General features: G+C 46.3%; 1 protein-coding gene across 1 annotated transcript; it reads left to right on the top strand.

Annotated features, from left to right (window-relative positions):
- Nucleotides 1-28,569: 28,569 nt before the first annotated feature.
- Nucleotides 28,570-30,969, top strand: LOC311228369 (eukaryotic peptide chain release factor subunit 1-like; the record flags this gene model as incomplete). Its single annotated transcript, XM_084314277.1, has 2 exons — nucleotides 28,570-28,940; nucleotides 29,965-30,969. Exons 1-2 carry the CDS (start codon nucleotides 28,614-28,616, stop codon nucleotides 30,967-30,969), a joined length of 1,332 nt encoding a protein of 443 aa, XP_084170403.1. The 5' UTR covers nucleotides 28,570-28,613.
- Between the last annotated feature and the right edge of the window lie 113,210 nt (nucleotides 30,970-144,179).

Raw genomic sequence — 144,179 nt, 5'->3', positions numbered from 1 at the left:
ATTTCCTGGAACGCGAGTTACAGAAGGTTTTCTGCGGGTATGTGTAAATCATGTTTTTTGCTCGCCTGAGACACATTATTTCCAGGTCAAAGGTAAACACATGGCCTTGTTTCTTCACAAAGCCGGGGGGGGGGGGGGTTATCCGAAGCAGCGATCATATAAACGCATGTTTTATGATGGAGTTTCGGTAAAGTACACGTAGACATTACCTTTGTTTTAGATGTACTCCATTTCTCACATCGAGTCCAACGTGTCTTGAATCAGAACAGGATCAATATGTATATGCCTTAATCTGTCTACTTCATCTAGGCGATCGCGATTCTCGAACGTGTTCTGCTCACTGCTGCTCACAACGACTACCTAGTTGCTTTGGGGCTGTGGTGGGGCCGGTACTAACACACTAATAGCTGGCCCATGATGTTCATAAGGTAGGCGATACTGCCACCTGGCGGATTTCGATCGTCATTGCAATTCCAATATTATGCCAGGAGGCTCCGGGGGACTGTGTAGAATGGGAATCAAAGGAAAAAGATCAAACGACCAAAACTTTTCTCTGGTTTGGCGCTCAACCGCTGGCGAGATAACCCGACTTTATTCATGATTGGCGCTGAATGAGTTAACAGGCGCCCCCAATATTGGCCATTTTAGTTTTTGAGGACTGCATACTTTTTTTGCAAACCAAAACACTATACTTTATACTTATAGCACATGAATGAGCCCAATCTCTTTTGAAAGATGACATTCTGAAGTTTCTGATACAATAAAGATAATTCATTTTTAGTGCTAATGAAATAGTGTAACATAGGTCTGAACTTGAGTTGTAGAAAAACGTGTTACTCACGTTTTTATGTAGTAGTTAGTAGTCCAAAAGTAGTATTTCCCCAGATATTCGTATGGCTGAAACGACATCCATAGTCTGAAGTCTTGTGTAGTACCAAATTTAATAAAAATCCGTTCAGAAATGAGTGATTAGGAGCGATTTTGGTAAACTGTGTAGCGTTCCTGGTTTTTATTTCCTCATAGATTTCAATTCATTCTGCGTTTATTCTCTTCCTGTTTTCGTTCGTGACTTTTCACCTAGATACTTGATTCGTACATCCCCATGTGGGAGATCATTGGAAAGCCACACTCATTGGCTACAACCCTGTCCAATCATTTTCGAGATCGCCAAATGATTGGCAGAGCTAGAGCCCCAGGAGTCTGTGTTGTATTTGTACACTGTGTACTTCGACTTGACTTTGAGTCTCACACTGGAGTTGGCTACTATATGGTGTTAGCATGCTTTGAGTCCGACAGGACACATCCCACGTCCCTCAAATGCCTAGATTGGCATTGGCTTACTATGTCCCTCTACACCTGTCCCACATTATGCCTGTGTGTCACACAGGCTGCAAAACACCAAATTATACGTTTGAAAGAAATTGTGGTAAATTACTTTGAATTGCATGTAAATATAGCACATTATAATATATATATAATAACTAAATATTAAGCGTGTCTGAACATTTATGAATTAGGCAGTGATATAGTTCAGAAAAGTAAACAGCCTATCTTATACTTTTGACTAAACATAGCTGCACAGATGCCATGAAGTGAAATTATTGAACACATTTCTAGTGGAAGATAGTGGAAATAATTTAAATATGATTATTTATTCAACATGTTAATGGACTATAATACAATTGTTAAGTAGCAGCGGTTAGTTGACTTCCTCTTAGTGATGTTTGACATTGGAACCTTGTGCACCAACCACATGGTGTGAACTCACCAGACCTCTATGTCCTCTATGGACAACAGCCTCACCAGACATGTCCTCTATGGACAATAGTCTCACCAGACATGTCCTCTATGGACAACAGCCTCACCAGACATGTCCTCTATGGACAACAGTCTCACCAGACATGTCCTCTATGGACAACAGCCTCACCAGACATGTCCTCTATGGACAACAGCCTCACCAGACATGTCCTCTATGGACAACAGTCTCACCAGACATGTCCTCTATGGACAACAGCCTCACCAGACATGTCCTCTATGGACAACAGTCTCACCAGACATGTCCTCTATGGACAACAGCCTCACCAGACATGTCGTCTATGGACAACAGCCTCACCAGACATGTCCTCTAGTCTATGGACAACAGCCTCACCAGACATGTCGTCTATGGACAACAGCCTCACCAGACATGTCCTCTATGGACAACAGCCTCACCAGACATGTCCTCTATGGACAACAGTCTCACCAGACATGTCCTCTATGGACAACAGCCTCACCAGACATGTCCTCTATGGACAACAGCACACAGGCCTCACCAGACATGTCCTCTATGGACAACAGCACACAGGCCTGAGAAAAATGTAGAGGCAACACCAGATAGCACAACTCTACTTTAGACAGCTGAGCTAGCACTTCTCGTATGTGTGTGAGGGAGAGAGAGAGAAAGAGAGAGAAGAGAGAGAGAGAGAGAGAGAGAGAGAGAGAGAGAGAGAGAGAGAGAGAGAGAGAGAGAGAGAGAGAGAGAGAGAGAGAGAGAGAGAGAGAGAGAGAGAGAAATGTCTGCACCTTGTTAATCAAGTGATATGCCACAGGGAAAAGATACATCCTCCTTGTATCAAACTCAATGGCTGCTTACTGTACTGTACCTGCTCGCTGCTATTCTAAGAACAACACAGCTGATTCAATGCTTATTTCAATGACACATCATTTTATGGTTTCTCTCAAATTCAAGTGCCATTGAACATTATTTTCCCTGTAGCCTATATATAATGAATTAATTAATTAACATTAATTAATTCAACAGCTTAATATTTACTGATCAACATAAAACATCACGTTAATCATAACACACACACACACACACACACTCACACACTTTAGAGCACTTATCTATTCAAATTCCCAGTCGCCTTTAAAAAGGAAACAATGTTACATGGAGTGTTTTCCTTTAGTTCTGTTAATGGGGTTATTTATCATTCTGACATCTGCGACATTTCTATAAACCAAATAAGGGGCCTGCGCTCAAAGTGTGCCGCGTCACGGCGGAAATGCATTTAGATTACTTCATTCCAACGGGGGCCTTTTTTCCAGAGAGATAGCCATCTACCACATCTACGCTGCCCTTTTAAAAGGATATCTTTTGACTGTCCAAGATGAAATGTTCTCAAGAAGAGGCATTTTTCAAACGCTTGAAACGCTCGTGTTTTCCCTTCAAGGTTGGCTTGGTACCCTTGAAACTTGCAGTGCCAGTAGAAATAAAATAATAATAAAATAATAACTATAAACTACAGTATTATGCACTATTGAAATGCTTTGGGGTGGGAATGTATTGTGTGGGGGACAGACAGTGGAATTAATGTTGAACGCATAGATGAAAGAAGGTAACTTAAATGAAGCCATTCGAGCGGGTCATCTTCCACCTGGGATACCTTGCTGATTATCATGCCACTATTCATTTCGACAGTGGTCATTAGAACTGAAACATCTTTCATTGTTGTTGCTTTACGCCTCTCTTGTGAGCACATTACCATGGTAATAAAGGATGTTATTTCCTCATGAAGGCCGGTGTAATTCGGGGTGCTCCGTATGTGTTATTTCAGTTTATCCGTCTTATTAAAACACCATCCGGGTCACCTGCTGAAGCATGTGCCCAAAGGCAAAGGGAGGGGGGGGGGTGTGATTTAATATTACCCTACATCAGGGTGTAATGGTGGACCTCATAACAGGCCACAACAGTGGGCCCTCCCACGCAGAGATTTTATTGGCGTGATGTTGAAGAAACTGGAGCAGATGGAATTGACAGGCACAAGCTCCTGTCTAGTCGTTTATCTGATGCTTTTATCCAAAGCTACTTACAAGTTCTGTACGTCAGCAATTCAACAGGAAGGGTACAACTCTGGCAGCTAAGGGTCAGTGAACTTGAGTGCTACAGTCTTGAGTGCATAGTAGTATAGACATATTAGCATAGTAGGTAGTAATATAGACACGGTAGATTATAGTACAAGTTTTTATATTTTATATTTTTATTTTATACTTTTTCAAGTGAAGCTCTTCCTGTTAGTGGGTGACAACTGAAGTTAGAATAGCAGTGTGGTGTGACTAATTCAACAGTTTCTAAGCATATATTGTGCAGCCACGCAAAACATCATCTTCTCACATTAGATAAACTACATATTTGACATATCTGCTCCATTCGTATTTCTGAGCTGGACATTCCTGAAGTCCCAACCGGGAGCTTCCAACCTCTCCGTCTTTGAATGGAACGCGGGGTTAGTCATCAGTAAAATTAGATTAGATTCAAATTTATTGTCATTACAATACAAGTAGGTACCGTACAACGGAAATAAGTGTGGCATCTACCCAGAGTGCAAATGTGTAAGTAAAGTGCAATACGTCGCTGTCGGATGAAAACCACTTATCTCCAAAAAGATAACTTTTGAATTCAGGACAAACTGACACATTTTCAGATTGACATCCGTATATTTTTAAAGCCATACATTGGGTTTTCAATGTGTTTCATATGTCCTAGGGCAGGGGTGTCAAACTCATTTTCACAGAGGGCCACATCAGCATTATGGTTGCCCTCAAAGGGCCAAATACCGTATAAATGTTAATGTAATGTAAAATAAATGTAGCTACTCATTTACATATTGTTAAACATGTTGTTTCTGTATTTATTACTTATTCAAGTTATACATATTGCATATGCATTTGCATAGATGTAAAAATATATGTTAGCTTATGTTATTTTAACAAATAATTTTAGTTTATCAGAACCCCATATTACTCCATCAATCAATGATCAAACCATTCAAGTAAATAACAAAGAAGAATATCATCAAATACAAGCTATGACATTAAGTTTGTTCAAAACCTTTTTGTCACAGTCAAGAGGGGCAGAACTAACAACTGTGAGCTGCAAAGAACACGTGGGACAGATGTAGCAGATGTAGCAGATGTTACAAAAACAAATGGCTGCACACAACCTTGCAGAGGCCATACATCCAACTAATGGAAGATAGTTTAATTAACTTTAATTAACAGATTGCAGAATGGGTACAGTACAGTACAGCTCAATACACACAATTGTTAAGGGGATGCAGACCAGAGAAAGACTTTCGACTTGTTTACATCAGGGTCCCCCATTTTCAATTCGTAATGAAATTGCTATTATGTGTCTGCATGAACACACAACTGTAACTGTACTCAAAAATAACAAAATAAGGGTTGTCTCAGTTCACAACTATATTGGTCATGTTTTGGGTGGGACTTGTTTGCGTCCCTACATCTTCTTATTCAATTGAGCGAGATGCTCGGTTATGTCACACAGCCAGTTTGCATCTGACAATTCAGACAATATTTCTTCAACCCTTTGTTACCTATTCCGCCTGGATCTTTTTTGTATTTTGGGCTGTACAATTGTCAAAGAATGTCTGAGGAGTAAGTGCTTTTGGCTTTTTTCCTTTGTTACTTGATCAATACCTCAGATGTTCAACATACATGTATGTGTAATAATGTGTAATAACTAAGGCTGTCAAAGTTAAAGCTTTATTAACGCATTAACCCACAATTATTTGAACGCCGCTATTTTTTAACCCAAGATTAATGTTTAAAAAAAAATAAAAAAAAATAAATAAAATTACCAGGGCTCTTGGGGGGCCACATCAAATGACGTGGCGGGCCACATTTGGCCCGCGGGCCATGAGTTTGACACCTATGTCTAGGGTCATGAAACTGGCTCACATGATAGAGAACCATCCATTACCAGTAAAGAGAATTTAAATAATGAAAATGACCAAGAGATAAGTGGTTTTCATCCAACAGCGACAAATAGTAATATACAATGTACAGGTCATTAGAACTAGAAGTCTTTATCCGTCATCCGCTGCTCATACTTACTGCCATAAACCTCAAACGAATAGGCCGGGAACAGCCTCCTGTGTCTGAATAAACATACAAACATCAAAAGCACATGTTTGTATGTTTACTGCACAACAAGCGTGATCCCTTTACCTTTGGATATTCTAACCTAAACTAACCTAAACACCGCTCCCCCATTCCTGTACGCAAAAGGCTATATTCACCGTGGGTCCCAACTAGTGGCGTACACAACCAGCCTTCATCCTGTCCCTCTGCCCTCCATCCAAGCAGCAAAACCCTGCACTGCACCCCTTATTGAAACGCAACAACCCCCGGCTCTTCTCCTGCATGTCCCCAACATACAAGCAAGGTCATGGCTCTGAGCAGCCTGCCACATAGACCTCACCGCACATCTTCAGGGGGGGGCACAACAGGGCGGGTGGAACGGCACCACTTCTGTAGTATATTCCTATAGAATCCTACAATAATCTAAGGTTATTGTACAGTACAATGAGATTGCTATCTGGAAGGAGGAGAAAGGATTTGAACATACATTGACAATACTGTAAGCCCTTTTTGCATATAAGTAAGCCTGGTTTCTAAGCTAAGTTACATTCTATTCTAACCAAACATAATGGTTCCATCCGGCTTACTTACATCAAAAACAGCACAGTCTCTCTGGTCGGGAGGGGTGGAGCCGCAGACCCTGGGGTTGGGGCGGTAGCACATTTTACTAATACAGTTGGTCCAATCAGGCGGTCTTCTGAGGGCGGTCTCCTGTGTGGGCTGGCAGCCCCCACCTCTGGGTTTCTCTGGGGGGATCTCCTGCGTGGATCTTGACTCAATCCCCAGAGGGCCGTCATTGTCTTCCTGTTGGGTCTGTCCCCAACAGGTTCTTGTCCGTGGGTGGGGGTTGGTGTCGTCTTCCCTCAGTGAACAGAAGGGGGGGTCTTGATGGCCCCCATCCTTGGTGTGGTCTTTTGCTGAGTACAGCGGGGTTTTGCTAGTGGCCCCCGTAGGTGTGGTTGTAATCTGGTCACAGTAGGTGTGACCTTTGTCTGTTCAACTGTCTCTAGTCTCGTTCCTCATTTAGCCCTGCAGCCCATTCTGCTAAACAGTATACAAGGCATAATGTTATGGTTCACTAATTATTCACACATTTTAGTTATGGAATTCAAAGGCAATATTACCACAAAACTTTTACACAACTCCTTCCATAAAATCAACCGGTTCGAACCCATCAAGAAGCAATGATCAACAACATCAAACAGTGAGTACCAAGACAGCCCAAGTCAAAGTGGTGTGAGCGCGTTGAAGGCGTATCCTGACGTAGATAGGCAAATTGGCCCTACATTCAAGTTGAAAATCTCTCTGATACGGACAGGCGTGCGTTCCTGAAATCAACTGGGGTTGCACGCATCTAATGGCGCCACGTGCACGCGCGCTCCCGCGAATGCGCATAAATGTCCCCTCGCTTGAGCACAGACTACAGATAGTGCCTAATTGCCTCTACGAATGGAATGTAACACTTATCATTCACAACAAGTTAGGTGTGAATGCAGGGCCGCCTCAGGGGGTGTGCGAGCAGTGCGGTCGCACAGGGCCTCGCGGGAAGGGGGGCCTCGCACAAAAAAAAAATAATGTTTTTATTTTTTATTATTATTATTATTATTATTATTATTATTATTATTATTATTATTATTATTATTATTATTATTATTATTATTATTATTATTATTATTATTATTATTATTATTATTATTATTATTATTATTATTATTATTATTATTATTATTATTATTATTATTATTGTTTTTTTTTTTTTTTTTTTTTTTTTGCGGGGCTCCCCTTCTAAAATCTAGTTTTGCTTATATCTTATATGCTTATATATTTCACATTAGACACGTTTGTAGAATGTGTCTGACTTGTTCCTGGCTCTGCGGCTCTATTACACTATTGGAGCTCTGGGGCTCTGCAGCAGACATACTATTGGTTTCAACGAAGGGAGGGGTTACATGTGTACAGTCGGCCGGCGTGCGTCAGCTGCGTGTGACTATTTCGCGCGTGCAGCATTGGAGGTTATGCCAGCCAAGACGAAGAGGATGGTCGTTCGGCAGATGGACTGAAGATGAAAGTTGTTGCATGTTAGAAAGTTCAGTCAAGCTAGCCATGTCGGCTTAGCTAAAGGCAGGGACAGCTAGTTAGCTTTAGCTACGGCTTAGCTAAAAGCAGGGACAGCTAGTTAGCTTTAGCTACGTTATAATATCGAGTGCTAACGTGTGGTTCAGTCGGGATAGCCATGTCGGCTAGTAGCTTAGAGGCTAACTAGCATTAGCTAACCTAGAGAGAGCACGTGCAGCATTGTTATGCCAAGATGAAGAGGACGGTCGTTTGGCAGATGAACTTCGTCAACTCCACGCGGTTGTCTCCATCCTCTTGGACGTTTGGTGAGTTTTTAATGCACTCTATTCTATTCCCGCCATGGAGATATCTCTCTCTCTCTCTCTCGGGCCGGCTAGCTATCGTGGCTACGTTATGTTGGCTAACGTTATGAGGAGCCAGCGGGCCGGCTAGCTATCGTAGCTGACGTTCTGTTGGACCAGCGGGCCGGCTAGGTATCGTAGCTAACCTTATGTTGAGCTAGCGGACCGGCTAGCTATCGTAGCTAATGTTATGTTGAGCTAGCGGGCCGGCTAACTATCGTAGCCAACGTTATGTTGAGCTAGCGGGCCGGCTAGCTGTCGTAGACGTTATGTTGAGCCAAGCGGGCCGGCTAGCTAACATAGCTAACGTTATAATGAGCCAAGCGGGCCGGCTAGCTAACGTAGCTAACGTTATATTGAGCCAAGCGGGCCGGCTAGCTGTCGTAGCTAATGTTATATTGAGCCAAAGCGGGCAGACTAGCTAACGTAGCTAACGTTATATTGAGCCAAAGCGGGCCGGTTAGCTAACGTAGCTAACGTTATATTGAGCCAAAGCAGGCCGGCTAGCTAACGTAGCTAACGTTATATTGGGCCAAACGGGCCGGCTAGGTGTTGTAGCTAACGGTGTGTACCTGGTGTCAGTACCTGGCTACTCTATTTGCAGTTAGCCTCCTTAGCTGATGTCGGCCGTTGGCTCCTTGCTACTTTGTTTTCTCTGGTATAGATCCTCTTCTCTTTGGATTCAAGTGTTGATCTTTGTCCTTTTGGATCTATGTATATTCATGTTGCCTTTGAAGTTATCTTTTCCTTCTGTTTTGTTCTTCCATTAAAAGTTGAATATCCTTTAGGGCAGGGGTGGCCAACCCACGGCTCCCGAGCCGCATGCGGCTCTTTGACCGTTATCTTCCATCCATACATTTTTATTTTTATTTTTTTTTATTATAATTTTATTTTTTAACTTTTTTTTTATGTCACTCATTCCATAAGGACGTAGAATAAACATTTACAATTTTTTTTAAATGGTCCATTTGCATGTTCTTGGTATCTGAATCTAGGGACATATATGGATCAGTGTCAGAAATAGTGTGTCTGTTACTAGGCTTGAGTAAATTGTAATGAACCAAAGGAGAATATCAATTCTATTTAAAAAAAATGTATCTTTGACTGTGAATAACACCATGCTAAAATTGACCAGACCTGAAAAATCTAAGCAAATGAATAAAGGGAAGATGATTAAACTGAATTCTGCCATCTTTTTTATAATGTAAATTTCTCCACCATTTTTCATCATATTGCAACACCGTTTTTTGCAAGACGTTCACAGAAAGGTAGAGAAACTAACTGCGTTCTGTTTTATGGCAATAACGTTCAGGTTTGTGGGAGATAATCCCAAAAAATAAGAGAAATAAAAAAGGAAATCCAGAAGTCAGATGATTGACAGGGGCTGGTGTGAGCTGGGTAGGGTAGTTTTTCGAAATTTGAAAGCCCTGAGTCTCTTCCTTCAAAAGACTACACTCACTTTTGGATGTGCCACTTCCTCCTGTCAATATGCGCCGGTTTCCGACTCAATGCCCTGAGATTTCTATAATCTTATATTTCACTAATAAGTTAAAATAATTGGTAAACAAACGTAATGCTGAAAATATACACTTTTACTGTATATCTCGGGCTTAAGAGGTTAACCCTGTGAGGCCCAAATTAAAAAGACATTAGCAACTACAGAGGCCAGAGGGTGGGACATATAAACACATTTACTATCAAATAGCATTGTGAGGCTGAACAACAGGACCAATTGACTATACATGTGCTTAAAGGGAAACTATCTTATAAATGGCCTTTTTCAGTGTTTACCATTGTTTCTTAGCTATGTGGACTTATATTAATAGGATCTATATCTCTAATTCTCATATTGGCGCATTCTTCCAATTCTCCTCTCACAATATTCACCCTCACTGAACTGAGTCATCTGAAAATGTGCATATCTGTGATGTCAGAGATTTCTCAGCTGCATAATAATGTGGCAGTTGAGTGGCAGTTGGCACCAGGCCACACAGTGGTTGGAGCCCAGCCTCAAAACGGCTTAAGATCTTGAGGTAGAAAAATGCATTTTTTGAGTACTTGATTAGAAATACAAAACAATGAATTTTTTTTGAAAAAAACCTAGGTGTTCCATAGACTCACAGGAATTGTCTAAAAGTGCCCAAATAGTGAAAGAAATAGTAAAATAGTTCCCCTTTAACATTTTTTAATTAAACATTCTTTTTTTAAATGGCTAAACGTGATGAAGTATTATTTATTAATATCTATTGTCTCTGTGATCGTATAATGGAAATTACCCTTCTACTCTGCGTTGTTTGCATTTCAATTGTTCGGTTTCAGGAAGGAAGCGCGGACGAGATGTTTTTTGAATAAAGCCAAACTGTGTTTATTCCATTTCAATAAACACAAACTATGAATCAAACAAGTACTGGATCTTCTTCCTATATCTAATCATCGTCTTCGGTGTGGCTATCGGCCCATGTCTGATCGGCTTCTTCGGTTTGGTTGTCTCGGCAACACAGGCCCCGTCCTTTGTTTGCTGCGGGTTGGCAAGGCAACCCTGGTCTCATGGATCCTCAGAGCTGGGAGCGCTTGGTTCGTCTCTCTGAATCCCTGCTGCGATGATCCTGTTTCTCCCAGCGTCTGTATATGAAGACAATTCTCCTCCCCCTTTTGCCCGCGTTGTCCTGGTGACGATAGCTAGGGGCGTCAGTTTTGCTATTGGCTCAACGTGATCTCGGCCATTTTGACTCTTTAAAGGGACATGATACTATTTACATACTAACTATTAAGTATTTAATTTCCTTATGTGGAGGTTTTACAGCTCTCTCTCCTTGAACAGAGAATAGCGCTCTGTCCTTCAACAGAAATAGCATGTACGTGGCTTCTTGATTTACTTTGTGGGTTAGGTTTACCATGCTTTGTGGTGGTTTCCTTATCTTTATCATTTAAGAGAGTTATTCTTTATTTTGACTAGTTCCTAACAGTCTTTTCTTGAGTTTTGTCCCAATGTAACTTTAATTAACCCTTATTATTTGTTAATCATACTGGTTGTATTCCTATTCTAAAGTAATCTTTCTTTGTTTTAGCTTAATTGGACACTAAGTATCTTGTTTAGTTTTATATCAAGTTGATTAGTCTTTAGATTGCTTATGTATTATTCTCTGGTTAACTTGTGAGTTAGTCTGGTTAACTGTTCTCTATCCTCTGGAGTTCCCAGTCTCTAGCAGGCGCCCAGCTGCTTGGCCCCTTCCAGCTAGGTTGGAGATCAAATCACCTATTTTAACAATGGGTTTCCTGCCTGCCTGTCCTAAGTAAATAAAGCAGTTGAAATACTTAACTTAGCTAGCCTTCAAGCCCTAAATGATTCAGTGAGGGGAAGGGTTCTTGGTTTCAACAGCCATCTGTCTTTAAAGATAATACCTGACTGGTGACCGTTTCCCTTCAGAATGTGCCTGGGGGAAGGTATTTTTACAACGGTGGGTTTTGCTCAATCACTATCTCCATTTATGTGGGGGAGGATGCCTGGTGACAAGCTATGTGAAGACAGAGGATGGTGCAACTATTTTTAGGCGTTGTCCCAGCGTTACAGACCCCCACTTTACCTTCTGAGCCACTGTCGCCCGCTGTAGAATTGCACATTCCCTTGGGAGAAGACATATGTTTTATTTTGACAATTCACGACAGTGATTTTGTAATTTTGCAACCGTGGGACTCACAGGGTACTTTTAACCATGTGAGGCCTAAATAAAAAAGACATTAGCAACTTCAGAGGCCAGAGGGTAAGACCTATAAACACACGAAGGGTGCCGTGACTGAAAAAAAAAGTTGAGAAACGCTGGTATATGGTGTGGCTCTTTGTGGTACCACAGTAATTTTTGTGGCTCTTAGTCTCTGACTGGTTGGCCACCCCTCATCTTAGCTGTCTTCTCTCTCTCTCTCTCTCTCTCTCTCTCTCTCTCTCTCTCTCTCTCTCTCTCTCTCTCTCTCTCTCTCAGCATTGCATTGCTTATAGTTGGCAATTGTGTCGGTCAGTTTATTGCAATTTTTCCTTCAGTCACATTTAGTTTTATCCTGCACCTGGCCTAAAACAGGTTGGATGTGCACACAGCTGCTCTATTGTGTTTGTAGCAGAGCAACCATACCTGAAGCCTTGTAAACAAAGACATCAACACTAGAGTGTGTACTTCTATCTACACAGTACAGCCAAAGCATTTGATATGCAAAGTAGCCCAGGTGGGTAGCCTATTATTTAATCCCAGCCGAAGAGTGCTGCCGAGTGCTTCCGCGTTTTCCCTGATTGGCCGCGACACGCCCCGCGGCAGCGCGGCAGCAGCAGAGCGGAGCGGCAGAGCGGATCTCTGCCGTGGAGCGGAGTGGCAGAGCTTGCGGCATTATGTAGCCGTAATCCCCACTGTTTTTCCATCGACGCTTAGCTCAACTGGTACGCCGCTGTGCTCTGGAGCCTGCGGTGCGGTTGGTCACAACTTCGAATCACTTCAATTTTTTTTTCTTTTTCTTTTTTACGTTTATCATCTCTCGCTATAAACGTGCATTCCTTCGCTGGTTAAGTTTAGGCATTCTTTCGGAGTTGGTTAAGGTTAGGGTTAAGTTAAGGTTAGGGTTAAGGTTAGGCATTATTTCGGAGTTGGTTAAGGTTAGGGTTAAGTTAAGGTTAGGGTTAAGGTTAGGCATTATTTCAGAGTTGGTTAAGGTTAGGGTTAAGTTAAGGTTAGGGTTAAGGTTAGGCATTCTTTCGGAGTTGGTTAAGGTTAGGGTTAAGGTTAGGCATTATTTCGGAGTTGGTTAAGGTTAGGGTTTGTTGCAGAGAATGCCTGTCTGTCTTTCTTGATGTGGAGGATGCAGCCTATTTCCGCACTGCCGCTCTCTCGCGCTGCCGCGGTCACATGGGCGTCATGGCCAATCAGAGAAACGCGACGCACTCTTCGGCTGGGATTAATATAGACGCAGGTGGGTAGGCTACTTATAGCGAGTACTTATCTTACCTTGGGCCTGCACGGAGTGCAACCCTGTCCCATGACGAACGCATGCCTGGATACGGACACAATTAATGGAATTGGATGGATCAAAAGGATCTAATGGATGTGTCACGTTATTGAAAACAATGGAATGTACGATATAATTGGATAAATGAACGCGAAAAGCGCACATTTAAAATGGAATTGGATGGATCAAAAGTATCTAATGGATGTGTGATGCTATTGAAGATAATGCAATGTGCAATATCATATGTGTTGTGAAGGATCAGATTAAACTGAATATATATATTTATTTATGGATATATATTTGGTAGTATTTGTATATCGTTGATGTCCCCTGTATATTCCTTGTACAATATACACTGAATATCCCTTTAGTCTACTAACAGCCCATAATAGTTTCATTCTACCATTGGACGAGAACCTGGCGCCAGCAGCCAAGCCCCTTGGTTCAAGTTCAATCGTGCCGACGAACATGTCGTTACAAGCCCGGTTCCGCGTAGGAATACGTCTGGCGAAATACGAATGGTACTATTTGTTCACAGCGCATATATATATGGCGCAAGTAAAGTAGAACTTTCTTTTAGTCCATTAGTCCTTTACCCTCCAACCTAGTAACAGACGCGAAGCCTCACCCACGACGCACGTGTGGTGCAGTAAGGCCTACTTGGCCTCAGAATAGGCATTGAGACATCGTGTGGATTAATAGTTGAATTGTCATAGTTTGGCACTATACCGTCGAGTGGGACGTATTTCTATTAAGTTAATAATAGTCTTATGTATGGTGCATCGTTCGGTTGGAGTTATAAAGTGAGCAGTACCCCCATCGTTCCTGACGTTATCTGGAGTATTAACCAGGCTGGGCAGACCACGTGTGGTGCTTGCATCCGAGGAGCTCCGGGCCAGGACGAGTGGACCTGTACATTGGATTACTTTACCCGGACGACGGCGAGCCTTCCACGGCTTGGATTATCTACATGCTTTGGGTGCTTTGATTATGCCATGGATAACGGCCAACACTGCTGAGTGTTGGAACTACCCCCCCGAGAGGAGTCCAGGTGAGACGGCGCTCTACCCCGAGTGAGGTCGCCTCACGTCTCTTCGTTGTGGACCGGCAGCTACCGTCCACCAGAGGGCCCAGCTGTATTCATCTGCGGACCGAGGTTCTGTGGGCACCGTGTTCAGCACTCTGAATTCTCCCAAGAAATCGTCGGCCAGATGGGATACCGCCAGCGGCTCTCCTAACCCCCCCCCCTACTGTCTTACAACCAGCGGGACCCCCCTTTAGTGTATCCAGCTATAATCATTTAAGTACCATCGCTATAGTTCCCTAAAGAACCAGGTTGTATACTTACTCCCTGCGTAACCAGAGATTGGACATTCAATGTTGATTTACCTACGAATACTCATTTGCCTTACAAGTGCATTTCAAATCATAAATGTCATTAAGTGAACGTTGTATATACCCTTTGCTATATAAAATATTCGATTTATACATTTGTGTGGACTTCGTTTCATCAGGTGGGAAAGTGTTCATCATATCTATATCATGTACTGGATGGCCAGAAGTTAAAGTACAAGCGGTAGTGGTTTAATAATACCATACTTATCAATACAGTCAGGGAATTGTACCCCTCAGTTACAATTGGTCCTTCGAGCCGGAGGGTAACTAGTGTAATATTAATATAGTGTTATTAATATTGAAATGGCCTATGATGAACACTCCACGAAACGGTCCTCCTAACGTAGAACGCCCGCAGCGCAGACGACAGCCACCTCAGTACTTAGAGGATTACGCTGTCAGTCAACTACCTAGCCTTCTACAAACGGTAAACGCGGTAAAAGTAGAAAGTAAAATTATGTCTGACCTTAACGACCAGGTTTCCCCGACCACAGAGGCCCTAGTGGGTTCTAATGTAACTGACCAAGCTCACGGTGGGGACCAGGAGGGAGCTGACATGCCTTTACCCCCCGCCAATACCGAAGAAGTAGTCCCCGACCAGCCCCGGGAGGAAGACAATCCTACAGAGAGAGAACTCTGCACGGAAGAAGAGGAGGAGAGCGCCGAGGAAATAGAGCGCCAGGACTCCCCAACGAGTACAGCCAGGAGCGGCTCACCCAGGAGCGGCTCACCTCTACAACCGTCTTCCCCCAGCGAAGCGGAGAGGATGCTATCACAGGCGTTCCTCGTCAGCCTGACAGCCGCTACCGAACGCGATCGACTTCAGGGTGAACGCGATCGACTCCAAGCACAGATGCTTATCGAGCGCGAACAACTCCAAGCGCAGCAACGGAGCGAAGAAGAGCGCATACGCCTGGAGATGAGACGCCTTCAGACGGAAGAGAATATGGCAAGAGACCGGGCCGACGCCCAGCGCGCCGCTGCCGGTGCCCAAAGAGAAGCAGATCTCACCAAGCGCGAAGCCGAGCGCGACACGTTACAAGCGCAGCTAATGGAGCAGCTGATCCTCAAGGCAACACCCTCTCCCTCCGCCAGGGGTTCAAGGAACTCGTCGAGACAACAGTCAAGGGCAGCGTCTCCTAACCGAGCAAGCGACCCTGAACTTGACCAACAGACCAAGCCGATACCCCCCGCAGACCCCCTTCCCAGACCGGTCCAAGCGAGACCCAGCTACAAGGAAGGAGCGGCATATACTGCGGAGAAGCTAAATAAACGACTACAGGATCTAGAGGACCTGATAGAAGAAGAAGAGGGAGAGGAGGAGAACCAAGCCCGACGACAGCACAGTACTCCACCGGACCAGGAGGTCCAGTACAGCCCAGGCTATACCCCCGCGGCGCTGCGCTACAGACCCCCGACTCTATTCACGGGTGAGCACGACGCACGACCAGCCCCGAGGAATAGCACCTGGACCAGCGGGCCATGGTACCCTGCCGGTACCAGCCCACAGAGAGGCGCAAGAGGAGACTCGCCTAGGAGGTCTCTCCCCCAACGCTCGCCGATGTATCAGCCATCCACGGCGTCATACATTGCCACGCCGACGTTCCCAGACTTCACCTATGAGAATCGAGCACAGTACACGGAGCTCCGGATGTGCTTAGAGACAATGATGGTGGATGTCGCTGATGAACGCCACAAGTATGCAATATTACTGAAGCACCTGAAAGTACCGCGAGCGCACAATATAGCGCTAGCCTATGCCACCTCTACGACCCCATACACCGCGGCTCTAGCAGCGCTGGACTAGAGATATGGACGTATATGGGACTACGTAATCCAAGAGATAAGGCATATTGATCGCCTACCCCCAGCAACAGACAATCGCTCATTAGACGACCTGTCGATAAAAGTGCAGTCCCTGGTAGGGATGCTGGGAGCGCAACGAGAAAAGGGCATGCACGAGCTATACGCCAACTCTAACGTCGAGAGGATTTTAGAGAAGCTGCCACCCGCAAGACAAGAGCGTTTTAGGCGGCAGAGAGACCACCGTGATCCTAACGGTCCCGAACCATCCCTCCTCGATCTAGCCGACTTCCTGGCGAGAGAAGTCAGCAGCTTACGACTGGATACGTTCGTGCGGAGCATGCCAAGCTCCAGAGAGGGACCCAGGAGAATAAACGATGGAAGAAGATCGGTGACTGTCATGCACCAATCAGAGTCAGTACCGAGCAGTAAGAGCCACAGTACCCCCTCGAGAAAAGAGAAGTGGAAGATGGTGTGCCCCTACTGTGAGAAGGAACACTGGCTGTCACAATGTGACCTGTTCACAAAGATGAATGCAGAAGAAGTGAGTCAATGGATAAAGTCCAACAGGCGCTGTTACCGATGTGCGCGCAGTCACATGGCAGCCGAATGCCGCCTAAAGAAAAGGTGCGGTCGGTGTGACGGAGCCCATCTAGATGTACTACACGACAGTAACAGAAGAAGGCCTGCACCTGCACCATCGAGCGGCACCAAGGCAAGTGTCATGTACATTGACCCCGCCAGCAGCAGCGGCGCCCAAGTGCTCTTAAAGGTAGTCCGTGTGACATTGAGCTACCAAGATAAAGTCATGGACACTTACGCCGTCCTTGATGACGGGTCAGAGAAGACCCTTCTGCTCGCGTCCGCTGCGGCCCAGCTGGGACTGCGGGGGAGCGAGAACCAAATGACGATTCGGACAATAAGAAGAGATTTAAAGACGATAAAGGGCGAGAATGTCTCCTTCACTATTGCAGCAAGCGGGCAGCCAGAGCGACGGTATAGGATTACAAATGCTTTCACCAGCCAAGAAATAGGACTATCGCAGTACACCTACCCCATCGCCAAGCTGATGGATAAATATGTGCACCTGCGTCAACTACCTATCCCGCTCATAGACGGCGCCACCCCGACCCTGCTGATAGGCTCCGACCATGCAGACCTCATCGTCCCGATAGACCGGGTCTATACAGGACCCCGAGGCTGTCCTGCAGCAGTCGAGACCCGCCTAGGGTGGACACTACAAGGCCCCCTCGCTAAATCTCTCAACCGAACAGCAGCCACTAGCTGCCTCCACTCCAGAACGACAGAAGAAGACACCACTCTCCTGCAGCATGTCGAGAGGCTATGGACACTAGAGACAATGCCCTTTAAGAACGAAAAGAAAGACATTCGTTCTAAAGAAGACATTTACGCCATCAACCTACTCGAGCAAGGGACAAAGAGAGTCACAGTCGGCGGAGTGATGAGATACGCAACTCCACTCCTGAGGCGAGAGGGAATGCCCACCTTTCACGCAAAGAAAGACGCCACGGAGCGGTATCTATTGAACACAGAGCGGCGCCTAGCCAAAGACCCCGCTCAAGAGAGTGTGTACCGCGCTGAGATTGAGAAGCTAATCACAGCGGGACACGTGACAAAGATTGACATTAAAGAGGCCGATCAGACGACCGAATCATGGTACGTGCCGCACCACAAGGTCCACCACAACGGCAAGGATCGCATTGTGTTTAACTGCAGCTACCAGATCGGATCCCAAAATCTGAATAAAGAGCTCTTGCCCGGCCCCACACTCGGCCCCTCTCTACTAGGCGTGCTACTACGCTTCCGCCAGGACAAGGTGGCTATCAGCGGGGATATCAAAGGGATGTTCCTGCAGGTGAGACTAGTGGAGGAGGACAAGCCCCTGCTGCGGTTCCTATGGAGAGAGAGGATCGGAGATTAGAACCCAGCCATCTACCAGTGGGAAGTCCTCCCCTTCGGAACCACATGCAGCCCGTGCTGTGCTACATTTGCACTACAGAAACACGTCGCAGAGGACCCAGCAGCAGATGAAGAGGTCCGACACAGTGTGAAGAACAGTTTCTACGTGGACAACTGTTTACAAAGCGTTTCGACTCAAGAAGAAGCCGAGGCTCTCCTAATCAAGCTACGCGCCTCCCTGATCAAAGGCGGCTTTGATCTCAGGCAGTGGGCCAGCAGTGACCCGCACGTATTGCGCAGCCTCTCCCCCGCGGACAAGGCTGCCAGCAGCGAGACCTGGATGGCGACCATCCCAGGAGAAGCCCAAGAAATGACACTAGGACTAGTCTGGCGCTTCAAAACAGACTCGCTCCACTATAGACACAAACCCCTGACCACAGAGCAGGGAAGGTCGACGGCGATACCGACCACCAGACGGAGTGTGTACAGAACACTCGCCAGACAATATGACCCGTTGGGATGTATTCTACCTTACACCACCAGGGCAAAGATGATTGTACGAGCACTATGGGACAAGGACCAGGGCTGGGACGACCCAATACCCGCACACCTTGCCTCCACATGGAGAGAGTGGGAGACGGAACTCCGCTCACTCCCAGGCGTCAATATACGCCGCAGCTACTTCCCACCCACAGTGAGGCCAGAGACATGCAAGATGGATCTACACGTCTTCAGCGACGCCTCCGAAGTAGCCTATGGATCGGTGGCCTACTTGCGTGCCCAAGAGAAGGGAGGAGAGATACACACTGCTTTCATCCTGGCTCGCTCAAGAATAGCCCCACGAAAGCAACAATCTATCCCGCGTCTAGAGCTCTGCGCAGCCCTAGCAGGAGCGCATCTAGCCACGTTAATCCAACGTGAACTCACCATTCCGGTGCACAGAACAATCTTGTGGTCAGATTCCACGACAGTACTGACATGGATCAAGTCTGATTCATGCAGATACAAGGTCTTCGTGGGAGTCAGAGTCACCGAGATTCAAGAGTTAACAGAAACAGCGAGCTGGCGGTATGTGGACACCAAACACAACCCAGCTGACGTCATCACCCGGGGAATGTCCCTGGATGACCTCACCCGTCGCAACATCTACAGTGACAGACCAGAATTCCTCAAGCTCCCGGAAGAAGAGTGGCCTACGCCCACCCCACGGGAAGCAAGTAAAGAGGAGGCTGAGAATAAGAAACCTATGTTCTGTGGACTGAGCACAGTCGCCTCCACAGACCCCAACATAGATGACTGCATTACCCTACAGAGTGCGCAGCTAAAGACATTCCTGTGGCGCCACCCAGAGATTCAGTCCACCACTGACATTTCAGCAGCTGACTACGAAGAAGCAGAGCTTCTTCTACTACAACGAGCCCAGAGAGACTCGTTCCCCGATGAGCTAGACTGTCTACAGGGAGGAAAGCCCGTCCCATCAGACAGCAGACTGCTCCACCTGGCACCCGAGAGCGACGCCCATAATCTCATCAGAGTGGGTGGTCGTCTGCGGAGAGCCCCCGATCTACCGGATGACGTTAAGCACCCGATAGTCTTGAACAGCCGACACAAGGTCACAGAGCTGATCATAAAGAAATACGACGAGGATGTACACCACACAGGAGCAGAGAGAGTATTCGCGGAGATCAGACGTCGCTATTGGATACTTCAAGGAAGAGAAGCGGTGCGACGCTTCCAGCGAACCTGTCTAGACTGCCGAAAGTGGCGTGCGCAGCCCAGCATACCCCGGATGGCTGACCTACCTCCCTGTCGCCTCCGACTTGGCGACAAGCCATTCCACTCCACAGGCATGGACTGTTTTGGCCCGTTGTATATAAAGAAACGAAGAGGAACCGAGAAGCGGTGGGGTATTGTATTCAAATGCATGACCACCAGAGCGATACATATCGAACTCCTTTCAACCATGAGCACAGACTCATTCCTTATGGCCTTCCGAAGATTCACATCACGGAAAGGAAAACCGTCTACATTGTTGTCTGATCACGGGACAAACTTCAAAGGCGGAGAAAGAGAGCTGAGAGAGAGCTTCCAAGCTATGGGCCCAGAACTTAAGACCCACCTCGCTCCATCCCAGATTGACTTCCAGTTTAATCCCCCGAACGCACCCCACTTCGGTGGAACCTGGGAACGAGAAGTACGTTCTATAAAGACAGCCCTGTACGCCGTGCTTGGGGCCCAGACTGTGGCGGAGGAAGTCCTAATGACAGTCCTCACGGAGATCGAGGGAGTATTGAACTCCAAGCCCCTCGGCTACGTCTCCAGTGATGTAGCAGATGTCGACCCAGTCACCCCCAACACACTCTTGATGGGGCGGCTAGACCCCGCGCTACCCCAGACAATGTACAGGCCTGAAGAAGCGAACGGCCGAAGAATGTGGAGGTACAGTCAAGTACTAGCTGACAAGTTTTGGAACAGCTTCCTACTCCACTACCTACCGTCTCTACAGACCCGCCAGAAGTGGGTAAAAGAGAGAGACAATTTGACAGAAGGAACAGTCGTCATGATTATCGACCAGTCACTACCCAGAGCTATGTGGCCGGCTGGCCGCGTAAGCAAAGTGATCACCGGTGCCGATGGCAAGGTCCGAGCAGCTGAAGTGCTCGTCCAAGGGCGAACTTACACACGACCCGTGGCGAGGCTAATAGAACTGCCCAGACTCCCAGACACTATCGATGACGACCATGACCCCATGACTTTGTGAGTTGACTGACCCTTACAGCGGACCTTGAGTCAAGTCAAGTCAAGAGTTTTAATTGTCACGGCATACAGGTATACAATGAAATGCGGGTGGTCTTGCCCGCAACGATGTGCAATACAGTGGTACATATAATAGAATCAAAAGAAGAAACAACATTGTGCAGTAACAGATAGCAGGTAACATGGAGTGACATCTCGATATCTGTACATAGTTATTTACAGCGCATGTGTGACATGCTATTAGCTTTGGTAGTGCAATACACTGTTCCTGTTATTCTAATTTAAAGTGACCTTTCCTTTGGCCATAAGTGTGCGTGTGTGCGACATGAGTGTGTGCCCGCTCATGTTAAAGTGTTAAGTGGCTGCTCGTGTGTGAGCGTGCACAGTGTGCGTGTCGTGTGTGTGTTCATGTGTGCTTGTGTGTGGACAGTTCAATGTTCTGAGCACTCAATGTACATTGTTCATGGCTCTGATGGCCTGGGGGAAGAAGCTGAGCCTAAACCGCTCTGTCCTAGTAGCTGAGATTTGCAGGCGTCTGCCTGACCTCAGCAGCTGAAACAGGCTGTTATTGGGGTGGTGAGGGTCTTTCATTATCCTGCAGGCTCTGGATTTGCACCTCTTGTTGTATAGAACCTGCAGGGGGGGTAGTGCAATACCCGTGGTACGCTCGGCTGAGCGCACCACTTTCTGTAGGGCCTTCTTGTCCTGTGCCGTGCTGTTTCCATACCAGGCAGTGATGTTTCCGGTCAGGATGCTCTCTACAGCTCCTGAGTAGAAGGACTGGAGTATCTTCCCCGATACTCTGAACTTCCTTAACTGTCTCAGGTGGTAGAGACGCTGTTTCGCCTTATTTACTACTGTGCCTATGTGTGTTGACCATGTCAGGTCCTCTGAGATGTGGACCCCCAGGTACTTGAAGCTGCTCACCCTGTCCACGGTAGCCCCGTTTATCATCAGTGGTGTGTGTGTCTCCCGCTGTCCTCTCCTATAATCCACGATCAGTTCCTTGGTTTTGCCAATGTTCAGGAGCAGGCTGTTGTCCTGGCACCAGCGTTCCAGTACCTCCACCTCCTCCCGGTAGGCCTTCTCGTCGTTGTCCGAGATCAGCCCCACCACCACCGTGTCATCTGCGAACTTCACTATGGAGTTGGAGCTGAACTTGGCCACACAGTCGTGTGTGTAGAGTGAGTACAGCAGGGGGCTCAGAACACAGCCCTGGGGGGACCCGATGCTCAGGGTGATGGTGTTGGAGGTCTGACCCCCCACCCTGACCGCCTGGGGTCTTTCGCTCAGAAAGTCCAGTACCCAGGCGCTCAGGGCGGAGCTCAGACCTAGCTCGATCAGCTTGTCCACCAGTCTGGTGGGGACTATGGTGTTGAACGCTGAGCTGTAGTCAATGAACAACAGTCTCACATAGCCCCCCTTCTGACGGTCAAGGTGCGAGAGGGTGCTGTGCAGTACCTGGGAGACCGCGTCGTCGGTGGACCTGTTTGTCCTGTATGCAAATTGCATAGGGTCCATATCACTGGGGAGGGAGGCACAAATGTGGTCCTTGACCAGCCTCTCGAAACATTTCATGACCACAGAGGTGAGTGCCACCGGTCTGTAGTCATTTGGACATGCTGGGGAGGGTTTCTTCGGCACAGGGATGATGGTAGACCTCTTGAAGCAGGCAGGGACCACTGACTCCGCCAGTGATTGATTAAATATGACGGTGAACACAGGGGCCAGCTGGTTGGCACAGGTCTTGAGTATACGTCCTGTTATGCCATCTGGGCCAGCAGCCTTCCTGGTGTTCACCTGCATAAATGCTCTTCTCACACTGTGTTCCGACAACGAGAGAGCGTCCCCCCCCCCTCGCGGTTGCCCCCCCCCCTCCACAACAGCCGGCGCGCCAGTGACGTCACTAGCCGGAGAGCCAGCAGCGCCACTGTCTACACCAAACCGAGCGTAGAAGGTGTTGAGCTTGTCCGCGAGGGAGGCGTCGTCGCTCCCCATTGACGGGGCGCTGACTTTATAGTCAGTTATTGACTTCAGTCCCTGCCATAATCCTCTTGTGTCGTTTTGTGCCATTTGTGTCTCCAGTTTGTCAGCATATGTCCTCTTAGCAAGTTTGACTGCTTTGCGTAGAGTATAGACTGAAGCCTTATACTCCTCCATGTTTCCTGACTCTCTACCCAGGTTGTAGGCGGTGGTACGAGAGTTCAGAGCTGCTCTAATAGTGCTATCCACCCACGGTTTCTGGTTTGGGAAAATCCGCACCGTTTTCCTGAGGACAATACCATCAGCTATTGTTGTTATATAGCACACCACTATGTCTGCTAATTCACTGACGTCACTGGCACTTCCTATGAACATATCCCAGTCCGTGTCTGCAAGCACGTCCTTGAGCGTGGCCTCTGATTCGTCGGTCCACTTCTTAGTCTCACGTGACACGACGGCGTCACGTGATCTCTGTTGATATGCCGGAAATAGCAAGATGGAGTCATGATCGCTCGAGCTTGTGGACCCCGTTAATGGCGGAGCGGCTACTGCCTTGTAACCCGCTTTGAACGGGGAATAGCAGTGGTCGAGTGTGTTCTTCCCTCTGGTGGAGCAAGCGATGTGTTGGAAAAAGGACGGCATCACTTTCTTCAGGTTGGCCTGGTTGAAATCGCCGGCCACTACCATCGCTGCGTCTGGGTGTTTGATCTGGTGTCTGTTGAGATGATCGTGTAATTCGCCCAGCGCTTTGCCCGTGTTCGCGTGTGGGGGAATATACACGGCAGTCATGACGACTGCTGTGAACTCCCTCGGGAGGTGAAACGGACGACATAGGATAGAAAGATGTTCCAAGTCCGGCGAACACGAGTTTGAGAGGACCTGCACCCCCTCGGGATTAACCCAGGAATTGTTCGTGATGAGGCAGACTCCGCCGCCGATGGTCTTTCCTGAGCCAGCGTTGCGATCTGCACGTAAGACTGTGAAGGCATCCGAGGGAGAGACGCTTTTGTCTGGGGTCGTCGACGTGAGCCATGTCTCTGTGAGACATATAATGTTGATGTCTCTCATCTCCCGTTGGAACCGGACCCTCGCTCTCAAATCATCCATCCTACCCTCCAACGAACGGGCATTCGCCAGAAAGATGGATGGAATTGCTGGGCGGTAAGCAGCTCTTTTTAGTCTCAATCTGATACCTCCTCGTCTTCCTCTGTGTCTTCTCCTGCCGTCGCCTTTGTTCTTTTCTTTGCCGCCATTCTCCCGTCTGATTTCTGCTGGCCATTCTAGGTCAAAAGTGTCTCCAAACTCCTCTTTGAGCCCGGGGTTCAGGTCCATAAGTGTCTGACGGTCGTATGACGTACCCATACGCATACCCATACTCATACCCATACCCGTACGAGTGGTAGACAGTGCAGGTAGACAGTAGACAGTGCGGTTAATCTGTCTCTGCTTAGCTAATTAGGTGGGACTAATTAGGGGGCGGCTGTTGTGAAGGATCAGATTAAACTGAATATATATATATTTATTTATGGATATATATTTGGTAGTATTTGTATATCGTTGATGTCCCCTGTATATTCCTTGTACAATATACACTGAATATCCCTTTAGTCTACTAACAGCCCATAATAGTTTCATTCTACCATTGGACGAGAACCTGGCGCCAGCAGCCAAGCCCCTTGGTTCAAGTTCAATCGTGCCGACAAACATGTCGTTACAAGCCCGGTTCCGCGTAGGAATACGTCTGGCGAAATACGAATGGTACTATTTGTTCACAGCGCATATATATATGGCGCAAGTAAAGTAGAACTTTCTTTTAGTCCATTAGTCCTTTACCCTCCAACCTAGTAACAGACGCGAAGCCTCACCCACGACGCACGTGTGGTGCAGTAAGGCCTACTTGGCCTCAGAATAGGCATTGAGACATCGTGTGGATTAATAGTTGAATTGTCATAGTTTGGCACTATACCGTCGAGTGGGACGTATTTCTATTAAGTTAATAATAGTCTATTATGTATGGTGCATCGTTCGGTTGGAGTTATAAAGTGAGCAGTACCCCCATCGTTCCTGACGTTATCTGGAGTCTTAACCAGGCTGGGCAGACCACGTGTGGTGCTTGCATCCGAGGAGCTCCGGGCCAGGACGAGTGGACCTGTACATTGGATTACTTTACCCGGACGACGGCGAGCCTTCCACGGCTTGGATTATCTACATGCTTTGGGTGCTTTGATTATGCCATGGATAACGGCCAACACTGCTGAGTGTTGGAACTACCCCCCCGAGAGGAGTCCAGGTGAGACGGCGCTCTACCCCGAGTGAGGTCGCCTCACGTCTCTTCGTTCTGGACCGGCAGCTACCGTCCACCAGAGGGCCCGGCTGTATTCATCTGCGGACCGAGGTTCTGTGGGCACCGTGTTCAGCACTCTGAATTCTCCCAAGAAATCGTCGGCCAGATGGGATACCGCCAGCGGCTCTCCTAACCCCCCCCCCCTACTGTCTTACAACCAGCGGGACCCCCCTTTAGTGTATCCAGCTATAATCATTTAAGTACCATCGCTATAGTTCCCTAAAGAACCAGGTTGTATACTTACTCCCTGCGTAACCAGAGATTGAACATTCAATGTTGATTTACCTACGAATACTCATTTGCCTTACAAGTGCATTTCAAATCATAAATGTCATTAAGTGAACGTTGTATATACCCTTTGCTATATAAAATATTCGATTTATACATTTGTGTGGACTTCGTTTCATCAGGTGGGAAAGTGTTCATCATATCTATATCATGTACTGGATGGCCAGAAGTTAAAGTACAAGCGGTAGTGGTTTAATAATACCATACTTATCAATACAGTCAGGGAATTGTACCCCTCAGTTACAATATGGATAAATTAACGCGAAAATTAACGCATTTAAAGTGGATTTGAATTAATATATGTCGTCATCAAATAAACCCTGTGCATCATTATAAGTTTGGATTTGGACAATAAATGCTGCATAACGATGTCTGGACATGATAAAGAGGAATTAAGCCATCCTGAAGCTGTGATTGTGACTGAAGTTACGGTTCACAACACCAGCCTGTGGTTGAGGGAAAGAGACAAGTGAAACCCACACAACGGGCACTTGAGGCGAATTATGCAAAGCAATGTAATGCAAGAAAAGCTAAACTTGGACAACTCACAAGCAAAAGAAATGTGTTACAAGCACTTATGGTTGATCACAGTAATGTTGAATTGGTTAAGCAAGAATACAATGAATTTTATTCTAAAACAAATGACTTCAAATCACTTCACAAATCAGTACAGCAGCTATTATCAGAAGAGGAAGCTTCAGAAGAACAAGATCAGTGGTACATGCCAAAGTTCAAAATTATATGTGAATTTCATGATAATGTTTTAGAATGGATAAATAATGCCCCTGCAGCTATGGCACAAAAGCCATCAGAAGTGACACCAGAAGTGACACCAGAAGTGACACATAGTGGCACATAGTGTGAAATCATTTGGCAATATTTCAGTTGGCATGAAATCCACTTCAGCACCACAGCATTAAGACAGTTAGAGGCCAAAAGGGCCGCTCTAGCCACACGTTCTGCTTATCTCAAGCCAAGACAAGCATTTGAATTGCAGGAGGCACAGCTCAAAGCAAAAAAGGAAGCATTTGAATTGGAAGTGGAAATTGCAGCTGCTGATGCCAGGTTAAAAGTACTGGATGTTACTAAACATGTAGACACCAAGTTTGATGTTAACCCCTTAATCCACATCAATGAATATTTTGCCTCAATGCAATCCTTACCAGTGGACAGCCAGAAGGTTAATTATGGATTGGATGATGAAGAGGAAGATGATGACTATGAAGAGGATGATGAGGCTGAAGGGAATGATGATGATGATGATGATGATGATGATAATGATGATGATGATGATGATGATGATGATGATGATGATGATGATGATGATGATGATGATGATGATGATGATGATGATGATGAAAATTATGAATTTGAAGGAGCAGCTTCCCATCCACCACTGAGACAAAGGTCTCAACATGCCCCTAGTGGCCAATTACGGCAGCCACAGAAACAAATGGCTCAGCAGCCTACAAGGTCACGAATGCCTGTTGCTCACCAACAACCTCAACAGCCTAACCCAAACCTTGGCTTACAAGATGTTCGTAAGAGCCAAAGCTATATGTGTTTAGGTTATTGTATTATTATGAATGTTTAATATTGATGGGATTTAGAGAGAGTCATTGAACCGTCGTATTTGTCATAATAGAGCAGTCTAGACCATAGAATCTTCTAGAACGTTTGTGGTGATGTCATAATATAACTTTCTAGAACATAAAACAGTCCGGAACGTTTGGGGTGATGTCATAGTAGTACTTTCTAGAACGTAAAACATTCTAGAACCACAGTATGACGTCATGATAGAAAGTTATGGAATCTTCATGATGTCACCGTATGATGTCATAACCGAACATTCTAGAACCTTTGGGTCTCTATATAAGCAGGTGTTTCCTCAGGAAGAAGGATTCTGGTGGCGATGAGATGGAGGGTTCCCCCTCTTGGGGGGGCCCTCCAAGAGAGGAGATGATGTTTGTATTGTGATTGTATGACAAGAGGAGCAGAGAAGAAGGAGACAGAGACGATAGAAATGTGTTTTGAAGATGAGAAGAAGAAGAGGAGTGTAAACTTTCTCAAGTGTGGGCGAAGCAAGAATTGTGGAGGGCAGTAATACGCCACGATGCGTCTACACTGCCGGAAATTCAAATAAGAAGAAGAAGAAGAACGGGTCTTTTTGCATCTTCGACCAGCCTCAATAGGACCGAACGGATGGACTCAACCATGGACTGAAGCCAGAAGCCAACAAGTGGATTTACGGCTTTCACATTACGAAGGAATTTCCATGTGTCGAGTTGGCGGTGATTTTGGAGACTGGGAAAATACAGTTTTCTTACCTTGTAGTAGTACTTGTAGCTTGTATTAGTACTTGTAGCTAGTATGAACCACTTGTAGTAGTATTTGTAGTAGTGACAGGAATATTTAGGAAAGTAGATTTAGGACCACTTCTGTAAAGAGAGACTTTGCAAATAAACCATTTGGATAACTTTACTTGGACTGGAGCGGCTGTGGACATTGCTTTTCTTTATCAACGGACGTACTACTCACAAGTAAGTAATTTGACCAGTGGAGTGGATCGTCGGCCCTCACACCCGAAGAGGCAGTTTGTGTGGAAGAGAGAAACCGGCTGTGGGAAAGGCAACGTCATTTCTAACGGCCACCGGTTCACGAGCTCGGCGGCCGTTAGCTAGCAGCGCAAGAGACGGAGAGACTGAGAGAGAGAGAGAGAGAGCGACCGAAGCGGTGTTGTGTTGCCCCCCCCTCCCCCCGAGGTGCTGTGAAGCAGCGATTACAGCAGTGGCAGAAAGATGGCGGGCGACCCTAGCGCAGCAGACAGGAACGTGGAGATATGGAAAATCAAGAAGCTGATCAAAAGTTTGGAAGCCGCCCGCGGTAATGGAACCAGTATGATCTCGCTGATCATCCCCCGCAAGGACCAGATCTCCAGAGTGGCCAAGATGTTGGCTGATGAGTTTGGCACCGCCTCTAACATTAAGAGTCGAGTCAACAGGCTCTCTGTGCTCGGTGCCATCACCTCTGTACAGCAGAGGCTAAAACTCTACAACAAGGTGCCACCTAACGGTCTGGTGGTGTACTGCGGCACCATCGTCACAGAGGAGGGCAAAGAGAAGAAAGTGTTATGGTTTGACACCGACCCCAAACGCTAACGACACAGAGAGAGTAGTTTCAGAGTTAGCCAAAAACTAGGGCTTGTTTTATTTCACAGAATAGCAGCATGAACTTGGTTGAAAACAGACAAAGACTGGGATAAAAGCATTTGAGGAATGTTGCTGCTCTGCAGCTTCTCCCGGGGAGGTTCGTCTGAGGTATCTGACAGTGACGTCAGAGCCGCTCTGCAGAATCCTCCCGGCAGTACTCCGAGGTGGTAGCGGGACAGGGAGAGAGAGAGAGCGGGTTAGCTCAGAGTACAGTTGGGAACAGACAGGTGACAGGTGAAGTGACTTGTCCCAAACAGATAATCCAAGTGATTGAATCTTCGGTGTAAATACACACTGTGAGCAATGTCCCAACAACAATCCAAGTGATAGAATCTTCGGTGTGAATACACACAGTGAGCGATGTCCCAATAATAATCCAAGTGATAATATCTTCGGTGTGAATACACACAGTGAGCAAAGTTCAAACAATAATAAATCCCAATGAACAATCCAAAAACAGGCAAAGGGTGAGAGACAGACTGAACAAAAAGCAGGATCTCTTCAGTGTTTACACACACGAAAAATGATAGGGTCAAAAGACTGTCTTGCAAAACTCACCCAGGCGCTGTGCGTAAAGAGAGCAGATCAAACAGGGCGAGCGCGTCGTTACGGGGAACGGGTTGTCCAAGCGGAATACTCCTTGAGAGTCCTGGGAGGCAAAGCACAGGGAACAGCAGGCAACGGAAGGAACGGCAAATGCAGAGAATATATCAAAACGATCCAACAACACTTGATGGGGAATCAGGGTATATATAATCAAAAGGAATGCTTAATGACAAGCTGTGACAGCTGCGGGATGAGATTGACAAGCGTGTGGTTGGGGAAGCACCAATCAAACGGCGTCTACAGGAAGAAGCGTGTGAAGAGGAGAATGCAATTAATTAACTGAAAACTTAAAGGAACAGAGCGAGTAGGTGAGCAGCGGACAAAAACCTCACAGAAAGTCAACATCGACTTTGAACCCTTCAAGCCCATCAACACCTCCTTGTATCTATGTGACAACAAGTTCCACACCGAGGCACTAACGGCCCTGCTCTCTGACGACAGTAAGTTTGGCTTCATCGTCATCGACGGCAGCGGCGCCCTCTTTGGCACACTTCAGGGCAACACCAGAGAGGTGCTGCAAAAATTCACTGTGGACCTGCCCAAGAAGCACGGCAGAGGAGGACAGTCAGCCTTACGTTTTGCCCGTCTGAGGATGGAGAAGAGACACAACTACGTGAGGAAGGTGGCAGAGACGGCCGTCCAGCTCTTTGTATCCAATGACAAGGTCAATGTGGCTGGAATGGTCCTGGCCGGGTCTGCCGATTTCAAGACCGAGCTCAGCCAATCTGACATGTTCGACCCGAGGTTACAGGCAAAGGTGTTGAAGCTGGTAGATATTTCCTACGGGGGTGAGAATGGATTCAACGAGGCCATCGAGCTGTCGGCCGAGGTCCTCTCCAACGTCAAGTTCATCCAGGAAAAGAAGCTCATAGGGCGGTACTTTGACGAGATCAACCAGGACACAGGGAAGTACTGTTACGGAGTTGAGGACACGCTGAAGGCCTTGGAGAGGGGAGAGGTGGAGATCCTCATCGTCTACGAGAACTTAGACACCATGCGTTACAAACTCCTCGTGCACAGGGCAGAGACCATCGGATTAGAGAATGATGAGAAGACCTTGTATTTAACGCCGGAACAGGAGAAAGACAAGTCTCATTTCACAGACAAGAAGACGGGGCAGGAACACGAGCTGCTGGAGAGTATGCCCCTGCTGGAATGGTTAGCTAAAAACTACAAGAAATTTGGCGCCACGCTGGAGATAGTCACAGACAAGAGCCAGGAGGGCTCCCAGTTCGTCAAGGGCTTCGGAGGCGTCGGGGGTATCTTGCGGTACAGGGTGGACTTCCAGGGCATGGAGTACCAGGGAGAGGATGACGACTTCGACTTGGATGACTACTAGGTAGTCAGGGACAGATTAAAAAAAAAAGAAAAAAAAAAAAGAAAAAGCAAAAGCAAAAGCAAACGAATGAATGAAGAAATGAGTAAAGAAAAATGCCACCTCTCTTTTGCAGCAAGTGAGAGGAGGAGCCGAATTCACCATATATATATATATATATATTCCTTATATATATATGACAAGACACACTCTCCAAAACATACCGGTCGCATAAAACACACCAACATGCACTCACATCTCATATGCGCGCGCGCACACTAAAACTCGGCACAGGCTGAAGAGGAGTGAGATTTTGTTTTTCGATCCAGAGAGGGAGAAAGCCCTTCCTGAATAAATCCCTGCCTTAGAGTGCTGGTTCTTTCCCCTAGTTGGATTGGACTCGACTCGTTTTTGTTCTTTTTCTTTTCTTTCTCTCTCCTCCCGTCCATTTTGAATTAACACAACAGCAAGCTCCCAGAACCCTCGCTGCCCCAAACACCCACCACCCCTCTGTCTGAAGAACAACTTTGGACTCACTCCTCTCATATAGAAAAAAAATATATATTTTCCTTTCTTTACTCATCTGTCCTCGCCCCTCTTCCCCTCCTATGCTTTCTCTCTTTCTATTATCTTTTTTTTCTTTTATTTTTGCATTTAATTTTTTTACTGGTAACTGCTGCTGTTGTATTTTATGAGTGTTTTTTTTTTACCTGGGTTTCTGTAGAGAAAGGGGGACAACGTATTAAATTTGAACTGCCGATAACCAAAAAAAATTATAAAAACGTGTAGTAGTACTTGTAGCTTGTATTAGTACTTGTAGCTAGTAGGAGCCACTTGTAGTAGTATTTGTAGTAGTGACAGGAATATGTAGGAAAGTAGATTTAGGACCACTTCTGTAAAGAGAGACTTTGCAAATAAACCATTTGGATATCTTTACTTTGCACTGTGGACATTGCTTTTCTTTATCAACGGACGTACTACTCACGAGTAAGTAATTTGACCAGTGGAGTGGATCGTCAGCCCTCACATTACCTTGAGGTGGCCGCGTCGTTGGATACAGACTCCTTCATTGACGCTCTCCGGCGCTTCCTCGCGAGAAGAGGACAGGTGAAAATCCTCCGTTCATGTCATGGTTTTTGCCTTATTTCACCTTTCTGTGAGGGACAGCTGTCTATTTTTGCTTTATTTCACCTCTGTGAGGGATAGCTGTCAATCCCTGTTCCCTGTGGTTAATTGCCTCATGGGTCGGCAGGTGTGTGGGCTTGATTGCACCTGATGCAGTGCAGCTGTGCCTATGGCCATGTGGAATCTATTTAAGTTTGGAGATCGCAGTGTCAACTGCTTTTTCATTTCCTAGTGTTGGCTGTCCTTTTGGTCACGCTCATTATATTGAAGTGTAGTCTGATCTCTGATTCAGAATTGAGCTTTATGGTAGTCATTCTTATTTTAGGCTACTCACGTGATTCTACACATACACTCCCTTAGTGGAGGTTTATTGTTTTACTTTTTCCAATATAAACTCCTTTATTAGGAGGTGTCCTTGTGGCTTATTTACTTTTATACTATACCTCTTTATTGAGAGTAGTCCTGTTTTTTGGGACTCGATTTATTTTCTTAATTACTCACTTTGAGATTTCTACCTGTAAAGGTTGTTTTCTGTTTAATTTTTCCCCTCCTAAAATATCTGCGTAAGCAGTCTAGTGGTTGTCCGTTTCATGGATAACTTTGAGAGTCCCTGTTATCTGTTCATGACCCATACACACACACACAGCCCTCACAGTTCAGACAACAGGACTTGTCTGGGAGCGGATGATCAGGCCGGTCAGGAAGATTCTCAGCTTAGGGCGCGGATCCACCTGCCTCATATTTCTGCGCGCAAGAGTCTTTTTTCAATGTATTCCAATGGGGAGGGAGCGTATGCGGCCGCACGGCCGCCTATAAGGAAATGCGCTGCAGTCAGCTTATTTTTTCAGCGCATTTCAGCTTTTTTGTGCGGCCGTACACAGCGTTTTAAAGTTGAAACTTTCTGAACTTTCTTCTTCTGTGAGAACTGGAGTCTGGAGCACAGCCCAATTGCTGAATACACGAGAAGAGAAAGGAGCGGTTTCAAGGGTGTTTAATGGAAATTGAGCAACACAGGAATTGGGGGGAAATAGAACAGGGTTAATGTTCTGTCCTGTGGCTGCCACGGCGGCAGTGAGCGAGCAAGCGGTCCTGGTGCTTGTCGGGGGAGCTGCTGGGTGGCAGCGGGTGAATAGGTGTTCCTCTTCGGGAACAGGTGACGTCCAGACAGGGACGCTGGAGCTGCTGGGTGGCAGCGGGAGAATAGATGTTCCTCTTCGGGAACAGGTGACGTCCAGACAGGGACGGCGGTCCTGGGCAGTGGTAATTAATACCACGACAGCTTCTGGTCAGCGTCGAGGTGTAGATATAGTCCCCTCATCAGGGGAGGATAGGGTGCAGCTGGGGAGAGTGGGGTGCTTGCCCGTGTGTGAATTAGGGGGATGGAATACAGCTGGGTGAATGAGGGTGAAGGAAGGGGTGACTGAAGAAAGAGAGGATGATGAGGAGTGCGCAGTGGATAGAGAGGGGGATGAAGAGGAGCGTGTGGAGGACGTGAGGGGAAAAGGAGGGGGAGTGAAGTAGGCCCGTGCTGTGATTATGACATCTTCTTCTTCTTTAGAATTTCCGGCAGTGTAGACGCATCGTGGCGTATTACTGCCCTCCGCAATTCTTTTGATGAGCTCTTCTTCTTCTTCTTTCTTCTTTTGAATTTCCCGCCGGCGTATTACTGCCCTCCTCAGTTCTTATACTACGCTAGTGGTGTGCCATAGTTAGGCCTCTGGTAAACCAACTTTTGATTGTTTACCCTCTTCTTCTTCTCACCTTCAAAACACACTATCTCCTTCTTCTCTGCTCCTCTTGCCTGTCCAATACTAATAAATACAATAACGCTATATCCTCTGGTACAACTCTGAAGCATGCAGAAATGTCAGCACTGCCTCTGTGATCAGCTGGTGGTTCTCATTATCCATGCCAAAGAAAGATTTAAGAGAGAAGGAAGAGACTCCCAACTCTACCAGACTTTTATAAAAGATTTCCCTCACTTTCCTATACCTTTCACACTTTAGGAAGACATGCCCGACAGTTTCAGTCTCTCCACATTCACACCCCCCATCTGGATGTTTTCCCACAATGCACAAGGTACTGTTCAACCCACAGTGTCCCAGCCTCAATCTACACATCTTCACCCTATCACTCCTCGACCCATATCCATCCACCTTGATTTTGACCCGAGGCTGCAGAGAGAAATAGTTCCTTCCCTTGGTCCCCCTTTCCCACTCAGCCTGCCACTCAGCCTCAACTCCTTTCTTTATCTTCTCTCTGAGTTCCACTCTTCCCATTGAAATGCATATCTCTTCCTCCCTTCCCAGGCTCTGTTTGGCAAGGGAGTCAGCCATCTCATTTCCCGCAATCCCAGCGTGCCCCGGGACCCAACAAAACTCCACTGCCTTCGCAATCCTATATAAAACCAACATTATTTCCTGAATGAGATCAGGGCGAGCTTTAGACCCACCTGCACTCAGAGCCATCAGTGCAGCAGCCGAGTCAGAACATATAATCACCTGGCTTGGTCCCACTTCCTCCACCCACCACAATGCCCAGAGGATGGCAAGCAACTCTGTCACAAATACAGAGCTGTCATCAGATATTCTTTGTCCCTTACCGATCCCTAACCGAGGCACACACCACCCAAAGCCTGCCCTCCCACTTTCAGGATCCACAGAGCCATCAGTGAAAACATCCAGATACCCTGAGTCCAGAAGGAACCTCTCTATTTCTCCCACAATCTCGCCCTTATCATCCTCCATCAAGAACCTAAATTCAATGACTTGATCCGGCACTAGCCAAAATGGCACTGACAGCCAACGAGTGTGCTCCGCAACCCCCCCCCCCCTGATGCAATCTCAACTTCCTGGCCCACTGATCAATACTGGCCAAAAAAGGCTTATACTTATCCCCATCTCCTGAAAGTAAACACCTAGCTGGGAAGGACAGACTTGTCCCACCCAATTTTGCCCAGTACTGTAGCCCTAACTTTACTCTCCTCAGGTTTAAGGGCAACTCCCCCATTTCAACCAATAGTGCTGAACCTGGGCCCTCATTCATCAACGTGTTCTACGCACAGATCTGTGCTTACCCTGTGCGTACGATCATTTCTAAGCAAAGAGTGGGATTCATCAATTTCGATTTGAACTTGACTCCGTGCTTACATCTACGCACAGGTCAGACCAGGCGTACCTGGCGCCCAGTGGTAGAATATCGTTACTACGCATAAGCACTCCTCAGTCCTGCATTAGTTTCAAGGCGGAAATAAGCTTCCGTGCATTAGTGTTCAACTTCTGTATGACCCGTAATTCATTATAGTTCATTGTAAAATAGCGACAGTAGTGTAATTATAACGGGCTCACACGCGAACAAGAGGTTGGCCTGCTTGTTTGGCACGGGGGGGCAGACGCAAAACACCAACCTCCAAACGCGATTAGATATTGTTTCAAATAAAAAGCTAATTATTTTGTGTGTCATGTTTCCAAATAAGATTGGTCACGAAATGCTTTCTACTTCAATTTGTTGGTTAGAATAGATGACCTCTGTTGAAACTTCACTGAGACTAACAGTCTATTTGTGAGCTCCCGCACAGATGATAATAATAATAATAACAATAATAATAATAGCTTCATTTTATATAGCGCCTTTCAAGAGACCCAAGGTCGCTTTACATAGATAGGGGGGGGGGAATAACAAAGTAACAAACATAGTGGACAGACACACAACATATATATATGATGATGGAATTCATTCAAGATCCTCTCCACCCTCGGGTCTTTGCCACCGCGGCACGGTCCATCGTGATATTGGAGATGGATCGACCAATAGACTGTTACTGTAGCTGTCAAAGCTCCATCACAAATGCAGTTATGTGAATAGAAAGGGATTCCACTAAGTCAATGTTGCGATGCGCATTTGCCTGATACATGTTATTGCTGGATGCCGGGAGGAAGGCGATGCTGAATGTTTTCAATTCATTAAATAAAACGGATACTTTTTGCAAGGGTTTACTGACTGTCATACAAATGATCAACCAACTACATACTGTAACTTTTCAGTGCACATTCTTATTTACATTATGACAACAGCCTTGTGAGTTCCCGCAGTGACCCGCACACAGACATGATGGAATTCAAGTTCATGTTTGTATTGATCACATATAGGCAGGCTACACATGGCGTATCGGCTACATCATACATGGCAGTAAGATTCATTGTTCTTGTATAGCTCTCGTATTATTGTTTATGTAGGCTACCCAATACTGACATCAAAATGGATTGTAGTATGCCTCTAGAAATCATATGCAGCAGGTAGAAAATTTACGGGAGATCCATCGCGATTTGGAATCAAATTGAGGAGAACTTTAATCCCTGGGTATTAATCAAACAACACGGGAAAAGGCAGTCATATTCCAGTGCGGTCTTTATTAGCCGACAACAAAATAGATGCCTCTAAAAATCATATAGCCAATCGAACACAACTAATAAAGGCATTCATATTACAGCACGGTTATAATGACACACAACCAACGCCAAACAGTGGTCAACGAACGGTCTTTATTAGTATTTTGAGCTGTCCAGGCAGAATTGCAGCAATGGTCTTAGGGAGCCGTTGATATCTGACATCACCGTTTACAAATCCGCCTTTTATTTATCCCATAATACGCGATAGTGTCTTCTTGGTTCGACAGCAGTGAATTCTCCGTGGAGTTTCTCAGAGTCCCGCTCGGGTCAGTCCATTATTTCACATCCCATGGGGGGTGTTTCCTCACTTTCATGACCATATATGGATAATCATGCACGAGCATTGACGGTAGAACAAAGTTCTACGGAGGAGCGTAGAGCCTGCGTACGCACCGTGTGATGAATCCCGACTTCCCTGTGCGTACACTAGTTCTACATTCCGTGCTTACGTGTGGAAATAGAACATATTCTACATCCACGTTGATGAATGAGGGCCCTGGTGTGGTCTTAAAAGCTCCACAGCAGATTCTCAGAGCCTTGCACTGAAGCACATCCAGCTTTCGTAAATTAGACTTGGCCGCAGAGCCGTACACATAACATCCATAATCAATTACTGACCTGATCATCGCCTGATATATCATGCACGTGGTCTCTCTATCCGCTCCCCACCCACTCCCAGCCAAACTTCTCAGCACATTCACTATTCTTTCACACTTTGCCAGGGTTTTCTCTATATGAGCAGCCCAATTCAGTCTTTCATCGAACCAAACTCCCAAAAATTTAAACACCTTCACTCTCTCTAAGGGAGATCCATACATAACCAGCCTTCCCCTAGGCACATTCTTTCTAAAACCAAAAATCATATAATTAGACTTAAGAGGCGGAGATTTTAAAACCCCACTTGTCTCCCCATTCCTCTACATCCCCCAGAGCTCTTTGTACCTGCTTTAAACAATACTCAACAATCTTCCCTCTTTTCCATATGGCCCCATCGTTACAGAGTGATGTCATAGTAGTACTTTCTAGAACGTAAAACATTCTAGAACCACAGTATGACGTCATGAAGTTATGGAACCTTCGTGATGTCACCGTATGATGTCATAACCGAACATTCTAGAACCTTTGGGTCTCTATATAAGCGAGTGTTTCCTCAGAACGCAAGAGTTTTGTGGGATGGGAATCTGGCCGTAGGGTGTGGTAGTGAGGGGCAGGTGGAGAGGGCTAGGAAGATGGGGAGCATTGGTGGGGTGGGTATAAGTAGGGTGGCGAGAGTAGGGGAGGGGGGATGTAAGGGGGTGATAGCTGGGGTACCGGTCGAGGTTACAGTAGAGCAGCTGGTGGAAAAGCTAAAGGAGAATGGGCGTAATGGCATAGTTAAGAGTGCAGAAAGGATGAAGAGGGGAGCAGAGAGGGCAGTGACGGAGACGGTAGTGATTACGTTTGAGGGTGGGGTTGTTCCTAGGGAGGTGTTTGTAGGGCGTAGGATGTATAGGGTTAGGGCATTTGTCCAGAATCCTCTTAGGTGCTATAGGTGCCAGGAGTTTGGCCATATAGCTACCACGTGTAGGAAGGGGCTGAGGTGCGCTAGGTGTGGCGGGGAACATGAATATGGGAAGTGTGGAGAGGGAGTGAAGCCGAAGTGCTGTAGTTGTGGTGGGGAGCATAGTGTAGCGTTTAGGGGGTGTGAGGTGATGAAGAAGGAGGTCGCGGTTCGGAGAGTGAGAAAGGAGGGTAAGTTGTCGTATGCTGAGGCGGTTAGCAGGGTAGGACAGGGCAGTCAAGAAAGGGTGCAGGGGGTGGAAGGAGGGCATGTGGCAGAGAGGGTAGAGCAGGTGGAAAGAGAGAGGGGAAGGGAGGAGAAATTAGGTATTGTGGCCTTCGTGGCAGGGGTAGTTACTGGTATGGCAGAGGCTAAGGGTAAAACAGCGATGGTGAAGATGATTGTTAGGATAGCGGTTCAACATCTGGGATTGGAAGGTCTGGGCTGGGAGGAGGTGTATAGCGAATTGGCTGAGGGGGCTGAGAGGGACAAAGCAGCCCAGAATAAGATCGCAGGGGGCAAGGAGGGTCCCGCGGAGGGGGGCTCAGACAGGAAGTAGCAGCATTAGCTGCACTCCAATGGACAATGTAGTTGATGACGGGGTCCAGTAGAAGGAGAAAAAGACGGTGAAGAAGGAGAAGAAGGAGAAGAAGAAGAGCCCATAAAAAGAATTGCGGAGGGCAGTAATACGCCACGATGCGTCTACACTGCCGGAAATTCAAATAAGAAGAAGAAGAAGAAGAACGGGTCTTTTTGCATCTTTGACCAGACTGAATAGGACCGAACGGATGCACTCAACCATGGACTGAAGCCAGAAGCCAACAAGTGGATTTACGGCTTTCACATTACGAAGGAATTTTCATGTGTCGAGTCGGCTGTGATTTTGGAGACTGGGAAAATACAGTTTTCTTACCTTGTAGTAGTACTTGTAGCTTGTATTAGTACTTGTAGCTAGTAGGAGCCACTTGTAGTAGTATTTGTAGTAGTGACAGGAATATTTAGGAATGTAGATTTAGGACCACTTCTGTAAAGAGAGACTTTGCAAATAAACCATTTGGATATCTTTACTTTGCACTGGAGCGGCTGTGGACATTGCTTTTCTTTATCAATGGACGTACTACTCACAAGTAAGTAATTTGACCAGTGGAGTGGATCGTCAGACCTCACAATGTTGCTCAGGTTAATGTTCAACCAGGCGGAGCCATGATGACATTTTGAGAAAACAAAATGAAATCACAGAAATGTTAATTCAAGAACAGAGGTTCTCACTCTTGCCTTCTAGAGATATTCCTGTTTTTAAAGGTGATCCATTAAGTTAGGTCTCTTTCATTAGTACATTTGAACATTGTGTAGAAAGCAAGACAAGTAACAACAGAGATCGACTGCTCTTTCTTGAACAGTTTACAGATGGAGAACCAAAGGCAATTGTGAGAAGCTGCCTTCACATGGATTCCCAAAAAGGCTATGTGAAAGCAAAACGGCTGCTATGTAGGGCTGTCCCCAACTAAGGATTTGGATAGTCTACTATGATTGGCCAAAATTTGCCGTTAGTCTACTATTAGTCGACAAAAAAAAAAAAAAATAAATAAATAAAAGTATAATATAAATATTGTTTTTTTTATCATTCCATTTGGGCTGTGGGGGGTGCTTAATGTCTGAAGGAGTCGACTGAAGGCTTCTTGTCCTCTGCAAAAGCATGCAATTGGTCCACTGATGGATACATCTTGATATTTGTCTAGTCTAGTGTGTTCATTAGATGGGTGAAATCCTCTTTCATTGCCTATGTGCCTGTTTTCGTAGGCAGTTCGCCTCTGGTATGCGTGCCATTAGCGTTAGCCACGCTTCTAGGCCTCTTTTCTTTTGGAAAGAATGATAAAAAAATATATATAATTTTTTTTTTTTTTTACTAAGAGGTTGGCAGTCGACTACGGCTCCTTTCGACCGATTAGTCGACTAATCGACAAATAGGGGTCAGCCCTACTGCTACGCAAACATTTCGGGAATGAGGTTCTCATTGCTGCTGCCTATCAGGAACAAATTCTGAATTGGGATGCAATCCGATCAGAAGATGGTAAAGCCTTACACAAATACTCACTCTTCTTGAGAACATGCTGCAATGCTATGAGCAATAATGAAATTCTGCAAGACATGAACAATCCTACACACTTGAAATATGTCTTATCAAAACTGCCACAGAGAGAGGTGGAGGACACTAGCATATGGTTACTATGAGCGTACACAGAGAAGAGCTAAGTTCCCACAACTTGTAAATTTCATTGAAAGGCAAGCAAACATTGCCATTGATCCCCTCTTCGGAGAAATAAAAGACACAAAACCGAAAGACAAGAGGACAATCCCTTCTCCCCGAAATAGTATTTTGAAATCTGTACCAGTTTCATAATACACTAAAGGCAATTATAAGAGCAGTTTTGCCACAGTAACAGAATCCTCAGAACGAAAGTCACAGTCAAGCACAAGCAGCTCTGCAGCCGTGCAACAGAAAACATGTTTCTTTTGCAAAGAAAACCACAGAACAAACCTGTGCAAGAAATTGGATAAGAAAATACACAAAGACAAAGTTGAGTTCTTTAACACATCCACCGCCGGAAACGCTTTAAAGCGTTATTGCCCGCCATGCGTTGACCGCCAGACCTCGCTGTACAGCGCTATTGAGATCAATATAAAAATTTTATCGCCATGGCATTCATAATTCATATATACACCCACGACGCTCCAGCTGGACCCTAAAGGTGAAGGCAACGACGGCTCAATACTGCCGCCTGGTGGTCGAGCGAGTTACACTGGCAAACAGGATATGGGGGCTGTGCGTCGATTAAATTCATCCGGCCGTCAGATATCGTTGCAAGCCTCCCGACAGACACAATGTACATAATGGATCGCTTTCTAAACTTAATAATCTATATGAATTTGGCGTTTATTGCGACATACACACCGGAAATGGACCTAGGCGATCGACGTCCTATACTTGGGATCTTCCACCGCCAGTCTCTTTGACGCACGGTAAGAGGACACTAACGTTATTTTCAGCTCAACTGTTTTTTCATTTCACTGCAAACCATCTGATCAATATATCACCCATACTACATAAAGCATTTACTGACGATCACGGAATTATAAACGACCCCCCCCCCCTGGCGCTGCACTGATGGCTGCCTTTCTGATCGTTGGGTGATTTCAACAGCACGCGTCTTAAAAAGGTGTTGCCGAATTTCTATCAGCATGTGACCTGTCCCACCAGAGGCGAGAACATATTAGACCATGTATACTCGCAATTTAAGAATGGGTACAAGTCACAGGCTCTTAGTCCATTCGGTAAGTCCGATCACGCCGCAAAATATTTCTTTTGCCAAAGTACAAACAAAGTCTCAAGCGAACGCCGGTGGTCTCGCGAGAGGTTAAGCGTTGGGCCGTGACGTCAGAGGAGTCACTCCAAGCTGCACTGGAATGCACAGACTGGAGTGTATTCCGTGATAACACAGCCAATATTAACGAATACACCGAAACGGTGATTGACTATGTCTGTACTATGGTAGAAGAAACAATCCCCTCCACCAAAATTAAAATCTACCCAAATCAAAAGCCCTGGGTAGACAAATCCGTCCGTGAGGCTCTGAAAGTGCGCACATCAGCATACAACACCGGGCTGGTGACAGGCAACATGGAAGAACACAAGATGGCAAGATACAACGTCAGGAGAGCAGTAATAGAGGCAAAACGGCGTTACAGGGATAAAGTTGAACTTCAGTTTGAACAGGCTGACTCTAGAGGCATGTGGCAGGGCCTCAGAAGAGGAAGAGGTCAAGGTCCTGGCGGGATGGTGCCAGGAAAACAGCCTCTCCCTGAACGTCAGCAAAACAAAGGAGATGATTGTGGACTTCAGGAGGTCGGGGGTCAAGGACTACAGCCCCCTCAGCATCGACGGGGCACCGGTTGAGAGAGTCAACAGCTTTAAGTACCTCGGAGCCTACATATCCGAGGACTTGACATGGACCACACACATTAACAGTGTTGTGAAGAAGGCACGACAACGCCTCTACTTCCTCAGGCGCCTAAGGAAGTTCCAAGTCAGCCAGAAGATCCTTAAGAACTTCTACTCATGTACAATAGAGAGCATCTTGACCGGCAACATCACCTCCTGGTTTGGGAATAGCACTGCACAAGACCAAAGCAGACTACAAAGAGTGACACGTTCAGCCGAACGCACAATTGGAGGGGGGCTCCCCACCCTCCAGAACATTTACTACAAGCGTTGCAAGGGCAAGGCTAAGAGAATCATTAAAGACTCCAGTCACCCGAACAACTGCCTCTTTGAACTGCTGCGGTCAGGCAAGCGATACAGGAGTCTCAAGGCGAGCACAGAAAGACTCAGAAGAAGCTTCTATCCCCAGGCCATCAGGCTGCTAAACGAACAATGAATGAACACTACACAACAACAACCACCAAATGCACATAGCACACACATCCACACGCACACACTCACTTTAAACAAACACACTGTAGCACCCACTCCACACACTTATAGCACACACCCACTTTAAACAAACACACTGTAGCACCCACTCCCCACACTTTATATTTATATTTATGGATGAAGGATTGCACTACAACTCGTACACCTTACTGTAAATTGTACCTAAAATTGTACCTCATCCCATTTCTGCTTTGCACTAGATAGTACTGTACATTAGTACACTGCATAGTATTGTGTATTGTATATTATATGGTAACTCAGAACATTGTACATATGTCTATACCGAACACTGTGACCTCATTTTCTTCTTCTAAATTCATGCTATATTATGTTATTATGTTATTTGATACTATCTTGTCTAGCACAGTCTCTGGAGCGTAACAGTAAGAAGCATTTTGTATGAAAGTATTCTGTACTTCTGTATGACAACTATTAAAGAACTTGAACTTGAACTTGAGAACAATGACAGACTACAAAGGCACCCCCCTCAAACTGAACAGTGACATCTCCTTAGCAAATGATCTCAATTCCTTCTATGCGAGGTTTGAGGCTGTGAATAACAACACCAGCCTACAAACCACGGCAATGGGGGGGGGGGGGGTCTGCTGATGGAGACTCAGTGTTCAGGGTAACAGAGCATGAGGTGAGAAGGATCTTTAAAAAAGTGAATATCAGGAAGGCAGCAGGACCGGACGGCATCCCCGGCCGCGTCCTAAAAGTCTGTGCCGACCAACTGGCCCCGGTATTCACTGACATCTTCAACCTGTCATTGGAACAGGCTGTCATCCCCACCTGTCTGAAGAAGTCCACCATCATCCCTGTACCCAAAAAATCTACGCCCGCTTGCCTCAACGACTACCGCCCTGTAGCCCTCACCTCCATAGCCATGAAGTGCTTTGAGAAGCTAGTGAAGGGCTACATCTGTTCCTCCCTCCCCATCAACCTGGACCCTCTGCAATTTGCATATCGCCCCAACAGGTCCACGGAGGACGCCATAGCCCATGTGCTGCACACAGCAGCATCACACCTGGACAAGAGGCAGGGGAACTATGTGAGAATGCTGTTCATCGACTACAGCTCAGCATTCAATACCATAGTCCCCTCCAAACTCATAGCCAAGCTCAGGGACCTGGGCTTGAACTATGACCTCTGCCAGTGGGTCTTGGACTTCCTGACGGGCAGACCCCAGGTGGTAAGAGCCGGCAACTGCACCTCCTCATCCATCACGCTCAACATAGGGGCCCCCCAGGGCTGTGTTCTGAGCCCCCTCTTCTACTCCCTGTACACACATGACTGCGTAGCACAGAGGAACAACAACACCATCATCAAATTTGCTGATGACACAGTAGTGGTGGGCCTGATCTCTGCCAACGACGAAAGGGCCTACCTGGAAGAGGTAGAGAACCTGTCACAGTGGTGTCAGGAGAACTGCCTCTCCCTGAACGTCAGCAAAACAAAAGAGATGATTGTGGACTTCAGGAGGTCGGGGGTCAAGGACTACAGCCCCCTCAGCATCGACGGGGCACCGGTTGAGAGAGTGAACAGTTTCAAGTACCTCGGAGCCCACATATCCGAGGACTTGACATGGACCACACACATTGACAGTGTTGTGAAGAAGGCACGACAACGCCTCTACTTCCTCAGGCGCCTAAGGAAGTTCCAAGTCAGTCAGAAGATCCTTAGGAACTTCTACTCATGTACAATAGAGAGCATCCTGACCGGCAACATCACCTCCTGGTTTGGGAATAGCACTGCACAAGACCGTAGCAGACTACAAAGAGTGACACGTTCAGCCGAACGCACAATTGGAGGGGGGCTTCCCACCCTCCAGAACATTTACAACAAGCGGTGCAAGGGGAAGGCTAAGAGAATTATTAAGGACTCGAGCCACCCGAACAACTGCCTCTTTGAACTGCTGCGGTCAGGCAAGCGATACCGGAGTCTTAAGGCGAGCACAGAAAGACTCAAAAGAAGCTTCTATCCCCAGGCCATCAGGCTGCTAAACGAACAATAATCGCTAAACGAACAATAATCACTATGCAACAACCATCAAATGCACACAGCACACACACCCACACGCACACACTCACTCAAACAAACAACACACTGCAGCACCCACTCTCCACACTTTAGATCACACAAACACACTTACACTTTATATTTATTGATAAAGGATTTGCACTACAACTCGTACACCTACTGTGAATTGTACCTAAATTGCACCTCGTCCCATTTCTCCATTTCTGCCTTGCACTATATAGTATTGTATATTAGTACACTGCACAGTATTGTATATTGTATGGTAACTACGTCTATTCTGCATCGAACATTGTACATATGTCTAAACTGAACACTGTGACCTAATTTTTTTACTTCTAATTTTACTATGTTATTTTATTTCATACTTATCTTGTCCTGCACAGTCTCTGGAGCGCAACAGTAAGAAGCATTTTGTATAAAAGTATTCTGTACTTCTGTATGACAACTATTAAAGAAACTTGAAACTTGAAACTTTCCTCCACGCATGATGAGGCATAACGTATACCGATCATATACAGTTTAATTTTTTAATATAGCGTGTATAGGTTCAAGTTCTCAAGTTCAAGTTCTTTAATAGTTGTCATACAGAAGTACAGAATACTTTCATACAAAATGCTTCTTTCTGTTACGCTCCAGAGACTGTGCTAGACAAGATAGTATCAAATAACATAATAACATAATATAGCATGAATTTAGAAGAAGAAAAATGAGGTCACAGTGTTCGGTATAGACATATGTACAATGTTCTGAGTTACCATATAATATACAATACACAATACTATGCAGTGTACTAATGTACAGTACTATCTAGTGCAAAGCAGAAATGGGATGAGGTACAATTTTAGGTACAATTTACAGTAAGGTGTACGAGTTGTAGTGCAATCCTTCATCCATAAATATAAAGTGTGGGGAGTGGGTGCTACAGTGTGTTTGTTTAAAGTGGGTGTGTGCTATAAAGTGTGTGGAGTGGGTGCTCCAGTGTGTTTGTTTAAAGTGAGTGTGTGCGTGTGGATGTGTGTGCTATGTGCGTTTGGTGGTTGTTGTTGTGTAGTGTTCATTCATTGTTCGTTTAGCAGCCTGATGGCCTGGGGATAGAAGCTTCTTCTGAGTCTTTCTGTGCTCGCCTTGAGACTCCGGTATCGCTTGCCTGACCGCAGCAGTTCAAAGAGGCAGTTGTTCGGGTGACTGGAGTCTTTAATGATTCTCTTAGCCTTGCCCTTGCAACGCTTGTAGTAAATGTTCTGGAGGGTGGGGAGCCCCCCTCCAAATGTGCGTTCGGCTGAACGTGTCACTCTTTGTAGTCTGCTTCGGTCTTGTGCAGTGCTATTCCCAAACCAGGAGGTGATGTTGCCGGTCAAGATGCTCTCTATTGTACATGAGTAGAAGTTCTTAAGGATCTTCTGGCTGACTTGGAACTGCCTTAGGCGCCTGAGGAAGTAGAGGCGTTGTCGTGCCTTCTTCACAACACTGTCAATGTGTGTGGTCCATGTCAAGTCCTCGGATATGTAGGCTCCGAGGTACTTAAAGCTGTTGACTCTCTCAATCGGTGCCCCGTCGATGCTGAGGGGGCTGTAGTCCTTGACCCCCGACCTCCTGAAGTCCACAATCATCTCCTTTGTTTTGCTGACGTTCAGGGAGAGGCTGTTTTCCTGGCACCATCCCGCCAGGACCTTGACCTCTTCCAGGTAGGCCCTCTCGTCGTTGGCAGAGATCAGGCCCACCACCACTGTGTCGTCAGCAAATTTGATGATTGTATTGCTACTCCGCTGCGCCACACAGTCGTGTGTGTACAGGGAGTAGAGGAGGGGACTCAGAACACAGCCCTGGGGGGCCCCTATGTTGAGGGTGATGGATGAGGAGGTGCAGTTGCCTGCTCTCACCACCTGGGGTCTGCCAGTCAGGAAGTCCAAGACCCACTGGCAGAGGTCATAGCCCAAGCCCAGGTCCCTGAGCTTGGCTATGAGTATGGAGGGGACTATGGTATTGAATGCCGAGCTGTAGTCGATGAATAGCATTCTCACATAGTTCCCCTGCCTCTTGTCCAGGTGTGATGCTGCTGTGTGCAGCACATGGGATATGGCGTCCTCCGTGGACCTGTTGGGGCGGTATGCAAATTGCAGGGGGTCCATGTTGATGGGGAGGGAGGAGCAGATGTAGCCCTTTACTAGCTTCTCAAAGCACTTCATGGCTATGGAGGTGAGAGCTACAGGGCGGTAGTCGTTGAGGCAAGCAGGCTTGGATTTTTTGGGTACAGGGATAATAGTGGACTTCTTCAGGCAGGTGGGGATGACAGCCTGTTCTAAGGACAGGTTAAATATGTCAGTGAATACTGGGGCCAGTTGGTCGGCACAGACTTTTAGGACGCGGCCGGGGATGCCGTCCGGACCTGCTGCCTTCCTGATATTCACTTTTTTAAAGGTCCGCCTCACCTCATGCTCTGTTACCCTGAACACTGCGCCTCCATCAGCAGCCGACCCCCCCCCCCCCCCATTGCCGAGGCTTGTGAGCTGGTGTTGTTATTACCAGCATCAAACCTCGCATAGAAGGTATTGAGGTCATTTGCTAAGGAGATGTCACTGTTCAGTTTGAGGGAGGCGCCTTTGTAGTCTGTATAGGGGGGAAACGGCAATCGATAATCTATATATGCGTTTAGGCCTATAACTCACGTTCTAGGAATTACTGCAGAAAAACGATAAAAACATACTTATATTCTAGAAGGTATTTTTGTATGAATGTATGAATGAAAAAGTATAACGTTCCCACATCCTGAACGATAGATAATCGATGTTGAATGGGCCATAGTAATGTCAATATAGAAATACAATTTAAAAAGTTATAGCCCTGCAAAGAAGGTGAGCCACTCCATAGACTTATAGCGCTGGCAGAGAGGGGCATTAGATGGCAGGCAATGTGTTAAAGTAAATGGTTTATGTTTCGGTTGTGTGACTCAGGGTCACATGAGTAAGGACTGTAAAAGACGTGTGACTTGCACAAATATGCACAAAGAAGCATCCTACTGTGTTGCACATTGAATTTAAAAAAGATACAAGTCAAACTAGTCCAAGCACCGATAGCACATCAGTGGGCAGTGCATTAGTCACCATGAAAAGGCCTATCCATACTGGGGCCGGTGACCAACAAAAACTGTCAATTGTTCCTGTGCAAGTCAAGTTGTCAATTTTCTTTTTTCTTTTTTTTTTTTTTTTATATCTTTCCTCCCCTCCTTTTTTCCCGATTTTTTTCTCCCATCCCACCCTTCCTGGTTGTTGCGTACTTTCCCCTACTGTTGGTCCGGGAGACCGGAGACTGTCACATGCTTTCCTCCGACGCATGTGCAGCCTGGGGCAGGCCAACCTGGCCGTGCAGGTTCTCACCGGGGAGAGTGTAGCGTGTGGGAGGCCACACTATCTCTCCTCAGTTCCAACCCTCGCTGAGCAGGCGCCCCGACGGAACTGTAGGGGTCGCTGTCCACAACGCCCAGGACCCACCCTTCAGCTTTCCCACCCCCTGATACAGCCAATTGTATCAGTGTGAGAGGCCAGCCAAGCTGATAGCAACGCCGGGAGCTGGATTCGAACAGGCGAATCCTAGTGTCTCCCGGTGTTGGTGACGAACGTAATCTCTGTGCGCCACCTGCCCCCCCCAAGTTGTCAAATTCTAATCAGGTACTTCAAATGTACGCTTTCCTTGATCCAGGAAGCACTGGAACCTTCTGTACTGAAGCTTTAAGGAAGCAACTGAATGCTAAAGCAACACCAACACCAATCATACTTCATACTCTAGGACAAGAAAAGGTCATAAGTATTAACAGAATTAATGGGCTGGAAGTGTCAAGTCTTGAAGGAGATGATTTCCTAAAACTGCCACCACTCTATACTCAAACAGAAATTCCTGTAACCAAGCAGTAAATTCCCACTCAGGTTGATGTGCAAGAATGGAACTACCTAAAAGAGGTTAAGTTGCCATATATTGATGCAGATATTGTACTCCTGATTGGTAATGATGCAGCTAAGTTTATGGAACCTTGGGCAGTAATTAATAGCAAGGGTAATGGGCCCTACGCTGTAAAGACAAGACTTGGATGGGTGGTTAAGCTTCTACACGAACCCACAACAAGCCATAAGCAGCTAACCCATATTTTCGGTAAGCGCATATCAATAATACATTTGAATTACCTCATGATCCAACAATTCAATCATGATTTTCCAGAAAAGGGTTATGAAGAGAAGGCAGAAATGTCTATTGAAGATAAGCGATTCATGCAAATTATGTCTGACTCTAATGAGAAGAAAAATGGTCACTACCAAGTAAACCTTCCAATCAAGAAGAATGGTCTAGCAATGCCTAGCAACCGCCATCTGGCAGAGCAGCGTGTCATGTCACTTAAAAGGAAATTCAAGAAGGATCCAGAGTTTCACAAAGAGTACACTGACTTTCTTGAAAGTGTTATTCAAAAGTGACATGCTGAAGCTGTACCAAACAAGCAGTTAAGCCAAGAGGAAGGAAGGACGTGGTACTTACCTCACCATGGAGTACATCACCCAAAGAAACGCAAACTGCGTGTAGTCTTTGACTGTTCTGCATCATTCCAAGGAACTTCATTAAATGATGAGCTTATTCAAGGCCCAAACTTAACCAACACACTGCTGGGCGTCTTGATTCGGTTTAGACAGGGACCAGTAGCGATGATGGCAGACGTAGAAGGCATGTTCCATCAAGTGAAAGTCACACCAGCTGACAAAAACTCTTAGATTCTTATGGTGGCCAAATGGTGACATTAGTCAAAGCCAGAAGTACAGAATGACAGTCCATTTATTTGGAGAGACATCTTCATCTAGTGTTGCTAGTTATGCCGTGAGAAGGACTGCTGAAGATAATAAGGACAAGTTCTTAGCAGTGGCAGTTAACACTGTTAAAGAAAACTTTTATGTTGATGTCTTAAGACTTAAGTCTATGCCAAGTGAAGGACTGCATAGCACTATCTAAAGAATTAAGAACCCTGTGTGCTCAAGGAGGTTTCCACCTGACCAAATGGCTAAGCAACAGCCACACAGTGCTGGCCTCTATTCCAGAGGAAGAGCGAGCCACAGAGGTAAAAGATATTGACTTGGATCAGAAGCACCTACCAGTTGAGCAAGCCCTTGGAGTGCAGTGGAATGTGGAGGAAGATACATTCAGAATCCAAGTGAACATGAAAAATCAACCCTACACAAGAAGAGGAATCCTTTCCACTGTAAGTTCAGTGTACGACCCTCTGGGGTTCTTAGCTCCATTCATATTCTCTGCAAAACACATCTTGCAACAGTTATGTCAACTGAATTATGGATGGGACGACAGGATTCCAGAGGCTTTCTGTCAATCATGGCATAAATGGCTCACTGGACTACAACAAATGGAGAACTTCGACATTCCAAGATGTATTAGATCTAAAAAATTTGGCAAGATCAAGTCAGCCCAACTTCATCACTTCTGTGATGCAAGTGAGACAGGATATGGTACTGTGACCTACTTAAAAATGACCAATACCAAAAACCAAATTCACACATCTTTAATCATGGCAAAAGCAAGAGTCGCCCCCTTGAAACCGGTTACAATACCCATAATGGAACTTACTGCTGCAGTACTAGCAGTGAAAGTGAACAGGATGCTGGAGACAGAGCTACACCTGTTTTGGACAGACAGTACATCAGTCTTGAAATATATTAGGAACAACACCAAGAGGTTTCAGACTTTCGTGGCTAACAGAGTCAGCATTATCAGAGAGCACTCTTCTATTGAGCAGTGGAGGTACTTGAACACCAAGATCACCCCGCAGACCATGTGTCCCGAGGTCTTACAGCTGATGCATTTTTAAAGTGTGAAAACTGGAAGAAGGGACCGGACTTCCTACAGGAAAAGGAAGATACATGGCCTAACTTACCTGCTGATCTCACCCCCATACCAGACGACGATCCGGAAGTCAAAAGAGAGAAGGTTACAGTCAATACCATTCAGATGACAGATCAAGATCCTATTAGCACTCTCATACACCACTACTCAAGTTTCTACAAATTGAAAAGAGCTGTAGCATGGATGCTGTATTTGAGAACTCGCCTCTTGCAGTTGAATAGAAAAAGGAAAGATCTGATGCAAATTCAAGAACCAGACATAGACAAATAAAGACAGACAATTGAAGTAGAGATGAAAAAATTCAAAAACACTGTAAAGGTACACAACATCTCTCTGGATGAACTGGACATTTCAGAGATAGCCGTTGTTCAATTCTGTCAAAACCAAGGATTTCAAGAGGAAATCAAAACATTGCAGAAAGGAAGTTTGAACGTGCAGAAACACAGTTCAATCTACAAGCACGATACCAAACTTGAAAACAAGGTATTAAGAGTGGGTGGGAGATTAAGCAGAGCAGCCATGCCAGAAGATGCAAAGCACCCTGCCATCCTCCCAAAGGACCATTATGTGTCAAAGCTCGTTCTTAGAAAGATCCATCAGGAAGTAGGACACAGTGGGAGAAACCACATGCTCTCCTCACTGAGACAAAATTATTGGATTCCATGTGCCAACTCATTGGCAAGAAAGATTATTTCTGAATGTGTGACATGTCGACGTCTGTATCTGTTGGAGAACAGAAGATGACAGACCTGCCAAGATATAGAATAACACCTGACCTACCACCTTTCTCACAAGTAGGAGTAGACTTTTCAGATCTATTGAGGTCAAAAGAGGCCGTACCACAGTCAAAAGATATGGAGTCATTTTCACCTGCTTAATCAGTAGAGCAGTACACCTAGAAGTGGCCCATTCTTTAGATACAGACTTGTGCATTAATGCTCTCAGGCTTGAAGAGGCCAAGTGATGGAAATAAGGTCAGACAATGGAACTAACTTCATATCCACTGAAAGGGAACTGAAATAATCTTTGAAGGCATGGAATTTGGACAAAATAGAAAGAGCTCTACAGTAGAAAGGAGTCAAATGGATATTTAATCCACCCGCTGGTGCCCATCATGGTGGAGTATGTGTTATGGTTTGTAAACAACCCCAACAGCACGATACAGACAGGTAGTTCAGAGTTAGCCAAAACCGAAGGGCGTATTTATTTTCACAAAACAGAAATGTGCAACCACAATGTTAATCCATTTGAGGGGAATGTCCTTTAGCCAGGTTGGGTTCTGCGGCTCTGCAGCACTGCCCCAGCAGAGTTGACTCTGCGGCTCTGCAGCTTTATGCTCTCCCACTCGCGGGGAAAATAGAAACGGAGAATGTCATTAGTTCCAAAACGTAGGAAATACCAGGCAGAGTCCAGTAACAAAACAATTAACAATTCTTCAGTGTTTGAGGAAACACACAGGCAGAGTCCAGTAACAAAACAATCAACAATTCTTCAGGGTTTGAGGAAACACAAAAAACAGACGAAGGCAGTGAGTCCAGGGCAAAAAACGAGGATATAATTTCATAGAAAAATAGTCTTCCAAAAGACTCACCAGAAGCAAGTTTGAAGTGGGAAAACGAGGCACGGTTCCACGGAGGCAGAGAGAGAACACAGCAACAACCTCCAAGGGTGCACTGGAGGAACACGAGAGGGAACAGCAGTAGAGTACGTGGTGACAAAACGACCCGACACTGAATGTTCTGCAAACCGTGTATAAGGACCGTATCCCTCCCAGTCCACCAGATACTGGAACCCCGGTCCTCGGCGTCGGATGTCCATGAGCCGGCGAACCCTCCACTGGGGGTGTCCATCCACCATCTCGGGAGGAGGCAGATCTGGGGCAGGAGGCATCAGGGGACTGAGAGAGACAGGCTTTACTCGGGACACATGAAACACAGGATGAATCTGCATGGATGCTGGAAGCTTGAGACTTACCGCCGTGGGACTGAGCACCTTCCGGATCTCGAAAGGGCCGACGAACCGGGGGTTCAGCTTCTTGGCGGTGGATTGAAGCGGGAGATCCTTGGAGGATAACCATACCCTCTGCCCTGGATGGTAAGTCGACGCAGGGAACCGGCGTCGGTTACTCCCCGACTGGCGCGCTCCGATGCCCGGAACAGCGCAGTCCTGGTGATCTCCCAGACACGACGACACCGGTCGAGATGAACCTGCACGGAGGGAACTGCCACTTCCGACTCCTGTGCAGAGAAAAGAGGGGGTTGGTAGCCCAGAGATGCCTCGAACGGCGAGAGGCCGGTGGCGGAGCTGACCAGGGAGTTGATGGCGTACTCGACCTAGGGGAGGAACCGGCTCCAAGATGCAGGCTTCTTGGCGGCAACACACCGGAGAGCAGACTCCACGCTCTGGTTCATTCTCTCCATCTGCCCGTTAGTCTGTGGATGGTAACCAGATGCAAGGCTAACAGTGGCACCCCAATCCCTTACAAAAGGCCCGCCATACCTGGGAAGTGAACTGGGGCCCCCGGTCCGAGACGACATCCTGGGGAAAACCATGCAGGCGGAACACGTGGCTCGTCAGGAGGTCCGCTGTCTTGGGAGCAGATGGAAGCTTGGGAAGAGCCACGAGATGGACCCCCTTGCTGAAGCGATCCACTACCAACAGAATGACTGTTTCCCTGGGAGGGTGGAAGGCCAGAGACGAAGTCCAACGCCACATGGGACCAAGGGTGGCACGGAATGGGAAGTGGCTGCAGTAGACCGGCGGGCGCCTGTTGAGAGGCCTTGCTGCGGGCGCAGACCGTGCAAGCCAACACAAACTCCCTGACGTCGTTCCTCATGGTGGGCCACCAGAACCGACGAGCCAGGAAGGAGAAGGTGCGGTGGACGCCGGGGTGGCAGGCAAACCGGCTGGTTTGGCCCCACTGGAGAACCCGGGACCGGACAGAGTCGGGGACGAAGAGGCGACGAAAAGGTACGTTGCTCGGAGCGGGATGGAAACGTAAGGCACGCTTGACCACGGTCTCGATGCCCCAGGTGACCACTCCCACCACCCTGACCTCAGGGAGAATGGGAGTCGGATCCTCAGTAGTTGGATCCCCCTTGGAGTGTAACCGGGACAGAGAGTCAGCCTTTGTGTTGCGGGACCCAGGGCGAAAAGTCAAAGAGAAGTCAAACCGACTGAGGAAGCTGGTCCACCTTGCTTGCCAGCCGTTGAGGCGCTTGGATGCGCGGATGTACGTCAAGTTCTTATGGTCAGTCCAAATGGTGAACGGTTCCTCGGCCCCCTCCAGCCAATGGCGCCATTCCTCCAAGGCAGCTACCCCTGCCAACAGCTCCCGATTCCCTATGTCGTAGTTCATCTCAGCAGGAAGGAAACGACGAGAGTAGAAGGCGCAAGGATGGACCTTCTGGTCCGTTGCCGACCGCTGAGACAGGATAGCCCCTAGTCCAGTATCCGAGGCGTCCACCTCCACAATGAACTGCCTCTTGGGGTCTGGGTGGAGTAAGACCGGGGCGGTGGTGAATCCGTTCTTGAGGGAACAGAAAGCAGTGCAGGCCGCTGGAGACGAGTCAAACGGCAGGGAGGAAGAGGTCAGCTTGGTAAGTGGCTCCGCCACTTAGCTGTAGTTCCGGATGAACCTCCGGTAAAAGTTCGCAAAACCGAGGAAGCTCTGTAGCTCCTTCCGAGAAGAGTGCTCCGGCCACTCTACCACGGCCTGGATCTTGCAGGGGTCGGCTCGGGTCTGGCCACTCTCCACGATGAAGCCAAGGTAATCGACGGAGTCGGAATGGAAACGGCACTTCTCTGCCTTAACAAAGAGCCGGTTGCGGAGAAGGCGCTCAAGTACTCGGCGGACATGATGGACATGTTCCTCGAGAGTCTTGGAGAAGATGAGGATGTCGTCAATGTAGACCACCACAAATTCATCGATCATGTCACGAAGGACGTCATTCATGAGCGCCTGGAATACCGCCGGAGTGTTGGTGAGGCCGAACGGCATTACCAGATACTCGTAATGACCCCTGGGAGTCTTGAAGGCGGTCTTCCACTCGTCGCCCTCTCGGATCCGGACCAGATGGTAGGCACTCCGGAGATCCAGTTTAGTGAAGACGGTAGCCTGGGTGAGGGGCTCAAAGGTGGAGTTCATGAGAGGAAGAGGATATTTGTTCTTGATGGTGATCTCGTTGAGTTGGCGATAGTCAATGCAGGGCCGGAGACCTCCGTCCTTCTTCTTAACAAAAAAGAAGCCGGCCGCCACCGGGGAGGACGAGGGCCTAATGAGGCCTGCTGTCAAGGACTCGGAGATGTACTCCTCCATCGCTGCCTTCTCTGGGACGGTCAGACTGTAAAGGCGGCTGCCGGGAAGGGGAGCCCCAGAGCGGAGGTCGATTGCACAGTCGTAAGGCCGATGAGGAGGAAGGGCCTGAGCCCGGGACTTGCTGAAAACCTCCCTGAGATTGTGGTAATCAAGGGGGATAGTAGAGAGGTCTGTGGGCGGCACACTAGGGGAACTCCAGGGTGATGGACTGGATGCAGCCTGAAGACACTGGGCATGACAGGAGGAGCTCCACCCCATGATGGTGCCGGAGGACCAGGCGATGTGGGGCTCATGCAGCGCGAGCCAGGGACGACCCAGAACTACTGGGACTGAAGGGGACCTGGTAATAAAGAACTGGAGTCTCTCAACGTGATTACCAGCAATGGTGAGGAGGACAGGTGCGTTGAGTGATGTCGGCCAGGCGGTGCTGATCCAACGCGAAGACCTCCAAGGGCCTCTCAAGGTTCTCAAGCGGAATGTTAGCCTGGGTGGCAAACTCAAAATCCAGGAAGCTCTCATCAGCCCCTGAGTCAACGAGTGCACCCACCGTCGCCCGCTGGTACGCCCAGGCAAGGGTGACGCTCGTCAGATGGTTAGGTGGTGCAGGGGTGTGGGAACAGTAAAAACCACTCACTAGGATCTCCCGGGGTCCCAGCAAGCCTAGTCTTTTGGCCGGGTAGGACAATGGACCTGTCTCAAAACCCTGCCCTCTTTTCTTGATCCTCCAATCACAGCTGTCGCTTACCTCGGACTTCCTCGTACAAACTTGGAGGATCAAGAAAAGGGGCAGGGTTCGAGACAGGTCTATTGTAGACACGGTGTCCCACAAGGCCGCAGTAGAGGCAAAGGCCGGACCTGAGCCGGGACTCCCGTTCAGCTGGGCTAAGGCATGTGTGTCCCAGCTGCATGGGTTCCTCCCTGGTCAGAGGCCGGGAGGTGAAGGGGAGGAGGCCGGACGAGCAGCAGTCCAGTCACGAGTGCGGGAGATCTGGGGGGCGGTTGGGGGTTCTAGTCTGGCTCGCTCGCGCCTTCTCTCCCGGAGGCGTCCGTTGATGCGAATGGCGAGGCTGATTAGGGCCTCAAGCGAATCGGGCTCCTCCCGGGTGGCGAGCTGGTCTCTCACAGCCTCGTTGAGACCCTTCAGAAAAGTAAGACGAAGCGCCCGGTCGTTCCAACCACTGTCGGTTGCAGCCAGTCTGAACTCCAGTGTGCAGTCGGTGACACTGCCACTGCCCTGCTGGAAGGTGCCCAACCGCGCTTCAGGATCCTGGCCACAAGCTGGGTGGTGGAAAACCCTTCGGAGCTCTGCCACAAAATCTGGGTAGGAAAAACAGAAGTTAGCCCTCTTGGACCAGGAAGCAGTAACCCACTGTGCTGCTCTGCCTGTGAGCAGGTTAGTCATGTAAGCCACCTGGGCTGCCTCCGTCGTGAATCTGCTGGGTTGATGAATGAAAACTAACTCACACTGCATGATGAACGTGGCACAGTCCTCGAAGTTACCATCAAACAGTCGCGGGCTGGAGAGATGGGGCTCCCGGGGAGTGGGGTTGGGAGGTGTAGGGTCAGCTGCGGCGGCGGGAGCTGGTCCGGCTGGGACTCCTGCCAATGGTGGGTTTAAAAGCAGGGTGTTAAATGCTGCACTGAGAGTCTGCAGCTGGTGTAGAATATCTGCCTGCTGATTACCCTGCACAGTCTGCTGGGTGGTTAGTATGTCCAGAGAAATCTGGAGTGGCTGGACCTGGGCCCGGAGGCCCTGCACAGCAGCCGCAGCCGCCTCTAGCTGTTGGGTGTGGGGGTTGGTCAGCTGGATCTGACCTGCCAAGGCTGCTCTAACACTGTCTGTGTCGGCTGGGGTCGACATGGTCGGGTCGTAATGTTATGGTTTGTAAACAACCCCAACAGCATGACACAGACAGGTAGTTCAGAGTTAGCCCAAACTGAAGGGCGTATTTATTTTCAAAAAACAAATGTGCAACCACAATGTTAATCCATTTGAGGGGAATGTCCTTTAGCCAGGTTGGGTTCTGCGGCTCTGCCCGTAGCAGAGTTGACTCTGCGGCTCTGCAGCTTTATGCTCTCCCACTCGCGGGGAAAATAGAAATGGAGAATGTCATTAGTTCCAAAACGTAGGAAATACCAGGAGTCCAGTAACAAAACAATCAACAATTCTTCAGTGTTTGAGGAAACACACAGGCAGAGTCCAGTAACAAAACAATCAACAATTCTTCAGTGTTTGAGGAAACACACAGGCAGAGTCCAGTAACAAAACAATCAACAATTCTTCAGTGTTTGAGGAAACACACAAAAAACAGACGAAGGCAGTGAGTCCAGGGCAAAAAACGAGGATATCATTTCATAGAAAAATATTCTTCCAAAAGACTCACCAGAAGCAAGGTCAAAGTGGGAAAACGAGGCACGGTTCCACAGAGGCAGAGAGAGAACACAGCAACAACCTCCAAGGGCGCACTGGAGGAACACGAGAGGGAACAGCAGTAGAGTATGTGGTGACAAAACGACCCGACACTGAATGTTCTGCAAACCGTGTATAAGAGTCCTCCGAGGCGCTGATTGGAAACTCATCTCAGGTGCGTGATGGTAATTGGCACTGAGAGGCGTGCCGTGCTGAGCCAGCCCTCACAGTATGGGAAAGTCTCCATACAGTCATATGTGAAGTGGAAGCCATGCTCAACAGCCGCACACTCACTACAGTTTCAAGTGACCCCAACAACCTGGAAGCATTAACACCGAATCACCTGTTATTGCTTAAGAAGCAGCCGATCCTTCCACCAGCAGTGTTCCAGGCCGCTGATGTATATGCAAAACGCTGTTGGAGACAAGTACAGTACATGTCAGATCTATTTTGGACTAGATGGATAAAAGAATACCTACCTCTTATGAATGTACGTAAAAAATGGAACAGCATCCGCAGGAACTTTGAAAAGGAAGACATTGTGATCATAGTGGTGGTGGCTTTGGCTCAGGGGTAGAGCGGTTCGTCCAATGATCGAAGGGTTGGTGGTTCGAATCCCGGTCAAGCCCATGTCCATCCCATCGCCGTTGTGTCCTTGGGCAAGACACTTAACCTACTTGCCTCGTATGAATGTGTATGCATGTGAATGAATGTTGGTGGTGGTCGGAGGCGATGATTATTCGCCACGCTTCCATGAGTCTGCCTCAGGGCAGCTCTGGCTGCAATTGTAGCTTACCACCACCGGTATGACTGTGTATGAACGAATAATGGACTCTGTGAAGCGCTCTGGGTGTCATGAAGAGCGCTATATAAATCAAAGTCATTATAGCTGACACGAATGCACCAAGAGGATCCTGGATGTTGGCTAGAGTCCTGGAAACAATGCCAGACTCAAGAGGACTTATGAGAAGTGTGCGTCTTCAGACAAAAACCAGTGTACTTGAAAGGCCCATCAGCAAGATTTGCCTGCTGGTGCCAAACTCAAATTAGGTACTGAAGATTCAGACTGGCCTACACCATGCCTGTTTCCCACCTCACAAGTATTTATTATTGTTTTGAAAATTGTTTTGTATGGCTCCAGTTTTTAGATTTTGTATTGTTATTAGAGCCTGCCAATAACAATAGGGGCTAGTGATGTAGGAGCCATTTCATTTGATTTAATAGTTTTTGACTAAATGGCGCCGCCACTGGTCACCTCGAAAAATAGTCCTCTAAAAATGGTCCTCTATTAATTAGGGCCCAGCTGTGTGTAGAGGCACGCCAGAAGATAAACAGATTTTCAACCGCTCGCTCTCCACACACACAGCGCAGATTGAATGAAAGATTGAATGAAAGACTTTGTTTAGAATCATTTTGAGTTTATTTGAACCCCTTTGCTGCGCCTGTTTGTTTTGAAACATTTTAGTTCAAGTCTGGAGCCTGTTTTGTTTCATTGTTTGCCCCCATTATTATTTGAAACTTTTACACAACTCCTTCGAACCCATCAAGAAGCAACGATCAACAACATCAAACAGTGAGTAACAAGACAGCCCAAGTCAAAGTGGTGTGAGCGCGTTGAAGACGATCCTATAGATAGGCAAATTGGCCATACAGAATGTGTCAAATAAAGCCAGTAGCCCAAAACAAGAATGGCTACCAAGAAGGCTAAATGCTGAATCAGCACTACACACACAAGCAGCCAACACTGCAAGACTCAAACCTAAATAGACTTAGCTTTACCATATGCACAGCTGCACTGCATCAGGTGCAATCAAGCCCACACACCTGCCGACCCATGAGGCAATTAACCACAGAGGCCAGTGATTGACAGCTATCCCTCACAGAAAGGCGAAATAGACAGCTGTCCCTCACAGAAAGGTGAAATAAGGCCAAAACCATGAATGACACCTGGGATGATTTTCAACCAGCTTCATGCGGTAGAAGCAGCCACCTGGGTTGCTTTTCAACCAGCTTCATAAGGTAGATACAGCAGCCACCTGGGATGATTTTCAACCAGCTTCATGAGGTAGAGGCACCCACATGGGATGCTTTTCAACCAGCTTCATGAGGTAGAGGTAGAAGCAGACACCTGGAATGATTTTCCAACAGTCTGGAAATTTGTTCCCACATATACTGAGCACATGTTGGCTGCCTTTCGTCCCTGTTACATTCAAGCCTAAAATATGGCTTGTGTAGGCCTTGAATGTAAAGTGGTGGACACAGGACAAGACAGGAGTTTTATCAAAAATAACAATATTTATTTGAACAGCTATCTAAATGGACAAAAAGAGTGGGAGCTGGGTGTTCCAGACCAAAGTTCAATAACAAAACGAATGCACATAGGCAAAAGAGAACAAGCCAACAGTACAAGTGAAGCAGTGAGCAAAATGAGGTCTTCAGGTTAGGCCTCTGGAGAACCAGTGACAAGCGTCAGCTGCAAGAGAGAACGAGTTAGAACTGAGCTCTGTGTAGTGGGGACTCTGCAGCCTGCACTATGCTCTGCTTTGTAGGGCGTGGTGCCTCATCACCACACCTGTGATAATTCCAAGAACGGCCATTTTAAACAAGCAAAATGACAACAGAAAGAAAACAGAAGAGTGTGTCAATCAAACCACCAATTAGTGACAACACACTACTACCACAATGTGAATATGCACCACAGACAGTAAGTATCCCTCCACCGTGTGAAAGTAACGTAACACCCCCACACCGAAAATGTATGTTCTTCTTCCAACTATAGCCCAAAGAAACCATCACCAAGAGAATGAACATTAATAAATAAGGGGATACTTACCAACCTTACCTATAAAAAATGCAACAACACACACTAACATGTGCAGCGCCTGTACTTTTTTGAGTGTGAGCCCCGGTCAAGAGTCTCAACTGTACACCAAAAAAAACTGTGAGTCACTACCACAAAGTGATAATGAGTCGGCCCCTGTCGAACACGACCTTCAACCTTGCCGAATGCTCCCTACTCGAGAACAGTCGACAATGTTGTTTGAGACAAAAAACACTGCACAGATACCCGCTTAAGCGAGCCCCCTCAAACACATACCGCTGGGCCCGGATGGAGTGGAGCTGGTGGGAACACCCGATCTGGTTTCCCCACCACCTGTTCCACTGAGGCGCAAGGCCTAAAAGCCAATCCACCCACGAACAGATCACCACAAAACAAAAACGTTATCTTAACAGGCCGCTCCACCGATACCGACCTGTCAAAAAGAGGCATTAAACCGGAATCAATATGAGAGACAGGCTCATTGCACTAAGGATAGCCAAGATAGCCAACAGGAACACAAGACACTCCACATGTTCCTGGCGCCACCACAGAGCCCATCCCCCTTCCTCCCGGCACTGGCAGTCCAGGAGCAGATATTAAACCATGATCTCCCAGAGCAGGATGTACCGCCACAGGCACGTCACCACCGTCTCTGGAACATAGTAACATCCCATCAGTCACAAAAACATTTGGATTACCACTCAAAATGGCGTCACAAAAAATAACATGGTCAGGATCCAAAACGATGTCACTCAAAATAACATCAAAAGGATCCAAAATGGTGTCACCTAAATTAGCACTGTCATGAGCAACAATGGTGCCACACACAGTAACATTGTCAGGATCCAAAATGGTGGCACACACAACAATGCCATGTTCTAAAATGGTGGCACACACATCAGTGTCTTCATGGACAAAAATGGTGTCAGAAAAATTAGTACTGTCATGAGCCAAAATGGTGGCACACACAGTAACATTGTCATGACACAAAATGGTGGCACACACATCAACTTCGTCGTGACACAAAATGGAGGCACATACATCAGCTTTGTCGTGACACAAAATGGAGGCACCTACACCAGCACCATCACGATCAAAATGGTTGCCACTCATTAGACTAGGTTGTGAAGACTGCTCCTGCTGTACAGGACACAGGTAACTTGGTTGACCAGCATACCCAGTGCCTGGCAGAGAGTCAGTGTGGTCACGTGAATCAATATCAGAACCAATAACTGACATACTGGGATCATCACTGCTGACAAGTGAGACATCATGAACATTCGAGCTATAGGAAGGCTGGCTGCATAATTCTGGCCTTGTAGCCTCTTTAACCAGAACGGTGCCACATGAAACATCAGTAACACCAACAGAAATGGTGCCACATGAATTAGCAACATCCCTCATAGCATCCTTCCCACTCTCATTCTCCTCATTCTCCTCATTCTCCTCCTCCAATTTGTCCGTGGCCTCAGCCACCATACAGGCTGGGAAGACCTCGAGATACTGCTCTGCCAGATCATCTCCTGCCACCTGAGTATCTGGCACGCATGTCACCTCCGGTTTCACCACCGGGCCTGACACTAGGGCACAATCAAGAAAAACATTATGCAGAGGTAGATTCACAGTGTGCATTGCAAAATCTTCAACAACACCTGCACCTGCATTACTTAAACTACGCTGCGCCATCTCACGGTTAAATGCAGCCACTTCAACAGCTTCCTGGGCTACTTCAATAGCCTCTTGGGCCTCGCGCTCTGCCTTGGCAGTAGCTGCTTTTACCTCGCGCTCTCGTTTCTTCTCAAGGGCCTCTGCCTTCATAGCCAGCACTATCTCATCCTGTTCCATCATAGGCAACGAGGAGAAGTCAAGATACATGACCAAACGCAAACCTCCAAAGAACTGAATTTGCAAGCTCTCCTTCTCTAGACTCGCATCAAACATCAGTATAGAATAATGAGCAGCTATTTGTGCCAACTCATCCTTTGAACATCTCTTCACCTTCTCCACTGTTGGCTCCGCAACAAAATCCTTCATGTCCAACGTCATTCTTACTATTCACAGCAAATGACAACAAGGATACAACAATTAACTGTGCACCACTCAAACAGTGTAGCACAAAATGGATATAGTAGCATACATATAGTCCAATCCTGAACACAAGCAACTCACCCACGGTTCCGACGATCTGGGGTTCAAACTCCAAATTTCCCCTGTATCCACAAAAGGTTAGCACACAATTAAATCACAGTGATTTAAGACACACGGCATAACTATAGCACGTAATTAAACTCACACGCAGTAGTCTAAGACACACAGCATTTCATGTTAGCACGCAATTAAATCACACTGTATTTAAGACACACGGCATAACCCATGTTAGCACACAATTAAATCACCCACAGTAATTTAAGACACACGGCATAACATACTGGATCAAAAGTCAAGCTCAATAATGCATACAGATCCTATACTCGAACTAGACAATCACAGCAGACACAGCAGACACAGCTACTGGACACCAGCTTTAGATCCCTGCTGAGATTAACCACTACTAACTACACAGATCCTATACTAGAGAATCACAGCAGACACTGCTACCGGACACTAGCTACAGGCCTCTGCTGAGATGAACCACTACTAAATGCACACAGATCCTATGCTAGAGAATCACAGCAGACACTGCTACCAGACACTAGCCACAGGCCTCTGCTGAGATGAACCACCCACAAGACCAACCTTGTGGAGTCATATATAATATATCTAGACATTCATCCCAAAACACTGGAACAAACGCTCTTCAGCAACACAAACAAAGTGAGACAAAACCTCTTGTGTTACACTCAAGCAACATTCAACAAACAAACTCAAACAATTCAAACAGGTACTCCTTATAACCCATCACCTTGTGATTTCACTACAGAGTAACCTGCTTTTAGGTCCTCTCCAACTCTGTAACATGAGCCGTCTGTCCATAGTTCCAAATCAGGACTGCTAAACGGAAAAGCCTGCAAGTCAGCTCTAAGTCTGGAGTACCTCTCGGCTTCAGCCACGCAGTCGTGAGGGTCTCCATCCTCAGGCTTAGGAAGGGTCTGCGCTGGGTTCACCGTGGAACACCTAGTCAAAGTAACATCTTCCTGTTCCAAAATCTTGTAATATTTTTTAAGACGGGGTATCGTTAGTGCAGATTTACCAGATTCCAACACATTTTTGACTGCATGTGCTACCATAATATTTACTGGATACCCCATCATGATACTTGCAGCTTTTTCGTACATCAAGAAGACCCCGGTGCAATCTCGGTAGCACGGAGGCATTCCCAGTTCCACCTCTGAATAGGCGATGGAGTAGTATCCTATTGGTTGTGGATGGCTCCCCACTCCGGTGTTTTGGGCCAACACCGTGCATGCATACCTCTGATCTGCAGAGGAAGAGACATACAGTATGAACTGCTTTGTATAATCAGGCAAAGCCAGGGCAGGGGCAGCTAACATACGGGTCTTTATGGTTTCAAATGCCCGCAGGCCCTCCTCAGTCCATGTTAATTTAGCACTCAACTTGTCGTTTCCGCACACTTTTATCATGGCTCTCAAGGGCCCAACTAGCTCTGTGTAGTTCTCCACCCAAGTGGAACTATACCCCACAATCCCCAGAAAAGCCATCATCTGACGTACAGTCACTGGTTTGGGAGCTTTCTTAATAGTCACCAAATGTTCCTCTGAAATAGCCCGATGGCCCCTTGAAATTGATTGACCTAGATATGTCACCTTAGGTCGACAGTATTGCAATTTTTTCAAAGACACCTTGTGGCCTAATAGCTGCAATAATTTAACAGATTCCTTATGACATGTTGTCTGATCATCGGCACACAAAATAATGTTATCCATATACTGAATGATGTTGAGAGTCACAGTCAACGAGTGACACTCTGTATAATGACATCCTGTTCTCTCTGTCCCTTGTATGATTTAATAGGTTTATTGTATATATTTGTTTTAAATCTAGGCATATGTTACTGTAGGTGTCTAGATGTGATATGTATTCATATATATATATATATATATATATATATATATATATATATATATATATATATATATATATATATATATATATGCATATACGCTTTGAACAAGTATCTAGGCCTAGGCTGGTAATGCCCAGTCAGAAAGGAGTTGAGAAGAAACACGGCAGAAACGCAGAATGGAATGCAGAATGCATAGATCTATCTATCCTGCAGAGTTAGCCCTTGTCTTTATGAAGCAGAGGGAGAATGATGGGGAGAATGATGTGCAGAACATATCCACCAATGAATATTGAGCATTTAACATGTTGTTAAGTGCCACAAGTCAACGAGTGACACGTTGTATAATGACATCCTGTTCTTATGTTTATTATATATGATTATGAGGAATGTCTGTATATTCTTCCTCCCACTTGTGTAAAACTGTGAGAACTATGGACTGTGGACTCTGGAACAGTAACTTGTAACTATAAAGTCAGCGCCCCCTCAATGGGGAGCGACGACGCCTCCCTCGCGGACAAGCTCAACACCTTCTACGCTCGGTTTGGTGTAGACAGTGGCGCTGCTGGCTCTCCGGCTAGTGACGTCACTGGCGCGCCGGCTGTTGTGGAGGGGGGGGGCAACCGCGAGGGGGGGGGGACACTCTCTCGTTGTCGGAACACAGTGTGAGAAGAGCATTTATGCAGGTGAACACCAGGAAGGCTGCTGGCCCAGATGGCATAACAGGACGTATACTCAAGACCTGTGCCAACCAGCTGGCCCCTGTGTTCACCGCCATATTTAATCAATCACTGGCGGAGTCAGTGGTCCCTGCCTGCTTCAAGAGGTCTACCATCATCCCTGTGCCGAAGAAACCCTCCCCAGCATGTCCAAATGACTACAGACCGGTGGCACTCACCTCTGTGGTCATGAAATGTTTCGAGAGGCTGGTCAAGGACCACATTTGTGCCTCCCTCCCCAGTGATATGGACCCTATGCAATTTGCATACAGGACAAACAGGTCCACCGACGACGCGGTCTCCCAGGTACTGCACAGCACCCTCTCGCACCTTGACCGTCAGAAGGGGGGCTATGTGAGACTGTTGTTCATTGACTACAGCTCAGCGTTCAACACCATAGTCCCCACCAGACTGGTGGACAAGCTGATCGAGCTAGGTCTGAGCTCCGCCCTGAGCGCCTGGGTACTGGACTTTCTGAGCGAAAGACCCCAGGCGGTCAGGGTGGGGGGTCAGACCTCCAACACCATCACCCTGAGCATCGGGTCCCCCCAGGGCTGTGTTCTGAGCCCCCTGCTGTACTCACTCTACACACACGACTGTGTGGCCAAGTTCAGCTCCAACTCCATAGTGAAGTTCGCAGATGACACGGTGGTGGTGGGGCTGATCTCGGACAACGACGAGAAGGCCTACCGGGAGGAGGTTGAGGTACTGGAACGCTGGTGCCAGGACAACAGCCTGCTCCTGAACATTGGCAAAACCAAGGAACTGATCGTGGATTATAGGAGAGGACAGCAGGAGACACACACACCACTGATGATAAACGGGGCTACCGTGGACAGGGTGAGCAGCTTCAAGTACCTGGGGGTCCACATCTCAGAGGACCTGACATGGTCAACACACATAGGCACAGTAGTAAAGAAGGCGAAACAGCGTCTCTACCACCTGAGACAGTTAAGGAAGTTCAGAGTATCGGGGAAGATACTCCAGTCCTTCTACTCAGGAGCTGTAGAGAGCATCCTGACCGGAAACATCACTGCCTGGTATGGAAACAGCACGGCACAGGACAAGAAGGCCCTACAGAAAGTGGTGCGCTCAGCCGAGCGTACCACGGGTATTGCACTACCCCCCCTGCAGGTTCTATACAACAAGAGGTGCAAATCCAGAGCCTGCAGGATAATGAAAGACCCTCACCACCCCAATAACAGCCTGTTTCAGCTGCTGAGGTCAGGCAGACGCCTGCAAATCCCAGCTACTAGGACAGAGCGGCTTAGGCTCAGCTTCTTCCCCCAGGCCATCAGAGCCATGAACAATGTACATTGAGTGCTCAGAACATTGAACTGTCCACACACAAGCACACATGAACACACACACGACACGCACACTGTGCACGCTCACACACGAGCAGCCACTTAACACTTTAACATGAGCGGGCACACACTCATGTCGCACACACGCACACTTATGGCCAAAGGAAAGGACACTTTAAATTAGAATAACAGGAACAGTGTATTGCACTACCAAAGCTAACTAGCATGTCACACATGCGCTGTAAATAACTATGTACAGATACCGAGATGTCACTCCATGTTACCTGCTACCTGTTACTGCACAATGTTGTTTCTTCTTTTGATTCTATTATATGTACCACTGTATTGCACATCGTTGCGGGCAAGACCACCCGCATTTCATTGTATACCTGTATGCCGTGACAATTAAAACTCTTGACTTGACTTGACTTGACTTGACTTGTGCACACTACAATCTTCTATCTTGTGTGACCCTGGAGAAGGGAGGGGCCACTATAGCCGTATAAACTATTTTTCACATGTAATGATTATGGAAACATATACTGTTGGTATAAAGGTATATATATATATATATATATATATATATATATATATATATATATATATATATATATATATATATATATATATATATATATATATATATATATATATATATATAATGCTATATTAATTATATGTTTCATAATTTTCTGCTTAAAAAGAATGATATGCTTGGCGATGATACCTACAGAAGGCCTTGCCTGCATTTTTACTGCCTGTTCCGTACTGATCCGTCTTTTTCTCTTACTGATAGTGTGAGTCAGAACGAGAGGCCCCAGGCCAGGGGAGGTAATGGCGGGAATGCCAAGGCCAAGAGAAGGCAGCCCTAGTCAGAGGGGCATTGTATTCTTATGAATTACTTGATTTGATATGTAACGGCAAAGTAACAAATAACTGAAGGAGGGATATGACATGTACTGTACAATGATTGGAAGCTATGTACTGATGATGGCGTGACGTGACAGACCTTTATAAGGGCCAACTCGCCAGAACACAGCCAGATTTTTGAGATGTTGAGATTTTGCTGGCAGACACCAGCCGTGTCAGGCTATTGCAATCTTAGAGATGAGATGTTTTGTATTATATAATCTTTTAAACTGTAATGGACATATCCAATACAGTCCTTTTTTGTAACTTCATTGAAATAAAGATAACTTTTTTCTAATTATCCATTTAATTCTTGGACTGATTTCTGCCAGCAATGGGCCCAGAGACTGGCCGCGCCCTGCAAAATTCCTGGAGGTGACTATACGGATTGAATCAATGGCTGGTTAAAGCTTTGCAGCTAAGGTTATATAATATATATATATATGCTATTGGCAGTATTAAAACTTATTAGACGGTGAAGTAATATCACCAAGCTTGCAGGTGATGATCACATATGTCTTTCTTCTCACTACAGAGACCTAAAAAAAGAAGTAGATAATATGGGCTTATTAAAATTATATAGAATTTTGACTCTGGATAGTAAGCGTTGCATTGTGAGTTCGTAGAGTAACTCTCTCCAAGTTGCCGTGTGACGGATTAGGGAATGGATATCATCTGATTAACGACAGGGTCATACTGGTCAGATAAATCCTTCCCGGTGATCAAATAAAATAAGAGATTTCGCAACTTCTATCACTTGACCTGGTCAATGACGGAGGGGGTCGGAACGATGCATTCGCTATCTCTGTCGGTCAGGTGTAACAACAACATTTTGTAGACGCATTGGATTCTGAATGTCAACCACATCGCAGGGCCCTGCTTGATGTCAAGATGAGCAGACCAATGAGTTATGGAGTTATCAATCTGACCTGAGATTTAGCGTGGCATATATCACTCTGGATTTTAATATCAGGTCTAACCCGTCTAGATCTTCTCTTAAGATTTTGTTAAATATGTGTGGAGAATGCTTTAATCCCTGGGGGATCCTAGTGTACTCATAATGCTCATTCTTATAGGTAAAACCAAAACATTGTTGGCACTCCTTGCTCAAGGGTACACTAAAATAAGCACTACACAAATCTATAACCGTAAAATACTCAGCTTGCGGCGGGATGAATGTCAGCAGTGTGTGGGGATCTGGGACATCAGCGGGATAGTCAATTAAAACCTCATTGACCGCCCTCAAGTCGTGTACCTCCACTGGAAGGTTTCTCCACTGGAAGCAACGGCGTGTTGCTCCTGGGGTTATTCGTTTTCTGTAGTACTCCTGCTTTCAGAAGTCCTCTGATCTGTGGCTCGATTCCAGCCACCGCTTTTTCCTTCAGTGGGTACTGACTTTTCCAGGGCAGGGTTGCTCCTGGTCTAAGCTCCACCATCACTGGTTGAGCAGATTTGATCAGTCCGATGTCCGTGCTATGTTTCGACCACAACACTTCTGGCACGGCCCCCATCATCTCCTCCTGGAGGCTCAATTTCTGGGGGATTTCTTCCACTGTCTCCTGTGACAGCTGCACCGTCTGGGGACGTCCCATCCCTGTGCCTTGAATCATTATCTTGACAAACCGCTGGTCCGGGCTTATCCATATGAGTCGGTTCTCCTTCGTCTGTTCGAAATCCATTTCTTCTGCCTCTTTCCTCATCCCTCCGATGTGTTGTTGATCGCACAAGTCGGTCACCTTTAGCGTCTCGTGTCGGGAACGCTGCCTGTGATCTCGTGTTCCTTTTGCAGATAGGTGCTCCGTGCAAGCCATATTGCTGCTCATTGGGGTCCCATTATTATGCTGGTGGCGTTGAGCTGCACCTCCTCTGGTTGATTTCTCAGCCACTCGTTGGCTTGTCTCTGATCCGCATCTCTATAGTACTGTAGAGTGCAATGGTATGGTGTCTCTGGGTTCTTTGCATCTGGCATATTGGCTGTGATGAATGCCTCCCATTCCAGCGCTGGTCCGAGAAAATTCCTGGCTTAGGTCTCCCAACCAGTATACTTCCGGTGGTCGGGTGTCTGTCCTTTGCATCATCTGATAGTAGTGGTCCTCTGGGATGTCGATCACACAACCATCAGGCGTGCATAAAATGTTCATCCCCAGCATACCAAGGCCGTCCCTGCCTAGTAAGCCGATGGGTGCGGTGTCGGAGACCAAGATGGAAACAGTTGCTTCTTTGCCTCTGTATTTCAGGGTGACAGGTTCTGTCACTGGGATCAGCTGTTTGATTCCCTCAAATCCAATTGTCCGTACATATCGTCCGGACATGGGTAGATGTGTGGCATCCTTAAGTTGGACTACAGTGAACGCTGCGCCGGTGTCCGCCATCATCCTGACAGATTTATCATTCACTGTTACGTGCACTATGGGCTCCTCCCTTAAGTTTGACAATGACAGCTGACACCCCCCCATTGCATTTTCTGGGCCCCGTCAGAACGTCTGCTCCGGCCCCCTGGATGGATTTACTGCACCCATATCCTGTTGCTGATTCTGATCTTGGGTCAGGCCTTGGTTCTGGGTCTGGCCTTGGTTCGGTCCGTAATACTGATCCTGGAGTCGGCCGTATCCTCCTCGGCCACCTCCTCTGTTATTTCCTTGACCCCTGTTTCTGGTTCCTTGTGTTCGCCACCCTTTGTCACAGTTTCGGGCGAGATGGCCGATCTCTCCACAATCTCAGCACTCAGCCGATGCCGGCCATCCAGGCGGTCCTCCTCTTTGACGTCCATTCACTCCTCGGGGCTGCCAGTTCGACCCCCTCTGGTTCTGTTGTTGTACTGGTGCCGGTCCTTCCTGTTTTCCGAGCTGTGCTGGTTCCTGGTTGTTCAGTTGTCCACTAGTCCCCATCTCGGCTTTGGGCTGTGCGGCTTGTACCATGGCTTGTAGGTATTCCACTACCTTGGTTGCCTCGACAGGCTGTTGGTACAAGAGCTTTCGCTGGCTTGCCGTTTCTTTTTCCTTGGCCTGTTGCTCCTTCTTCCTGTGCAGCTCCACTTGATGGCTTACGTTTTCCATGTACTGGTCTAAGGGAAGACTCCCCAGACATACCACCTCATTCAGTTTTTGTCTTACTTCACTGGAGAGGCCCTTCTGTATCTTTTCTCTGAGCATCGCCTCCCCCATTGGATTAGCTTCTGGGTCTTGGCCAGTCATGTCTCTCCAGGTGGCGTAGGCCTTCGCCACATACTCCCTGGGGTGGGTATCAGGCCCCAAGGCACCAATGTGGATCTTGTCTGGGTGCATCATGGTTTGATAGTGTAGTGGAAAATGTATGGTTTCTATATATTAGATCAGAATTACATCATTGCGATCGATCTCAGCCCTTCCACAGTATTCTGTAAAATATTAACTTTGACAGGCCTCTGTGAAGGGCTGTGTTTGTCTACACCAAACAAAGGCATAATGACAGGTCAGGATGGATACTCATATGGTATGATGTTAGGGAGAAGGTACGCCTGTTTAAGCCTGTCATGATGTCATGTGATCAACTGTTCTAGGATGTCTATAAAGGTCAATGTAAGGGGAGGGACCTGTCTCTTCTTCTCCTTCCTCCCTTTCTGACCGGCGCCGGGGTTTCATATCCATCTGGTTCTGTATTACTTCTGTATTACTCCTGTTCTGTTCTAAATCAATTCTGTATTCTCAAACCAATGCTTTAAGTTGAATAAACTTTCAATTGATGTGATTAAGACCAGCCTCGTCTGCTTTTCCTTTAAGAAGCCCATTCTCCTTCATATTGGTGACCCTTGACCTGGCTGCTCCTGGGCTCCTCGGCCGGTCCGGCTCGCGGTGAACTCTCTCGCGGAAAAATCGTCAGACAGGTCGACAACCCTAGGTAAGCGCTTGGCTTTTAGAAGAAATTGTCTGCTGAAAAATTCCGCGGGAGAGCGGCTGAGCCTGGCCGACTGACTAGCTCAGTATAGCAGCTAAGAGAACACGTAAATAATGGAGGCAATTGATCTGATTCTTGGTTTAAGCGTTGCTTTCTTTTTCTGTATATCCTTCTATTTCTACTGGTCTCTCTCTCTTTTCCTCTACCGCCCTCGGTAAACCTTTACTCTCTAACACCCCCCGCCATTTCTCTCTTCTATATGGCAGACTTAATCATTACGGATTGTTTGTGAAACTTTATACTACGGCAGATTAACTGAGAGTTGTTTGTGTTAAGGCAGATTAACAATACGAGTTGTTTGTGAAAACTTTATACTACGGCAGATTAACTGAGAGTTGTTTGTGTTAAGGCAGATTAACTATACGAGTTGTTTGTGAAAACTTTATACTAAGGCAGACTTAATCATTACGGATTGTTTGTAAACTTTACTACATGGCAGGCAGGTTTTTTAGAACAGTCTGTAATTCTTATATATGTTGTATGACAGGCGAAGCTATTTGTGAGCAGTCTGTAAACTTTACTACATGGCAGGCGGGTTTTTTAGAACAGTCTGTAATTCTTATATATGTTGTATGACAGGCGAAGCTATTTGTGAGCAGTCTGTAAACTTTACTACATGGCAGGCGGGTTTTTTAGAACAGTCTGTAATTCTTATATATGTTGTATGACAGGCGAAGCTATTTGTGAGCAGTCTGTAAACTTTACTACATGGCAGGTGGGTTTTTTAGAACAGTCTGTAATTCTTATATATGTTGTATGACAGGCGAAGCTATTTGTGAGCAGTCTGTAAACTTTACTAAATGGCAGGTGGGTTTTTTAGAACAGTCTGTAATTCTTATATATGTTGTATGACAGGCGGAGCTATTTGTGAGCAGTCTGCGATCGTTAGTACATATCTTAAACTACCGGTGTACATTGTTACAAGTACAGTAGACTGAGCCAATTTGAGCTATGATATGAGAGACGCAATGTGATCTTGATAAATTGTGTGAAATAAACAACGTGGCTATCCACTCTCCTCTGTTTGTCTGAAAAGACAAAACCTGGATTGATCCCACCATGACCACTCAGCAAAGTCGAATTTCAAGACGACAACAGGTAATCTGTTCTTAAAAGAACAGGGTTGGAAAAGAGCAAGCCCCTGCTCTCTGCTATCAAAGAAATATACATTGCTTAAAAGGTGCTGTTATACACCCCAATAGGATATTTTTCCATCCACACCTGGGAGCTGCCCAGTACAACCACAGTCTGACACCGTTGGTCACTGAGCAACTCCACTGGATCAATTGGGGGTCAAGTGCTTTGCACAAGGGCACTTTAGCGGCAGGAATCGAACCAGCGACCTTCCGGCGCTTCTGTAATCATTAACCCCAGCACCGACACAATTCTGGGCGTTCTGCCAATTTCAAAACTTGTGTTTGCTCAAGCGGTAAAGTCCAACTATATTGTGATAAGGATACGACCCTAGTCGGGCCAATAATTAACAGGACTTGGTGGCTGATCGGAAGTTTTTGTTTGTTTTGTTTGTAAGTTAGAGGTCGGGTGCTAACTGGGTCTTACTGACACCTGGTGGCTGGACCACAGTGACACATACACACACATAAAGAACTGTTCCAACACAGACACACACAAGTTTGCACCATACATTGATAACAACAATACACACAAAGAACTAATACAACACAGACACACGCACAGCAGAACTACACAACCACACACATATACACTTACATAGACAACACAGGCAACACAGACACACACAAGTTTGCACCATACGTTGATAACAACATACACATAAGGAACTGATACAACACAAATATAGTAGTGACTACACACACACACACGCACACACACACACAAACTTGTCATAACTGTTTGAGCTGAATAGGGCCGGCCCACCAGCTGAAATAAACAAGATGGCGGCTAAGTTCACGGCAGAGGACATGTTGACTGAATTTAACCCTTTGTTGAGAGATCTAATTATTTCAATAGGTGTCCGCTGGGACGAGCGCATGCAGGTGCGGCAGGAACCAGACAAGGTGGCTGCTGAATTTGTAGATGTGATGTTTATGGAGTTGAAACCAATTTTAGGGGATTTGATTCTGTTAATAATTGAACACTGGCAGAAGCGCGCTGGGAATTGTGACATAGGTTTGCCTCCCAGGGGCGCCTCTGGCCTTTGCCCATGTGATGACGCTATTATTCACAACTACGTAGCTGGTCGGCCACCAATGATGAATAATCCACGGTCTCAGGCCCCCGGGCGACAGATGACCGATGGCTCGCAGGGTACACAGGGAAAGGGGAGGGGTCAACCATTTTCCCATTTCCACTGTTGGAACTGCGGGAAGCAAGGGCATAGGGAATCTGTCTGTGGAGCGCTCTACCAACCTGGTTCCGACTTTGGGCGACAGCAAGGGCCCGGTGCCCATGTGAGGCCACAGATACCAAATAGGCAGTCTGGTTCATGGGATACGAGGAGGGGTCAACCATTTTCCCGTGACCACTGTTGGAACTGTGGAGGGACGGGTCACAGACAGTTTGAGTGTAGGTCGATTTATCGATCTGGCTCTGATTATGGAAGGCCAGCGTCCAAGGGGGGAGCACAGAAGTAACAGAAGGGCTCTCTCTCTCTCTCTCTCTCTCTCTCTCTCTCTCTCTCTCTCTCTCTCTCTCTCTCTCTCTCTCTCTCTCTCTCTCTCTCTATATATATATATATTTGTATTAAAGGGCCGATGAACAAAAAATACCAGGAATACCAAGCCTTATAGTATTCAGTGGTTTGGGGGGACTGTGTTGACATAGGTAGATGAGATTATTTAGTAAAATATATATTTAATGAAACATTAAAGGGCAACTCTATTTTTGGATCGGACGAGTGGCCTTCACGAGGCACAGACGCGTCAACGTATATGTTCTAGCAAAGTGCAACGTGGTATTGGCCCATTGACCAGAATTGGAACCCCCCCTCCCACTAACTGGCAGAAACTTGGCTCATGAATGATTGATTGACTGGTTGAGAACTTGTTGACAGATGCAGGGCGCATGAAGGCGGTGAATGTCTGGCATCAATGATTGACAAATGCGTATGGTCAAGTTACAGTAAAATCAATTACATTTACAGATTACAACCTTTATGTAATGGTTAATATTTTGGTAGAAGGTAATTTACTGTATTTGTATGGCTTTTACACTTAAAGTAGAAAAACTAAAGTAATCTGGAGAATAATACAGTGAATATCACGTGAAAGAACGTTTGTTTTTATTTTTTATTTTTTGCAGTATGGGCATAATGTCAGTTATGAACGACGGTACATTTTGCACCCTAAAGCATGACTTCTGTAGTAAGTTCCGTCCCGGCCTGATTTTAAGATCAACAGGGTGTATAGCATTATAGCGTCAGCATAGCAGTATAGCGTCGGCTGTCCTTTTCAGCAGTGGACAGGGGTTGGCACACAGGACCGGTGTATATATATGGACAGTCATATATTTACAGTGTGGACTACAGTATCTGTGTTTTTCTTTAATGTAAAATAATTTAGTTTTCTCTCATGCTTTTTTCAGATTATTTTTAAAAACGTATCTTACTGGTGTACTGGCAGTTATTCCAATATGACATGGCTCTATATAACACAGTTTTCTTTGCTGCATTGAGTTTTGGTAGTAGCAGTGTGACCGTTTCCCTATAGGCATGCCTAGTGTTATACTTATGTCGATCAGGTGTACATGTTAGCTGTGAAGGCAAACAGATAGGTTCTCTTGCAATATATATTCCTCATGAACAAGGTCAGGCTGCAATCCAGTCTGTCTTCCACCTTCAAACAACGACAGCTTGGTGTGCATTACCTCCACACTGTTTCTCATTGAGCAGTTCAGGGCCAGACGGGCCGCTCTGTTCTGAGTGAGCTGGATTTTATTGAGCTCTTATTTTGAGGTGTTAGACCAGACGGCTGGACAGTAGTCAAAGTGAGAAAGAACTAACTTGCTCAATAGCTGTTCTGTCTAAAGATGTATTTGGCTTCACTTTTTCTTATAGCATGCTTGGATCCCAATATTAGGCTCTTTGTTTTTGAGAATGTTTAACTTCAGCCTGTTTTCAGACACCCAAGTGGACACTAAGTTCAATTATCTCTGAAGGACTTCATTAAGTTCTTCTGTCTTGTGTGATGATGCATACGTTGTAGTATCATCGGCGTACATAACCATACATGTATTTTCTAAATACCCATGGCTAAGCATTTGTAAAAATGACACAGAAGACTGGCCCCAGGTAGTTTCCCTGTGGAATTCCACACTGTCGGGGTTAAGCACCTCCTGGTGGTCCCCAGGTCCAGGCTGAAAACAAGGGGTGTTCGAGCCTTCGAGGTGACAGCACCAAGGCTCTGGAGCGCTTTCCCACTGGACCGATGAACGGCCCCCTCTGAAAACTCTTTTAGAAAACAACAGAAAACACATTTGTTCAGACAGGCTTTTGGTCACACATAGGCATTTCTTCTTGTCCTCGCTGTTCCTAGTTGTGTTTTAATTAGTGACTCATGATTTTATCCAAATTCTTTTATTCTACTTTTTTCTATCTGGTTTCACTGTTTTTAACGGCTGTCTGTTGTTGTCATTTATTTCTGATTTTGTTTTATTGTGTTTTTTATATTAGGCTGTAGTGTGAAGCTCCCTGTGCATTCGTGCTGTGAAGGGTGCTATATAAATAAAGGTCATTCATTCATTCCTAGAGTTGTACCACAGGGTACCATTGAACACAATACATTGCTGTCTATTACATAGATAGTTTTTATCTAGCTGTAGTTCTGAATCCATATGCAGTTAGTTTGATGAGGGTGTGTTGGGAGGAGTCGATTTTCCAAATTGGGATTAGAAGCGTCAGAAGGACTTGTCACATTACACAATTTGACCTATTGATCGGGTCATTTTGTGGGGGGGAGAATGTGAATGGATAATGTTATGAATATACAGTAGGTGAGGCTGAAGGAATATGGAACATTTGATTAACTACTGTTTATATCTATTTCAGGTGAACCAGAGATGACCAGGAGTGTGATTAATTAATTAATAAGACTGACAAAAGTGTATTTGACTGACCATGACAGACGGAATGAATGGGCCATGTGAAGTTAATTGTTTTCTCCCAATGAGTTGATGGGCGGTGGAGAAAGCAGAGATTATTCTGGCATCTGTAAATTATTAACCATGTCTTACTTCACAGGTTGTACAGGGCTGGAGACACTGTAAACAGGGGTACCCCGTAAGAATTAGTAATAATTAGGAAATGGGTCATGCTAGGACCAAGAAAAACCGGTGCAAACAAAGAAACTAACCTGTAAATGCTTACTAAAATGCTTAATACTTGCTATAAGATATCCCAGCAAACTAACAAAAACGCTAATTTAACACAGCATCGCAGCTTAAGGTCCGCGCTGCAAAGGACTTTTGCATGAGCAATTGCAAAGCAAGCCCAGAATGGGTCACTAGGACATAACCTCTTGAGTCTTGATTGATTTTTAATGACTGTCATTCTGTCAACCTTTTGAAGGAGTGAGTGACATAAAAAGTATGGAGGCCAGTGATGCAACCTGCTCTGACGACAGTCCAGGCCACAGGAACCACGACTCAGCATCGCCAACGGACGTTTCAAGACAGAGACAAGGGCAGTTGTTGTTATAAGAGTTATTGGTCAACAAGATTACCCTGTGGGGTGTAAGCCAATGGTATAAGCATATTTGTTCTGTGTCAGCCTGTCAGGAAGATGGAGCAGGACAAGCAGAAGGGAGGAGACAGAGACTGTGGAGGTTCTGAGGGGCCCCAACAGGGGGAATGAGATGGACGGAAGTTCGAGTCGTCTGCCGTTGACACTAAGGCCAGCACCTTGAAGCTAAGTGCAATGCAATAACACCTGTGCCAACCCATTTAGGGCAACTTTGCTAGCATGTTCACCACATGAACATATCACTATGTATGTAAATGATTAGGGAGGGGGTGGGCACCCCGAACCTCTAGTCATTAACAGGCGGCAGTGGGCTCGCAAGACTCTGGGCACACGTTAAACACATACTATAGTGCTGAGGAGTTACTGAAGGCCTCCGTGCGTAACGAGGTATGAATTAACATACCACTGTGGTACCGTCTAGTCGGCCCTGATGTCGCACGTAAGTTAGTGTGGGCACTGGGTGGTACGTGGACGACAGTCCACACCTAGGAGCAGGGCGGTGTACACGGAGGAGCAGAAGACACAGCCTTGTGGTACTCCAGTCTGAGGACTGATAAGGATGGTCATGACAGCTCTGATATAGGAATATGATGGAGTCAGTATGGGGAAGTGGGCAGATGTTAGCAGGTACTGTGGGGGCAATATGAAATTACATCCAATGTGTGCATAATATATGTAAAGCCTCCACTGGCAGTATCCACAAATTCCTGTATATACATTATCTGCCAGTTGTGAAATTCATGTGTTTTGGATGGGTTCCGGGGAATATACAATTTGAAGAGTTTTGGGTCAATATTCTTCTTTCAAATGCATTGTATAATCTAATATAGCCATTTCAAAAAATATTAATTAATCATTCACAGGGATGTAGTCCAGAATCGAGCATAATTCCCATTATCATCATGCCAAGATAATTGGGAGCCCTGTGACACTGATTGAATAAACACATGCTGTGAGCATGTTGAGAGCTATTAGTTATACATCCAGAGGTCTTAGTGCCATGGGTAAGTCATTAGGACAATAGTCTGGGCATATGGACAAATCACTACATTTGGGGGGTTTGATAAAACTACTGTTTGTATTGGTATAGTAAATGGGGGAAGATGCTGGTCAAATGTTGTCTGTCATGGGTGTTGGTTAAGAACCAAATTTAGATATTGTGGGAAATTCTAATTGAATTGAACTTTCCTCTTGGGAGGTTGCATTGGGCCATGCTGAGACGTGCTGGAAGGACAGTGGACATCGCAGGGGGTTCCCGGAGCTGAAGGATGAAGATCCCAACAGACTTTTCTCGCTTACAGAGGACTGGCTTACGGCCATAACAACCTGGACACGCCCGGTCTCATCCTATCTCAGAAGCTAGGCAGGATTCGAGCCTGGTTGGTACTGGGATGGGGGGCATCAGGAAAGCGCATGGCAAGAAGATGGCAGGCTGAGTCGTGGACGGTGGACTGGACGAGAGACGGAGTGGGACATTAATAAAAAGTGTTGTTATAATCAGGCGATTATAATGTGTTCACGGTTGTTGTCGTTGCATTCATATAAGATAACTGTGTTTCTATGACCCTTTTTACTTTTGGCATAACCCAGTGTATTGAATGTTGGCTGAACCATGGTTAGACTCAGGAAATGTATTCAGTCATACACCATGGGTAATCAGAGTGTGTTGGAAGTGGGAATTACCGACAAGATTACAATGAGTTGAGTTTTACCCTTCTCACACGGAGTTTTAATTTTTTTCTCCTATAGATATATAATAATCTATATAATAAATGTGATGAGACAGGAAGTTTCTTAACACAATTGTAGGTTCTGAGATATTCGTTCTTGATACGGACATGCACATATTGGTGGGTCTGTGAATTAGTCGGAAGTGGTGATATTCACTCTCAATCAACAACGTGTGTCTCGGTGCACGGTAAGTGAGGGGAGGAGCAAAGTCGGTAAAGGAAAGTGTTTCAGCAGACTGCTGGAAGTGTAGAAAGATTCAGTAAGTGTCTATGAGCCCACCAGGGACAGATCCTTGGTGGGACAGAGTGTTTATGGCTATAAGTCATAAAAGATGGCGGGAGCAAGATGGAAATGTGGAAGTAGGATGGTAGTGAGGTTATGCTATGTATTTCTTTTCTTTCTTTTTTAGGATAATACTCTATTCCAGGAAGTTCTTAGTTGGGGTCAAATTTATTTAATTTTAATTTTCTATTTATTATTATTATTATAATTTTTTTTATTTTTTTTTAACTTTTACTCAAATTACTTACGTTTACATTTTCTTAGTTGTCTATATGTGGGACTGGTGGCAGCCCCAACAGGGGGAATGTAGTGGAAAATGTATGTTTTCTATATATTAGATCAGAATTACATCATTGCGATCGATCTCAGCCCTTCCACAGTATTCTGTAAAATATTAACTTTGACAGGCCTCTGTGAAGGGCTGTGTTTGTCTACACCAAACAAAGGCATAATGACAGGTCAGGATGGATACTCATATGGTATGATGTTAGGGAGAAGGTACGCCTGTTTAAGCCTGTCATGATGTCATGTGATCAACTGTTCTAAGATGTCTATAAAGGTCACTGTAAGGGGAGGGACCTGTCTCTTCTTCTCCTTCCTCCGTTTCTCACCGGCGCCGGGGTTTCATATCCATCTGGTTCTGTATTACTTCTGTATTACTCCTGTTCTGTTCTAAATCAATTCTGTATTCTCAAACCAATGCTTTAAGTTGAATAAACTTTCAATTGATGTGATTAAGACCAGCCTCGTCTGCTTTTCCCTTAAGAAGCCCATTCTCCTCGTGATCCTCGTTCCTTTTGCAGATAGGTGCTCTGTGCAAGCCGTATTGCTGCTCATTGGGGTCCCATTATTATGCTGGTGGTGTTGAGCTGCACCTCCTCTGGTTGATTTCTCAGCCACTCCTTGGCTTGTCTCTGATCCGCATCTCTATAGTACTGTAGAGTGCAATGGTATGGTGTCTCTGGGTTCTTTGCATCTGGCTTATTGGCTGTGATGAATGCCTCCCATTCCAGCGCTGGTCCGAGCAATTCCTGGCTTAGGTCTCCCAACCAGTATACTTCCGGTGGTCGGGTGTCTGTCCTTTGCATCATCTGATAGTAGTGGTCCTCTGGGACGTCGATCACACAACCATCAGGCGTGCATAAAATGTTCATCCCCAGCATACCAAGGCCGTCCCTGCCTAGTAAGCCGATGGGTGCGGTGTCGGAGACCAAGATGGAAACAGTTGCTTCTTTGCCTCTGTATTTCAGGGTGACAGGTTCTGTCACTGGGATCAGCTGTTTGATTCCCTCAAATCCAATTGTCCGTACATATCGTCCGGACATGGGTAGGTGTGTGGCATCCTTAAGTTGGACTACAGTGAACGCTGCGCCGGTGTCCGCCATCATCCTGACAGATTTATCATTCACCGTTACGTGCACTATGGGCTCCTCCCTTAAGTTTGACAATGACAGCTGACACCCCCCCATTGAATTTTCTGGGCCCCGTCAGAACGTCTGCTCCGGCCCCCTGGATGGATTTACTGGGCCCATATCCTGTTGCTGATTCTGATCTTGGGTCAGGCCTTGGTTCTGGGTCTGGCCTTGGTTCGGTCCGTAATACTGATCCTGGAGTCGGCCGTATCCTCCTCGGCCACCTCCTCTGTTATTTCCTTGACCCCTGTTTCTGGTTCCTTGGGTTCGCCACCCTTTGTCACAGTTTCGGGCGAGATGGCCGATCTCTCCACAATCTCAGCACTCAGCCGATGCCGGCCATCCAGGCGGTCCTCCTCTTTGACGTCCATTCACTCCTCGGGGCTGCCAGTTCGGCCCCCTCTGGTTCTGTTGTTTTACTGGTGCCGGTCCTTCCTGTTTTCCGAGCTGTGCTGGTTCCTGGTTGTTCAGTTGTCCACTAGTCCCCATCTCGGCTTTAGGCTGTGCGGCTTGTACCATGGCTTGTAGGTATTCCACTACCTTGGTTGCCTCGACAGGCTGTTGGTACAAGAGCTTTCGCTGGCTTGCCGTTTCTTTTTCCTTGGCCTGTTGCTCCTTCTTCCTGTGCAGCTCCACTTGATGGCTTACGTTTTCCATGTACTGGTCTAAGGGAAGACTCCCCAGACATACCACCTCATTCAGTTTTTGTCTTACTTCACTGGACAGGCCCTTCTGTATCTTTTCTCTGAGCATCGCCTCCCCCATTGGATTAGCTTCTGGGTCTTGGCCAGTCATGTCTCTCCAGGTGGCGTAGGCCTTCGCCACAAACTCCCTGGGGTGGGTATCAGGCCCCAAGGCACCAATGTGGATCTCGTCTGGGTGCATCATGGTTTGATAGGTTTCCCGCAGGACTTGCCACAGTGCTCCCCTGTGGGCGGCGAATAGGACCTGGTCATGTGCTCCTGAAACTACATACCTCATCATAACAGCCTTGGTTAGTAGTTCTTCCATGGCAGAGACTCCTACTTTGTGAGAGAGCAACCGATTGACATCGCCGATAGCCAGCTGTTGGCCTACCATCATTTCCTCCAGTTTGGCAATCCACGGAAAGGCCCCGTTCTGGAGGGAGGGCAACTTCTCCGATATTTGGGTCATATCTGAAGCATTCCAGGGCACTCCAACCCCTGTTGTTTTATCATTACTGGGAACATGTTGACCGTTTGCTCTCTGGTAGCTGATCTTGTCACTCTTTTTCAACTCTTTGATTTCATCCATTACTCTATCTCTTTCGTCTTCCAACGATGTTCGTGTGGTTTCGGCCTCTCTCCAGGTTGCGGTGATCGCTTTGTAGCCCTCGGAAACGTCATCTTTGTTCTCCCTATAGATCTGTATCTGTTCTTCCATCTCGCGTTTCTGCTTGACCATTCCCTGGTGCGTTACGTTTAATTCCTCCAGGGCATCTGTCAGTCTCAGCATCTCGCTGCTTTCTTTGGTGGCTGGTGGGGAAGAGGAGGTTGGAGCAGATGTTCTCCTTTTTGGTGTCGGTCCCACGGAGGCTCGCTTCTTTTCCTCCTCTTGCTCTCTCTCCCTGTCCTTTTCCTCGAACTGGTCCAGTTTTTCCCCCCCTCTAAGTCTTCATCTAGTTCGTCCAGGTGTCTGCTGGCTGAGGGGGGGGGGGGAGATGACGATAGATGGGACCTTTCGTTGGCTCTCTCTGGTGGTAGTCTCCCCTGTCGCTGAAGTCTCTGACATCTTGATTTTTTCTTGCAACCTAGCCATTTTATTTGGATCATCATCGTTCCAATATATTCAGGTGTTAAATTTCATTTTCAAAATGGCTAGGTTAAGTTATGAAAGCTGGAGGGAAAACAACATTGTATTTGAAGTTACTGCACTTTGCCTGTACATTACCTGTATAATTATTTAAGGGAACTGTGCAGCAGAGTGCAGTATCTGCTTTTTGGGGGTTAATTAAAATAATTATGTCATATTTTTGTATGCCTAAAGATTACTTCATTAATACATGTTAAATCTGGGTACTATCATCTATCTACCTATAACACATTTGGATGGCAAGTCAAAACACTTTAAAGCCATTTTTCACTGTTTGGAAGTTACTGCGGTCTGCCTGGTTTTTGAGTGTGATTTTGTAGTTACTGCAGTTTTTAAAACCACATATCTCCAAAACTGAGCGACATTAACATCTGAAACTTGGTCACAAAATAAAACATTTATTGACAAGTTCAATTTCACTCATAACTCAATTCTGACTTTTTTTGAGTTACTGCGGTCTGCCTTGACAGGGCAGTGTAGTCTTACCTGACTTGTGGTGCCCTTGTCGCCTGGCAGAACTGCTGAAAGACAGAGCACAAAATACAACAGTTCTCTTTCATTTCCAACTGGAATTTCACTTTACTCAGTCTTTTCAGTATGAATATTTTTTCTATCTAAAATTCATACCACATCTAATTTTTGAGAGATTCTTTACCAACAGTATGAATAATCTTTTACTTAATTCATACAATTTTCAAAAATTTGAGAGATATTGTGATTGACAGTGGTGTTTGCGTCTTCGGTGTCTACTCCCTTATTTCCGCTTTTTCGTCGATTCCTCCTTCGTCGAATCTCGGCTCTCCGATGTTTCCCGTGGTTCCACTCCAAAATTCTGTTTCACCTCGAAAATCACAAACATCTAGATTAGTGTCTCAACCCTGATTACACATTTCACTCATTCTTTTGTTTCCATATTTCAATACTATTTCCACCCATTGGACATTTGTCGAATTCCGACACGTGTCCACTAACATCGTTCTCAAGCATATCCGGACATCACTCCCTGCACGCCGCGAGGCCCCACCCTCTGTTTTCTGAAGCGTCCATCACAGACTCCCCACAGAGGCCAGGATCACCTCACCACAGGTACAAGGTAGTCAATGCCCAAACACCCCATCTCGTCATCCAGTCTATTAACCACAGGAAATCCAGTGCCCTGCCAAACGATCATACATAACCGTACAGACTCAGCACCAGACCCCAGGGACCTAATAACACTCATCACATCCTCCTCTTGTGTACCTACTATGGAAACAAATTTCATCCATACATAACAAACATTACTTTTACAATATCCCCAGGCACGTCCCCTATTATGATACCCCTTGTACACCCCAAATCCACCACCCATTGACCCAAAACGTCCAGCATCTCAGATCACAGAATGGTAGCCAGGGCGTACTCCTGGTATCCTGGCACCAACGGAACGCCCACCTCTGCTCGGCACCCTGTTTCATCCTCCTCTACCGCCATCATCATTGTCATAGCAGGTGCAGCCGAGCAGAGTGACTTCTCTACCGCCGGGACGGCTGCGCAGAGAGTCCTAATCAGATACCCAAAGCATGCTCTGATCACAGACACACACACGACTAATATCACAAATATCACCACTGCATAGAGTAGGTACTTAACTATCACCCAACCTATATACCCTAGCTGGCCTTGACCCCAATCTTCCCACGATCCCCCCTGAGAATCATGCAGATCCCTTGTAATGTTCCTCAAATGCGCAATTATGTCTGGCATACCTACTTCATCATTCGCAGGCACGTAAGCACAGCATTCCTGACCAATTAACGCACACGTACCCCCCGAAGCTGCCAACAAAAAATCCATAGCTGCCCTAGTCTGCATTTCCATCAGCCTTAATGACCGTATCTCCTCATTCTCCAGGCTAAACCCCTTCGCCGATGTAGCAGCCATGTCCTCAAATACCTTAGCCAAATGATCTATCTCTTTCATATTCGCATATGTCCCATACGCGGGAAGCGCCAGCCTGAAAAAACGATCCGCACTCACAGCCCGCATCTTCCTCGCCCCAGGGTGCGTCGGCAAGACATCAGTTACCCTCATTGCCGGCACCAAATACCCCATTGCACACCTCCCTTTCCAACCCGCTGGCAACGTAGCATACGCATTCTCGCCACAAATCCAATATGTACCCGGGGGAGCCTGTGTAGCTACCACCGCAGCCCCTAGGCTCACGCTGCCTACGCAATTCGCCAACGTACCAACATACATCCCATCCTCACCATCCTCACACCTCGTAAATTCCTCCGGCCTAATCGCCACCGGAATAGGCCCAACATCCAATGGAGCCTGCACCATCTTACCCCCTAGTGACAGCCCCGTCCTACGATAAGCCTCCATCCTCTCCTCTCTCACCCCCTTACACAGGAAAGGCAAATTAAACCCCTTCACCACTGAGTTATGACACTCAGTCAACGGGTGTGCCATCAGAGGCAAACCGGCTGCTGCCGATTGTGGCGCCAGGCCGCACACATAACAATCTGTCTTATTCACACTTTTTGCCACCGCCCTTGCTAATTTTATAAACACATTTTTGTGAGGTTCCGGCAATGCTCGCTTGTCCACGTCTATATTTATAAGTTCGGGTGTCTGGTCCCAAAAATACAGCATAACCCCCGCCGTACATAACATGAAAGTTGTTACCAGAACGCACGTCACTAAAGCGCACTCCGCACGTCTAGACAAAGCAACACACATCCTCGGACCGGCCTGCCCTCCTCTGCGTTATCTCTGCCTTCCTCCTTCAGCCGCGCGTTTCCTACTCTCCCTGTAACGCCCCACAAACAACAATTAACAACACGCCTTTTAACAACACGTCCACCCACAAACAATATACAACAACGCCTCATCCCACCCTTAACCAAACCTCCAACAACACCTAAGAGGAGAGCGGAAGAGAGGGGGTGGGAGGGTGTTGCCGGTCCGGGGAGGGGCACGTACACTCAAGGAGTGCTAGCGAAGGACGGAGTGCCCGGGAGGAGCCTGGGAGGGAGGGAGTAAATACGAGTATCTAGGGGAGAGGAGCTAGGAAAGACCAGGGAAGGCTAGGGTAGGCTAGGCTAGACTAGGAAGGAATGCCTAGGGAGGGAGGTTTAGGAAGGGAGCCAGGAAAGGAGGAACCATGAACTAGGCACGGACGAGGGGGGGACTAGGAAGGGATCCAGAGGGAGGGGTGGGACGGAGGAACGGATGAGAGGGGGGAGGGAAACTAGGAAGGGACCTAGAGGGAGGGGAGGTACGGAGGCACGGATGAGGGGAGGGGGGGGTACTAGGAAGGGATCTAGAGGGAGGGGTGGGACGGAGGAACGGATGAGGGGAGGGGGGGGAACTTGGAAGGGATCTAGAGGGAGGGGTGGGAGGGAGGAACGGATGAGGGGGGGGGGGGGGAAACCAGGAAGGGACCTAGAGGGAGGGGAGGGACGGAGGAAAAGAAATCCCACTCGGATGAGGGGGGGACTGAAACCACAACAATATCATGCATACAACAAAAATCAAACATAGCTCATGTCTAGAGGGGGCCACCTAGCCTTCTGAATTTGGTGGAGACCGCCAGCCAAATCTGTCATGGTTTTTCACCAGGGTCTCAAAGGTGGCTTCCGCCTCCTCCTGGCTGAAAGATACCCCATCTGCCTCTTCCACCCTCCTAATAATGCGACTCTGTCCCATCACGAGGCTAGCGGCAAACTGCCTCATGACAGCCTCCATGGTATAAGCGCTAGACCAACCACGCGGTGTTAACAGCTCCATACATATGACCCCACCCTCACTCACGTAACCATTCTCTAACCGCAGGGCGAGTACCCGCATGAAATGTGGAGAGAATGGGAAATTTTCAGGGAAAGTGACACTCAGCAATATGAACTCCGTGTCCGTTTCTTTCATGTCCTGCCACAACGGAGAGTCTACGTCTACCTGGAATACCCGAACTTCCCAGTTGAAGAGGTTGTCCTCGACCAGTTCCACCGTGACGAAACCGCCGCCTAGTCGTCGGACTCGCACCACGAGTCGCTGGTGGTGGTGCAGACGGCGCACTGGTTCCCCTTAACCTGGCGACCGCCCTCGCGAACCAGCCCTGTGCTGCAGACTGCTGTTCCACCTTCTGTCCCTTCACCATCTTTCACTGGTCAAATCAGTCATGCATTAGACAATCTTAACACTTTGAGCGCCACGCCGGGTTTTCCTTTTTACCCGCTGAATGCCACCATCGGCGCCAATGTTAACGTTAATATCACCTAATCTATGTTTTAAATTATGGCTATGTGTCTAATCTGCCCATCTCATTATCAAAGACTATTTTCCAGTCAGTGCTGTCAAGGCAGATTGTTTTTTTATCGCGTCATTTCCGTTTCAGAGCATTTAGAAAAGCACCCGTTTTCAGATAAAAAACAGCCCATTCTGGAGCATTCTATGAAAATCGTCTTTTACTGGAATATTCCACAACGTTGATATTCGTCTGCCTTTTTATGAATCGTTTTCAAATAAACGCTAGATGATCAATATTATACGTGCACGCAAGCACATTCGGGCCGCGCACGGATAATCGCCCCGTTGATTTCCTCTCTGACTTTTACAGTGAAACCGAAAGAGGACATTTCACAAAACAGCTTATAACTTCATCAAAATTAGTCTGATTATCCTAACACTGATAACATACCTGACATCAGATGGTATCCAACTGGTATATTCCAATTCCTGATCACCATTCGAAAAAATCGATAAGTGTATGGATCCAACACGATACAGTAGAACTCCATGATCCGCGGGGCTCAGAGGATCCAGAATGAACTCTGATAACCCCGGCTGCATCCGTGGACTGGAAATGTGGAGTACCGGATTTTTTTCCCCATTCATTTTCATTGAGTCCATTCCAAAATCCCTTATGTCATCTGGGAGACGACAGGGGGTGCTTTTTTCCACAATGATCGCCGGCGCCGCTCGGCTATACTCGGGTAGGCTCGGGTGATGCAATATGATTTCAGATAAAAAAAAAAAAAAAAAAAAAAAAATCCGAGAAATCTCGTGAGTGGCTTTCAACCACCTATAAATAAACCCGAGATATCTCGTGTGTGGCACGGTAAGTGTTGGTTCGATTCTCCATTTTTCACTTAATGACACTAGTATGTACTCCATATGTCTATCACTATCATTTGTTAGTCTTCCAGCCGACCCCAATGTATTATAGTGGGGAGGGGGGGTACACAACACTATGGTACCCAACGAGAGGGAGTGAGGGAGAGAGGGAGGGAGAGAGGGAGGGAGGGAGGGGGGGAGAGAGAGAGAGGGAGAGAGGGAGGGAAGGAGGGCGAGAGGGAAGGAGAGAGAGGGAGGGAGGGTGAGAGAGAGGGAGGGAGGGAGGGGGGGAGAGAGAGAGAGGGAAGGAGGGCGAGAGGGAAGGAGAGAGAGAGAGAGAGAGGGAGGGAGGGAGGGAGGGAGGGAGGGAGGGAGGGAGGGAGGGAGGGAGAGGGGGGATGAGGGAGGGAGTGGGAGGGAGGGGGGGCGAGGGAGGGAGGGGGGGTGAGGGAGGGAGTGGGAGGGAGGGTGTGAGGGAAGGAGAGAGAAAGAGAGAGAGAGAGGGAGGGAGAGAGGGAAGGGGGGGGCATCTCGTATCACTACGTATTTTAATTCGTCCGCAGCGTATTATCTACCACCTTCAACCACAGGGGGGGGGGGGGGGAGGGAGAGAGAGAGGGGAGCGAGGGAGAGAGAAAAAGAGAGAGGGAAGGCCAGAGAGAGGGAGGGCAAGGGAGGGAGATCGAAGGAAAGAGGGAGGAAAGGGAAAGAGAGGAATAGGGAGAGAGAGAGAGAAAGCGAGGGGAAAAAAGAATAGGAGAGGTGTAAAAACCTTAGAGGCAACACCGCCCTCTGCTGTAATGTTCATACATCACACCTATTGCACCACAATACACATAAGAGGCAACACCGCCCTCTGCTGTAATGTTCGTACATCACACCTATTGCACTACAATACCCACAACATCCTGCAGGAGGCGCCCTCACCCTCCTACAACAAGTGCGTCATCACGCAGCAAATCACCACGCGCCGTCAAATTGACGTGCTTACTCAATAAAAACCCCAACCCCCAGAACCCTCTGTAACGTCTCGCAGTCTGCCACTAAGGGTAGCATCACGCAAGACTTCGCCACGGGATCTATATTCCGTTTACAAAAATAATCCATTCTCTCCACTCATCCCTAACCTTTAATTCATTCAATATACAGACGTTATCTCACATCACCACAGTCACTTTCACGCTTTCATTCAGCAATATTAGCAACATTAGCATTGGGTAGCCTTGTTTAGCATTTAGCAGCGATTGGTAGCCATTAGCCATCAGTCATGCCACAAGCTCCGTCATCCACAACAGTAGTCGCAGTAGCCATATTAGCCCCCAGTATCGCCCATTAGCTTGCAGCTTAGCTTAGCATTTAATAGACAGCCTAGCCTAGCATTAGCTCACAGGCTCAAACGGCAATCTATTCCGTTCACCGCAGCATTATAGCAGCCCGCGACGTCAGCGTTATGACGACGTAACCCCTTAATTATAACTTTGATTCAATGTATGTGCCATTCTACAGATTTAAACAACATATAAAATGTTTTACATAGGCCGACACCAGACCTTCAATTGCTAGTTTGACCCTTCAACCTTAACCCGCCGTAAGCGTCAGCCATTTTTTCTAGCTAGCTCAGAACGACTTCCGGTTCAAAGGCCATGTTGACAACCGCCATTAGAAGCTATCTTGACCTCTACAGCTAACTGTTAGCTCCGCCGTTAGCTTTAGCCATTATCCTAGCTCAGCCATTAGCCTCGCTACTGAACAGTACTTTAAATACACATCCTAACCGCTTCTAAGTGCATTCTTTAATCCAAACATCACCCGTATAATGCAATTCGTCCTAATCATAAGTGCAGTTCATTCATTCAATCTTCAACAAGTGCTTTATATACCAAGTTTTGAAATCTGCCTTACTATTCCCGAGAACCCGCTCCATCCATGCAAAGTAGCTCGCGGAGAGTTATTTGTAGGAGCCACCTGTCGGCTTGAATGGAGTTTTGCGGCCAAAGTGTGCTCTCAGTTTAACCACAAATCTCCTACTTCCTGCGTTATCCCTCACCCACGAGCTCAATATTTCTCAGATTTGTACAAAGGCAACTCCGAGTCTGAACGATGTCGGATTGCGTCTGACTCGCATATGAGACGTCTCCCAAACGTTAAAGTGTCCTGCGCACCGATTCTAAGCAAGCTCTACTGTTAAGCAACCTGGCACGAATCTCTATCACTTGGCTGCGCGCGATCTGAACTAAATACACCATTTCAACCTTTCTTTGCCGGAGGCCACATCATTGACTGACGGAGGGTCCTGCAATTCCATAACGACATCCACGCTTCCTTCATCAGCCGCCGCAGAGCTGGGCATTTTTGATGAATGAAACATGGTCCCATTATAACCCGTCCCTCAACCAAACATGCTTATCCCCAGACCTTCAATTGTTCCCTGAACAATACCCCTATTTATACCGTTTCTAGTCCTGGTCTTAACCCGGGCCAGTCTTGTTATAAATTCGTCACTCCTCGTTTCCTCTCTGTACTGTTCACTCTCAATTGCACGCCCCTCCTAATACCCCTCATTTCAACTGACAGTATCGCCCGATCGAGACCAGACCAAATTGTGAGAATTGGTTCCTGATCTCTGCCGTAATCGATATCATCAGTCTGTTGTTACACACCATCTCAACCCCGTTCGGAAACTGTCAGATTCCTAGACACATTCTCTCAGTTCAACTCACCGTCAGACTTCGCTGTTCGTTGCTCGGCTGAGGATGGTGAAGAAAGCCGTCGTCGCTCTGCTGATGAGAGTTTGAGGTCCAGTAGAAGTGTCCTTGTCTGGGTCGGTTCAGATGATCAGCCCGGGAGTCACACGGCACCACTTTAACGTGTTATTTCTAAGTTCTATGTATAGCTATTATGATCGTTCTAAAGTGTATAGTGGAATAGCTTGTCTTACTCTACGATGTACACGTTGTAATGTTCATTCATCTCATTGGCTCCTTGGAAATCAAGTTTGAGACTGAGGCAGCGCTTCAGGTTCAAAAACAGACTGTCTGTTTTTAATGAAAACAACAGCTCAAGCATCAGGTTTACAACATCAAATTATTTCTATTCTATCAGTCATCTGGTTTGCGTCTCTTTTCTCGAACTGGTGGTGGAGTCTCTGCGTCTCAAGCTGTCCGTCTCTGTGTCTCTGCGTCTGTGTGTCTGAGCGTTTGAGCGTCCTTCTCCATCAGCTTCCTGCAGTTTTTAAAAGAGACAAAATCCCCCACTCCCCTGCCCGTCCAGTGACGTCACCCCAGGGATTGTGCTTCTCCATTGGCTAAATTTCTTCTAGAAGGTATCCCTTTTGAGTGACACGTCATCCGGGTCTTGCGAAACAGCGTTACAAGGTGACCCTGAAGCAGTCTGTCTTACAGCGGAGACAATCCTACTTTCTATAAGCCGTTTTACTTCGAATCACTTGGTTTACTAAATGCATTGTTTTATCCGGAATTTTCATGTTTAGATTACTTCCTATTTAGTGACTTAGAGTAATACCATTCTTCCTCCCGTTTCCTATAGCCCAGTATATGTATTTTAACCTATTTTTATGGATCTGATCAACTTAGTTAACTTGGTAGTTCTAACTTTTGTTTATCACTGTTTTCAACTATTCATGCTTCCTCAAACTATAGTCTAATGTGATTCTATAATGTTTACAATATAACTAAGCTTTTCCATGGACCAATTTGTTTCCTGTTTGGTATTAAACTGAATGTTACTAAAGCCCACTCCCTTCTAGACTAATCTTTAATATATATTTATAATACTTTATTGTTTAGTTTTATAGTATGAAGCATACAGGAGTCTGACCAGCTGCTGGAGCCTTGGATTACTCAACCCACCCGCCAGTGCTTCCTGGTGCCAACGGCCGGTCAGGCTAGCGTAAACAAGACTAATGGACCTGTCCACTGTATTTTGAGCCTCCAAATGCTAGTTTTATTATCCTAAGGTATTTATTCCCTGCTCCGTACCCTGTTGGGGTCTGTTTAAAGATCCTTGAGTTTCACCAAGCCATCTATTCTCAAAGATAATAATTTACTATCTGTTCCTACAGAATGTGTTTGACAGGGGGGGAAAAGGGTCTTTTCTCACAGTGGCTATCTGTTTTTAGCTATCCACCCTGAAGGCCTAAACCTCTCCTATTTGACTTTAGATTATTATGGAAGGCCATTTGGTTCTGTTTTTATCTACCTGACCTCTGTGGCCTTGCTTTGTAGAAGCTATGTGAGGGGGATGTTGACACTGTTTAACCGCTTGTGGCTTGGGTCCTTGGGAGACAGCAAGCTGATTTTTATCCATCCTGTAGTACTGTACTGGGCATTTTGATTTAATCAATTTACGACAATCCACAATAAAAACCACTACAAAATCGACAGTTTTCAACACCCCCAGACTTTCCCCAATGAAGATAAGGAACAACTCCCTGAAACCTAGCAATATGGAGGGAAAAGGAAGAAACCGTATATTTGTATGTCTTGTATGTCCTAAATGCCTTGATGAATTGAACATGGTGGACCCGTATGTAAACAAGACAAAAGTATTTTTCTGGTCTTCATCCTCTTAGCAGTTGTTAGTATTGAGCTGTACTGTATTGTACCCATTCTGCAATCTGTTAATAAAGTTTTCAATCAATCAATCAATCAATCAAACATCATATGGGAAATTCAAAGGGGATCCCCCATCAGGGTGTCAGTGATATGTGTTGCTATGGATGATAGAAGGATGGATAACAGAACAAGCAAATAATTGGTATGTACAATTAGTCTTAAATACAAAAGTATTTAAGACAAATTAAAGTTAAAATAATAATGCTGGCTGTATATAGGCTGTGTACCTGTACCTATATATCATCACACACAGTGCCATCTGAGAGAAATGCGAGGCCCTGTGCGAGTTTCAAGTGCGAGGCGGCCCTGATCATTTACATTTACATTTAGTCATTTAGCTGACGCTTTTATCCAAAGCGACTTACATGTTCTGTACGACAAGCCATCAGGAAGGGCACAACTCTATCAGCTGAGCAACAATGTTCATCAAAGTGTTGAGTGCTACAGTGTAGGTTAGTTTATTAGGACAAGTGCATGACAGTAAGGTTCGTTTTTTTTTTTTTTTTTTTTTAGATAATGGTTGAAGAAGTGCGTCTTTAGTCGACGGCGAAAGATTGGACTGTGTTGATCACACAGTCACTCGAGACATCCACTCACAGAGAGACAGGGACAGAGGAGAGAGAGAGAAAATATGGGTCTTGAGCAAGGATTTAAAAACTTCAACAGAGGTTTTATACACAGGTAATTCCACAGGTAGGGGAGTGTGGTAGGCAAAGGCTCTGTGGCCGGCAAATTTTTGCAGGCCCGAGTTAGGTAGGCCTGAAAAAAGCAGTCTCATCTACAGTATGAGACAAACACATGAATTAAGGTTTCCGCGTCGGCCATGGTTAAAATATGATGAATTTTTGCGGTATTACAGAGATGGAAGAAGGCAATTCTGGGCTTTAAATGAGAGGGAGGAATCGAAAATGACTCCATGTTTTTTTATGGCAGACAACATGGCAGACAAGAACACTAGGCGGCTAGACAAGCTGATCAAAAAGGCTGGTTCAGTGCTGGATAGGAGCTTGGACCCATTGGGGGTTGTGGTGGAGAGACGCACAAGGAGTAAGCTTCAGGCCATCATGGAAAATGATCCTCTCCATCACACCCTGGCAGGACAGAGGAGCAGCCGCAGTGGACGGCTCATCTCCATATGCTCACGGACTGAGCAGTACAGTAGATCTTTTGTCCCCTCAGCCATCAGACTCTTTAACACCTCAAGTGAGGCCAGAGTCTGTTAAAGTTGCTAGTGCTGATTGATACCAGCAGGACCTGGGTCTTTTAAAGTTGCTAGTGCTGATTGAAGCCAGTATCAGCAGGGCCTGACTACAGGGATTGCTTAGCTCCCAGTATTGCTGCTTGCAGCGTTCTCAAGAACCCAACTCATCTGCTCGACTTCACACTCGACACTGCAGTCCCTTGGGTCCTGAGCATTACACCCACACAGTGTGAAGTCGATCGGATGAACGGTTCTTGAGATATGCAAATACAATACATGCATGGTTTTAAGTTAGTAGCATCAGACGTTTTGCCAGAGACTTGTTTTTTTTATTTTTTATAACTAGCTATTACCTAATATAAAGACAAATTCATCATTAGTGAAGATTAAGCTATTTAGAATATAATGCAATGCAAACTAGTTTAGTTCCAGCTCAAATATAATGGCTCACACTTCTTTTTCTTCTTAAATTTATAATTATTTTTACAGATGGCTGAGGGTGGAAGAAGTAAAGTGTGGGACTACATAACAAAAAATATGAATTCATATTTGACTAATATCGGTATCAGCCCCAAAATCCCAGTATCGGTTGCGCTCTAGTAGAGACAGCTCTGCCTAGGAGTGTGGCACAATAACACATTGTGATGAGCTTAGTCAGCTAACACACACACATACTGTAAGCATATTAGCGCAATGACATGTCAACATACTCAAAAGTTGTTGAGAACCAACTCTTCCAGAACAAAGCCTGCTGATAATGAACTGAACGGCAGAAACGACACAATGCCTCCTCTTTGTTTGTAAAAGTGGAACCAGTCTTTTACAAAAGAGAGATTTGCGAGCGTTTGGAGAAGAGTAGAGCAGAGTGGGATATGTTTGACAATTCTAGCTTTGCACTGAATTCAATTACAGCACATTGCTGTTATATAGCGTACTTGGCCATCGCGTCCCGCTCTTAAGCCATACCGAGATATACCTCATCTCATGTACCTACTGTACACCATCAATGAAAAACAAATACACCCACCACCTGCCGGGCCCCGCCCCTATAGAGGCGTACTCCTAAAAAATACTAAAATACTAGGCATGGTCACCAAACACTCTTCCTCTATTTCGTTTCCATCATAGCGGTCGCAAGGCGCCCTATGTAACTAGTGCTATGAAAAGATTAGAGAAATTGCGTAATGTTGAATGTTTACCAGAGGTTTGCTTACCCATGGAATCTTCGGGGCATGTTTCAGCGACACGTCGGGCCTATTCTGATGTTTCCTCGTCTGGTGGCAGCAGATCAAGGAGCAGCGTGCAAGGTTGGCTATCGAGCCGGCTTGTACACAGGTAGGCCCTGTGTCATCAGGCATTGATGCTAGTGTTAGTAATGCTGGTTTGTTTTGTTACACAACCATGTTGTGTGTCGGCGCCAGGGGCGGGATGGTTTGGTGAACGTTCACTGCAGTGGCCGGGTTCCAAGCTATCCTGGAAGCGTGCTGCTAAACAACTAATGCTAACGCTAAATGCTAATGCTAAATGCTAACACTACTGCTACGCTGTTCTAATGTCTCCGCCGTCGGATGTTGCTGCTTTTCCCTCCTCTTGCCCGGTTCATCAATGAAGGTCAGTCGGTAGCTAATGTGGGGGTTTTGCTGAGTCCTATTTTACCCTTTTTTACGGGTAAATGGGTTGACAACAGGGTGTGCCGTGGCTAGGTAGCCTAGCCAGGTAGCGTTAATCCTGTGCCCCGGCGGGGTTTGAACAGTGTTCCCACCCGGAAGCCGATGCTGAAGGCTCAGCTGACTGTTTTCTGTCCATAGGAGCGTTGAACGCTATGCTATAGTGGGCTACTGTTTTGTTCTGTCTCTCTGCTACGAGAATGTCTGTCTATGGTACAGTTTTCTCTCCTCTCAACCATTCATGCTGACGGTCAATCAGTGTCTATTGGGGGAGTAGTGCGGGGGGGGCTTTGTTTACCTTCATGGGTAAATCGGCCAAGATCTGGGGCTGGTGTGCTGTTGTGAATATTATGAATGAATGCGGACTGGTTCTCTCTGGTCCGCCTCCCCTTAACGTTGTGTACATGGGCTTGCTCATTCTACAGTATTTTCGTGGTGTTAGTTATTTTATTCATTAACCCCTTCATGGTGCACACTACAGTGGAGGTTGCTGTTTGCAACCACCACTGGTGCTCCGTGTTAACATCAGTCCTTTGCTTTTGACATATTGAAACAGTGCCCCGCCCGGCCGACGCCATGAGGTGGGTCGGCCTGGCAAGTGCCTGGTGGGCTGCTAAAGCCTGTACCGCCACGGTATGGAATTGGCAGCGATTAGTAACTGTGTTCGAATTGCTGTTTTTTCTATCAAAAAAATGGTGTCTGGTGGCGGGGCCTTGAGGGCCAGCCGACGTCAACACATTGCGCGAGGTTGTTGACGTTATTAGCTTTGACCTAGCCGCAAGCTATACCCGCTCAGGGTTCCCCTCTCCGCAGAGGTTTTTGGTCTTCTGCTGGAGCGCGGGCGGTATTGTCCTAGGCCCCACACCACCTCACACCGTGCAGCCAGAAGAAGAGAGAGCACGGCCTCGTCAGCGGCGATGACGAGGCCCTCGACAGGCGGCCATGTTTTTCCCCCGCCAGAGGTATCCTGGGTGTTGAATCGAAAGGTGTCCACAAGGCCGACAGCCTTGGCGGCGAGGGATCGGCCATGTTGGATGGGCTCGGCTTGAAAAACAAGCCGTCGCCGTCCTGCCGCGAGCAGCCCGCTCTCTGATCACTCCCTCCCCCAAAACCAGCGGAAAAAGGGGGCTCTGATTGTTTCCTTTGGCTGCGGGCCGCGTGCCTTCGTTGAAGCGCGGGCAGCCCCACTTTTCGCTTCTCATGGGGACAGGGGCTGACACCCAGTTGATGGCTGAGCTTGGGTCTGTCCGTGAGAATGTTGTGCTGTCAAGCGGCTCCCACACCATAAGCTGTGTTGGTTGAGCCTGGTGTTACGTCTGTCAACTATAAGTGTTGTCAGCAGGGGGGCTCGAAACCGTTTGAGGCACACAGTGCGGGTTTCCCCGGCCTTCGCCAGGCCAGGTATCATGTTGGTGCCTCCCACTCCTGAAAGATTGGCAGTGGTCTCGCATGCGCGCGTGATTTGGGTGGTAGTAATATCACTGCAGGGCTACGGTGTGTAGGAACCCATGGGGTCCTCACGCCTTGCATGTCCGGCTGCAGAACAACTCCTCAGCATGTTCTGGAGGGGTGTTCAGTGGGGGGGCTTTTGTCACCTAGATTGATGTCAGCTTCCCCCGTATCAAACCGGCCCTTTCTGTCGGGGTCCCACCCTTGGGTGCGATTGCCTCGTGGGTAGTGTCAGGTTCCGACCCGACTCCACGGAACGCTCTGCTCGCAAGGGTCCAGGGTTGGCTACACACAGCGGGTGGGACCGGGCCGACTATCTACAGTTCCTGGGGGACCTGCGCCACATGGCGGCGGGTGCGTTGGGAGTGTCATCACATATGACTACGGCAGTACCATATGTCGAGGTAGATGGAGAGAACGCTGAGGCGGGGACTTGTGTTTACACAACCCCACCCGTTTTCGGGTTTGGTACAGACCCTATTGTCAGGGTCACCAGCAGTGACGGCTCTGGTCAACGAGATCCAATCTCTGTGGACGAAGCAAGCCATCGTCGTGGCGTTCTCCTCCCGGTGTTCTCTGGTGCCTGAGAAATCGGGAGGGGGGGTCTCAGACCCATGCTGGACCTGTCCCATGGGAAGGTTCAGCATTTTTTGGATCGTCTCCTACCTGTTGAACACTGTCAGGTGGGGGTCTGGTTCTCCTCCATAGACCTGTAGGATGCGTATTCGCATCTCCGATCTTCCATCCTAGGGCTTACCTACGCTTCCTTTGCAGGGTTAGCGTATGAGTACCAGAGGCTGCCGTTCGGTTTTCTCCGGCTCCCCGCATCTTCCCCAAGTACGTGGAGGTCGCACTGGGGCCTCGGCGTCGTCAGGTGTTACGAAGTGTATTCTGCCCTGACGACGTTCTGGTCCTTTGCGGTCAAGGTGGATCGTCGGGTCTCGTACCAGGCAGAGTACTCCTCTTCCCAGTCAACGGTTGGAGTGCTATGGGCATCCCTCTCAGAGCGTGTTGTCAACACGCTCGGGAGGTTCCGTCCTAGGACGGTTACGGCACTGTCTCACGTCACGTTTTTCACCGACGCCTCCCCCATGCTGCCCGGTCTGCGCTACGTTCAATGTGTTGGTATTGAAAGCGATCCTTCTGGTCCTCAAACGGTGTTGATCAGGACGGACAATACGACGTCAGTGTTGTATATCGACAGACAGGGAGGAGTACGTTCCCCCCGTCTGCACCGGGCGGCGGGCGGATGGCTATGGGCGTCCTCCATCTGCGCGGCCTGAGGGCTCCCCACATCCCCGGCAGGGTGAATGTGGGTACAGGTGTACTGTCGCGGGGCGGTCCTCATCCTGACGGGTGGGGATTACGTCCGGACATAACCAGGCAGGTCTGGGACCGATGCCGTGCCGCCTGGGATTCTTTCCCCATACATCTGTTAGGTCAGTTGTTGGGACGGGTACGCCACTGTCGCGCTTACGCGGGCAGATGGCGTATGTTCCAAGAGTGGTGTAAGGCAGGGGGCAGGGACCGGTGTCCTGCCCCCTGGATACTGTCCTTGTTAGCTCCAGTCTCTCCTTGATAGACTGTCGGCTTCGACGGTGAGGGTATATGCAGCAGCTATATCCTCTTATCATGAGGGATTTGAGGGTGATGTTTTGTTCAGCCACCCTCTTGTGAAGTGTTTCCTGCTTGGCGCCCGACGCGTTAAGCCGGTAAAACGCTCTTTGGCTCCGAGTTGGGATCTTCAATTGGTCCTCGGTTGGTTGTCCTTGGCCCCATTTGAGCCTCTTGAGCAAGCGCCGTTGGAACAGCTGTCGTTCAAGACCGCGTTCTTGCTGGCCGTCGCCTCCGCTGAGTGAGTGCGGTTCCACTCTGCGGCCTAATCCTGCCTTCGTGCCTGAAAATATCCGGAGTTCCTTCCGCTCCACGGATATTGTGGTTCAGGCGTTTCATCCACCTCCTCACGCTAGTGAGTTGGAGGCGGGCCTTCACCTGTCATGTCCGGTCCGTGCTTGGAAATTTACCTCAGCCGTACTCAGGGCCTCAGGGCCACCGATCAGCTTTTTGTTTGTCACGGTGGTTCTCGTGCCGGTAAGGCACTATCGAAACGGCGCCTGTCCCATTTGTTATGCGAGGGCATTGCCCTCTGCTAAATGTTGGCCGGGCTGGATCCCCCTGGCGGCGTCAGGGCGCACTCCACTTGTGGGGTGGCAGCCTCTGCCGCTCTGCTGGGTGGGGCCTCGGTGGAGGACATCTGTGCTGCAGCTTCATGGTCCTCCCCGGGCCCCTTTGTAAGGTTTTACCTCATGGACATTACCGGGGGTTCTGTCTCCCAGGCGGTTCTGGGGTCTGTGGCCTCTCCTGCTCCCCGTCCTTTGGTAGGGTAGCAGGGGTGTGTGGGTATGGGCCACAGTGTGTTGGGTCACACGTGGTTCCGCCTGTGCTGTGTGTTCAGGGGGTTCTAGTTCCCTCTTGCTCACACTCGGGTGGAGTTGACTGCGCCCCCCCTTCATTAGGAAGGATGGGGTGACGGGACTCCCCAACCCCTTGATGTGGGCTTACGGGTCCTCAGGGGGTGCATCTGTCGGGCCTCGCGTCCGCTCTTCCCCATATCTCTGTATGGCTTAAGAGCGGGACGCGATGGCCAAGTACGCTATATAACGACAGGTTATGTATATAACCTAGTTATATGAATACTGGCTAAGCGTCCCGCTCTTAAGCGGCCCTGAGTTCCCTTGGGGAATCTTTTCCTGGAAACGGGTTTTTTGCAAGGTACTACAGGGTACTACATGGTACTACATGGCACTACAGGGTACTACATGGTACTACATGGCACTACATGGCACTACAGGGTACTACATGGTACTACATGGTACTACAGGGCACTACAGGGCACTACATGGCACTACTGGGTACTACAGGGTACTACAGGGTACTACAGGGTACTACATGGCACTACAGGGTACTACATGGCACTACAGGGTACTACATGGTACTACATGGCACTACAGGGTACTACATGGCACTACAGGGTACTACATGGTACTACATGGCACTACAGGGTACTACATGTCTGCTCTTTTGCAGCACCACAAACATGGGAACTCTCTAACTCCTCCCCCCCCCCCTTCCCCCCCCTCCCTCCCCCATCTCTCTGAGTGCCCGTCTCCTAGCGCTGACTAAGGTGATGGATGCCTCGGGGTCTTGGCCAAGATTGCAGTGACTGCTCTACATGCACCACCGAGGCCTTGGATCAGTTATCTACCGTCGTCTGTCCGTGGTCCTGTCAACTGATTAACAGTATTAACAGACTGTTAACAGATTAACAGTCAACGCGGTTTCATTGCTGGGTTAAGTACTTCTATTCTATTCACATAATATGCTTACTTCATATATCTACTCCATTCACATATATGCTTACCACTTGTATCTATTGGTATGTCCGCCCACTACAATCACATGAGCTGTCTAACGCCTGTCCCATCTCCCTGTCCCCCTGTGAGTTGCCGTCCAGGAGTGCTGACCGGAGTGTCGGACGTCCCGTGATGAAGGCCGGGAGGTTGCGACCCCCTCTGCGTGCCCCCCTGTCTCCGGAGGTCTTGTAGTGGTGACCGGAGTGCCGGACGTCCCGCGATGATGTCGGGGAGTTCGCGACCCTCTGTGCGCCGCCCCCTATCTCCCTGTCTCCGACTGTCCCTGAGCAATCACCGGAGTGTTGAATGTCCCGTGATTAAGAGGGGGGGAAGCGACCCTCTCTGCGCCGCCCCTGTGCCTCAAATAGATTCGCTATCAGCTCTATCTTCAATCTTTCAAAATGTTCAGTTGCTATCGCTATCAGCTCTATCTTTAATCTTTCAAAATGTTCAGTTGCTATTGCATGCACTCATCTGTGTTTCACTACACACTTGAGTGCATGGTTACCAACTGTCTGTCTGCAACACTACTATCACCGACATCTAAGAAGGGAGATCCCCCCTTGAATGGCCCTTCTAAGGTTTCTCTCCTCCACACTGCCTGTGGAGCATTTTTTCCTATTGTTAGGTTTTAGTGAGTTTTTCCTTACCTTCGCGTGGGGTATGTCTGGGAGTGCTTGCATTCTTTCATTTATTTGCATTTATTTTAAATTTGTTGGACCTTATGGTGTCCTTGTTCTGTTCTTGACTTATTGTTATGTTTTCTTCTTGACTTGTTTAAAGAAGACCTGTACGGCCCATGGGGACATTAACGTGTGTTGTTGGGCCTTATAAATAAATTTGATTTGATTTGATTTGATTTGGTGACCATGCCTAGTATTTTATAGAGTACGCCTCTATAGGGGCGGGGCCCGGCAGGTGGTGGGTGTATTTGTTTTTCGTTGATGGTGTACAGTAGGTACATGATATGAGGTATATCTCGGTATGGCTTAAGAGCGGGACGCTTAGCCAGTACAGTACTGTTACATCTAGACATTTATGACATACCAGATCTACAAATATACAGTACTGATGAGTACAAAAATAGTTTACAAAGAGAGTATATTATACATTTGAGGGGGAAGAAACTGGAGGTTTGGAGGTGGGGGGGGGAACTGTACATTGGAGGTGGTTGGGTGGGTGGGCTGGGGGGGGGGACTGTACATTGGAGGGGGTTGGGTTTTTGACATTTTCAGGGACCAGTTTCGAATTGCAGTCTCCCGTAGGTGCTCTTTGAGAGTGGTTTTGAAAGTGGGTAGTGATTCCTTTACAGCTGTGGGTAGGGCGTTCCACATTGATGTGGCATAATTGTGAAACGTGTTTAGTCCCTTGTTTGAGCCAAATCTGGGTTTAACATGATTTGTGGAGCTCCCTCTGGCGTTGTGGTTGTGGTATTCACTGACCTTTGGGAAGTATTTTGACATGTACATGGGTATCTTAGTGGTGTAGTGTATATCTTGTAGACCAGGCGCATTGCAAGTTGCTGTACTCTGTCGTCTATTCTAAGCCATCCTAGGTTGTCAAAGTGGGCAGGGGTGAGGTGGGTTCTTGGAGTAAGGTCAAGCAGTAGTCTGACCAGTTTGTTTTGTGATGTTTGTAATTTAGTTTTTAGCGCCTTTGAGGTGCTTTGGTACCATGAGGTGCAAGCATAGTCGTAGTACCCTTGAATGAGTGCTCCTGCCAGAGTCTTCAGGGTATTCTTGTTTACCAGTGAGGAGATCCGGTACAGGAATCTAGTTTGTTGGTTGACTTTTTTGATTACATTGGATGCTATTTTGTTACAGGAAACATTTGCCTCTAGGATGGAACCCAGGTATGTAATTTAATTTCATCTTTCCTTGTGACAATATTGTCACCCACTGTAACTGAGAAGCTATCGGTCTTGCTGAGTTTGTTATTTGAACCGAAGAGAATGGACTGTTTGTAATGATAGTTTGTTATCAGCGAGCCAGGTGCAGATTCTGCCGAGTTCGGAGCTGAGGGTTTATTCAACCTGTAACTTGTTGTTGTCAGAGACCAGCAGGGCTGAGTCGTCCGCAAACAGGAACAAGTTGCAGTCACAAGCTGACGACATGTCATTTGCACAAATTAGGAACAGTAACGGTCCTAGTATGCTTCCTTGGGAGGGGGGGGGATAGGGTACCATTTTCCTTCACCATCTGTTCTCTCCCCTCCAGGTAGGATTGCATCCAGCTCACTGACTATTAAAAGTAAAACCAATTGCTTTTAGCTTGTCAATCAGAATGGAGTGATTGACAGTGTCAAAGGCCTTTTGTAGGTCCAGCATGACCATGCCGCAGTATTTGCCCGCATCCACCTCTTGTTTGATGTGGTCGTTCAAATAGAGAAGGCATGTGTCAGTGGAGTGGGATGTTCTGAAGCCAGATTGGAATTCGTAGATTCGATTTTTTTTCCGCAAGGTACTTTTCAACCTGTTCGTATAAAAAATTTTCCATGACTTTCCAGATGGAGGTAAGAATAGAAACAGTTGTCTGTGATGAGCGTGTTATCTGTCTTTATGTTTATGTTTGAAAATCTGGTTTTAAGTTTTTTACTGCAGCGTAGTTGATTATTGAGTAATTTCCAAAGTTCACTGGGTTTATTTATTTTTTCTCAGTTTTGTCATTGATGAAATTCTTTTTTGCAATTTTGATCATGGAGTTTACGTCATTTCTTAGTCTGTTTCTTTGCAGTTTGAGTTCATTCACGTGGGCTTGGAGTTCACTGCTCAAGCTTTTGGTAAGCTTTGACTGACTTTTACGAAACTCCGAGCATTTTTGGTTTTCATAGTGATAAATATTTCGGAGTGCATCCATGGCTCAGCGCGATTTTTTACCCTGGTGGTTCTTAGGGGGGCCATGTCGTTTAGTATTGTTGCGAATTTGGTTTTGAAACCAAGCCATGTTTCTTCAACTAGTGTACCACTGAGCTCTTCTGACCCATCCAGGCTCTCCAGTTCAAGGTTAAATGCCTCGCTAGAGTAGGTTTTGAGGTCTCTAGATGTGACTGTTTTGTGACAGCCGGCCTTTTGTTTTAGCTTTTTGTGGGTACAGAATATCATATAATGGTCGCTTAACCCGCATGCTATAACCGCTTTATTGGATATCCTGGACTTGTCAGAGGTCAGAATGAGGTCAATGGTAGTCTGTGTTGATTCACATACACGTGTGGGTATGGTGATTAGCTGGCTGAAGCCGTGCATATCACAAAACCTACTGAAGGACTTGAAGACGGGGGCATCTTTACGTTGCATATCCGTGTTCCAGTCTCCAATACGAATTTTTTCTGCATGCTCAACTCCAGCTAAACACCTGTCAAGTGTATCATAAAAGCCACTATGATCTGGCGGTCTGTAGATTGAGCCAACTAGGGTTGCAACGATTAGTCGACATAATCGACGATGTCGATCATAAAAATTGGTCGACGCGGAATTTGAGTGTCGATGCGTCGTATAAAAACAGAGCCGGTAACGTTAATTCAAAACTTCGCAAATGCACTATAGGAAGTGCTGGGGCAGTATCATTTCCGTTGTCTGCCATGACTGCATTCTGTGTACTAACGACGAAGATGCACGAGCAAGCATCCTGGAACCGTGATGACAGCTACTCGGATCATGGCTACGTTTTAGCTTACATGTTGGAAAACAGAATGTCTCATCGATAATGCTTGCTAAGCGAACGCTATTTCAGTTAATATGTTGTTGAGGCTGCGTGTCCACCAACGAGCTGTATGTAACGTTAGCTAAACGGCGCCAAGCTTAAAGCCTAGAGCACACTAGAGCTTGGCTAGGCTACCGGTGTTTACAGCTCCGTAAATTAGCACCAAGTGTCGTATTTTTGCAGACTGGAGTATTAATTAGGTAAGTTCAGATAGCTAGTGCTAACGTCCACTGTCTATATAGCGCCATGGTCTAGACTAGGCTCCTTTTTTTTCTCAGTTGAAAAAAGTGGAACTTTTTGGGCTAAGACTGCAGAGACAAGGAACGTTAGTGCTAGTGTGCTAAATTAGAAAATGAAACATGTCTTTTTCCCAAAGGATCTACACTCTACGGGGAGATTCTAGTTGTAAGTGGTTATAGGGAAACAGTTGACCTGTATGTTAATCTTGTAGAAAACATAGGTTAAGCAGTGCAACCAACTATATTCTGCTAATATTCAATACATTTCCTTTAGAGACGCAACCAAATCACGTCAATTTATAAAGCTAAATGACAAAGTAACTAAAAATAGTAATGATTGGAGGATACAATGGATCAAATTGACTGACTCTCTGCCAAAGAGAGGTGACTGCAAGACAAAACACCCAATTTTACATACTATAGGATTTTGGGGCATGGAGACCTGTAAGATTTAACATTTGAACAGATGGTGGTTGACTAAAGTAGAAGTGCTGAATAGGCTGTCACCAATGCCCCTTTTCAGCTGCATGGTACCTACTCGACTCTACTCTACTCTACTCTACTCGCTTTAGGTACCTGTTACTTCCTTCCTTTTCCACTGCAGGTACTAAGTAGTAAGTACTCAGTTTGTCTCCGTGTGGGGAGGCGGGGCCGCTGGTGATCAGCATGAGAGCTCCAGCATAGCTATGTCCGTGAGCTTGATAGCCCCTTTCGTGACTGTGATGCACCGAGTGAATCCACAGTCACTTGCTCCTCAATAGGAAACCAACCTAGATTTACCCTGAAGGACTGGTTCTGGCCGAACCGTTCATTATACAAGTATGACAGAGACATTTCAAATGTACTCACAGTTGCACGAGGGTTTCGGACAGAGATACGGGATGGTTTCAAAGCTTGGCGTTGCTAATAAACATTTTAAATATTTTTTATAAACTGCTCAAAACGGCATTATTTCCGGCGTTGGGTGCATGATGCGCATGCGCTGTGATCACACCAGGCAGCCAACGCCGGAAATAATGCAGTTTTGAGCAGTTTATAAAAAATATTTAAAATGTTTATTAGCAACGCAGAGCTTTCAAACCATCCCGTATCTCTGTCCGAAACCCTTGTGCAACTGTGAGTACCTTTGAAATGTCTCTGTGATACTTGTATAACGAACGGTTCGGCCAGAACCAGTCCTTCAGGGTAAATCTAGGTTGGTTTCCTATTGAGGAGCAAGTGACTGTGGCTTCACTCGGTGCATCACAGTCACGAAAGGGGCTATGAGCTTGGCAAGCCAGAGTAAAACAGTTTTCAATCAATCAATAACAACATTAACCAGACTCTCGGTGTGTCTATTCTGCTAACGCTAACGTTACGTCTCATTGTGTCTATTCTACAAGCTTTAACGTTACCTAGCCTCTCGTGTCTATCTGCTAATGTTAGCATTAGGGTAACTAACGTTACCACTCACGTCCCTAACCCTAACAACAAGCGTAACTAATCATCGATCTTTTTGTCAGACTAAACTCTCCGCTCGGTGGCAAATTGTGTTGATGTCGGTTTTGTTTCATCAATAAATGAGGCAGAATACACAGTGACTGTATCCTTTTTTATTGCACTTGTTTCGTGCTGCAAACATACATATGCCATTCTACGCAAGCCATTCAAGATGGCGGCTTTCTGTTTTCGTTCAGACTTTCCAAACAGTGAGTCTCTCTTCTGACCAATCAGTGGTCTGCAGTTTTTCACGTGACTTTTGTGGTACCAGTTCTACTCGCTTGGCACGCGCTAAGAACCTTGACAGAGCAGGGACTAAAAAAGTACCCAGAAAGTACCCAAAAAGTACCTGGTACCAGGTACTTTGGTAATGGAAAACCGAAAATGCCGAGTAGAGTAGAGTAGAGTCGAGTAGGTACCATGCAGTGGAAAAGGGGCACAAACTGTAGTGTATGCTGAGTGATGAGCCAACGATTTCTATAGAAAAGCCCCAAGCTTGGGTGATAAGAGATAAAGGACCTTTTGGTCACAGGACTTCAAAGAAGGTCATGTGACTTTTACAGGCACAGAAAGCCTGCAACGAGACTCCGCCTGTCTGCCTGGGCAGATGTAAAAATAGATTTGGCTTAAACGTTGTTTTAATGTAATTAAACATTTAGAACTATAGCCTACAGGAAAATAGCACCAATATTTAGCACCAATATTTACTTCATTCAAACTGCAAACTGGGTGAATATTCAAGGTATACAAACGCAGAGTATCTACTAGGTTTATATCATAGAACTAGGTCACTACTCAAGACCTGAGACGATACTAGCTATCTTATATCTGATGATTTATAGGTTTGCTATAGCAAACTTCAGAGGAGACCTGGCAGGAGATCAGAGTAAGACACACACACACACACAGCCCCTCTCACTCACACACAGACACGGCAAACAAAATACCTAGAAGTCTGTGATCTGACTCGTCCTCCTCTCCCCTACAGCTGTTGGAGATGGTGGAGCCTAGTGTGTGGATCCACGTCACCCTCTTGGACCAGGATAACAGCCCCATCAGAACCGCAGTGCTGGGGCAGAGGCTGCTACTTTTAAAGCATTATTTGCACATTATCTTTACATTTAAAGTTGCACTTTAATTTGTATTATTTAATTTGTTTTCATTATGATTGATTATTGTATTTGTTATTAAAATATATTTGATTAAGCAAGTAGCTTAATTAAGATCCAAATTCAAATGTTTCATGAGTCCTTATTTAAATTTTCTATGGGATCATGTTAAGGCAGAGGGAGGAGCTCTTTATAGCAGGCAGCAACATAACATATGCTGCCATAACTCATTTGGCACCAGACCCGAGTAAAGTCGGGTTATCTCACCTGCGGATGAGCGCCATACCCGAGTATAGTCGGATTTTTTCTTTTATTCGATTTTTTTATTCTATGCAATGTCACGGACCTCTGTGTTACCATAGGAAATCATTCTGATATCCCTAGAGTGCAATACCAGCCACATCCTGCTAGGTGGCAGTATCGCCCACCCTTTGAAACCATATTTCACACTGTGTGTCGCATCTAATTTCGTCCGGGCGGAGAATTTAGATCAAGCCAAGTAAATCACTTCATCCGACCACTTCGAAATGCGTTCAGCACATTTGAGGCATATCTTGTGCCACTTCATGTCAGGGACCCGATCGACATCAATACTGGAAATCGTGATCAGACAATTGGAATATTCTTTTTGGGATACCTCCTAGTAAAGGTAAGGACTATATGACATCAATCCTACTTTGATCCAACAATGATTTCACATTGATCTCAACGATCATATGTAACTGTACTGTACTCCAAAACGTATGCTGTTGCTGACGATCAAAGCATCAAAAAACGACCCCCCCCCTTTCATGCATTCATGATGAAACATAATACCTATTATATACCTTTGATTTGGAAGTAGTAGCGTGTACAGGCGAGCAACGCCAACGGTTTTAGCTAAATTCACATATCGCTCCATAGCACAGTTACCAGGAATTAGCCAGGATCACTCTGAAACTATACAATATTCACCACAGTATAACATGCGAACATATACATGAAAAAATTCATTATTTTTCACATGTTGAACGATGGATAGTTAATGTCAAATGAGCCATAGTATTGTCTCCATAGCTATAATATAGAATATAGATATATCCCTGCAAACACAGCAACGCACAGTTAAAAGCCCTCTCTCTTACAGCGGTGGCGCAGTGAGTACAAGGATAGCTAAAGCGTCTGGCACTGAAAGAGTTAGGAATAAACCATACCATACAATAATTATACTGCCTTAATCACAATAAACCAAATACACCTACATAGACAAACTGAATGGTATTAATTGTATATACTGTATTGTTACGTATGGGGGTGAGTAGTAGTGAGTCCAATGGTGGAGGAGACAAGGAGAGACGGAGATAGGTAGCTATTTCTATGGATGTGTCTTTATTAAAACACACAGAGCAGCGATAATCCAGGAAAGACGCCGGGCGTCAACAGAGAGAACAGGCAAAAGTAATATAAGTGCATCGCGAGTGGCTCAGCAATCTCTGACCAGCTCCTTCCCACACGAACGGTTTTCTGAAGCTTCGACAACCAACAAGGGAACAGAGAAAGAATAAGTAGTCACCAACCAAACATTCCAATCAATTAGCAGTGACAGCAAATTGACAGCACAGTGACAGCAACAGTGGAGAGTACCAATCAGTGACAACACAGGAATGTGGGCGTGACAACCAAAATGCAAATACCAACCACTAGGTGAAAACATTCAAGACTGATAGCTGGATTCCCGGCAGAGGGAACCCAGAACGTTACAGTACCTCCCCCCGACGAACGGCACCAGACGTTCACCTAGGGGCCTCGGGATGCAGCCGCCGGAAATCATTGATCAGGCTGGGGTCTAAAATATCCCTTTGAGGAAACCAAGAACGCTCTTCTACCCCGTACCCCTCCCAATCCACCAATAACTGAAACCCCCTACCCTTCCACCTATAACTCAGGATCCTCTGCACCGTATAGACAGGCTGACCATCAATAATGCGAGGCCGAGGAACCGCAGGGAGTGGCGGGGACAAGGGCGATGAGAGGAATGGCTTCAACGAAGACACATGAAATGTCGGATGAACCCTCATAGAGGCCGGGAGCCGCAGCCTGTAAGCCACAGGGTTCACCCGACTAACCACTTTAAAGGGGCCTATGAAGCGAGGAGCCAGCATCCTGGACTCCACCCGGAGAGGGAGATCACAGGTGGAAAGCCAAACCCGCTGCCCAGGACAGAAAACCGGAGCCGGACGACGCTTACGGTTATCCTGCCGCTGAGCCTTAACAGAGGCCTTCTGCAGCGCCGTCCACACCCTGTTCCACGTCCTGCAACAGCGAGCCACATGTGCCTGGGCCGATGGCACTTCAGCCTCCTGCTCCTGTTTGGGGAAAAGAGGAAGTTGAAAACCATATTGACACTGAAAGGGAGACATACCAGTAGAGGAGGAGAGAAGGGTATTATGTGCATACTCAGTCCAGGCCTACTCCACGTCGCCGGGCAACCGAAATGAGCCGCCTTGGAGAATCGGTCCACTACCACCAAGATGGCAGTGAACCCATCCGACAGAGTAAGGCCAGAAATGAAATCCAGGGATATGTGCGACCAGGGACGTTTGGGAATAGGAAGCGGCCGGAGAAGACCCGCCGGTGCATGGCGAGAGGTCTTACTGCGCTCACCGGGCAGGCCGCTACAAAGGAGCGTGTATCCCCCTCCTCTGTTGGCCACCAAAACCTCCTACGGATAAACTCCAGGGCCCTCATTTATCAACGTTGCGTACGCACAGATATGTGCGTAACCCCTGCGTACGATCATTTCTAAGCAAAGTGTGGGACTTATCAAATTGAACTTGTGCTTGACTTTGTGTGTATATCTACGCACAGCTCGGAGCATGCGTAGCTGACACCCGATGGTAGAATATGAAGCCTGCATGTCTGCAACGCGGAAATAAGCTTCTGTGTATTACTTCCAACACTGGCGTGTTCAACAAATGACCCCGTAATTCATTATAGTTCATTGTAAAATAGCGACAGTAGTGTAAAAAGAACACCCACCTCCAAACGCGATTAAATATTGTTTCAAATAAAAAGCGACATTCTATTATTTTGTGTCATGTTTCCAAATAAGATTGGCCACAACGAAATACTTTCTACTTCAATTTGTTGGTTAGAATAGATACCTCCGTTGAAACTTCACTGAGACTAAAAGTAAAAGACAGTATTTAATTTTTTTTGTGAGCTCCGCGCACAGACGTGATAATAATAATAATAACAATAATAATAATAGCTTCATTTTATATAGCGCCTTTCAAGAGACCCAAGGTCGCTTTACATAGATAGGGGGGGGGAATAACAAAGTAATAAACATAGTGGACAGACACAACATATGATTATGATGATGGGATTCAAGTTCACGTTTTTATTGATCACATAGGCAGGCTATACATGGCACGGTCCATCGTGATATTGTAGATGGATCGAGCAATAGCTGTTACTGTACCCCACCCATGTAGCTGTCAAAGCTCCATCACAAATGCAGTTATGTGAATAGAAAGGGATTCCACTCAGTGATAGGCATTTGCCTGATAAATGTTGTTGCTGCCGGGAGGAAAGGCATGCTGCATGTTTTCAATTAATTAAATAAAACGGATACTTTTTGCAAGGGTTTACTGACTGTCATACAAATAATCATACAAATACATACTGTAACGTTGCACGTTCTTATTTACATTGTGACAACAGCTCCTGCACACAGACATGATGGAATTCAAGTGCAAGTTTGTATTGATCGCATATAGGCAGGCTACACATGGCGTATAGGCTACATCATACATGGCAGTGGGATTCATTATTCTTGTATATGCTCTCGTATTATTGTTTATATAGGCTACCCAATACCGACATCAAAATAGATTGTATGCATCTACAAATCATATGCAGCAGGTAGAAAATTTACGGAAAATCCGTCGCAATTTGGAATAAAATTGAGGAGAACTTTAATCCCTGGGTATTAATCGAACAAAACGGAAAAAGGCAGTCATATTCCAGCACGGTCTTTATTAGTTAATATGGTCTTTAAGTTAATAGATATCATATCCGACATCACCCCCACCCTCATCTACTTCCACTGGCTCCCCATCAAATCCCGCATCACCTACAAAACCCTCCTGCTCACCTACAAATCCCTTCACGCTCTGGCACCTCAGTACCTCACTGACCTCCTCCACCCCTACACTCAGTCACGGTCCCTGCAATCCATGGACACTGGTCAGCTCTCCATCCCCCGAACCAGATTGCGGACGTTCGGGGACAGAGCTTTCAGTATGGCAGCTCCCACCCTCTGGAACTCCCTCCCCGCAGAACTCTGCACCGCCCCAACTCTGGACTAAAAAAACTGCTCAAAACCCACCTTTTCAACTTGGCCTTTAACCCCTAATTTCTCACTCTATATGTATGTATATGTATATGTATATGTTGTGTCTGTCCACTATGTTTGTTAATTTGTCATCCCCCCCCCCCTATGTAAAGCAACCTGGGGCCTTATGAAAGGCGCTATATAAAACGAAGTTATTATTATTATTATTATTATTATCACCGTACGTGTACATGTCAGCCTGCGTATTTCTCCATAACACACTTCCCTTGGCTTAGTCCACTTTTCCACATTTCATGGGGGTGTTCCATTACCGTATATGGTTAATTACGGGCGGTGCTATATGCAAATACGTAAAACCATGCACAAGCTGCAGCGTAGGATCAAAGTGATATTTACCAAGACAAGTGTGATAAATCCTGTTTTTTTTGTGCGTACACACATTCTAAATTATGTGCTTAAGAACAAAGATAGAACACTTTCTAAGAATTGTTGATAAATGAGGGCCCAGGATTCTGGCGGCCCCAGGGTGGCTGGTGAGAGAGGATGTATGCGCCCACTGCAGCAGGCGCGAGCGTGCAGCTTTGGGAACATACATCCGCCCCGGAGGACCTCTATCGGGATCGGGCTCCTGTGTCAGAGCCGATCTTACCACTCTATGCCCCATGACACGGGTGCCAAAATCAAGGCCTGTGGAATAATAGGGTGGGGCTTCTCCTCCCGGCCCGGAAGATCAGGCTGGTGAGACAGTGCGTCCGGTTTGACGTTCTTGAAACCGGGTCGATAGGAGATGGAAAATCGAAATCGAGTGAAGAATAACGCCCACCTGGCCTGGCGAGCGTTAAGGCAGTTGCCTCCCAGCTCCAGGACCACCTTAAAAATAACACCCTGTTCGAGAAGTTCCAGTCAGGCTTCCGCTCATCCCACAGCACGGAAACAGCTCTGCTCAGGGTGACGAATGACCTTCTAATGACCGCTGACGCAGGATCACCATCACTCCTCATCCTCCTCGATCTGACAGCGGCGTTTGACACTGTGGACCACACCATCCTCCTGGAGCGCCTCCACAACACTGTTGGACTGTCGGACCATGCACTACAGTGGTTCCAGTCCTACCTCTTAGGCAGGACTGAATATGTCTCACTGGGAGGACACAAGTCCAGGCTGCTCGATATCACCTGTGGTGTTCCGCAGGGGTCGGTTCTTGGTCCCATCCTATTCATCACCTACATGCTCCCCCTCGGTCGTGTCATCGGCAGACATGGAATGTCCTTCCACTGTTATGCCAATGACACACAACTCTACATAAAAATAGACCCAAACCCCTCTGCAGCTCTGTCATGCCTCACCACCTGTCTTGGGGAGATAAAGGCATGGATGAACAGCAACTTCCTCCAACTAAACAGCAAAAAAAACCGAGGCACTTCTAATTGGCACCCCTCACCAGGTTCAGTCTTCATCCATATCACATCTCACCTTTGACGGACAGGTAATCCCCCTCTCCCCCTCAGTCACAAATCTGGGGGTTTGATTTGACCCCCACCTGACCTTCAACATCCACATAAAACACCTCTGCAAGACCTCATTCTATCACCTAAAAAATATATCAAAACTCTGTCCCATTCTAACCCTGTCAGATGCAGAGAAGCTTGTCCATGCCTTTATCTCCTCAATACTGGACTACTGTAACGGACTCTTCATCGGGATTCCTGGCAAGAGCATCCAAAAGCTGTAATACATCCAGAACAGCGCTGCCAGGATCCTGATGAGAGTCCGTAAACACGATCACATAACCCCCATCCTCCACTCACTACACTGGCTCCCCATCTCATCCCGGATCAATTACTAAATCCTGACGCTCACCCATAACTGCATAAACGGACACGCACCCCTCTACCTTCAGGAACTCATCATTTCACAATCCTTCACCCGCACCCTCAGATCCGCAGGTAGCCTGCTCCTTCAGGTCCCCAATACCCGGCTCTGCACCATGGGTGACCGAGCCTTCTGCACGGCTGCACCACGCCTGTGGAACAGCCTCCCCATCCAGCTGAGGGCACCACAGAGCCTGGACTCTTTTAATTAAAGCAGGCCTGAAAACCTACCTGTTCAAAAAGGCCTTTGACTGTTAGCTTTTTATTTTTATTTTCTTGTGCTGTTGTTTTTTTATTTTCTGTTTATACTATGTTTTTAATTAACTATGTTCTATTTTTATCTTATTTTTATTCTGTATTTTATTTTATTTGTTCTACTAATAACTATTTATATTTTTGTTAACTATGTTTTAACTCTGTAGTGTAGCACTTTGGGATCCCAGCTAACAAAAAGTGCATTACAAATTCAATCTATTATTATTATTATTATTATTATTATTATTATTATTATTATTATTATTATTATTATTATTATTATTATTATTATTATTATTATTATTATTATTATTATTATTATTATTATTATTATCACCGTACGTGTACATGTCAGCCTGCGTATTTCTCCATAACACACTTCCCTTGGCTTAGTCCACTTTTCCACATTTCATGGGGGTGTTCCATTAACGTATATGGTTAATTACAGGCGGTGCTATATGCAAATACGTAAAACCATGCACAAGCTGCAGCGTAGGATCAAAGTGATATTTACCAAGACAGGTGTGATAAATCCTGTTTTTTTTTTGTGCGTACACACATTCTAAATTATGTGCTTAAGAACAAAGATAGAACACTTTCTAAGAATTGTTGATAAATGAGGGCCCAGGATTCTGGCGGCCCCAGGGTGGCTGGTGAGAGAGGATGTATGCGCCCACTGCAGCAGGCGCGAGCGTGCAGCTTTGGGAACATACATCCGCCCCGGAGGACCTCTATCGGGATCGGGCTCCTGTCTCAGAGCCGATCTTAACACTCTATGCCCCATGACACGGGTGCCAAAATCAAGGCCTGTGGAATAATAGGGTGGGGCTTCTCCTCCCGGCCCGGAAGATCAGACTGGTGAGACAGTGCGTCCGGTTTGACGTTCTTGAAACCGGGTCGATAGGAGATAGAAAATCGAAATCGAGTGAAGAATAACGCCCACCTGGCCTGGCGAGCGTTAAGGCATTTAGCCCCTTGGATGTAAGCCAAGTTCTTATGATCAGTCCAAACAATGAAAGGATGTGCCGCACCCTCTAACCCAGGGGTGGGCAATTATTTTTCCCGGGGGGCCGAATGAGCAACTGAAAATATGTTGGGGGGCCGGGCCAAAATTCCAAACTCAATTATGCATAATATAAATTTTGTTTCTATATAAAAAGCAGTAAATGGCATTGTTTTGACCCCTGGAGTGTATGTTATTATTTGGCAATTAAAAGGTGAGGTTAGCTTTCAAAAATATAATTTATTCAAATAGAATTTATTTCCAAAATGATAAACTAAATGTGAAACATTAATAACAAAGGGCATTTTGAGTTTCATATACTATTGAAACAAGGATTTTCTTAGCTTTCTAAAGACATCACATCATCTTATAGCAAAAATAAACAAGACATGTCACTGAACTGTGTAAAGAAAAGTGTCCCCGTTTTGTAGCCTTTTTTACTTTACATGCCTATATTAAACATTTAATGTTTTCAGAACTGTGCAAAAAAAAGAAAAGAAAATATCAAGTGTCCCATTTCACTTGTTATATTTCCACATTTTAGTGTTCTTCAGTTCTTTTTTTTTCATTCAGTGTGAGAAATCCAGTCTCTGTTGAGCTTTAACAAGTCCATCAAAGTCAGGTTGCATGTCTGAGGTGGAGATGCGAAGCACAGCTGCCAGATGTTCATCAGTGAGAGAGGATCTGTACCTGGACTTGGTAAACGTCATGACTGAGAATGTCTGTTCACATATGTAGGTGGATCCAAAGAGAACCAACATCTTCTGAGCATGTCTCCTAAGCGTATACTGTGCGTGTGAACGTTGACATGACATATTATCATGTAATCTTTCGCGGGCCGGTCAGAATCATCCCGCGGGCCGGATCCGGCCCGCGGGTCGTACAATGCCCAGGTCTGCTCTAACCAATGTCTCCATTCCTCCAGTGCCAATTTGATCGCCAATAACCACGATTACCCACGTCGTAGTTACGCTCGGCCGGAGACAGACGGCGTGAAAAAAAAGGTGCAAGGATGCACCTTACCGTCCTTTAAACATCTCTGAGAGATCACCCCTCCCACCGCGATGTCAGAGGCATCCACCTCCACAATGAACGGAGTCTCTGCATCGTGGCGGATCAGTACAGGGGCGGAGGTAAATCGGCGTTTGAGGTCGCAGAAGGCCGACTCTGCCCTAGGCGACCATTCAAAGCCAGGGAGAGAGGGCTTAGTGAGAGCTGTTAATGGATTGGCTAAGGCGCTAAAATTGCGAATAAAGCGTGTGTAAAAATTTGCAAAGCCCAAAAAACATTGTAACTCCTTGAGCGACGAAGGCCGTGGCCAGTCCAAGACTGCACTCACCTTGGCTGTATCCATGCGAAGATCACTCTTCGTCAACACAAAGCCCAGGAAGGAAACAGTGTCAGTGTGAAACACACACTTCTCTGCCTTAACAAATAGTTGATGCTTAAGAAGACGTTGAAGCACCTCACAAACGTGCAGTTGGTGTTGCACCATATCGCGATAAAAAATTAGGATGTCATCTAAGTACACAAAAACTGACACCCCAATTAATTCCTGCAGCACGTCGTTAACCAGGGCTTGGAAAACTGCCGGAGCGTTAGCTAAACCAAAAGGCATGACTAAATACTCATAATGCCTGTTAGGCGTGTTAAATGCAGTTTTCCACTTGTCCCCCTCCCTATTCCTGACCAAATTGTATGCATTACGTAAGTCAAGTTTAGAGAAAAAAATATAAAAGTTTAGAGAAAACCTGTGCCCCCTGTAAGCACTCAAAGGCGGTGTCCATGAGAGGCAACGGGTATCGGTTCTTGATGGAAACGTCGTTCAATTCCCTTTAATCAATGCACGGCCGCTGACTCCCATCCTTTTTAGCAACAAAAAAGAAGCCAGCGCCTGCAGGAGATGTGGACGGACGAATATGCCCCGCGGACAGTGGCTCTTGAATATAAGTGTTCATGTACACTGTCTCAGGGCGGGAGAGAGAAAACATCCACCCACGGGGTGGAGAAGTACCAGGTAGAAGATTAATGGGGCAGTCGTAAGGTCTATGAGGCGGTAGTGGGTTAGCATGCGTTTTACTAAAAACTTCCGCCAGGTCAAAATAGACCGCAGGCACTCCTGCTAAATCGGGGTTGGGAGGTACGAAGGAGTCTGCAACGCTCACCGTCAACCTGGAGAGAGACAAAAGAGGGGAGGGGGGGGGGGGGGGGGTGAACTCTCGCCAGCATCAGCCTTGACGCCGCTTCCCATGGAGAGTTCACCCGTAGCCCAATTAATACAGGGGTTATGTAATGCGAGCCAGGGGTGGCCTAAAACAATCAGAGAACAGGGCGACATGACAACAAAAAATCTCAACATTTCCCACCCATTACCCGCCACCTGAACCCGTAGCTGCCCGGTGCGTTGCGTAATGAGGCCACATCCCAGGGGTTGCCCATCCAAAGATTAGACGAGAATGGGTACCTCTAAAGTTTCTAAGGGACCCCCCACTCGATAGCCAACCCCTCGTGCATAAGGTTCCCCGCCGCCCCAGAATCCACCAAAGCCCTGGTGGTTTTAACAACATCCCCCCACCCCACAGAAATGTCAAATACAGTGCGATTGTCCTCAATGACTTGGAAAAAATGCCCACCTGCTATAAGCTTCCCTAAGCCTAGCGGGCCCCCCCATTTCCCGACTGTCCCCTACAGGCGGAAAAGCGATGCCTCGTGCGGCCACAACGAAAACAGCTTCTCATCAATGTACTGAGGGCGCCGAGTTGCATGGGTTCACCACCCAGGCTCTCTCTAGGGTGGGGAAGTGCGGGGGGTTCGACACCGAAAGAGGGGCGGAAGAGTGCCTGCGACGAGGCTCCCCTTTCGCGCTCCCTCTCCCGATCGGGTAGCTCACGAGTTGCCAGCTCGTCCTGCATGCGCGCTGAGAGCCCCTGGGCAAACAGCATGCAGCAGGGAATCTCCGGCCAGGCCGCCTCCCGAGCCACTATGCGGAAATCGATCGCATAATCTGCAACAGTGTGAATGCCCTGCCGGCAGGACAGGAGTCGACTGCCAGCCTCGTAAATGGAAATCACCCGGGAGGTATCAAATACATGACGCATCTCCCGGGTGAAGGCATCCACATTGTTGCAGATAAGCGACCCAATCTCCCATTCCGCAGTAGCCCAGGAGAGGACCCGACCAGTAAGCAACGTGATTATGTAAGCTACCCGAGACACATGAGAGGGGAAACTGCCGGGTTGCAGTTGGAAAATAAGAGAGCACTGAATGACAAACTCACAACATCCCTCCGGTCTTCCTCCATAGCGGTCAGGGGGTGGCAGCCTTGGCTCCCGGATGGTGTCCTCTCTCTGGTCGGAAAGTCCCAGCTCTCCTCCCCTGCTGGCCTGCGGCGCTCCAGTAGCAAGTCCCGTGGCTGCCACCGTCTCGACAGCTTTGGAACGGGCGTTGTTGACCGCCGCCAGCGCCGAGTTTGCCGTCTCACGGGAGGATACCGACAGGTCTCCTATCCTGCCCAACTCGACGCTGATGGCCGACTGGCGGTCGAGAAGAATCCGTAGCTGGTCCCGCTGCGCAACCATCTCCTCTCGTATCTCCTCCATGGTACTCATCGTTGGTCGAGGCTTCTGTTAAGTATGGGGGTGAGTAGTAGTGAGTCCAATGGTGGAGGAGACAAGGAGAGACGGAGATAGGTAGCTATTTCTAAGGATGTGTCTTTATTAAAACACACAGAGCAGCGATAATCCAGGAAAGACGCCGGGCGTCAACAGAGAGAACAGGCAAAAGTAATATAAGTGCATCGCGAGTGGCTCAGCAAACTCTGACAAGCTCCTTCCCACACGAACGGTTTTCTGAAGCCTCGACAACCAAAAAGGGAACAGAGAAAGAATAAGTAGTCACCAACCAAACATTCCAATCAATTAGCAATGACAGCTAATTGACAGCACAGTGACAGCAACAGTGGAGAGTACCAATCAGTGACAACACAGGAATGTGGGTGTGACAACCAAAATGCAAATACCAACCACCAGGTGAAAACATTCCAGACTGACAGCTGGGTTCAGTCATGTTTTCAGCATTTCCGGGGGGGGGGGGGGGGGGCCTGATGTATGCAAATGAGAATTTCGTGTTCCTCTTATGCCCGGTTGACTTCGCCTCCTCCTCCTCCTTCATCTTTGTATCTGGTTTTTCTCTGTCTGTTTCATCATGTTTAGTTAAAGGTCAAATTAGCATACTGTCCCTGCTGCCTTAATTGCCACTTGTGGTCTAAATGTGGTCATATATTTCATATGTTCTTCAAGTCAGGAAAACCTGGGCCTTTTTTCCCTGGTTATGCCCACTTACCCATGTTAGTCTCATCAGGATACAATCTCGTTCAATTTATAACTGCAGTGGCCGGGCAAATGCATTTATGTTAATTAATTGTAATCACACCTACTTTAAGCCATAAGTGTTACTTTGACAGGGAAAGTAGGCCAGGCTGCCGTTAGCTTGTGCTACTTGTTTACTGTAGTGATTCTGTATGGGCTGAAGTGGCAGCCCTCATGGGATACTTTTTAAAATAACCATTAAAGGTACTATAACATAACATTCATCCACTACTAGAGCACCAGCATGTTATTTATCCAATCAGGTGCATTCCACGTGGGGAAATGGGAAGTAGGGATTGGATACATGCAACAACAACATTCATTTTGGAACTGACAACATTTTTTAAATGATAAATTCATTAATAATTAATAATATGTTTGGGGGAAAAGCAATATGTTTATTCAGCACCTTTCTAAAAGCTATGTGGATTTATTATAATAATATATTTGTAAATGATTATTCTACATAATCATTGCACCTTTAAAGCAACAATGTGTCATTTTCCAATCAAATTAATTAATTAAGTTTTGGAGCATGTGCAGAACAAATTATGACACTTTAACACAACACTCACTTTCGCTTATACAGCCTCAAGTGGTCTGGTGTGACCAGCTTGTTTATCCTTCTCATGATACCTTCTCATGATACCTGTCTGTAAAGTGTCACGTTTTTGCATATAGGCCAAACAGGTCCACTGATGATGCGGTCTCCAAGTACTGCACAGCACCCTCTCTCACCTGGACCGCCAGAACGGGGGCTATGTGAGACTGTTGTTCATTGACTACAGCTCAGCGTTCAACACCATAGTCCCCACCAGACTGGTGGACAAGCTGATCGAGCTGGGTCTAAACTCTGTTCTGAGCGCTTGGATACTGGACTTTCTGAGTGAAAGGCCCCAGGCGGTCAGGGTGGGGGTCAGACCTCCAACACCATCACCCTGAGCATCGGGTCCCCCCAGGGCTGTGTTCTGAGCTCCCTGCTGTACTCACTATACACACATGACTGTGTGGCCAAGTTCAGCTCCAACTCCATAGTGAAGTTTGCGGACGACGACTAGAAGGCCTACCGGGAGGAGGTTGAGGTACTGGAACGCTGGTGCCAGGACAACAGCCTGCTCCTGAACATTGGTAAAACCAAGGAGCTGATTGTGGATTTTAGGAGGAGACAGCAGGGGACACACACACCACTGAGGATAAACGGGGCTACCGTGGACAGGGTGAGCAGCTTCAAGTACCTCGGGGTCCACATCTCAGAGGATCTGACATGGACAACACACATAGACTCAGTCGTAAAAAAGGCGAAGCAGCGCCTCTAACGCCTGAGACAGTTAAGGAAGTTCAGAGTATCTGGGAAGATAATCCAGTCCTTCTACTCCGGAGCTGTAGAGAGCATCTTGACTGGAAACATCACTGCCTGGTATGGAAACAGCACGGCACAGGACAAGAAGGCCCTACAGAGAGTGGTGCGCTCAGCTGAGCGTACTACGGGTATTGCACTACCACCCCTGCAGGTCCTATACAACAAGAGGTGCAAATCCAGAGCCTGCAGAATAATGAAAGACCCTCACCACCCCAACTACAGCCTGTTCAAGCTGCTGCGGTCAGGCAAACGCCTGCGAACACCAGCAACTAGGACAGAGAGACTTCGGCTCAGCTTCTTCCCCCAGGCCATCAGAGCCTTGAACACTGAACTCTCCACACACAAGCACACATGAACACACACACAACACACACACTGTACACTCTCACACACTAGCAGCCACTTTAATAATAATAATAATTAATTTAATTTATATAGCGCTTCTCAATGACCCGAAGTCGTGGACAATATTCGGGAGCAAAGTAAAAACAAAGAAACAAAAACAAAGAAACAACAAAGAAACAAAAACAAAAGGAACATGAGACCATGGGGGGAACAGGGAAGACAGCATGATAGCACAAAATGATAGGAGACAGACATCAATCAGGTTGGAGGGGGGGGGGGGGTTATGGGTGGGGGGGGTTGAAGGCAAAGGAGAACAGGTGGGTTTTGAGGCGAGCTTTGAAGGTGGAGAGTGTAGGGGAGTCTCTGATGGACTGAGAGAGGGAGTTCCAGAGTCGGGGTGCAGTGCGAGAAGTTGGGAAGGGTCCAGAGTGGGTTTTTTGAAGACAGGGGTGACAGCGGCGAGTTTATAGGGGGAGGGGACGTGGCCTAGGGATAGTGACTGGTTGAAAAGGGCGGTGAGGTGGGGGATGAGAGCAGGGAGGCAGGCTTTGTTGAGAGTAGTGGGGATGGGGTCAAGGGAGCAGGTAGTGGTCTTGCAGGTGGTCATGAGGTCCATGATGAAGGAGGAGTCGACTGGGGCGAAGGCAGTAAAAGGGGTGGGAGGGATGGAGTCAGGTGCGGGGGAAATGATAGTGGGGGGGCGAGGGTGGGGGAGTTGGCGATGCGGGCAGAGCTGTTGATTTGAGATATTTTGTTATTGAAGGAGAGGAGAAACGAGTTGCAGAGGTCAGGGGAGGAGAGTGAGTTATTGTCCGGGGGTTGTATGGGTTCTTGACAGTGGAGAAGAGGGTCCGGGGGTTGCGGTTGCTGCTGTTGATGATGGTGGAGTAGTGGGCAGATTTGGCAGCTTGAAGTGCATCACGGTAGGAGGAGACATGCTGTTTGTGGAGGTCGGCGTGGATTGTGAGGTGTTTTTTTTTATAGAGGCGTTCAAGTTGACGGCCGGTCTGCTTCATAGAGCGGAGTGTACCAGGGGGAGGAGGTCGTGAATGAGACAGTGATGGTTTTCAGGGGTGCCAGTGAGTCAAGGGAGTCAGAGAGAGTAGAGTTGAGGAGGAGGGCATAATCGTCGGGGTTAGAGGGGGCAGAGTCAGGGGGAAAGGCAGTGTGAGAGGGTCAATGGATTTTATGTTACGGAAAGAGATGGTGCGTTTATTGGAGTGGTGGGGTGGGGGAAGGGGAGCAGCGAAAAGGATGCAGTAGTGGTCAGAGAGTGGGAATGGGATGGGGTGAGGATTGGATATGGGTAGGGAGGCAGAGCAAACAAGGTCAAGTGTGTGGCCTTTGTTGTGGGTGGGAAAGTTGATGTGCTGGGTGAGGCTAAAACAGTCAAGGAGGGAGAGGAAGTCAGGAGTGAGGTTTGAGTTAGGCTGGTCAACATGGATGTTGAGGTCACCGGTAAGTAGGAGGCGGGTGGAGAGAGTGGAGGCTATGGTCAGGAGATCAGAAAGTTCAGTTAGAAAAGAGGGGTGAGGCTTTGGAGGGCGGTAAAGGAGTAGTGCAGTGATAGAGTTGGGGAGGGAGAACCATGCTCTGTAAATAACTCATGTACATATACCGATATGCCCTACTTTGTTTACCTGTTTTATTGCACAATGTCGTTCTATTGGATTCCTATTATATATTACTATTGTTATTACTATATTACTATTGTATTATGCACAATCGTTGCGGGCAAGACCCCCCGCATTTCATTGTATACTTGTATGCCGTGACAAATAAAACTCTTGACTTGACTTGACGTTTAGCCCTGTGACTGTGTGTAAAGTGCCGTGTTTAGCCCTGTGACTGTGTGTAAAGTGTTGTGTTTAGTCCTGTGACTGTCTGTAAAGTGTCGTGTTTAGCCCTGTGACTGTCTGTAAAGTGTCGTGTTTAGCCCTGTGACTGTCTGTAAAGTGTCGTGTTTAGCCCTGTGACTGTCTGTAAAGTGTCGTGTTTAGCCCTGTGACTGTGTGAAAGTGTCGTGTTTAGCCCTGTGACTGTCTGTAAAGTGTCGTGTTTAGCCCTGTGACTGTCTGTAAAGTGTCGTATTTAGCCCTGTGGCTGTCTGTAAAGTGTCGTGTTTAGCCCTGTGACTGTCTGTAAAGTGTCACGTTTAGCCCTGACTGTCTGTAAAGTGTCGTGTTTAGCCCTGTGACTGTCTGTAAAGTGTCGTGTTTAGCCCTGACTGTCTGTAAAGTGTCGTGTTTAGCCCTGTGACTGTCTGTAAAGTGTCGTGTTTAGCCCTGTGACTGTTTGTAAAGTGTCGTGTTTAGCCCTGTGACTGTCTGTAAAGTGCCGTGTTTAGTCCTGTGACTGTCTGTAAAGTGTCGTGTTTAGCCCTGTGACTGTCTGTAAAGTGTCGTGTTTAGCCCTGTGACTGTCTGTAAAGTGCCGTGTTTAGTCCTGTGACTGTCTGTAAAGTGTCGTGTTTAGCCCTGTGACTGTCTGTAAAGTGCCGTGTTTAGTCCTGTGACTGTCTGTAAAGTGTCGTGTTTAGTCCTGTGACTGTGTGTAAAGTGTCGTGTTTAGCCCTGTGACTGTCTGTAAAGTGTCGTGTTTAGCCCTGTGACTGTCTGTAAAGTGTCGTGTTTAGCCCTGTGACTGTGTGTAAAGTGTCGTGTTTAGCCCTGTGACTGTGTGTAAAGTGTCGTGTTTAGTCCTGTGACTGTCTGTAAAGTGCCGTGTTTAGTCCTGTGACTGTCTGTAAAGTGTCGTGTTTAGCCCTGTGACTGTCTGTAAAGTGTCGTGTTTAGTCCTGTGACTGTCTGTAAAGTGTCGTGTTTAGCCCTGTGACTGTCTGTAAAGTGTCGTGTTTAGCCCTGTGACTGTCTGTAAAGTGTCGTATTTAGCCCTGTGACTGTTTGTAAAGTGTTGTGTTTAAGATAAGATAAGATAAGATAAGATAAGATATTCCTTTATTGATCCCCTTGGGGAAATTCAGGCATCATAGCAGCATGGGGGGAGGGGGGAGGGGTACAGGTAGTAAAACAAAACAGTATACAGGTAGTAAAAGACAACACAGGCAGTGTAAACAATTTGATCAATATGGTCAATATAATTTACTAACTGACTAGCTGAGGAATATTCACATTATAGCCCTGTGACTGTCTGTAAAGTGTCGTGTTTAGCCCTGTGACTGTCTGTAAAGTGTCGTGTTTAGCCCTGTGACTGTGTGTAAAGTGTCGTGTTTAGCCCTGTGACTGTGTGTAAAGTGTCGTATTTAGCCCTGTGACTGTCTGTAAAGTGTCGTGTTTAGCCCTGTGACTGTCTGTAAAGTGTCGTGTTTAGCCCTGTGACTGTGTGTAAAGTGTCGTGTTTAGTCCTGTGACTGTGTGTAAAGTGTCGTGTTTAGTCCTGTGACTGTGTGTAAAGTGTCGTATTTAGCCCTGTGACTGTGTGTAAAGTGTCGTGTTTAGCCCTGTGACTGTCTGTAAAGTGTCGTGTTTAGTCCTGTGACTGTGTGTAAAGTGTCGTATTTAGCCCTGTGACTGTCTGTAAAGTGTCGTGTTTAGTCCTGTGACTGTTTGTAAAGTGTCGTGTTTAGCCCTGTGACTGTCTGTAAAGTGTCGTGTTTAGTCCTGTGACTGTGTGTAAAGTGTCGTGTTTAGCCCTGTGACTGTCTGTAAAGTGTCGTGTTTAGTCCTGTGACTGTCTGTAAAGTGTCGTGTTTAGCCCTGACTGTCTGTAAAGTGCCGTGTTTATCCCTGTGAGTCGTGACTGTCTGTAAAGTGTCGTGTTTAGCCCTGTAGCCCTGTGACTCTGTAAAGCAGTGGTGCCCAACCAGTCGATCGCGATCGACAGGTAGATCGCGGGCTGATTTCAAGTAGATCTTGATTAATAAAATTCGATTATAATTTTTTTATTTTTATTTTTTTTGCAAAATCAACTCTGCCTCTCCTTGTTAACTACAACAAGCAATGCTGTTTGTTATTTAAGATGAGGTCTGACTCGGCACTGACAGATTTGTGTTCATTATGCTGCTTTTATAAAGCCTCAAATGACGGCTTACAATATACAATTTTGTCTGGTAGCTCTCGGCTAGGTGGTAAATAAAAAAGTAGATCTTGGTTAAAAAAAGGTTGGACACCCCTGGTGTAAAGTGTCACGTTTAGCCCTGTGACTGTTTGTAAAGTGTCACGTTTAGCCCTGTGACTGTGTGTAAAGTGTCGTGTTTAGCCCTGTGACTGTCTGTAAAGTGTCGTGTTTAGCCCTGTGACTGTGTGTAAAGTGTCGTGTTTAGCCCTGTGACTGTCTGTAAAGTGTCGTGTTTAGCCCTGTGACTGTGTGTAAAGTGTCGTGTTTAGCCCTGTGACTGTCTGTAAAGTGCCGTGTTTAGTCCTGTGACTGTCTGTAAAGTGTCGTGTTTAGCCCTGTGACTGTCTGTAAAGTGTCGTGTTTAGCCCTGTGACTGTCTGTAAAGTGTCGTGTTTAGCCCTGTGACTGTGTGTAAAGTGTCGTGTTTAGCCCTGTGACTGTGTGTAAAGTGTCACGTTTAGCCCTGTGACTGTCTGTAAAGTGTCACGTTTAGCCCTGTGACTGTCTGTAAAGTGTCACGTTTAGCCCTGTGACTGTGTGTAAAGTGTCACGTTTAGCCCTGTGACTGTGTGTAAAGTGTCACGTTTAGCCCTGTGACTGTGTGTAAAGTGTCGTGTTTAGCCCTGTGACTGTCTGTAAAGTGTCGTGTTTAGCCCTGTGACTGTCTGTAAAGTGTCGTGTTTAGTCCTGTGACTGTCTGTAAAGTGTCGTGTTTAGCCCTGTGACTGTCTGTAAAGTGTCGTGTTTAGCCCTGTGACTGTTTGTAAAGTGTCGTGTTTAGCCCTGTGACTGTGTGTAAAGTGTCGTGTTTAGCCCTGTGACTGTGTGTAAAGTGTCGTGTTTAGCCCTGTGACTGCCTGTAAAGTGTCGTGTTTAGTCCTGTGACTGTTTGTAAAGTGTCGTGTTTAGCCCTGTGACTGTCTGTAAAGTGTCACGTTTAGCCCTGTGACTGTTTGTAAAGTGCCGTGTTTAGCCCTGTGACTGTCTGTAAAGTGTCGTGTTTAGCCCTGTGACTGTCTGTAAAGTGTCACGTTTAGCCCTGTGACTGTCTGTAAAGTGTCACGTTTAGCCCTGTGACTGTCTGTAAAGTCTCGTGTTTAGCCCTGTGACTGTGTGTAAAGTGTCGTGTTTAGCCCTGTGACTGTCTGTAAAGTGTCATGTTTAGCCCTGTGACTGTGTGTAAAGTGTCGTGTTTAGCCCTGTGACTGTCTGTAAAGTGTCGTGTTTAGCCCTGTGACTGTCTGTAAAGTGTCGTGTTTAGCCCTGTGACTGTCTGTAAAGTGTCGTGTTTAGCCCTGTGACTGTCTGTAAAGTGTCGTGTTTAGCCCTGTGACTGTCTGTAAAGTGTCGTGTTTAGTCCTGTGACTGTGTGTAAAGTGTCACGTTTAGCCCTGTGACTGTCTGTAAAGTGTCGTGTTTAGCCCTGTGACTGTCTGTAAAGTGTCGTGTTTAGCCCTGTGACTGTGTGTAAAGTGTCACGTTTAGCCCTGTGACTGTCTGTAAAGTGTCGTGTTTAGCCCTGTGACTGTCTGTAAAGTGTCGCGTTTAGCCCTGTGACTGTGTGTAAAGTGTCGTGTTTAGCCCTGTGACTGTCTGTAAAGTGTCGTGTTTAGCCCTGTGACTGTGTAAAGTGTCGTGTTTAGCCCTGTGACTGTGTGTAAAGTGTCGCGTTTAGCCCTGTGACTGTTTGTAAAGTGTCACGTTTAGTCCTGTGACTGTCTGTAAAGTGTCGTGTTTAGCCCTGTGACTGTGTAAAGTGTCATGTTTAGCCCTGTGACTGTTTGTAAAGTGTCGTGTTTAGCCCTGTGACTGTCTGTAAAGTGTCGTGTTTAGCCCTGTGACTGTCTGTAAAGTGTCACGTTTAGTCCTGTGACTGTCTGTAAAGTGTCGTGTTTAGCCCTGTGACTGTGTGTAAAGTGTCGTGTTTAGCCCTGTGACTGTCTGTAAAGTGTCGTGTTTAGTCCTGTGACTGTCTGTAAAGTGTCGTGTTTAGCCCTGTGACTGTTTGTAAAGTGTCGTGTTTAGCCCTGTGACTGTGTGTAAAGTGTCGTGTTTAGCCCTGTGACTGTCTGTAAAGTGTCGTGTTTAGCCCTGTGACTGTCTGTAAAGTATCGTGTTTAGTCCTGTGACTGTCTGTAAAGTGTCGTGTTTAGCCCTGTGACTGTCTGTAAAGTGTCGTGTTTAGCCCTGTGACTGTGTGTAAAGTGTCGTGTTTAGCCCTGTGACTGTCTGTAAAGTGTCGTGTTTAGCCCTGTGACTGTGTGTAAAGTGTCGTGTTTAGCCCTGTGACTGTGTATAAAGTGTCGTGTTTAGCCCTGTGACTGTCTGTAAAGTGTCGTGTTTAGCCCTGTGACTGTGTATAAAGTGTCGTGTTTAGCCCTGTGACTGTCTGTAAAGTGTCGTGTTTAGCCCTGTGACTGTCTGTAAAGTGTCGTGTTTAGCCCTGTGACTGTGTGTAAAGTGTCGTGTTTAGCCCTGTGACTGTGTAAAGTGTCGTGTTTAGCCCTGTGACTGTTTGTAAAGTGTCACGTTTAGCCCTGTGACTGTCTGTAAAGTGTCACGTTTAGCCCTGTGACTGTTTGTAACCAGTGTGCAACTATGAGTGTCTCAGCAGCACTGTCTGCATGAATAGCTAGCTTGATAGGAAGAGAATACGTGGTTCAAAGTTAGTAGAGAGGATATCAGTAAAGGTTTCAATGGTGTGTTACTGTACACCCCAAACCTTGCGTGGCCATTGGACGTTATTGTGTATGGACAATTTACTATTATTGTGTGAGCCACCATTTCTGTGCCTCTATTATTCTAGCCCAGCGCTGATAGGCCAGGGTACTGCCCCCAAACCATCCAAACCAAACACAATCCAAAACCAGGAGATGTCCTACCCCTGTATCCTATTGTGTTTTCTGCACATTGTAATAACATTTCTAAATAAATATTTACCTCTGTTACACCTTAATCTGTTGTCCTGCTGCGTTACTGGGTTGAGAACCTGTGGAGACTAGTCCAGGTTGATAACCTCGCCATGTGAAATGTCCAAAAGAAAATTATTTTGGACATTGATTTGTGGACAATTGCCCATGAAATGTACCTCTCATTTGGGCAGACGACCTCAGAACGTTTAAACTTTCAAACATTGGCCTGATGGTGGCACTGCAGGGAGGTCTTGGGGAAATCAGATTAGCTCTGTGGCTAGTAGACACAGTCTTCTATCACTCTGAAAAGTGACTAATCGGTTCTATGGGCTGCCATAGACACCCACTACGGAATAATAATAATAACGATGCAGGCGGGACGGAGTAATAATAATAATGCAGAGGAAGAATGTATAATTAATTAGAACAGATGCCTTGGAGGAGTCTCTGTCTGTAAGAATCAAAACAAACACAGGATTAACCAGCACACACACACACACACACACACACACACACACACACACACACACACACACACACACACACACACACACACACGCACACGCACGCACACACACACACACACACACACACACACACACACACACACACACACACACACACACACACCTGTTACCTGGTAATTAGGAACTAATGTAGATCATTATCTATACCTCCATCTGGCATCCTAATGTATCCCACAAAACAAACAAATAGTTGTCCAGGGTTGCACATTCGTATAGTTACAATCCTATACATATTTATGAATGATATCCATCAGTGTTTACATTATATAATATTTATGTTCACATTTTCAACCTCAATTTGTATCTATCCTACTGAAGCCACACATGAATAGAGCTTTGCGCTTGATTTAACTTTGCAGGTGTCCCGGGAGGGTGTAGGTTTACTCTGCATGTCTTTACAAATGGTGTTTATATAACCCGCCCAATGTACATGGTGAAATAAATCAAGTGCACTGTTCGACTGATGTTCCCTTGGGCCTTGCAGCCTCCATAGGAAATGCTTTATTTAAAAAAAATACATGTTTGGTTTAGTGGGGAATCATTAATAGGGATGGGAATCGCTAGCGGTTCCAGTTGAGAACTGGTTCAAATAGTCTGATCCATGGGAATCGAACACCTCAGAGCCGATCGTTACTTATTACTGATTACTCCTTTAAATAGTAAGCTGCTCTCTCTCTCTCTCTCTCGCTCTCGCTCTCTCTCTCTCTCTCCCTCTCTCACCCACAGCTCTATCTTGCCAGGCTCTGCCACAAAGTAATTCCAGGGAGAGACTAGTGTAATCCAGCCAGATCCTGTAAACAACATGTTATTTCTTCAACTAGAATTCAAATGTTATTGTTCAAAATGAATGGATGTATTAGTAGATACAATCCACAGCAGAATTTTTTTTCATCAAACAGATACGTTTGATGACCCCATGACCACTAAATGGACTCAAATTTAATTTCAGATCATGTTTTGGATAGTAATGGTCTTGCTAATCTTTGAATAGTGTCGAAATAATTTTAGTAGAGGGAGGTCGACCAAAGAAACAGTTTGGAGGTAATTTGATGTTGACATTAACTCATTGGACGTCAGACCCGATGATAGTCGGATTAACTCGTCATTGCTTGAGCACCAGACCTGAGTATAGTCGGGTTTTAATCGTTATTTCTTTTATTAGCGATATCCATACATTTTCATCGATCCAACCTGATGTTATCATTGGGAATGGGTCTGAGCTCGCCGCCGCCTATCGTTTCCTGGATGGTATTGCACATCATTGGAATCCCTCTGGGTGGGGCTGTGCATAAAAAATAAAGTCCTGTCCAGGTTTTCCTTCTCGGGCATGCAGTATCGCTATAACACATTGACTGGGGACACTCTGAGCAGCGTGGATTATGTGTTTTGGATATATAACGTTGGATCAACAAACACGATCAATATTTGGAATGGCGATCAGGAATTGGATTAATCATTTTGCAGGACATCAGATGTGAAGTAAGGACTCTATGTTACCAATCTTGGGTTAATCAGATGTTTCTTTCACAGCGATCACAACGTGTCTGTGTGTGTGTGTGTGTGTGTGTGTGTGTGTGTGTGTGTGTGTGTGTGTGTGTGTGTGTGTGTGTGTGTGTGTGTGTGTGTGTGTGTGTGTGTGTGTGTGTGTGTGTGTGTGTGTGTGTGTGTGTGTGTGTGTGTGTGTGCCGTTGGTGCCGACCAAGGCACGGATAAGCGATTTTTCAGCCCGCTTCTGTATCGTGCATGAGGACACATATAATATCGATAATCTAGCGTTTATTTGAAAACGATTCATAAATCAAGCGACAAATGGCACGATTTCTAACGAAATACATTGAAGCTCGATTTGCTGGAGTTTATTGAGATGAGCCAGAACGCTCTAGAAATATTGATATTCATCACGGCATAAAACGGAAATGTACCGATGAAAAAACGATCTGTTTTGTACATGTTGACTGCAAGCAACTCATTGATAAGCGACGGGTGTATTAGACCCATAGCCATAATTTAAGATATATTTTAAGCACTCGCAAATCTCCCCATCCTCCCATTGATTAAAGCGGTGGCGCTCTACCGCCCTCTGGCGCACTTAAGCGGTGGCGTCCAATGAGTTATATATAGAAATAAGGATCTGTGCTTAGAGGATCAGCTTTTCTTAAAGTTAACATGAGAATCAAAGGGAGAGTAGATATAGCACGGATATAGCTATAGTGGAATAGACTGTAGACTATTGTTATTATTTATTGTTGGTTTTATTCATTTATTACATTGCTTAGTGTGCACATCGTAAGAGCCAGTGGAGAAACATTCCACTGCTCATCTAACTGTTCACGAGTTGAACCCACACAAAATACAACAGACACAAAGGATAAGTTTAACGAATTCCATATAAATCTATAGCTTATTAGCAACAATGCAGCAGCCTGGTTGGCTTGGTGAGGATACATACGGAGCTGCGCGCTCCTGGGCACCTGCGCTCAGCACACACACACACACACACACACACACACACACACACACACACACACACACACACACACACACACACACACACACACACACACACACACACACACACACACACACACACACACACACACACACACACACACACACACACACACACACACACACACACACACACACACACACACACACACACACACACACACAATATGGCATATATACTGCTGCTGGAAGATATCGCTGATCATACACTGAGGAGCTGGACCAGACGCTCAAACCCTGTGCCACCACACATCCAGGTAGTGTCCACCTTGGGCACGTGCACATCAACCACCTGAAAATACCCATCTTTTCTCTCTCCTTCAACCTACCCTGATCTCACCTGGTCGGGGACTGACCCTTAGATTAATCTGTCTAGTTTAGTTAGGATGTCTATTTGCTCCCATGTCTGCTTTTCTGCAGACATGGGATAACCTTTTAACCTCTGTCTCAACCGGTCCCATGGAACAGCTTCATACCGTCTTCTGTCTGGCCTGCAGTGCTGAACCTTCTGAGTGACTTCTCCTGCCCCCACGGGGCATACGGCCCTGAGCTATTGTCTTGTATCTCATCCTGTATCCATACACTTGCAGTAGTTCTATCTATTACTCAATTTCACAAGTTTCTTATATACTATGATTCTACTGTCACCATGTATGCATATGCTCACTACATATATTTATTGCTCCATCTCCGCCCACTACAAACATGGGAACTCGCTAACCCCCCCCCCATCTATCTGAGTGTTTGTCCCATAGAAGTGCTGACCAAGGTGGTGGATGTCTCGGGGTCTTGGCCAAGATTGCAGTGACTGTTCTACGTGCACCACCGAGGCCATGGATCAGCTTCTTACCGTCTTCTGTCCGTGGTCTGTCACCGTGGTTTCATTGCTGGGCAGGGACGCGGGAACTAGGGGTGCGGCAGGGGCTGCAGCACCCCCTGCTGGCGGGGAGTGTAACTGCAACTGCAAGGTTGTTTTGGATTTTATTCCAAATTTGTAACCGAGGCTACTCATGTAACAGAGCGGAGCGGCACTGCAGATTTACCCTACTCTTGGAATTAATTCAGATCGTCATAGGGGCGCTGTCTCGATAATGCAGTGTTATTAACAGCGTGTAGCCGACGCATGAACCGGTTGGGATTCGAATAGACGCAGCCTGGAAGCGGCAACGCGGAACTGGAAATCCGTTGGTAAAAAAATAGACACAGCGGCTGCGCCCTGGGATAGTTTTGGGACGCTGAATTCGCAGTAAAGGAATATATGAACAAGCCAGCAGAACTATCCGAGCCCCCGGGAGGGTGGTCGAAGACCTTTTGCATGTCGGCGATCATGTATGCAGGGAACGAATTGCAGAGGGAGGGCGCAACAGCCAGGTGGGGTAAGCTGGGCTGTGATGTGTGCATCAGAACGGTTACATTGTTTGTCTCGCACGCTCAGAGCGCGGAGTTGGGCAGCGGTATCCTCTAGTGAACGAGAGTGTTGGTTATGACGTGACAGACAGTGGAGCTGTTTGCAGATAGCGAGCATTTTGACGTGTTGCGTGGTGGCGATGTCTCGCAGACAATACAACTACAAGTATAATTATATAATATATATATTTTATAAAAAAAGAAATTATATAAAAAAAGAAAAAAAAATTATCAAAAACGATTGATATCTCAGCACCCCCACCTCTCTGCGTGCCCCCCTGTCTCCCTGTGAGTGGCTGTCCCGGAGTGATGACCGGAGTGTTGGACGTCCCATGATGAAGACGGGGAGGATGCGACCCTCTCTGCACCTCCCCCTGTCTCCGGTTGTCTCGGAGCGATGACCGGAGTGTTGAACGTCCCGTGATGAAGACCGGGAGGATGCGACCCTCTTTGCGCCGCCCCTGTGCCTCAAATAGATCCGCTAGCAGCTCTATCTTTAATCTTTCAAAATGTTCAGTTGCCATCCCTATCAGCTCTATCTTTAATTTTTCAAAATGTTCAGTTGCTATCGCATGCACTCATCTGTGTTTCACTACACACATGAGTGCATGCTTACCAACTGTTCACCTGTTTTTAATGCAACACTACTATCACCGACATCTAAGAAGGGAGATCCCCCCTTGAATGGCCCTTCTAAGGTTTCTCTCCTCCACATTGCCTGTGGTGCATTTTTTCCTATTGCTAGGTTTTAGTGAGTTTTTCCTTACCTTCGCGTGGGGTATGTCTGGGAGTGTTGCATTTATTTTAAATTGGTTGGACCTTATGGTGTTCTTGTTTTGTTCTTGACTTATTGTGATGTTTCTTCTTGACTTGTTTAAAGAAGACGTGTACGGCCCATGGGGACATTAACGTGTGTTGTCAGGCCTTACAAATAAATTGTATTTGATTTGATCTACGTGGTAACAGATCTGTGGGTGAGCACCTTGAGCAAGGAGATGCTAAAGACGCATGGCTAATTTGTATGTACTGTATACGTGCATAATTAATAGTTCCAGCAACAGTAGGCTTCTATTATTCTAATGACTTGTTTTATTAGGAGATTGCGAATATGCGCTGCCCCCCTCGTTCATAACCACACTCAAGCGCGCAGTCGGACTGCTGAATATTTTTTTGGACTGATTTCACATGAGCGCATTTCTTTTTCACTTCAGCCGCTGTGCACTCCTCTCCTGACACCATGTTAAACTCACCCGTTATCTTGTCCCATGTCGCTTTTTCTGGGTGGCCTTGTAAGCCTACCCGTATTTACACTACCAAATACAATTTCACACTAAATTGTCATGTTCTACAGTATGACTTACTACTATAGGGTCTTTATACCTGTATCACTGTACATATTAATACTACAGGTCTGTACATGCATCTGATGAGCACTATTACTCTAATAACACTAATACTAATTAGTAGTATTGATATATTGTATACCCAGTTTAATTACTTGTACAATGTATGTTACTATTGCACTTTACTGTTACATTAGATTTTATTTTCGTTGTATTGTACGTGTGCTTTATAATGACAATACATTTTAATCTAATCAAATCTAATTTTGATAATTCTTCTTTTGCGTTGCCTGTGGACTCTGCAACAGGACAAACAAGGGTCAACACAATTTGAGGTGCAATGCTTAGCCTCTCCCTTATATCCTCATAAGGAGCTGGCGGAGCGTTTCTGTATGCAAATTGCAGAATGGGTACAATACAGTACGGCTCAATACACACAATTGTTAAGGGGATGCAGACCAGAAAAAGACTTTCGTCTTGTTTACATCAGGGTCCCCCATTTTTTATTCATAATGAATTGTATGTAAGGGTGCAATTAGCACCAGCAGCAGGGCTGAGTCGTCCGCGAACAGGAAGAAGTTGCAGTCACAAGCTGACGACATCATTTGCATAAATTAGGAACAGTAACGGTCCTAGTATGCTGAGTACCATTTACCTCTACCATCTGTTCTCTCCCCTCCAGGTAGGATTGCATCCAGCTCACTGATAAACTATCAAAACCAATTGCTTTTAGATTGTCAATCAGAATGGGGTGATTGACAGTGTCGAAGGCCTTTTGTAGGTCCAGCATGACCATGCCGCAGTATTTGCCAGCGTCCACCTCTTGTTTGATGTGGTCGATCAAATATAGAAGGCATGTGTCAGTGGAGTGGGATGTTCTGAAGCCAGATTGGAATTTGTAGATTCGATTTTCTTTTGCGAGTTACTTTTCGACCTGTTCGTAGACTCTTTTTTCCATGACTTTCGAGATGGAGGTAAGAATAGAAACAGGGCGGTAGTTGCCTGAGTCTAATTTGCTGCCTTTTTTGTGCAGGGGGGACACTCTCACTCGCAATTTTGAAGTCCTTGCGGACATGTCCCTGTTTTATGGAGAGGTTTATTATGTGTGTGATGAGTCTCTGAGGAATTTGGAGGGTGCTCAGTTGTTTGAGTACCTCATCTGAGGATTATACTAGGATAGGCCAGCAAAGTTACGTCCTATTCATCAATCTCACAATATTCGCTAATGTTAGACAGATGGAATACAATACAGCCTTCCATCTAAAAACATAAATGAAACCTTACCACAGTCATGGTTGCCAGTGTCACTTTCTCCGATGGAATCCTATGAATCTATGTTCAGAGCAAGTGTTCATAGCTTCAATCGGTTCGGATCCTTTGAATGAAACAAAAATGTAAACCCTGGCCTCAATGATTTCTTAGCACAACTCTTTACAACACACAGAGGCATGATTGTAAAGTTGTAATTTATCGAGATACTACTGCTATCTGATGATATCCACTTCACTCAATGAAAGCGCGCCCTATCGCTTGCATGTGTATTGACGTTAGAAGAAAGTAGCGTGAAATCACTGCACCCAGACAGCAGTGGTTCGGCAAAAAATAGTTCTGGGTATATATCTGCTTAGAAAACAAAAATGTCTAATTAAAAAAAAAAAATTCACATGGTAAATACACAGGTCACAACATGTTTACAGGAACGTTTTGGAGTTGTATTTTGAGTGTATTTGGAGTGAGTGACTTGAATCTTTCCTGTATTTCTTCCGCGCCACCAGACGTTGCCTACAAAAAACAAGCATACAAATTAGTCAACACCTCTCTGATGGTTTTTGTGTCTGGCCTTGCCATCCAGATCATCTGAGCTGACAACATTTGATTTGGGTTTGGAAAAACCTGGCCACCCCTTTTGCCTCATCCACTTTCCTCCATCTCACTCACTTTCCTCGCAAGGACAAGAGTGTCCCACTCTAGTAGCCTTAAACGGGCACTGTGTAGAATTTTTATGTTTGAATATTGCAAAATGACCCACAATACAAATAACTATGCTATGAGACAACATTATATCGAGAACAACAGTGAAAGAAAGTTGGAGGGATTGAAGTTGGTCTTCACTGTTAAAATGCAGACCAAAGCCCTGCATTGACTTAAAACGCCCCCTGGTGTTCAACTAAAAAGGCTGGGGTGTCCCCATTTTTCCTAAGCTGACAGTGATTATGCAGAAACATAATACTAATTACCTTAGACTGTAGATCATAAATCTTCGGTAACACTTTACATTAAGTATACATTAACTACTATGTAATTACATAGTAGTTAACTCATTGGCTGCCAGCCATTAGATGGGCCCGTGGTAGCACTGCCACGCTTTAAAAGATAGGAGTGCGTCACCTTGTTTGTAGAGCTATAACTATATTCTATATTATAGCTATGGATACAATACTATGGCCCATTTGACATCACCTATCTATCGTTCAATATGTGAAAAAGAATATATTTTTTTCATCCATACGTTCCCGTGTTATACCGTGGTGAATATAAGTATAGTTATAGCGTGGTCTGGGGTAATTCCAGAAAAGCTGAGTAATAGCCTTATACGTCAATTCTACTATAAACTTTGCCGTTTCTTGCCTATACACACTACTATTCCCAAATCTATATCATAGGTATTATGTTTCATCATGGATGCATGAAGGGGGGGGGGGGGGGGGGGGCTTTTTGATGTTTTGATCAATAATAATAATAATAATAATAATAATAGATTGAATTTGTAATGCCCTTTTTGTTAGCTGGGATCCCAAAGTGTTACACTACAGGGTTAAAACATAGTTAACAAAAATATAAATAGTTATTAGTAGAACAAATAAAATAAAATACAGAATAAAAATAAGATAAAAATAGAACATAGTATAAACAGAAAATAAAAAAAACAACAGCACAAGAAAATAAAAATAAAAAGCTAACAGTCAAAGACCTTTTTGAACAGGTAGGTTTTCAGGCCTGCTTTAACTAAAAGAGTCCAGGCTCTGTGGTGCCCTCAGCTGGATGGGGAGGCTGTTCCACAGGCGTGGTGCAGCCGTGCAGAAGGCTCGGTCACCCATGGTGCAGAGCCGGGTATTGGGGACCTGAAGGAGCAGGCTACCTGCGGATCTGAGGGTGCGGGTGAAGGATTGTGAAATGATGAGTTCCTGAAGGTAGAGGGGTGCGTGTCCGTTTATGCAGTTATGGGTGAGCGTCAGGATTTTGTAATTGATCCGGGATGAGACGGGGAGCCAGTGTAGTGAGTGGAGGATGGGGGTTATGTGATCGTGTTTACGGACTCTCATCAGGATCCTGGCAGCGCTGTTCTGGATGTATTGCAGCTTTTGGATGCTCTTGCCAGGAATCCCGATGAAGAGTCCGTTACAGTAGTCCAGTATTGAGGAGATAAAGGCATGGACAAGCTTCTCTGCATCTGACAGGGTTAGAATGGGACGGAGTTTTGATATATTTTTTAGGTGATAGAATGAGGTCTTGCAGAGGTGTTTTATGTGGATGTTGAAGGTCAGGTGGGGGTCAAATCAAACCCCCAGATTTGTCACTGAGGGGGAGAGGGGGATTACCTGTCAGTCAAAGGTGAGATGTGATATGGATGAAGACTGAACCTGGTGAGGGGTGCCAATTAGAAGTGCCTCGGTTTTTTTTGCTGTTTAATTGGAGGAAGTTGCTGTTCATCCATGCCTTTATCTCCCCAAGACAGGTGGTGAGGCATGACAGAGCTGCAGAGGGGTTTGGGGCTATTTTTATGTAGAGTTGTGTGTCATCGGCATAACAGTGGAAGGACATTCCATGTCTGCCGATGACACGACCGAGGGGGAGCATGTAGGTGATGAATAGGATGGGACCAAGAACCGACCCCTGCGGAACACCACAGGTGATATCGAGCAGCCTGGACTTGTGTCCTCCCAGTGAGACATATTCAGTCCTGCCTAAGAGGTAGGACTGGAACCACTGTAGTGCATGGTCCGACAGTCCAACAGTGTTGTGGAGGCGCTCCAGGAGGATGGTGTGGTCCACAGTGTCAAACGCCGCTGTCAGATCGAGGAGGATGAGGAGTGATGGTGATCCTGCGTCAGCGGTCATTAGAAGGTCATTCGTCACCCTGAGCAGAGCTGTTTCCGTGCTGTGGGATGAGCGGAAGCCTGACTGGAACTTCTCGAACAGGGTGTTATTTTTAAGGTGGTCCTGGAGCTGGGAGGCAACTACCTTTTCCAAAACCTTGGATAGGAAGGCAGACAGGTTGTGTGATCGTTACACACAGGTTGCGATTGAGGTGAAGACATGGTTGGATCAACACAGGATTGATATCATATAGCCCTTACCTTCACTAGGATGTACCCCAAAAAGAATATTCCAATTATCTGATCGCGAGCATTTGACGCTTCTCAATCCGATCGTTATAACTGCTTCATACGCCCATCAAAGAAAAGTGTGCCCGGTGACATTTGACAATTGCACAGGCCAAGATACGAGGTGTCAAAGGGTGCTCGATACCGCCGTCTAGCTGGATGCAGCCGGTATTGCACTTTGGCGATCTCAGACTCATTCCCTATGGTAACACCAAGGTCCCTGGATGAATAATGAATAAAAATATTAAAAAAAAAAGGAAAAACAATCAAATAATGAGTATACTCATTGTTGGCGTTCAAGCGTTGGCTCCCAATAACGAGTAAAGTTGTTGTTGGCGGGGAATTAGTTAATGTAAACATAGGAGTTACTAGTAGTTACTATGTACTTACTATGTAATTGTGTACTAACCTAATACTGCTGAACACTTTTCATTGTGTAATTACATAGTAATGACGTAGTAATTACTAGTAAATCCTACATAATTAATACATGAACTATGTAATTACATAGTAGTTAAGTGTTACCAAATGTTCTCTCATAGCATTCTTATTTGTATTGTGGGTCATTTTGCAATATTCAAACATTAAAATTCTACATAGTGCCCCAAGCATATATTTTACACCTAGTCATCTACAAACACCTTTTCTAACACTCCCATTGCTCTAACCAGGAAGACCCTGGCTGTACTGACTGCTCTGGGGACTGCTCTGGGGTGTGTGGAGGAGTGGTTAAGTTCCTCAGTGCTTTTCTTTTCTCCTTGCTTCTTTTGTAAGCTGTGCTCCACATTTTACGCTTCTGCCGCTGTGCTCTTTCACTTAGGTCATTGATTCCCTTTTATTTTTCTTCTTCTACATTCTTTCCATCGCTGGCGTTCACTCTGCAGGTATTTCTCCCTTCTTTCATGTTCAGCTTTTAGGCGTGACATATACTGTCTCATCCTTTCTGCTGCTATTGTTGGTGCCATCACGGACTCACAGATGTCCGGATATATACCCTGTGTGTCCAGTGACAAAGCACACACACACACACACCAACATGAACATTACAATTAATATGTATGTGGCATAAGAATGTTGAAAAAGCTCAATAATTCATTGAACTATTATTGTATAACTTCAAAACCAGTGTTAAAATCACAACCCTGTTACAATCTCACAACCCTGTTACAATCAAACATGTAACGGGTTTGAGTGTAACAGGTTTGCGGTTTTTGCACAAAATGGTTGCTACTCGACATGTGGTGAATACCAGGCAATACCATGGCATGCATGATATTACGAAATCATCAAAAAAATATTATAACAAAGATCATATTCACAAGTAATAGTTTCCCATCTTTTTTTCAAGTAACAGTGTTGAGTAATTATGCTTGACTACCATAATATTACAAGATAAATGACTGAAAACATAGTACAATGAGGTAGCTACTTGCCTGTTTCTGGTGTTGTTTTCCAAAATACTTCAAAGTTGTCACTTCATGTTTCACATGCTTCTATGGATTGAACCATCATTTTCTTGTGGGGGGAGAATGTTCAGTGTAACAGGGTTGAAGGTTACTGAAGTACAGAACTGAATAATGTTATTTTAATGAATAATTATTCTTTAATTTTTAAATAAATCATCACCAGCATAACAGCACAGATGGATGTTTATGTTCATAGAAAAAAGTATGGACTTTTTAGTAAATTTCTTCATCATATCCCACATTTATTTTCATGGAATGCCACCAGGGACATGTCAAAATACATGGTGTCAACTGAAATAACAACATAATGCATAATTTAAAAGAAATGGCATTCAGCAATGTTTTTACACTTTATTAAAGGGGACATTGCAATTGAAATAAATAGCATTTCAAAGCACATTTTGGTAACTGATTAGATAAAATACACTTAAAAACATCAGAGGGACTCAAATCGGACCAGAATGGTAAAATGACTCGTGTACTGTATGTGCAACTAGGAGGGATATGAGGACCGTGTTAGAATTGTAACTGGAAGGGATATGAGGACTGTGTGTATTTGTAACTGGGATGGATATGAGGACTGTGTGTATCATGTGTAACTGGGAGGGATATGAGGACTGTGTGTATGTGTAACTGGGAGGGATATGAGGACTGGGAGGGATATGTGAAAAGACAAATTTAAATTGCCTTGTGTACATTGACAAAAAAAGTGATATTCATCTTCAAAACACAAAAACAAAAGAAAGAACAGGCCATTCCTGGACTAAGTATTTGCATTTCTCTCAATTCCAGTCTCGTTTTCCGTCTCACTCGTACTCACCAGAATGCACTTTTGTTCAACAGTCCTCGACCCCCAAGATAGTCCACACTACAGTGTATTTTACAAGGAAATTTGATGTTAGTAGTCAAAGTGAAAACGTACGGTATTAAAACCGCAAAACCCCCCGGCAGGAAGCAAAGGGGCCCGGAAACGTGATCCCGGCCGCGAAAGGTGTCATCTAGCTCCGCGCCGCTGAGCGGCAGACACAGCGGCTGCTCCTTGGGCCGTGTGCAGTTCGTAATGTAAAATACATCCACCAGACACGTTGGCAGCAGGAGAGACACAAATTGATTTCCTGCAAGCAAAGCACAACGAGGGTAAGTGGAGACGGACCCCTTTAGCAAAAGCTCTGACTAATTAATAGCGTCTCTGGAGGAGATTACATGATATGACGCCTGCTTCTTCTTCCAACATGGGCTAATGAAGTCAGAGAGGGAGGAATACCTCCTCAGCACACATTGCCTACGATCCGCCTCTTTAGCAAGCAATTAGAACACATTATTTGTCTTAAATAACATAAATCAAAACCTCTCGTCGTTTAGCAGTTCCGAGGAGATATAAGGGATCGCAGGAGAGGTGCTTCGCCATCCGTATCATATTGCCGGTAGGCTGTTTGATGCCTTTCTAATGGCCCCCGGTAATATCAGGCGTCGTTGTACCGACGTGTGATGATGACATGAAGTCACCTCCAGTGACTAACAAGAGCCGTGGAGACAGAGGTAATGACTATTATCTGATGCTATCCATTACCATCAATTACTGCGTTGTGATGAAGAGCCTTTTATACCCCTTGTTGTGCCTCACTTTCTACCTACACCCACTCTGTTTAGCTTAGAACGTTATATTGGGGAAAATCTAAATGGAAAAAAATAAACGACATTGGAATTGCGTATGTGTTGTTGTCACTTTGAAAAATATAATTCCGTATATTTACTATATTTATCCATATCTGTCTGTATATACCTGCATATAATCCTTTTACATACATATAGTATCTGTAGATACTATATCTATATCTCTACATCCCTTACCTACTCTTTACTAGTTATACCGCTGGCCAGTATGACTTACTACCATAGTGTCTTTATACCTGTATCATAGTACATTAATACTACAACTCTGTACATACATCTGATTAGCACTATTACTCAGTTGTACCCCATTTATATCTTTTATATCACCTGTACATTGTATATTACTGTTGCACTTTTGCACTCTGGTTGGATGGCAAACTTCTTTTCATTGTACTGTACTTGTGCTGTATGATGACAATATCTAATCTAATCTAATAACATATAATAAATATATATGTAGAGCTTTTTTGTTTGGTTTTTACCATTTACATAATTTACATTTGAGATGACGGTGCATTTGAGATGAGAGGGAAAGTGACTGATGTTGCAGGATTATATGTTTGTTAACTAGTCTATTTTCAAGAGCCATGTAGCTAAACACTAAAGGAGCGGAGGTTGCAGTTTCGTCACACCACAAATGTTGAGTGTTGACACCATCTGGCACTACATAATTTGTGATGAACAGACTTAACTTACCTACACTTGAAAGGCATATTGTCTATGGGGGTTTAAGTTGTCCCGCTTGGATGGATGGATGGACTGCATTTATATAGAGCTTTTATCCCTTTATCACTTCACAACGTATGCCTCACATTCACACACCCATGGCAGGAGGCAACCATGCAAGGTGCAAACCTGCTCATCGGGAGCAGTTATGCGTTAAGTGTCTCAAGGACACTTCTATACGCTGCCGGGAGGAGCCGGAATCGAACCGGGACCTTCTGATTACCTTCTCTACATTCTGAGCCACTGTCACACTTCTGTGATTGTTTTGGTCATCTAGAGAGTCAGTGAACTCCCGTCTTTTATTGTAATTTTTGGGAATAAAGTATAAATCCACTTCCTGAACGTAACCATGCTATCCATCCATACAAACCAAGGACACTATAAAAGAAGGAAGCGTCATCACGTTGTGATACCAGCGTTCTCATGCTCTGCTTGGTGTCAGATTTAGGTGCCAGTTATATTAAAGCCTATGGGAGTTGCATGGAGAAGCCCATTAAAACCCAACATAATCAAACCTTTATTTCAACTTGTGAGACACTGAGGTTACCCTCATTTACAGTGACAACAAGACTGTATCAGCAGATTCATACATATAGCCACAATAAATAAGAATAAACAATAAAAAACAGCTAAGACAGTTACAAGTCGACACACAGTCAGCAAAAGAAGGAAGAACCTTCAGCTTCAGAGTCAGTTGGAAGGCATTCCAGGTGTTGGAAGCATCAAAGGAAAAAGCAGTTTTTCCTAGTTCAGAGCAAACTGGAGGAACCCTAAGAACCAACCAGTAATTTTAATGTGTAGAATAGATTCCATTCCAACAGTGTTGGGATTACCAATAAGGGCTTTAAAAATAAACAAATACTAATAATAGTTACACCTTTCAACCAGAGAATATCTACCTCTTCATCATATAACTGTAGAAGGGTGGATTATCCCTGCTTTATGAGAGTGGATATGAACTGTCACCAGGTAGTGGGAGCACAGCAGATCTGGGTCCGGCTGAGTCCCCGACTGTAGTGTAGGGGTACTAGAATTGGGATTTAGCAGAGGGAGTGGATGGGGCCTAGGATTTACTAACCTAGGGGTTCTACACTGGTCCTTCTTGCCCTCCAGGGCGACTGCAGTAATTCCCCAAACACCCACACTTCCCCTAATACGTCCCACACCCTCTCACACCCGGTGGCAGTAGTGATAGATGATATAATTTCTCCCCAAAGCAGTACCTTTCCTTGTTGATGAGCGGAGACCTGTCCAGAACACCTGCCCCAATTCTACATAGGCCGTGGATAGGAAAGGGTTAAACAGTAATACACATTCGTCGGAAGGAAGGGGTTAAACACTCATTCCCAGTAATTGACACGCACACAGTGGTCCCATTTCTACGCCTCTCCTTTTACTTAAGCTCTTTACATATACACATATGCACAATTCTCCGTATGGGTTATAAGCTTTTCATACACAAAGTACCAAGGAGATTGGCGGAATGCTCCGGGAGCACACAGTGGGAAAACAAGTATAATTACAATCACAATTGTGCCATATGCACCACACGTTATTACCGTAAACGAAAGAGAGTGGGCCCACACTGAAAATCAAAATACCTTAATGCCGGCATTACCAAAATAATAAAGTTGGGGCGCCCTTAGTCACTGGTGCACGTGCAAGCTCAAAGTACCTTATCCTCTTCGCCCTTAGAGAGCATGCTATTGAAAAAGAGAATGTTCACCGATAATGTTCCAGGGCGCTTGGAGCGCTAACAGTACCTGTTGTGAGTGTACCGACCGAGTGCTGGCCCGCTCCCGCAACGAATGTCTGTGACGCAAGTTGGCCGTTGAACGGTCCCGTGGTTGTCACCTGTAATAGCAAGGGGCTGGCTGGGCTGACGTTAGGCAGGCGAATCGCTGGACTGGCGGTCGGCTAGGAGAATGCTGGAGTGAAGTCCGGAGACGTCTGGCGGCGGTGTCTACTCCGAGGGCTGGAAGACGGCGGAGCGACGTGTGAGCTAACTGGGCTAACAGGCCTATACTGAAAGCTAAGCTTATAAATTATCACATTAGCATACACACAAAAACACCTTAAGCGACTTACACCACACAAGCCCACATCACATATTATACACACACTGCTGTTATTTACACTGCAGAATATATATATATATATATATATTTTTTTTTACCTTGTATTGTATAGTTTGTATAGATTGTTGTATATTGTTGTCTACAAATCTATTACTGTTGAGGAATCGGGAAAAACAAGCATCTCGTGTTTTTCTGAATGTATGTACATGTATATGTGCATTCCATTCCCTCTCTCTTTGCCTTCTCCTACAGGGCCTGCCAGGGGCACATATGGACCTGCTCAGTGGCGGCCGCCACTGGGGGGCGCTAGGGCGCCGCCCCCCCTCAGGCCCTGCCCTGGTTATATGAGAGAAGAACAAGAACAATTATTTTTTAGTTTTTTGTTTTAAAGCCCTATAAATAATATAAACATGTTTAAAATGAATAATATTTACTCATTTTAAGTATGTTTGTGTTTCCAATGCACAATATAACGTTACTATATAAAATAAAAAATACTCGTTTTCCTGAACAGGAAGTGACTCACTTTTTTTTTTTTTTTTTTTTTTTTCTCGGCCCGGGCTAGACGCGATAGCGCTCTGAGTGCCCGTCACTGTGTGATCGCTGTATCAGTGCGTAATGCGTTGTGCGTTGAAATATGACTATTATGTTGGAATCCGGGCGCGATTTGAAGCGGTCTAGGCAGCAGCGCCAAGAATTTCTGTAGCCGCATTTCGCTGATTGGCCGACGTCAGTTTTTTTTTCCGTAGCAGCATTTCGCGGAGACGATCTCTGATTGGACGAATCCAATTTCTATGTTCCAATTCTAGCTTGGTGGTAGAGATCATAGTTGTGTTGTTGTGACTGAGATGCGAGCTATTTGTCTTAGAGCGTGACTGCAAGTTCTTTCGACGGTTAAGCTTAGGCACTCTTTCAAAGTTGGTTAAGGTTAGAGTTTGTCTTAGAGCATGGCGATAGAATGCCAGGTAGTTTGCAGTCTGTTCGACGCGGAAATGGACAAAGAAATCAAACTACTTGTTGTGTGGTGCTAACTGCTAACAGCTAACAAGCTATATGGCAGTCTGGACAGTGGACTGGATATACATCATCAACAGCGGATTATACACTTTATCAAGCCCTCCGGCTTGATATACATCAACAGTCTGGGGAGTCGGGACAACAGTGAGTGGACCACGTAAACAGTGAGTTAATTCGGTCTCTCTCTCGCTCTCTCTCTCTCGCTCTCTCTCTCTCTCCCCCTCTCTCTCGCTCTCTCTCTCTCTCTCTCCCCCTCTCTCCCTCTCTCTCGCTCTCTCTCTCTCTCTCTCTCTCTCTCGCTCTCTCTCGCTCTCTCTCTCTCTCTCTCTCTCTCTCTCTCTCTCTCTCTCTCTCTCTAATTTCGCCGCGGGTAGAGCATAACCACTCAGACAATGAATGGTAACTTGTTTAAAATGTCAATATATACATATGTGTTTCTTATTGAATCGATCTGAGAGAGAGAGAGAGAGAGAGAGAGAGGGAGAGGGAGAGAGAGGGAGAGAGAGAGAGCGAGAGCGAGAGCGAGAGAGAGAGAGAGAGAGAGAGAGAGAGAGAGAGAGAGAGCTGTGCGTGTTTGTGTTGGGCTATTGGAAACGTGGTTGCATTTGACTGACTGTGATCATATATTGATCGATG

Source organism: Notolepis coatsorum (assembly GCF_963971535.1).
Source record: "Notolepis coatsorum genome assembly, chromosome: 1".
Lineage (NCBI taxonomy): Eukaryota > Metazoa > Chordata > Actinopteri > Aulopiformes > Paralepididae > Notolepis > Notolepis coatsorum.
Note: the sequence above shows the minus strand (reverse complement) of the source record. Positions and strands in the feature narration are given on the sequence as shown.